The 144,179-nt window shown below is 28.1% G+C and overlaps 8 protein-coding genes and 1 pseudogene across 9 annotated transcripts; 2 read left to right on the plus strand and 7 right to left on the minus strand.

The window, feature by feature from the left end:
* Nucleotides 1–5,760: 5,760 nt before the first annotated feature.
* Nucleotides 5,761–24,981, minus strand: LOC132934214 (uncharacterized). Its single transcript, XM_061000490.1, has 8 exons — nt 24,903–24,981; nt 22,603–22,785; nt 12,726–12,928; nt 7,383–7,527; nt 6,874–7,007; nt 6,684–6,809; nt 5,991–6,056; nt 5,761–5,928 (listed from the first exon to the last, which is right to left on the minus strand). Exons 1-8 carry the CDS (start codon nt 24,979–24,981, stop codon nt 5,761–5,763), a joined length of 1,104 nt encoding a protein of 367 aa, XP_060856473.1.
* Nucleotides 8,767–9,369, minus strand: LOC132933853 (uncharacterized; annotated as a pseudogene).
* A 2,078-nt stretch (nt 24,982–27,059) lies between the features above and the next one.
* On the minus strand, nt 27,060–41,580 carry LOC132937481 (uncharacterized). The gene is made up of 8 exons (XM_061004304.1): nt 41,428–41,580; nt 35,398–35,580; nt 32,170–32,372; nt 31,034–31,178; nt 30,256–30,389; nt 30,063–30,188; nt 27,439–27,504; nt 27,060–27,375 (listed from the first exon to the last, which is right to left on the minus strand). The coding sequence occupies exons 1-8, from the start codon at nt 41,504–41,506 to the stop codon at nt 27,208–27,210; spliced, it is 1,104 nt and encodes a 367-aa protein (XP_060860287.1). The 5' UTR covers nt 41,507–41,580; the 3' UTR covers nt 27,060–27,207.
* A 2,562-nt stretch (nt 41,581–44,142) lies between these two features.
* LOC132937480 (uncharacterized) lies at nt 44,143–59,737 on the minus strand. Its single transcript, XM_061004303.1, has 8 exons — nt 59,648–59,737; nt 52,846–53,028; nt 49,541–49,743; nt 48,413–48,557; nt 47,504–47,637; nt 47,314–47,439; nt 44,508–44,573; nt 44,143–44,444 (listed from the first exon to the last, which is right to left on the minus strand). The coding sequence occupies exons 1-8, from the start codon at nt 59,724–59,726 to the stop codon at nt 44,277–44,279; spliced, it is 1,104 nt and encodes a 367-aa protein (XP_060860286.1). The 5' UTR covers nt 59,727–59,737; the 3' UTR covers nt 44,143–44,276.
* Nucleotides 59,738–61,947: 2,210 nt separating this feature from the next.
* LOC132936780 (uncharacterized) lies at nt 61,948–75,984 on the minus strand. 2 transcript variants are annotated; one of them, XM_061003546.1, is made up of 8 exons: nt 75,780–75,984; nt 66,366–66,548; nt 66,003–66,217; nt 65,348–65,492; nt 64,203–64,282; nt 64,010–64,135; nt 62,542–62,607; nt 61,948–62,478 (listed from the first exon to the last, which is right to left on the minus strand). In XM_061003546.1, exons 1-8 carry the CDS (start codon nt 75,856–75,858, stop codon nt 62,311–62,313), a joined length of 1,062 nt encoding a protein of 353 aa, XP_060859529.1. In that variant the 5' UTR covers nt 75,859–75,984; the 3' UTR covers nt 61,948–62,310. The 2 variants fall into 2 exon arrangements, with proteins under 2 accessions (XP_060859529.1, XP_060859528.1); XM_061003545.1 differs by having other exon boundaries at nt 64,203–64,336; nt 75,780–75,982.
* A 7,572-nt stretch (nt 75,985–83,556) lies between these two features.
* On the plus strand, nt 83,557–112,507 carry LOC132934977 (AMP deaminase 2). The gene is given in 16 exon segments (XM_061001413.1): nt 83,557–84,025; nt 93,221–93,455; nt 94,910–95,105; nt 100,476–100,740; nt 103,618–103,758; nt 103,760–103,925; nt 104,294–104,407; nt 105,437–105,650; nt 106,811–106,940; nt 107,066–107,251; nt 109,799–110,094; nt 110,279–110,392; nt 110,505–110,681; nt 110,971–111,265; nt 111,495–111,605; nt 111,674–112,507. Coding segments are annotated over 15 exon segments (2,802 nt in total). The 5' UTR covers nt 83,557–84,025; nt 93,221–93,259; the 3' UTR covers nt 111,875–112,507.
* On the minus strand, nt 84,069–90,033 carry LOC132934978 (RISC-loading complex subunit tarbp2-like). Its single transcript, XM_061001414.1, has 9 exons — nt 89,570–90,033; nt 88,225–88,373; nt 86,156–86,582; nt 85,837–86,059; nt 85,579–85,769; nt 85,377–85,507; nt 85,134–85,292; nt 84,885–85,059; nt 84,069–84,827 (listed from the first exon to the last, which is right to left on the minus strand). Exons 1-9 carry the CDS (start codon nt 89,583–89,585, stop codon nt 84,601–84,603), a joined length of 1,698 nt encoding a protein of 565 aa, XP_060857397.1. The 5' UTR covers nt 89,586–90,033; the 3' UTR covers nt 84,069–84,600.
* A 2,392-nt stretch (nt 112,508–114,899) lies between the features above and the next one.
* Nucleotides 114,900–116,673, minus strand: LOC132939840 (zinc finger MYM-type protein 1-like). The gene is made up of 6 exons (XM_061007240.1): nt 116,551–116,673; nt 116,216–116,468; nt 116,002–116,135; nt 115,875–115,932; nt 115,519–115,781; nt 114,900–115,262 (listed from the first exon to the last, which is right to left on the minus strand). The coding sequence occupies exons 1-6, from the start codon at nt 116,671–116,673 to the stop codon at nt 114,900–114,902; spliced, it is 1,194 nt and encodes a 397-aa protein (XP_060863223.1).
* A 5,716-nt stretch (nt 116,674–122,389) lies between these two features.
* LOC132935066 (uncharacterized) lies at nt 122,390–140,472 on the plus strand. Its single transcript, XM_061001515.1, has 8 exons — nt 122,390–122,701; nt 123,125–123,425; nt 127,423–127,880; nt 131,235–131,383; nt 132,801–133,119; nt 137,819–138,089; nt 139,017–139,163; nt 139,623–140,472. The coding sequence occupies exons 1-8, from the start codon at nt 122,558–122,560 to the stop codon at nt 139,871–139,873; spliced, it is 2,040 nt and encodes a 679-aa protein (XP_060857498.1). The 5' UTR covers nt 122,390–122,557; the 3' UTR covers nt 139,874–140,472.
* Nucleotides 140,473–144,179: the final 3,707 nt, after the last annotated feature.

Below are 144,179 nucleotides of genomic sequence, written 5' to 3' on the forward strand. Positions count from 1 at the left end.
TTTATTACCTAACCTATTTATCCGACATAATGTCTAATTTGGGGACGTATGTATTCATTCCTATTACACATAATAATATAGTTGATTCCCGAACTCTGGCCTATTAGCTTTACACTGGCGGAGACACCACAGAAAGATTGGCTGACAGGTCACTTAACAATGTTTTTAAACATTTATATGTTTTTGGGCTGGGTACAGATATTCTTATTTTTTAAGCAATTTTGCGTAACGCTTTGCTTATAGAAACGAATAAAATGTAAAATTACCGAATTCCAACTAGGTGTATGTACAATTAATGGTTAATATCGTTAGATATTAAATACATATTTATGATTCGTACATTTTCTTCGAAGTGGAAGATATCGAGTAGGTGCTACATTTATGTCACACGATCACCACACCTTTTTAATTAATACATTTTGTCAATTGTCATAACTTAATTCTTTAACTAGTATCGCCGAGTATTTACTAATATTATAAACTTCAAAACACAGTAACGCCTACAACTCCGTGACCGCATCTAATTCGGATAAATTCCTATTTAAGATTTACGAATCACTATTCTAAAGTTTGAAACCGATTATAAATATCGATAAAAATCGTCTAAGAAATCAAATAAAGTGATACAAAAATCAAATGTTTTTTTTTAATAATATTAAAAATGTATATTTAAATTGCAAATAAATTAAATCGATTATTTATATCAAAATAATAATCGTTTTATATTTTTTATAATATACAAATAGATTTGAAAAATGAAAAATTTTAATTTTAATTAAAACTCAATACAACCGATAGGTCTATAATGTGCTTATGTGTATTGTGACTATTGTGTAGATAATAATGATTAATAAATAACTAAAAGAACTAATATTTCGTTTTATTTGGTAAATTACACGGCCGTGCAAACGACGACAGTTTCTCATAGTTAAAAATCAAAATTAAAATCGTAAAAATGTAAAATTGATATTTTAATCGAAAAAAGGAAACATTATGTTCAACGTCTAACTAAAAACCAAAATCGATAGTGTGCAACAATATAAAAATCATAAAATTATAATATCAATATATTATTTTAAACTTAAATCTGAAAAAACAAATATCGATATATGTCCATTTTTCTTGTAAAATCGCATTTTATAAAGAACCATTAATTGATTTTAAGCACAGAAACAAAAACAATTAAATTAAATAATACAGACAATATCTATTTATATGTCATCATAAATATTGCATAATCTATTTACACAATTAGGTAGGTACTATAATATTTTACTGGTTAGAGTGATTTATTTTTATATAAAAATTCTATGTAAACATTTATGGTTATGGTAATTACCTACTAAAATAATAATTAATTAGCTACCATGTTATTTTAATTTTAAATATAGATAAAATTAATATACACAATTGTAAAATATTTTGTGGATTTAATACTGGGTAGATGAGGTTATATCATATAATGACTATTGTCTAGTTCATCTTGATTATATGATATTTCATTGATTCATTCTTTGAATAAATTTTTTTCTTTGAAAATGATTAAATTAGCATCAGTTATATAGGAGATGTCACGTTTTACACGGTCATGTTGATTGCTATTGATTAATGGCTTGTTTTTCAACATTTTGAAGGAAAATGTCATAACTTGGGTACATAAAATAAAATAAAATAAAAACAATATCATATAACCCCATTAATATCTTAAATAAATAATTAATTATTTTAATAAACACTGAATGTATTTTTATTATTATTACTATTATTATTATTATTATTATTATTATTACTTTTATTCGATGTGTTAATCTTTTCATTTTAGATTCTGAGTGAAACGATGAATGTATTGATTTTACAATGATGTGTGTTTTTTTTTTTATTTTTTTCTTTATTTTTTTTTTTATTTTTGTGTCTGTGTACACGATAAGTAGTCGAAATAATGCTTCGATTTTCGACTTCAGTATCTTGTTCGATGGGAAAGTGAATATCGTTGGTGCATTGGGGAGGTCAAAATTTTAATTTCCCAGTAGTTTTCAAAAGCGATGTGAAAAACAAAAGAAAAATTAAGGAAAAACGGGAATTTTTACGCAAAATCGATTTTTAACAAAATCGATTTTGGTTATTGGTGTAACTCTAAAACAAATGACCGTAGATGCATGAAATTTTCACTGGTTGTTTATATTTGCATTTTCTATACACAATACAATTTTGAAAATAATTTGACTTTTTTTGAACTGTTTACGGACATTGTCAGTTTTCAGTTTTTTTAAATTTTTTTTCTATAAATATCAATAAAATTTTATTTGTTGGGTAAAAAAGCTTGAAAATTTAATAGAAGGCTCCTAGGTTATTGTTTCAAAGGCAGATGAAAAAAATTAAAAATCCTTAGTCACAGTTTTTTTTTTATACACGTTTAAAGTTCAAATCTTGAAAAAATACGGAAAAATCACGAAAATTTGCAAATTATTTTGAGTTAGAAATTCATAAAAAATTTTCTTTTTAAATCTAAGATTTTAAAATCTAATACAAGATTCCTCATAAGTTTGTCTAACTTTATCAAAAAAAAAATTTCTACAAGAAAGTCAAATTAAATTTTTATGAGCGTTTTAAATTCATATTTTTACAACATTAGATATTCACTCGATTTCTCATGTACCGATTTCCTTATTTTCTTGTAATTCAAAAACGAATAACTGTAGATACATGAAAATTTCACTGAATGTTTATATTAGCATTTCCTATACACCATACAATTTTGAAAATATTTTGACACTTTTTGAGCTGTTTACGGGCATTTTCAGTTTTCAATTTTTTTAGTTTTTTTTTCTATAAATATCAATAAAGTTTTATCTGTTGGGCCAAAAAGTGTAAAAATTTAATACAAGACTCCTGATATATTTTTACAATAGCAGTTGAAAAATATTGAAAATACATAGGCACAGTTTTTTTTTTATAAGCATTTAAAGATCAAATTTGGACAGAATTTATCAAATTTATAATTTAATAATTATTTTGTAGTTAAAAATTTATAAAATGTTCAACTTTTATAGCTAAGGATTGAAAATTGAAAACAAGGCTCCACGTAAATAGGTTATTTATAAATTACTTTATTCACAATAATATCATCAAATATACTTGGTAATATCATAGGCTGACTGACCGTTTTCGCTCAGAATCGTTTTTCTTATACAATGATATTATATCATTGAATTCAAATTTAACACCATCCATTACAGTGACCCACTTGTAACCTACTGTACAGCAGAGCGACATCCACTTATCCACCTTTTTTTATTATGTTAATATTTTAATTATATTATATTATTGTTATCTATACAAATATATTGTGAATTGGACTTTTGTCCGTATTAATAAATAAATAAATAAATAAATAAATAAATAACAATTAATTAATAGGTATAATAATTAAGAGAATATCTCTTGAAAAATAACAATCGACATCATAGCCACTGAGAGTTCATTGTTTTTACAAAATATTTTATTTTACATTATTAGTGTATGACATACATAATTGCTTATCATGTCTCAAGAGTGAAGATGTTAAACTAATAATATAACTAATATCATCACAACTTTGGCAAAAAATAAAATAAAATCAACTATTCTCCACTGGCTGAACAACCATTCACAAAAGGAGACTATCATAAATATACTTGGAATAGAATTAGCACCAGACTGACCCATGGTTATATTTTGATGTCTTCATGTCTCATATGTCAAACTCTCTGTCATACATATTTTTACCGAATGTGAGTATAGGTGACTCATACCGTGAACAAGAATCCAATCATCTTCCCAGGACCAAAACCCCCAATAGGTACCCGTTTAACTCCCGAGTTAGTTGTTAGTATTTTCCTCCAGCAAGATGGATTGGATAAACTAAATAATATATACTGTATTTCTGGTAGAATTATTTTAAACCCATTTGCATTGTTAATATATTGTAATAACTATGTTAAACATTGTTAATATAGAATAATAATTATAATAACTATTATTTTGGGTCAAATTTTAAATTGTACGAGTTACAAAACGATTCAATTTGAATTTAAAAAAATATGTTTATTATATTACTCAAAATGATACCGGTACTTCATTATTATTTATTATAATTTAGCTATAAATGTAATTAGGTAATCAGGTTGTTTTTATATAGGGAATGTTGTTACATCATACATGTCACGATTACACTTGTGCAAACTTGTGCAAAGTTGGTCGGGATTTTAAAATTATATAATATTATATATCTATTACCTATAGTTAATTACACGTGACTACGTGAGTTATTGTTTTGATATATAAAAATTTGAAATTTATGACGCTTATAAAATACATATTTGGCCGAATTAATTCATTAGAACACGTTTAGAAATCAGATCGGTTCTGCGCTCCTGTGACATTTAAGCGCAGTAATTTTTTTGCGCAACAATTCAGCGTTGACATTTTAGCACACCAGTATTTTAGTGCATCTATACGACTATACATATATAGTGACTATACGAGAAGGTATATTAGGTATACTATACGACATATTTTAAGCGCGAGACAAGTCAGCGCACGTCATGTTTAGTAAAATATATTATAACTTCATACTACGAAGTAGTAGAAACAACAATTAGTACCAACATGAATATAGAAATGAAGTAGGGCAAAAACCATTTTACAAACCAGTCTGGTTTTGATTTGAGCACACTTCAACAATGAAAGTACCATCATACTCACTATACCAGGTGTCCAGGTGGAAGGACATCAGCATTTATTTTCTAATTTTTAGTTCACTACCTAATAAGTTAAATAAAAACCATTTTTAATTTTTTTAAAACTTCAATTTATTTAAAATTTTTTAGTAACAAAGTTTAACTCTCAAACCTAAAATGGAAAGCATAAAAGGAGTCTTTTTGCTTTAGCTGTTAGCATTGGCGCAAATAAGACTTAATCCCCCCAAATGTCAGTCAAGTCCCCACAGTTCAAAATCTAGTAATTAGTACTAATTTTTATATTCTGTGGTACTAAGCAATATGGCCTATGGGGAGGCTGACATTCGTTTGGTTACGGAGTAGTTACGTTGTATAAACCTATGAACGTATATTTAATAATACTGATAATCAAAAATTAAATATTATAATAGATAGAGTGATCTTAAACAAACAAACCACTGTTTGGATAGAAAAAATAAAATATACATCATAAAATATAAATATAATATACCATAAAATGTCACATTATCCATAAATTAGATACAAAATAAAAATATAATTTCGATATAAGTTTTTACTTTTTGAGATAATTTAGCACTCATTGTTGGAATAATCGTACTTTATATTAGGTATAATATATAGTATATTATATTATATTACAAGATTATCAATAAAAACAAACTTTTAGTAAATAATATATTAATATATTTTTTAAATGTTAATAGATTATAATAAAATTCATTTAAATAAGATGCATTTTATATAATATTATTGCTACTTATACCAAGGCCGTAACTCGAAATCAATTTGGTGGTGATTAAAAAAAAATATTCTAACGAAAGTATAAAATTATTCTGATTACAATATTTACTGGTTATTTTTTTTTTACTTTTTTAAAAAAAATATTGGAATCCGGACCTTTGTATTCGATCACCAGTTACGGCCTTGTAAGTTTCCAGAAGTATAATGATAAAAGTTTAACATGAAATTATCTAATGATTTGTTTGTGGATATTATCCAAAGTTTGTTGATGCTATCTTTTCTATTTTCTGATAAATAGATTACAAGGTTTTGAGGTAATACCATTAAAACCATCTAGAAGAGCGTAGAACGTAGCAAATGGTTTTTCACATTTACAGAGATTTGTAGGATCATTTAAATCTATATTAGAAGTAAAAAATCCAACTCCGTTGTCTTTGGCAAATGTACCCTAAACAATCAATTATTAAAAATAGATACAGTAAATATTTTTATTTACCAAAAAAATATTACTTTTTCATTTATTGACTCCAGAGTATCCGAACAAAAAAGACATGTATTTGACGGATTTGTGCACATCTATAATTTTAAATAGTAATAAAAAGTTAAATAATTTTTTATACAAATTGGTACCTAAATATTTTTATGTTTTCTATTATATAAAATTTTTTCAAACTGATGTGCCCATATTATAAGACAAGATAATTCTTAAATATAATAGTACAACACTCATCCAGTCATCCCTATATATTATTTCATACATTCATGTTTTTCACCTTAGTATAAATGGACAAAACAGCAAATTTGTGTTCAAATTAGCGAAAAATATTATGGATTTTTACAAAGAAATATGCGATGTGGGAAAGTCATTTGAGGAAATTAAATTAGTTATTGAACATTTGAACGCGTGTTAGTTGTAATATGGTAAGTTCCGCCTCAGCCGAAAGAATTCTTTTAACAATGAGAAGCAGAAGAATCAATATAATAATATGTTTACGGACATCTATGACAACCCTGCGTACGCGTCATCTGGGCTTAGATTGGGCTTCATAATATTTAGCATTGATAACAATTGAAAGTGAGTCCAGTTATCCCCTCCCCTTATTAATTATGCCACTTTTTTATGCGGGATAGCGTTTGATCATTTAATAAGTAATAACTTAACTAATAATAAGTAATTTATTAATTTATGTTAAATTTGTATACCTCTTGAATAGTCAAATCACATTTAGTATGTGAATCATTGATATCGGACATAGGGTTCAATCTAAATCTAAAATATGTTTTTTCTTTTGGAAAAGATGCCTGCGGTAAGATACATTTTAATTTTTCCTAGAAAAATAGAAGTGATTATATGATACAACTCTGCACTTTGTAGATAATAATGTTTCAATACCAATGTATAATTTGTACTTTTTGAAGTCATTGGAGCTATTCCAGTACTTATCAAGTCATTAGTGCAGTCATTCAGGTACATTAGAGATATAACGAAGAAATCCGTTACAGGAGCTATTACCTTGATATCCAACCCTTTTTTAAATATTTAAAATAAAAATTATACATTTTAATTTAAACGTGAGTCATGAAACTAATATTTATATACAGAACATTATATTATACTATAGACTGCACTTTTTGTCGTTGGACATGACTAATTGTTATATAATATAATATCATTATTGGAGGGTAGTATACTAGTAAAGCCAGTAAAGTTGTGTCATCCTCAAATATGGCTATCATTTTATTCAAATTCAATTTTATCGATCTTTAAGGAAAAAGAAATCTATGGTTATAACGACAAAAGATTATACATCCTATATATAGTACATATATTTAAGAGTTAAGTTTATACACACATATCTCCTTATTTTTATAAATAATATTAATTAACATATAGATACTCACAAGGTATCACTGGAGCGGTAAACTGATCTACTAGAAATTTTCCTGATACTTCGATACCAATTTCCAATTGAGGAAAAGACGTTTTCATCACCTCAAGGTATTTTTTTAAATTTTCAGAATATCCCGGAAATTCTATGGCATATTTCTAACCAAAGAAAATTTTTAAAATAAATATTAGTTTAATTTTTTTTTTATGGAATATTATAAGTTTTAATAACTGAAAGTGTTCTGTTCTCGCCTTCTCGGCCAATAAATTACAAATATATAGTACTTATATGAAAAAATAAAACAAAAAAATTACAAAGTTTAATTTTTAAGTCTGTAAGTACCTATATATAGTACATATATATATTCATTCAAAATGTATCATTTTATAAGTGTCCTACTAACCTAACCTTTACAATTTTAAGCGTGTTATTAATAATAATATAAATTATAATGTTTATTGATAAACGAGTTAATCCATAAATGTAGATTATATTATAATTTATAAGTTATAACCCATTATGATATCACTATAATCAATGAATATTGAATAATGATTAAAATATAATTATATTGACGCGATTAAAGGACCATGAAACAAAAAAAAATGATTTTTTTTTATACCTGTATATAATATTAGAAATGAAAACTTAATTGTTCGTCTTTTCAAAAAAATTATCCGATCATTCCTTCTGTGTCAAATAGCGATCGTACGTATACGCGTGACGTCACTGGTGCGCACGGATTTGTGCCGCCGTATTATTGTACGCAGTAGATATTTATATGGTGCATTAAATATACAAAATATAAGACTGAATTAATTTCTGTAACGATATAATATCATTATCATTTATTATTATTGACATTAAAAGTTATTTATATCGTATTACATAATTCCATTTTAATAACATGAATAACAAACTAGGATCTATAGGATATTATTAATTGTCATTTGTCATTCTTCAGCCGTCATTCGCAGTTGCTATTAGATATTATAATTAGAGGCTAGAGGTAAGTTATTTAAATTAATTATTTTTAGTAAAACATAACTTAACTATAGTAAATAAAATAGTTTTGAATGCTCATTTGTGATTTAAAATACTAAAATAATTTAAATAAATATAATTCATAACTACATAAACCATCGATTAAAAAATAAAAGTACCTATTATAATATAATACAAATTTAGTATTAGATATTTATTCATTATTTTAAATAACTAAATATACAATAGTATTAGTATATTATATGTGATTTTAGACGTACTTACATAATCATAATGTAGGTTTTTATGAATAATAAAAAATAATAAAGCTATAAAATGAATACTGAGTTACACTAATCTTATTCAAACTTATTTATTACAATTAATTTAGAGTTCAAATTTATTCAAGTTTCTTATTTGCTGTAGTTTTCTTTAAGACCTACGTATATTCCATTATTTTCAGTGTACTTATTTCGAATAGCTTGTACAACACATGCTGGAATACATACACGATTTCCTATAAAATTAAGTATTAACGATACAATTAATAATTAATAATTAATAATAAATATAGATAAATTACCTTTTCCTATTGCAGTCCATGAATTTATCCAATGCGTAAATTGTTTGTAACATATAAATCTCCAAGTTTTGTTTTCCGGATTTGATGTTGAAAGCATTTTTTTTCGTTTTACATCATTAGTTTTCAAAATCATTTGTTACCTAGTAATGTTCAAAACTTCTTCGTCCATAATAATTTTTTTAAAAGATGATAATTTTGTCACGCATTTAATATTAGAATGCAATTTCGATATATTTTCGAACTCAAAACAACAAATACATTCTTTGTCAGTTTGCAAAATAGGACACTTTTTACACAAACACCAATTACTTGGGTGTACTGCTGTTCTTCCCACATAGTTTATTGTTTGTATTGGATTTACTCGTAGTGCTTCATAAATTCTGTTATCGATATCTTCCACAGTAGGTTCAAAACAGAAAGGTTTTAAACTCATTTTTCAAACACAAAATATTAATATAATATTGCATATAAAAGTAAGTCACTTAAGTACGTTGCGTCTATCGCTCTGTCGTTCAACACAACTAATAATAAATGCTGGTTTTAGAATTTTCAATGAAACTACGTGTTTAAATTAGCCAAACTGATAACCATTTTATTTAGACTTATATTATTATTTTTAGAAAACTTGATACAACTATGATAATACAAAAACAAAAACGATGTATATCATGTACTTATACCAATAGTTCAATAACTCGTTAGTTAAATAAATTATTCTTTATTTAGATCGTTTATAACAATGCCGATTTGTTCAGCGTATGGGTGTTCAGAAAGCGATAGAAGTAAAACCAGCCTACACTTTTATAGATTTCCAACCAGGGAAAAATCTCCAAGTAGATATAAAGTTAGGGTTGAATTTTGCAAACGAAAATATACTCCTACAAGAAATTCACGATTATGTTCAAAACATTTTAAATTTGAAGATTTTAATCAATCGGATATCATGAAAAATAAAACTGATGCCAGATTTAAAAGTTAGAATAAATTTAAATCCCAACGTTGTTCCTACTATTAGAAGTAGTACAACAGATAATACATTGACACTTAGTGAACGTAATAAAAGGGCAGATCGTAGAGAATTTAGTCAGTTCACATCAGAATTATTAACTACAAGTACTCCGAAAAAAGTAAAAGTAATTCAAAACAACGCGGATTTAAGTTTAGAACCCAATGACTGTAGTTTACTATCAGAATTTTCTGTAGAACGAATCAATCAAAATGATATAGGTGTACAGTGTGATATAGGACTAGAAACTTATCAAAAAGTAGAAAAGAACGATAATTTGTCATTTGATATACCATCCGAATCCGAAGATGAAAGTTATAATTCTGAGATTGACTCTGATGATGATAGCCAATATGAATATAATCGACATTACAAAAATAATTTATCTACGCAAAATTATTTTGATGATAATCGTTGTTTCATTGTATTTTGGGAAAATTTATCCCAACTTTTCAAATATTGTCGTCAATGTGGTAGTAGGGTTTGTTCTCGACAACATTTTACACAAGGTTCACTGGTCTCAATTATAACTATATGTGAACAGGACCATAAATTGCAATGGTGTTCACAGCCAAAAACAGGTAAGAGACCAGAAGGAAACATTTTGATTACTGTGGCTTTAGTACTATCTGGTATTCTATTTTCTCAATTTAAAGTATTTTGTTCCGCATTGAAACTTTCAATTTTTACTCGTTCAGTTTATGACAAAATTATAAATAAATACTTGTTTCCTGTAATATGCCGCTAATGGGAAGAACACAGAAAAAAAAACATCGACGCTATAAAGCTATCATCAATTTGGCTAGCTGGGGATGGCCAATATGACTCGTCGGGTTTTTGTGCTAAGTACTGTACTTATTCAGTTATGGATATCAACACGGGAAAAATCATAGATTTTAAGTTAGTTCAAAAGGGTCAATTTAAAGGTGATTTAGAAAGGCAAGCCTGTGAACAATTACTAATGGATTTAACTAATAGAAGTAATTATAAAATCGAGTTATTTTTAACAGATAGACATAAAGGTATAGTGCATTTATCCGTACACAGCATCCAGATATTAAACATGAATTCGATATTTGGCATTTAAGTAAGAGTTTAATGAAAAGATTAAAACCACTCGAAAAGAAATATCCTGATGCTTTTTTATGGAAATCGTCAATTAACAATCATCTTTGGTGGTCAGCACAGACATGTGAAGGAGATGAAGAAAAACTCATTGATAAATTTACATCTATATTAAAACACATATCAAATGAGCATGAGTGGGAAGATAATGGTGAAAAAAAGAGATGCGAGCATGAATAATTAAATGAAAATGAAATACGAAATAAACTGTGGATAGACCCAGAAAGCGAATCATATTACGCTTTGAAAAAAATTATCATGGCAAAAGACTTTTTAAAGGATTTGACACATGCTACTCATTTTGTACATACTGGTAGATTAGAGTCGTATCACAATTTACGATTAAAATATATGCCAAAACGACGTATTCACTTAAAATACAAAGGTATGTATATGAGAAGTATCATTGCTATACTAGATTATAATAACAATGTAAATAAAAAGGAAGTTGGAGAGAAAATAGTATTTTCCAAACCAGCCAGTAGATATGTCATAAAAAAAAATATGAATTAAATAAAACTGATGAGTGGCGCGAAAATATTATGCAAAAAGTCCATGTTCATATGAAAGAAAATAATTCAACAATATCAGAAAAATTCAGTTTACCCGCGGTACCTAACAATATAGTTCTTCAACCAAAACCTAGTTACAACGATTTAATGAAAAAAAAATTCACAAGATTCTAAAAATATAAATTAATAGTTAAGCATTTTTAAATATTTTAATTGTTGAAATATAGTACACCATTTTAAATTTATAATATTCTGTCTATACTAAATGTAAACTGTAAAACTCAAATACTCATTGTAATAATGCATTAATATATTTCAATAAATGTTAACTTAATACTTAATATTTTCTTCGACATTTTAGGAGTAGTAGTTTTCATTTTAAATAAGTGTTTATAAAACGCCATGTAAAATACCGCGTGAAATAATACGGCGGCACAAATCCGTGCGCACCAGTGACGTCATGCGTATACGTACGATCGCTATTTGACACAGAAGAAGTGATCGGATAATTTTTTTGAAAAGACGAATAAATTAGTTTTCATTTCTAATATTATATAAAGGTATAAAAAAAAAATAATTTTTTTTTTGTTTCATGGTCCTTTAAGTATAAACTATCAAATAATGTACACTGAAATTAAGTTTATAATACTTTTGAACAATATAATTGAAAAATTCTTCTTAGAATATATTTATACGTGGTATTCTATCAAAGTTTGATTTAATAATATACAATTAATTTTATCCATCCTATGATGATTCTGCGAGAATTGTAAAATTAACATTGATTGCATAACAAAATGTAATTAAAATGTAACTATATATTTAGATACCTACACATCTCAACTAGAATAACCTCCAAAAAAAATTTGAACAGATTTTTTATTAATTCAAAAATTAAAAGTAAATATGTTGTTACGTCATTCTCATTATACAATTTATTATACGTCATTATACAATTTATTTTATTCATGCTATGGAGATTCTGCGAGAATTGTAAAATTAATTTTGATTGTATAACAAAAAATAATTAAAATGTAACTATATAATATATATTTAGATACCTACATCTCAGCTTGAATACCCTACAGTTAAAATTAGAACAGATGCTTTTATTAATTAAAAAATTTAAAGTAAATATGTTGTTACGCCATTCTCGAAAGTTGTTAGAATAAGACCAGTGATCCCTGGATGTTCGTCTAAAAAGGCCTTTAAGCCTTTCATTTCATCTAATGAGTTGATTCCTCCATTACAAGCTTCGCAAGCAAGCATTTGAGTCCATTCTGATTGAGTAACGTGGCCGTAGTATACATATGTAGGCCTCTTAGCCTTCAATGTTTTGTCTAAATTGTCTATATAAATTACAAAGTACGTATATACACAAAGGTTGGGCAAGTTAATGATTTTTTTTAACTCAGTTAAGTTAAGTTAATATGCACCAATAATAAAAAGTTAATAGTTAAAAGTTAATACACACTTTTTGTTAACTTTTTATTAAGTTAAAAAAAAGTTAATTTGTTTATACAACGCTAGCGTACTTAATTTTTTTCCAACCACAAACTAAATTATAGGATATAGTGTTAATACTCCATACAGTATTTCCATATAAGTTAGATTCGAATGATATACATTTTTAACTTTAAACAATTTACGATACATATTTTTTGACATGAAAACGAAATAGACTGAAATAGTGAAATATTATAAAATTAAAAACAAAATAAATTAACTTAACATACTTCTTAAGATGAAAAATTAACTCGTTAATTTCACGTTAATTAAGAAAGAAATTTAGTAAGTTAACAGTTAAGTTAATGTAAAACCATAAGTAACTAGTTAAGTTAAAAAGTTAAAAGAAAATTAACTTTTTAACTTAACTTTAACTTTTCAACTCGTTAATGCCCAGCCTTGAAAATCTTTAATATTAATTAGATAATATAATTGTGTTATTCTATTATCTAGACTTTAGAGTGAGTGACTATCATCAACTTGTTCAAGATTGGATTAACCAATAAGCAATACAATATTATAATCACTTACCTACTTAGTTCACCAACCAAAAAAAGGGGCATCACATCAATTTTGGAATGAACTTAATTAAATATTTTTTTAAATCTACAATATTTTATTATTAATTCCCTTCGCGCTGAGCTCTCCTCTCTCAAAACTAAATTCGACAACCTTGATGTCGGATCCACCACCCCAACAACGACCGCCTTCGCTGCTCAGCTGCTTCGCGAAAACTCTGAGAGCAATAAATGCGCTTTCAGTGCAATTCTCTACGGTATTACTGAATCGCGCTCTGCTTCTGCTGCGCTAAGAATTGCTGACGACAACGCCGAGGTGTCTCGAGTTCTGGAATCCATTTCTCTACCAGTGTCCAATAACTTTAAGGTATTTCGTTTGGGTGGTCCCAGTTCGCGCAAACCAAGGCCTCTGAAAATGATTTTTTCTACCAAAGACGAAGCCGCCAGTCTTCTCCGTAGTTACCGCTCGGCGATCAATACTGGCCTAAAGTTACCTGACAACCTTCGCATAGTCCGTGACAAGACAACTCTCGAGCGACAACTACTCCGCTCATCCCACGCCGAATTAGAACTTCGTCAACAATCCGGGGAATCAGACCTCTGTATCTCTTACATAAATGGTGTTCCCTCCGTTGTCAAATCCAAGCCAAAAAACTAACTGATTGCCGCCCTGCCTTATCTCACCAGTTACCTGCTTACTTATCTCCCTCATGCTCAAGACTCCATTCTTCTTTTACCAATAATTGTTCTAATTGTTATAATAGTTTTATTTCTTGTGATAACTTTGTTAATGAATTTATGTCTTTTAAAAAAAAAAAATGTCTCTACCCCACCTTTATTATGTAACAGCAACATTATTCATATGTCTAATTTAAACATCTACTACCAGAATGTTCGTGGTCTTAGGACTAAGTTGGTTAATCTTAGGAGCTCCCTTCCCTTAATTCTCTCTTACGATATTCTTATCCTCACCGAAACTTGGCTAGTCTCCGACATTTCTGATTCCGAGCTTGGCCTATTTGGCTTTCACATTTTTAGACTTGACCGGAACATTGAAAATAGCCCCCACTCTCGGGGAGGTGGAGTACTCATCACCATAAAACCCAAATTCAACCCCCTCCCTGTGGCCTTAAACGTAAATAATATAGAGCAACTATTTGTTACAATCACTCTTAACTCAATCTCTATACTAATAGGATCCACTTATCTTCCACCGCTCTCCCCACTCTCTATAGTTGAATTGCACCTATCTAGCGTCGAACATCTAGTAACGACACTCAAGTCTAATACTATTATATTATGTGGTGATTATAACATACCTCAGGTTTCATGGTCGTCCGACAATCTTGGTCTCACCGCTTCTGGTTGCTCATCTCCTTTATCTAATGCAATTGCTGACTCTTTTTCCTTCTTAAACTTCTTCCAACACAACTACTGTTTCAATAGCAGGGGCAACACTCTAGACCTAGTCTTTTCTAATTCTAGCAAAGTGTCAGTTGTTAGAGCTCATACTTCCGTCCTTGCCCCGGACACTTACCACCCTCCCTTGTTCATTAGTCTATCTCTCAATGCCGAACCCATTGCTCAAGCATCCTACTCATTTTACGACTTCAAAACTGGTGATTACACCTCCATATCTCACTTCCTCAACTCTTTTAATTGGAAATCTACTTTCTCTGCTTACTCCATTAACGATGCCGCATCCGTTTTTAATGACGCCCTTCTTACTTCAATCGATAAGTTTATCCCACTCAAATTGTTTAAAACACCTACATTTCCTCGCTGGGTTTCCCCATTACTCAAAAACATGATTATAACCAAGAAACGTGCTCACATAACCTTCAAACGTTCCAACCTTGCTCTTGACTATACGATATTCTCTCAACTGCGCGCCAAATGTAAACGTCAGTCCAAATTTGATTATTCTCTTTATATCAAAAAAACCGAAAATGCCATCTCAACTAATCCTTCTCACTTCTGGAAATTTACTAAAGATTTAAAATCTAACCCTCCAATCCCTTCTACTGTTCATCTCCATGACGAATCAGCCTCTTCCCCTGTTGATTCAGCAAATCTATTCTCTAAATATTTCCTATCCGTTTTCAAGCCTCCTCTCCCCTCACCATCTAGTACCCATTTAGATAATCTATACCCATATAATCTACCGTCAAACTGCCACTTCAGTCTTGATGACGTCCATTCTGCACTTGCTTCACTAAAAAATAATAATTCTAACGGGCCAGACGGCATCTCTGCTCGTCTACTATATAGTTGTCGGCATGCTATTGCCGCTCCAGTCTTCATCCTGTTCAGACGCTCCCTAGACGAAGGCATTGTCCCCGATATATGGAAAACCTGTTCTATCACCCCCATCTTCAAGGCTGGTGACCGCTCTGACGTTTCCAACTATAGACCCATTTCTATCTTGCCTCACCTGGCCAAACTCCTTGAATCCATTGTTTATTCCTGTATTAAAAGAAGCCTCAATCACATAGTTATTGACTCTCAACATGGTTTCCGTCCTGGAAAGTCAACCATCACCAGTAGCATTTCTTTCACCACCTACATACTAAACAGTTTTGAAGCAAATAGTCAAGTTGACACAATCTTTACTGACTTCAAGAAAGCGTTTGACTCAGTAGACCATGGACTTCTCATTGCCACACTTGACTCGCTCGGTATCGGCCAACCACTCATCTCCTGGTTCGCATCCTACTTAACATCTCGTAGACAATTTGTTAAACTAAAAGGAGCCGTTTCAGAGTTGTCAGTAATTTCCTCTGGTGTTCCACAGGGAGGTCATCTGAGTCCTCTTCTTTTTATAATATTTGTAAACTCCATAGATAAGTGTTTCTCTTTTGCCAAGGTTCTCCTATTTGCGGATGACATAAAAATTTTTTGTAAAATTGACTCACCCTCTGACTGCCTTTTATTACAAGCCGAATTGGATGATTTCTTCGTTTGGACGCGTCACCTTAACCTGCCCCTCAACTTGGACAAATGTCACGCTATGACTTTCTCTAGGAAACGTAGCCCCTTACTACACTAATACCACCTTGGCAGCTCCCCCCTCTCTCGCGTCCATCTTATCAAAGACTTAGGCTTCTTTCTATCGCCCACACTCTCCTTCAAACACCACTTAAATGTCACTGTTGGTAAGAGCTTGAAGATCCTCGGATTCATCAAACGAAACACATCCCTCTTTACCTCCGCCACCTGTCTCCGTACCCTCTACTTCAGCCTTGTCCGTTCCATCCTCGAGTATAATAAATTTCAATATAAACATTCAGTGAAAAATGTATGGTCTTTTGTTTTAGACTATATTCATATTAATTATTTTTGGTCAGGAAACATTAGTTTCCTAGATGAGTTTTACACAAGAACCACATTCCATTAAAGTATTAACACCAACTAAAACTTACAGTGGACATCCACTCGCGTACACAAAACAACAAAAATGTGACGATTGTGATGAAATTGTACATACAGACTCCAAAAATAATATTTAAAAATATAAATTACAAGTCACCATATTTTACTTCTAATTTAACTTTAAAGACAAAATTACTTCTTGATTCAACATGAAATTTACCAAGCCCTAGTATTCAGTCATTAATCAATTCTCCGCGATCATCTTCAAAAAAATTATTATTCAAATTGTTGACAAATTGGAAAATACTAAAAAAAAACAAAGAAAAAATTTAAAAAATATACGGTCATCCATTTCAAAATGTTGTAATAGTCTTTCAACTTACAAATCAAAATATAAAAACTACGATATTTTAAACACATTAAATTTCCCATCAATTGAATCCAAAACGTTAGTAAAAATGCAAGTTTCAAGAAAAATAAAAACTACAAAACAATGGGCTAGCGACGAGAAAAATCTCGCTTTGAGCATTTTTTATAAATCTTCATCGACTTACTATTCGCCGTTAGTCATCGTAACATGCAACGGTTTGACGTCTGTTTACCGATTTTGCTTCCATATGCACGGCGAATTATATACCCAAAAAGAGTTAATTATTCAAAATTATTTCCCGGGCGACGCCGGGTTATTCACTTATTCAGCTAGTATTACTATAATTATTTTACCATGCATTTTAATTTTTACCCAGTATACGTCTTAATCAAAATTCATAGAATACTAAATAATAATTTTTAATTCGCCTATTATTAATATTTATTCAATAGTCAGTTGTCAGTACACACGGCATACTATATGCCCGTATTATCAACTTTGAAACGGGCTTAATTAATTATATATAAATAATTGACAATGTTTTGTTACCTACTATGCAACTTATGTCTAATAAAATGAAAGCAGAAAGACGCAGTTGTACTCTATTATTTTACCTACTCACACATCTACTTACCCACCCACCCAAATTTCATGGTAGTTCAATTTAACTACCCGAAGTTTGTGTGCGGCGTTACTGGTCTTGACTGCTATAGAAACGTATTCCATAACTGGTATAATATTACGTATTATAACGAGCGCATGTAAACTCCGCTACAATACCTTTTTTACTATAAACTCCGCCAGTAAAAAAAAAACAGGTAAAATTGGGATTATGTAAACTCGGCCACTGAAAAATATCAGGTAAAATTGAGGTCATGTAAACTCTGCCAGTGAAGAAAATCAAGTAACAGTATAAAATTAATATAATTATTATTATAAAATAAAAAAAAAAAAAAATAATAATAATTAATAGTCGTCCACATTAAAATATAATAGTTATAGAAGCCAAAAATAAATTAAATTAAAAATTATCTAACGGATTAGAGCATACAATTGATATAATATAATATTTATAATTTTCATAATATTAATTGATAATCGTCCACATTAAAAAATACATTTTACTTAAAATATATCAAAATGAAGCCAAAAATTAAAAATTATCTAACGGCTAAGAGCATACAATTGATATAATATAATATTCATAATTTTCATAATAATAATTAATAATCGTTCACATTAAATATTTAAATCATTGTAAAAAAATCATGATAAATAATCGTTATAATAATCCACAAATATGTAGTTATGTTATAATATGTAAACTAAAATTATGTGATACAATTTGTAAATATTTTAAGTCTAGTATTAATCCATTGGTGTGCCTATTTATAGTATTCTGTAACACTGTAATTTTTTTTTTGATTTTGAATTTTTGAGTTTATTTATTTGAGATTTGTCATTCAGTTTTATATAAGTTTGGGTTTGAAATTCGATGAGAACTTTACTAAAAATATGAACATTAGGGTGACTTTTATAAAATTAATTTTTTAGATGACTATGAAAAGATTCACAAGCATTTGTGGTCCGATTTAAATTTGTACTTTGATCAGCCCACAAAATAGGAGGAATAGCTGTGTCATTGTTTATATAATTGTCAACAAGGTAATCCGAAAACTTAATTACTCTGGGGTCGGATGGCATGATTGCTTCTAAAATAAATGCAAATAATGAACATTTTATCAATTTCGACGTGGATCCATCGCAATGGATGTCAACGTATTTAATGTGAGAAGGCATTTGGCAATGTGAGCAGGTAAGAAAATAAAACTGGCGTAGTTTACATCGCCCATTATAACAACTAACCGTCCAGGTCTGACAATTATTGGAGTTTGTATTTCGCTTAACTCTACTGCTCTTGATCCGGGCGTTACCCGTTTGCGTACATTTAACCTTTTTTGCGACTCGTGTGCGTACAAATATACAACTCGATTGCGCACACGAATTTTTAATACCTGTGATAAATGACCCAAAACGTAGGACTCGTTTGCGTACATAAACTATAGCAAAAGTCTACTAAAAAATGTTTAAGATTGTTTTCAAACATTTTCCTTCTCACTTTTACAGGCTTAGAACTTTACAATAGGCGTGATTAAAAATGTCTTTTTTTTTTTTTAAATTTAATTTAAATTAAATTTGTCATGTTTTTTCAATGTTATATTTGTATTTAATATTTTATTAATTTTAATGTAATGCTTCTTTGTCGTTAATTAAACTAATTTATCGCTATAATATTTTGTGCCGATTTGTTTTAAATATTCCAATCGATTTATAGATTTGTTACATAATTGTATGAATCATTTTTCTAAAAAAATTAATTTATTTATGGTGCCTTTTCGTTGAACATTATTAATACTTTTCTTTATTGAATTTAATTTTAAATCTGATTCTGATTGAATTTGTAATATTGGGTCTATAACTAGGTAGATATTTGGATCGATGTCGGTAAATTCGGAAAATGCTTTTTTCTTACGTCATATATAGAACGTCTAAACAACTTCATATCCGTATGAGTTAAATTTAACGAAATATCCTCCATATTTTGTAAATCACGACGTATCAATTTACTTGGAAGTATATGTAAGTCATCATTTGCTTTACGTTTTAAAGAACTTCTTATAATTTCTCTAGAAATTACCTGGAGAGTGTATGCTTCGTGTTTGTGTTTGTTTGAAGTATTAATTACCTCGGTAATTGATTCATTCACTGTAACTCTTGATGTACATTTTTTATTGGTACATCTAAACAACAGATCATCTGATTTTAAAACACGAAACTCACTATACTTAAAGTTTTCAATATTAAAATAACGTTTTCCTCTGCGCGTTTCAAAAACATTTGATATTTGAATGTCCATGGTACTATGGACTCGTATCTCAATAGCATCACACGTTCAATTAAATAATAAGCATATAGTAACATCCAGCGGTCGTCAATGACGCACACATTTATCTAAAATCACATTATCGTTTAGAACCGCACACTAGTTAATCAATTACGTGTATCTTATCTAAGTCAAATTTAATAGCTGTACGCAAACGAGTCGTCATTTTTCAGGTCAAAATTAGTATTAACCGGGTTTTCACGTTTTTCGATGTACGCAAACGAGTTGTCAGTTTACAGGTAAAAAATTGTGTATTGTGCGCAAACGAGTAATAACCCTTGATCTTGTTAGCCGTCCATTCCAGGGCTTGGAACCGAAATTAAAAATACCGGTCTTTTAACCGGAACCTTACCGAAACCCTTTTTTAATTTTCTTAAGAACCTAAGCCCGAACCGGAACCGATAATTGTCGGAAAAGAATTTTTCGGTTTATTTCGGTTTTTTTGGTTCTAGTTTTATTTACTTATTTAATGTATTGAGTAAGTATTGAGTAATTGGTGATATAAACAACTACAAAGTTGGCCACTTAGCCACATGCACATCATAAAATTCTAGGCCATTATTTAAAGAAAACCACTTTTTATAGAGACCATTGAGTATTTGAGTGTTTGATTGTATCTAATTATACGATGCACTGGTTTTCACATCTTACAACATGAGCCAACCCTATTTTTAAAATTTGTTTTGGATGTTTTTAAAACAAAATTATAGTAAGCTTACCAAGTCCTTTAACCCAATAAGGCTACTATAATTTGATTTTATCATTTTAGATACCTATAATTAGGGCCCGGAACTTGATGACCTAAAAATCTTTAAAAAATCCACACAAAAAAATGTTAAAATGACTTATAAGCATAAAAAATGACCACAGAAATACCAAAAATTACTTTATAATGACTTAACATTTTAAGAAATATAAGTTTTACAAAAATTCTTTTTTTACAATTCATGGGTCATAAATTTTATTTATTATAGGTTCTAGCTCTTTAAAAATGTTTTCTCTCGAAGGAGCCTTCAAAAATATTTTATGAAGTTTGAAATAATTCGATCGACTTTTGGGAATTGTTTTCTTATTGACCGACCATCATATAGTATCAGCCTACAGTTTATTAAATAATCGTAGATTGCGACAACAAATAATAAAGATAATGAATGTCGATAATCGATAACAAGAAAAATGTAAATAAATGTAAAAAAAAGTACAAAAAAGAATAAAATGCACCAAAAATATTAGAAAAATGACCGTAAAGCAATAAATTCTCTAAAAATGTAAAAAATGCAAAATACAAATTATACCATTAAATTCTATATTCCATGAATCAAATTTCTGTAAAGACGAGGCTCGTATGTAAGCATTAGAAAAAAAGATGCAAATGCATAAAGTTCCAGGCCCTACCTATAATAAATGTATGAAGTTTATACTTGGTTCTTTTACTTTTTGAAAAAAAAATATACCTCTAAATACCAGTATCTACCGGTACCAGAACCGAAATCTTAATTCTGTAATTTTAAGAACCGGAACCGAAACCGGTACCGAATTTTTATTTTTTTGAAGAACTGAAATGGAACCGAAACCGAAATAATCATAAAGGTTCCAAGCCCTACTTCATTCAGTAGTTCATTTCACCACTTATTGAAAAAAATTTACTAGTTCCACTGTTTTCGACTTTTTGTAGCCAAACTATGGTATTTTTTTCCCAGAAAATGGCTTTGCTTCGACGATGGTAATATATTAATTGTTGTAACATTGTTATATTGACAGTAAATGACTTGCCAACAATATTTTATTTTATTAATTTTATTGTTATACGAATATTGGTAATTATTGTTATAATTCATAGTACTCTACCAATTTAAACGAAAGTCTAGCCTGAGCGTAATTAAGTGTGTAATTAATTAAGTTTTTTGTATTGGCAATAGTTTATTTATCAAAATACATAATTTTTAAATCAGTATTACTTATTATTTGTACTAGTTGTTATTTCATTACATTCATTAGGGCAATCACATTTTTCAGTACGCCTGAAAGTCCAGTTTCATCCAGCCTTTATCTTGTTTGAAACAAAATTGTGACATTTTTGAGTTTTGTGTTCCAATCATATCGAATCGAATACATTTTATCTACATGCAAGTATACAACTACTGAAAATAATTTCATATAATCTTGGACACTACATTGTCTAATTTTCGTACAATCAGCCCCCCAAATTTAAGTTTAGGTATATTGCTTATACATTTTAAACGTCGTAACTATTTAACTTTACATATTATATTATATATATTATGTAAATTTTAGTAATATTAGTAATATTACCTATAATTTTTTTATCATTTGTGCGCGTGTAAGGATCTCCAAAGACATGATAATTTAAATCCACGAAAACTCCATCGTAAATTATAGATGTGCAAGCCTCTGGTATGCATGAAACATCGACATCCGGTAAACCACAGTCCTCATAGACATAACCAAGATAAGTGCATGCTGATACTCCAGGGCCTGTATATAAACTCATATTTTATACCACTTTTTCGCAGGGCTTGAAACCGTTTTCAAGACCGATTTCAGAAACCAGTATAAACCGTTTTAAAACTGAAACCGAAACCGTAAAAAAAACGAAACCTAAAAAAATTGGATACCGGTATTAAATTCAAAACCAAAATCTGAAAAAATTGGAAACCGTTATTTTTTTTTTTAATTGACGTTTTTAAATACGAAAATTCCATTAATACGCATAATTAATACCCATAATAAAATTGAGATCATGATTAAAATGTTGATAACCATTTTATTATTCGCAAAAGAAAATTGGAAACCGGTGTATAAAACCAAAACCGAAACCGAAACCGAAATTTCCTAATACCGGTATTGAAAAATTGAAACCGAAATCGAAATTATTTCAACCCCTGCTTATTCGTATATAACATGATGCATTGTCCAAAATACATTTAATATAAAGAACTGCAGCAGACTACAAAAGTAATTACAACTAGTTGTATTCAATTTATTTTATTTCATTTTCTCAGTTAATCTATTTTAGAATTAGGTAGGACTCTCAAAAGTGCGTTACTTGTTTAAGAAATACTTTTATCCTACATGAGGTGAAAATAGTAGGTTATGTTTTTGATATCGATACCTAGAACACAGACAGAATTTTTAACTACAAACACATTAAACGATAAAACAAATATAAGACACTTAAAACTAGCTGTATTACCCGACTTTGTCTGGGAACAAATGAACAAATATCAAATTGAACGCTCTGTGAACTTTGGTCTAAATTTATAGGACCACAGTTTATAGTTTTAAAATTAAAATATTCTTGATAGGTACTATGAAAAATTGCAAAGTAACTGGGATAAATAAAATAATTGAGGAAAAACTTACAGCACCTACCTATCCGATTAAATCGTTTTTGTTTTGTTTGGTGTAACTCAAATAGGATTTTCTCAATGGTAATTAAATGTCACAGGAAAAATCACCGACAAATTACAAAAAATGTTGATAGTCAAATCATCAAATTTGGTTCGTTAGTTTATTAACTATGGTCCTCTATATTTTAGTAAAATATGCATTAATACTTTTAATTGAAATAATTGATATAGGTTTCATTTAAAAGAGCTAAATATTTTTTTCTTATAACTAACTTTTATAACTTGAAATTTGAACCATAAGTTCCCTATATTTGATAGGTATCGCATGCAAAGTATGAATTTAGTAAATGAAACTCTTTAAGAGTTATTTAATAATCGTGATTTAAAATAAACTTTTTGCAAGATATTTAGATAAATAGTCAATCTCAATATAGGTTTGTACCTAACTTAGGCATACTTTTAATCTGAGTTATTCACAGATTTCAAAAATTATTATAACAATAATCAAATACCATTAGGTATTGCCTTAGTCCTTAGCCACCTAATAAAGAATTCAAATTAATGCTATTGTAAGAAAATTATGATAGGAATTTATGATTGGAAAAGTATGAAATAAAATGTAAAAGTCCAAAACTAAAAAATAAGAAGTGTTATGAATTTCAACTCCTAAATTCATACTTTGCATACAATACCTACCAATATAGGGAACCTATATGGTTCAAATTTTAAGTTTATCCCACTATGAGAAGAGCACCACAAAACATTGCACATTTTTCATTACACAATTTTTTTTAACCCCCATAGGTTAGGTTTATTAGACATTAATGTCAACAATCGAATACCATTTACCAATTTACCATTATTACTTTAGCCACCTAATAAAGAATCCAAATTTATGATATTGTAAGAATAAAGTACCTAACTATGAAGTAATTAATTATGATTACCTATGGTAACAAATTTAAATAAGAATCCTGATTTTAATGATTGTATGTTAAAATAAAAATAATGAACTATGTTTGCCAACAATTTTGTTTAAGTTTTTTTTTTTTGAGAGTGTTTGTTTTTAAGTACAATTTGAAGTATACTAATCTTTTGAATCAATCAACAATTTGACAATTATATAAATATTTACAAAAGAGTATAAAGTATAATTAAGTAAAACTAAAAAATAATTGTAGACATAAGTAGACATTTAATTAATATTTTTTTTAAAATAATCTATTTAAACAGAAAGCTCACCTTCTGCAGCTTCCAATTGTGTTGGTACTGTTAAGATAAGCATGTTACTAATTAAAAGTAAAGAATTGTAAATGTACATTTTTATTAATTATGTAAAATATTCTGCAGATTTAAAACTTTATTCGCTCATACCGTCTGAGTTACTAATTATTATATAAGTACCTAAACCATATAAAAGCTGTTTATAAATTATAATAAACTAATTTATATCATCAATTCTGCTAGTAATGTGTTTTTAATAAATTAGTGTACACTTTAATGATATTATAATGTTTACATTAAAGTTATTTATACAACAAATATCAAGCGTATTTTTATACAATAGCGCACATAAACACATGTTTTATGTACAAATAATTTTTGTATTTCAATTTAATGCTGACAGTTTATAAGCTTAATAGTTGGTAATTATAACTATATATTTATGACTCAAAAAATAGCTAAAGCCTAAAATAGACTATATAATTATTTTTTTTTAACTACAAAGATATACTAATATGGTAATATAGGTTTTGTTTTATCAGTTATCACCCACCTCGCTGTGTCCGCAATCTACCACAGGTAGATTCCTGACTTGATATAATACTATTCACATAACCATAAGCGAGTCTCATAGGCAGCGCCACGCGGAATGGCTAAATATTAAAATATAATATGATTTTGTTTCAAAAATTACAAATTGTATTAAGATTTAAAGATTACGAATAAAGATTTTTACATTGTTAGACTTTGTTTATGAGATTAGTTTTTGTTAAAAAAGTAATTATTTTAATGATATTGTTTTCGTTGAGTGCTTCTTCTATGTTCGGAGGTATTGCTAAGTTGTTTCTTATGTCCCGGTACTTCGTGCAATCTAGGATGATGTGTTGAACTGAAAGGTCGGCGTGGCATTCGTCGCAAGTGGGTGGAGGATTTTTGCTGATAAGGAAAGAGTGAGTGGCGAATGAGTGTTTGATTTGCATCTTATGATTGTAACTTTCTGTCTTCTGTTGATGTAGTAAGGTGGAATCCATTTCTTTGTATCTGTCTTTATTGTTTTAAGCAGATTGATGGGAAGAACGGTATCCCACTAATTTTGCCATTTAGAGTATATTTCGTGTTTAATGGATGGTTGGATGTCATTAGTCGGTAGGTCAGAGATTGTTGGATGGGGGATGATTCTGGTTGCAAGGTCAGCTGCCTTGTCTGCCATTTCGTTGTCGGTTATACCTATGTGGGATGGTACCCACATAAGTTCGATGTTTTTTGATGTCGATTTTAATATTTTTTTGATATTTTGAGTGATTTTGTTTGAAGGTAGTGGGTTTTGTAGGGCTATTAGAGCACTGAGTGAGTCGCTTAAAATTAGAATGTGGTTTGAGGTGATTGTCTTGGCTAATATGGTTGCTTCATAAATGGCTTAAGTTTCAACTGAGAATATACAAGTTTCAGGTAGGGGTTTGTGAAGGTTTGTGATATCGTTTTGGGAGTTTGCAAAGCCGAAACCTTGAGCGGATTTTGATGCGTCCGTTTATATTTTGACGAAGTGTGGGTATTTGACTTGGATAATTTCATAAAATTGTGACGTGATTATGTTAGAATTTGTTTCGTTGCTTTGTTGAAGAAACTCAGTATTGACTTTGATTTTCCAAAGCCAAGTGGGGTTGTTTGGATATGTGATTTAGATCTTAACAGATGTGTGTATATTGAGTTTATTGGTCAGATTGAATAAGTTGTCATGTATGGATGGTTTTAATTGAAAATGTTCCGTTTGTTGTTTGGTTCTTGAAGAAGTTATTGTATCCTATGTGGTTTTGAGTGATTTTCCTTATAATTTCTTAATTTAATAGTTATTTTGCTATGAGTAGATTAAGGGGAAGTTCTCCAGCATAGCATAGAATGCTGACGGATTTGGTTCTTAAGGATCGTATGTTATAGTATATTACAAGATTATCAATAAAAAATAAACTTTTAGTAGATAATATATTGGTATATTTTTTGAATTTTGCTAATAAATAATAATAAACCTTATTTAAATAAGATGTATTTTATATAATATTATTGTTACCAATACTAAGGTCATAACTTAAAATTAATTTCTGGTGGTGATTTAAAAAAAATTATTTTATGAAAATATAAAATTATTCTGGTCACAATATTTACCTGTTATTTTTTTTCTACTTTTTCAAAAAAAAATAGTTGGATCTTGATCTTTGCATACGACCACCAGTTACGGTCATGTAAATTACCAGAAATACAATGATAAAAGTTTAACATGAAATTATCTAATGATTTGTTTGAGGATATTATCCAAAGCTTATTGATGCTATTTTCTGATTAATAGATCACAAGGTTTTGAGGTAACACCATTAAAACCATCTAGAAGAGCGTAGAACGAAGCAAATGGTTTTTCACATTTACAGAGATTTGTAGGATCATTCATATCTATATTAGAAGTAAAAAATCCAACTCCGTTCTCTTTGGCAAATTTACCCTAAAAATTTAAATTATTAAAAATAGATACAATAAATATTTGTATTTACCAAAAAAATATTACTTTTTCATTAAATGACTCCAGAGTATCTGAACAAAAAAGACATGTATCTGACGGATTTGTGCACATCTATAATTTTAAATAGTTATACAAAGTTAAATAATTTTCTATACAAATTGGTAAAGCGACGTGAAAAACAAAAGAAAAATTAAGGAAAAACGGGAATTTTTACGCAAAATCTGTTTTCGAGAAAATCGATTTTGGATTTTGGTGTAACCCTAAAACAAATGACCGTAGGGATTTTCTATACACCATAAAATTATTTTGACTCTTTTTGAGCTGTTTACGGACATTGTCAGTTTTCAATTTTTTTAGTTTTTTTTTCTATAAATATCAATAAAATTTTATCTGTTGAGTAAAAAAGCTTGAAAATTTAATAGAAGGCTCCTAGGTTATTGTTTCAAAGGCACATGAAAAAAATTAAAAATCCTTAGTCACAGTTTTTATTTATAAGCATTTAAAGTTCAAATGTTGACAAAATACGGAAAAATCACAAAACTTAGCAAATCATTTTGAGTTGAGAATTCATAAAAATGTTTGTTTTTAAATCTAAGATACTTGAAAATTTCACTGAATGTTTGTATGAGCATTTTCTATACACGATAAAATTTTGAAAATAATCTGACTCTTTTTGAGCTGTTTACGGACATTGTCAGTTTTCAATTTTTTTAGTTTTATTTTCTATAAATATCAATAAAATTTTATTTGTTGAGTAAAAAAGCGTGAAAATTTAATATAAGGCTCCTGATATATCGTTCTAATAGCAGTTGAAAAATATTAAAAATACATAGTTAAAATTTTTTTTTATAAGCATTTAAAGTTCAAATTTTCACAACATTTATCAAATTTATAATTTATTAATATTTTGTAGTTAAAAATTTATAAAATGTTTAACTTTTATGTTTAAGGATTTAAAATTTAAAACAAGGCTCCGCGTAAATAGGTTATATATAAATTACTTTATTCACAATAATATCATCAAATATCCTTGGTAATATCATAGGCTGACTGACTGTTTTCACTCAGAATCGTTTTTTTTTTACAATGATATTATATCATTGAATTCAAATTTAACACCATCCATTACAGTGACCCACTTGTAACCTACTGTACAGCAGAGTGACATCCACTTATCCACCTTTTTTAAATTTTAATTATAAATATTTTACAAAGATAACTTACTCAAAAATGAAAATATCGTAAAATCTAACGAGAGAACAAAGATATTCTTAGTAGGGCTTTGCATCCGAATCATTTAATCGGGTTTTGGATTTTGGGTGCTGCATGTATTCGGTTGTTATAACATCCAAATAAAAGATTTAAACAAACGTTTGGGTGTTAATAACCGTTATTATTCGAGTAAATATTGGTTAATGTGGGTGTTCAGTAGCTAATAGAACAACATCATTATTAGATTCTGAGTGGAGCAATGAATCATAAATTTATTGATTTTACAATAATGTGTGCATTTTTTTTTTGTGTCAGTCATCATTTAAAATAGTAAAACTGCATCAATTTTTTTCAGCAGTATCTTGTTCGATCGGAAAGTGAATCTTGTTGGTGTATTGAGAAGTTCAATTTTAAATTCCCAATAGTTTTCAAAGCACCGAGAAATACAAAAAAATATAAAAGAAAAACGGGAATTTTTACCTAAAATCATTTTTGATTTTGTTTTTTTGTGTAATTCTGAAACAAATTAACGTATATACAAGACATTTTCACTGGTTGTTTATATTAGAATTTTAGTTTTTTATTCTATAAATATCAATACAATTTTATGTGTTGGGTAAAAAAGCTTGAAAATTAAATAGAAGGCTCCTAATATTTTGTTTCAAAGACAGATGAAAAATATTAAAGTCCAGTCATAATTTTTTTATAAGCATTTAAAGGTCAAATATTGACAAAATACTAAAAATTCTGGAAATTTTGAGTTAGAAATTCATAACAATTTTTCTATTTAAATCTAAGATTTGAAAATGTAATACAAAATTTGTCATAAGTTTGTCTACTTTTATCAAAAAAAAAAATGTTTACAAGCAATTCAAATCAAATTTTTATGACTGTTTGAAATTCATATTTTTCACACGCTTGGATATTCACTCGATTTCTCATGTGGCAATTTGTTGCAAATAATCTGGTTTTTATAATTATTTTTACTAGATATTTTTTTATATTTTAAATATTTTTACATGTACCAGATATTACGATAATAAATGATAATTATTATTACTCAAATAATGTAGCGAGTAGAAGCCAAGTAGCGTAAAAAAATATAGATTTTTACAAAGAAATATGCGATGTGGGAAATCATTTGAGGAAATTAAATTAGTTATTGAACATTTGAAAACGTGTTGGTTGTATATGTAAATTCGGCATCAGCCGAAACATTTCTTTTAACAATGCGAGAAGAATGTTTACGAACATCTATGACAAGCCTACGAGTCTTTTGGGCTTAGACTGGGCTTCATAATATTTAGCATTGAAAACAATTGAAAGAGAGTCCAGTTATCCCCTCCCCTTCCCATAAAACATTAATTTACCCCACTACTTATGCGAAATAGCATATGATCATAGTAATAACTTGACTAATAATAAGTAATTTATTAGTTTATGTTAAATTTGTTTACCTTTTGAATAGTCAAATCACATCTAGTATTCGAACCTTTGGGATCAGACGAAGGGTTCAATTTATATCTAAAATATGTTTTTTCTTTTGGAAAAGATGCCTGCGGTAAGATACATTTTAAATTTTCCTAAAAAAATAGAAGTGATTATAATATGATACAACTCTGTACTTTGTATATAATAATGCTTCAATACCAATGTATAATTTGTACTTTTTGAAGTCATTGGAGCTATTCCAGTACTTATCAAGTCATTAGTGCAGTCATTCAGGTACATTAGAAATATAACGAAGAAATCCGTTACAGGAGCTATCACCTTGATGTCCAACCCTATATATATTTTTTAATTTACATGTGAGTCATGAAACCGATATTTGTATATTATTTTATATTATATTATATTATCTTATATTATAATATATTATATTATATATATTATATTATAATATATTATATTATATTATATTCTAGACTGCACTTTTTGACGTTGGACCAAGACTAATTGTTCATGATAATTGACATTTGAAAATGTCTTAAGAAAACAGTTGTATTACCAACTATTAATAATCAGCTCTTTTATATTGATGCACAAATGGTCACTAAACTTACCTAAACAAAAAGAAACCAGTTGATATTATGTATTTTTACTCATTGGTTAAATACTACTTATTATTCTATTTTTTTTAAAAATATTTTGTTGCGATGTAGTTTGCGTCATACTGTAAATAGTGTGCAGCTAATATAATATCATTATTGGAGGGTAGTATACTAGTAAAACTAGTAAAGCTGTGTCATCCTCAAATATGGCTATCATTTTATTCAAATACAATTTTATCGATCTTTAAAGAAAAAGAAATCTATGGTTATAACGACAAAAGATACATCCTATATATAGTACATATATTTAAGACTTGAGTTTATACACACATAACCTTTTATTTTTATAAATCATATTAATTAACACAGATACTCACAAGGTATCACTGGAGCAGTAAACTGATCTACAAGAAATTTCCCTGATACTTCGATACCAATTTCCAATTGAGGAAAAGACGTTTTCATCACCTCAAGATATTTTTTTAAATTTTCAGAATATCCTGGAAATTCTATGGCATTTTTCTAACCAGAGAAAATTGTTAAAATAAATATTAGTTTAATTATTTTTTATGGAATATTATAAGTTTTGATAGCTGAAAAGCGTTCTGTTCTCGGTCATTAAATTACAAATATATAGTTTATGAAAAAATAAAACAAAACAATTTCTAAGTACTTTAATCCATTTAAAATGTTAAGTGTATAATTAATAATATTAAAAATTATAATGTTTATTAAGGGGATTCCATACCGTGATTTTCTGCTTTGTCTAACACACGCGCGACATAGGATTTTTGACGGATTCTTTGCCAAACATATCAATTGATCTAATGAAGTGCTTCTCCAAAAATTGAAATACAAAAATGTTTAAATACTCTTTTTTAATATGACGTTTTCTGAAATTTGGGGGATAGTATCAAAAATGTAGGAAAGTTGATTTCAAGTAGACCTGACGACGAATTCAAATCTGTTTTCAGAATTCTCATCACTTCATTAGATCAATTGATATGTTTGCAAAGAATCCGTCAAAAATCGTATGTCGCGCGTGTGTTAGACAAAAACAGAAAATCACGGTATGGAATCCCCTTAATAAATGAGTTAATCCATCAATATTAGATTATATTATAATTTATGAGTTATAAACGTATAACCCATCATGATATCAATAATCAATGAATATTCAATAGTAATTTAAACACAATAGTGTAGCATCAAATAGTGTAGGTACAATAAAATTAAGTTTATAATATATTTGAACAAAATAATTGAAAAGTTCTATATATTTTCATAATATATTCTATCAAAGTTTGATTTAATATTATACAATTTATTTTATTCATGCTATGGAGATTCTGCGAGAATTGTAAAATTAATTTTGATTGTATAACAAAAAATAATTAAAATGTAACTATATAATATATATTTTGATACCTACATCTCAGCTTGAATACCCTACAGTTAAAATTAGAACAGATGCTTTTATTAATTAAAAAATTTAAAGTAAATATGTTGTTACGCCATTCTCGAAAGTTGTTAGAATAAGACCAGTGATTCCTGGATGTTCGTCCAGAAAGGCCTTTAAGCCTTTCATTTCATCTAATGAGTTGATTCCTCCATTACAAGCTTCGCAAGCAAGCATTTGAGTCCATTCCGATTGAGTCATGTGGCCGTAGTATACATATGTAGGCCTCTTAGCCTTCAATATTTTGTCTAAATTGTCTATTTAAATTATAAAGTACATAATTACATGATAATATATTAAAATCTTTAATATTAAGTAGATAATATAATTGTGTTATTCTATTATCTAGACTTTAGAGTCTAATTGAATGACTATACATTAACTTGTTCAGGATTCGATTAACCATTAAGCAATATAATATTATAAATTATAATCCCGTACCTAATTAGGTCACTAACCTAAAAGGGGGACATCACATCAATTTTGGAATGAATTAAATTATTTATTTTAGATTCTGAGCGGTGTGATGAGGTTCATCATTATATAGTATTTTGTCTATTAGAAAAGTGGATCAAAATGATACTTTAAAAAGGTCATTTTTCGATATTCTCAATAGTTATTTAATGTCACGGGAAAAACCACTGACAAATTACGAAAAACTGCTAAAAACAGGATTTTTATTTCTAACGCTTTGTTTATCACCATAGAAACGAACAAAAATAATAATACTATAATATTAATTCAACTTACAGACTATAATATATAATAACAATATAATATATTCAGATTGATAAACTGTCTTCACTCAGAATCGATTTTCTTATATAATGATATTATATCATTGAATTCAAATTTAATACAATCCATTATACAGTGACCCACTTATGACATATTGTAGAACAGAATGGCCAAGGCTGGGCATTAACGAGTTAAAAGTTAAAATTAAGTTAAAACGTTATGTTAATTTACTAGTTACTTTTTTTGTTCAATATAACCTTTAACTTAATAAGTTACTTTTTTTCAAGATTAACGTGTTAAGTTTAAGTTAATTTTAGTTCAAAATTTTTTAAATTAAGTTAATTTTTGTCTGAAGAATAATGCAAATGTTTGAATGAGTTTTTACTTTGATGTATCATTTTAAACTTCTCCAGTAATTTTCTCGAGCGTAAAAAAAAACTATCTAATAAACCATATTATGTTTCTGGAATTTTTTATTTTTCAAATTAGCAAATTTTAACTTTACACTAGGTTAAGTTACTTCTTTTTTCAAAGTTGACTTTTAACTTAACGAGTTAACCAAAAAAAATACGAGTAACTTTTAACTTAACTTACCGAGTTAAAAAAAATCGTTAACTCGCCCAGCCTCGAGAATGACATCCAATAACCTTCTTTTGTTTTTAAATCTACGTTTATAAAAATATTTTATTAATTTATGATGTACAAAAGGTTTCTTACCATAACTACCATAACTATTAGGCTGTTTAGGCCATTACGCATGATAGCGTTTTTGAAAAAGTGGCATAAAATCGTATCTAAATCCAAAAATTTGTATCTAGTTTGCACACGGATCAGTGATTTATTTACTACGAATGCGCTAACGTGGACGGATCAAGGACTATGTGCTCTGTCGGAACGCGTTTCGGACTGAGCATGATAAAAGTGTGACTGCTATAGGAACGTATTCCATAACTGGTATAATATGTTACGTATCGTAATTTGTAACAACCAACCCTCTAAGTCCAACAATTTGAGTTTGTATTTCGCTTAACTCTACTGCTCTTGATCCGTTAGCCGTTCGTTCAAGGTAGGTAGGTAATAGTTTCACCGCTTATTGAAACAAATTTATTAGGTCCACCGTTTTCGACTAATTTTAGCCTAACTATAATATTTTTTTACTAGAAAATGTCTATGCTTCGACGATGGTATTATATTAATTATTGTAACATTGTTATTGACAGTAAATTACTTGCCAAACATATTTTATTTGATTAATTTTATTGTTACACAACTATTGGTAATTGTTATAATTCATAGGTACCTACTCTACCAATGTAAACGCATTTCTAGTATGACCGTGGCTACACGAGGGACCATGATGTACCTACATCAATGTACAAAATAATACGATTCTTGATTTTCCCAATGTCGATTATGCTTCTTCCGAATTGTTTTAACTTAAAAATGGGCTTATGGGCCCATTAGCCCATTCTTAAGGAAGAAAGTGTACCTACCACTGATCGCTCATTTTCACAGTCGAACAACGATGGAACAGAACTAGATATACGCCGATATTCTACGTACAATACATTTCGAAGAGATTATAAAAGACTGCAGTTACAAACGGTGAATAAAAAATGTCAAATCTAAATTAAATTAAAACTTGAAATGCAATTAATTCAGTTTTTTGTGTTGGCAATTGTTTATTCATCGGAATACATAATTTTTAAATCAGTACCTATTAAATTATTATTATTTCATTACATACATTAGGGCAATCACATTTTTCAGTACTCCTCAAAGTACTGTCTCATCCAGCCTTTAATCTTGTTTAAAACAGAATTGTTACATTATTGAGTTCTTTGTTTTCCAATCTCGACTTCATAATTGAAGGTCCCGGTGCAATAACCAAATATGTCCACATTTTTTTCAAAAATAACATTTAAATAAGAAATATTCAGAAAAAAAGTCTCTATCGATTGGTGCAGTAAATAGTGTTGAAATAAAATAATAAAAACTGATTTTTAAATATCTATTATGTGCAATTACCGCATATTATATATGTGATATGTCCGGATATATCTGTTAAAACATTATATATCCATTTTTTTTTCATTGGGTGAATGAACCAAATACGTTTGGACATAACTGGTTTTTGCTCCCAACACTTCTATTCAAATTTTGATATTGGCATGAACATAACATTTAAACCATAGGGAATGGGTTTAATCAATGTATCTTATTGTTAAAGAAGAATAACACAACGATTTTAATTTTTGGTTCTTTTACCAATTTTTAGATAGATAGTTTTTTATGTTTAAAAAAATGTACGTTCTTGGATTTTGCACCGGGGCCTTCATATTATCTACATGCAAGTATACAACTACAGATTATATGAAAATAATTTCATATAATCTTTGATACTACATTGTCTAATTTTCGTACAATCAGCCCCCAAAATTTAAGTTTAGTTATAATGCTTATACATTTTAAACGTCTTAACTATTAGACTTTACATATTATATTATATATAAATGTTAATTTTAGTAATATTAGTTATATTACCTATAACTTTTTTTTCATTTCTGCACGCACAAGGATCACCATAAACATGATAGTTTAAATCCACGAAAACCCCATCGTAAATTATAGATGTGCAAGCGTCTGGTATGGATGAAATGTCGACTTCCGGTAAACCACATTCCGCATTCATAAAACCAGGATGATTGCAGGCTGCTATTCCAGGGCCTGAAAATAAACTCATATTTTATACCATATATTACATGGTGCATTGTCCATATATACATTTAAATATAAAGAACTGCAGCAGACTACAAAAGTAGTTACAACTGGTTGTAAACAATTTATTTCATTTCATTTTCTGAGTTGGTCTATTTTAGAATCAGGTAGGACTCTCAAAGGAGCGTTTCTTGTTTAAGAAATACTTTTATCCTACATAAAGCAAAAATAGTAAGTTATGTTCTTGGTATCGATACCTAGAACGCAGACAGAATTTTAAGTACAAACACTTTAAACGATAAATTAAATATAAGACACTTAAAACTTGGACAAAACTTTGTCTGGGTACAAATGAAAAAATATAAAACTGAACGCTCAGTAGTTATGGCTTATCTTAACCAAAATGTTCAAATGCACTCGATTTCAAAAAAAATAATATTCGAACTGCACTTGATCCGACTTTATTTCAAAGCTAAACAAATGTAGAAAAAAATATAAAACCTCCATATATATTTCTATATTATTATTTTAAAATCGTAACTTTATAGTATCTATTTAAATTGTAAATATTTATTAATTAAAAAAAAACAATTCAATTTAGATTCTGAACGGATCGATAAATGTATTTTTTTACAATGATGTGTGTTTTTTTTTTGTGTCTGGGGTATCTTTTTAGGGCAGTAAAATTACATACATTTTAAACTTTGAAGGTGGTTTCAGATAAAAACTGAACCTAATTGATATTTAAAGAGTTTAAAACTAAAATATTCTTGATACAATGCAAAATTGCAAAGTAACTGGGACAAAATAAAAAATAAACTGTGGAAAAACGAGAATTATTACGCAAAAATTGCAGTATTTGACTTAATCGTTTTTATTTTGTTTGGTGTACCTAACTCAAAAACGATTAACTCTAGTTCAGTGGTTCTCAATCTTTTTTGTACTATGACCCAAATTTCCTACGAAAAATCTTTTACGACCCACGTGGTTTAGCTTTTCAAAAAGTAGTTATAAAAACAAAATTTGGTTTTTACTTTTATTGGGTATTTATTATTTTATAGGTTTATAATCAATATATTTTTACAAAATAATGTACTTTTAATAATGAGGCGTATTAATACCTGTCGTAATACATAAATATACAAAAAATTATTATTTATTACCCACGTAATTTTTGGTACTATATTACTATAATTATATAAGTATATTTAATATTAATTTAACATAATTTTCTTGGAATATATATAATTCAATAAATTTTTCACGACCCACCAATGGGTCGCGACCCACAGTTTGAGAAATGCTGCTCTAGTTACTTGAATTACTCAGCAAATATTAAAATGGAGTAAGAAATGGTATAATTTTCTAAATATTTTTGAGCAATTTATATTTAAAAAATGTATTTTTTAGTTTTAGGTTTTCAACCAAGTTTAGAACACATTTATCCCTTTTGTGTTCGTCCAGCGTCCTTCCAGCATCCGTCCGACTCCGTATTAGTTACCAGGACGTAATTACAATTTTTGATATTAAGTTATTTATTTATGAATTGTATGTGGAATTATTATTCGTTGCGTTGTATTAAAAAAGGTTTAGAAACCTGGGATTTAGCACGCTAGCAGAGTGAGCTTTCGAAACTAGTTTTTCTATAAATGTCAGTATAAAAATTTCCCAAGTCAAAAAGTTTTAACATTTAATACAAGATTCCTCATCAGCTGTTTTTATTGATAATTAGCTGTACCCCCACAGGCGTTAAAAAATTATTTTTTAGGTAAATATTTATGGAATATTAAATTTTTATAGCTAAGGATTAAAAGTTAAATTCAAGGTAGGTATGTTTTTTATAGATATTTTAAGTTAACATTAGTTATTTTGTTGTAATTTAAAAATAAAATCGTGTGTACTTCCATGAAACTTTTAACGTATATTATTTTATATTTTATACACACAACGTAACTGCAATGTTTTCGGAAAAAAATTATCAACTTAACATAATACTATAATAAAAATATTAATTACTTTAATAGCAATTTAAATATATATCATAAAATATACGTCTTAATATTATATAGACTGATGGTCTATTTTGGAACAGAATCGTTTTTCGTTTGCAATGACTTATCAATTATCTTTGAATTAAAATTGAAAGTTAAAATTATATGTGATTACTAATTTATTTTTATAATAAAAACAATAATCTTAGAAATTACATATACAAGTTGTTCTTTCGAGCGTCGATTGATATTGGATATTAAATAGGTTATAAGTAGGGCTCGGATGTTGTTGCACTAAAAATGTTATAAAATTGATTGCATTATTGCTGTGAAAAAAAACCCAAAATTGCACTTAAAAATTGCAATAAAAAAATATTTTGTACCAAAAAAATTTAAAAAATATATTAAAAAATTATTTTATGAAATGGATTAAGTCATTTTATTAAGTAATATTAAAAAGTTTTATTAGGTAGGTTTTAAACGAGTAGATAATAAAAAGATTCAAATTCAAATTCTCGTCAGTTGTCATTAAAAATCTGGTAAATTGTCCGGTCTTCTTATTTTTTCAGAGACCTATAAATAATTTTATCAAAATTTAAAACTTTTTATTTAAACTATTTTTATTTTTTTTTAAAAAAAACTTTACCTTACCTTAAAAATTATTGCACTGTACTATAAACGACTTCTTCAGGTTCTCAAACTCGAAAGACCTTCGATTAGAAGACAACAAATTCTTGTAGATTGAAAAACCTCGCTCGACGTCGACCGAGGTTATTGGTGCATATTTAAAATAAATGAAGTCTTGAATAGATAATTCTTCTGGTAATCCTTCTATTACAGTTGTTTCATCGATCAATATATTAGATATTTGTTGAATAAATTCAAAACCTTTATTTTTCGCCAGGATATTTTTAAACTTTTCATTAATTAACATGCCGGTGTTTCCTGATACTGAATTTAATTTTTCACTAACATTTCTGACTATTTCAATGCTTGTTGCTAATGGAAGTCCTTGATTTTCCAATTTTTCTATTGTGTCAGGTAAATATCCAAAGTTTGTATGAATATATACTAAATCCGTTTCCAACGACGGATTATTCAATATTTTTTGAGCTTCTTTAATTGAAATAGCATCGTTTTGATTGAGCTCTAGTACGATATTTTTTATTTCTTGAAAATAGGTACAGTAATAAGAGGCAGCTCTTAGCCATGTACCCCAACGAGTAATAATAGGCTCAGGAGGTAATGGTACATTCGGGGCTCTATTTTTAAAAAAAAATACACGAGCCGGGCATTTCAAAAATATTTGTTATACCTTAGAAATTAATTTGTCAACTTTGGTAAATCGTCCTCTTATTTCTTCAGCAACTCTATGTACACCATGTGCTAGGCATGTAACATGGACCATTTTAGAATAAAGCGCGCCAATTGTTTTTCCTGCTTTGACCATGTACGGCGCCGCATCACTAAGGAATAACAATACATCATCATGGCGTATACCATCAGGCCAAAGAAGAAACATGGATTGATCAAAGACTTTTGTGATTGTCGAATAATTTGTCTTCTCGAGCATTTCTGAGTTTAAAAGATAAACTTGACCAGGTTTGTTGACTTCCAATGTACCTATAATGACGTTGGCTATGTATCTACCTTGAACGTCGGTTGTTTCATCCACTGAAACCCATATTATGTGTCCGACAATATTAGATCTGATTTTGTTCATAGTTTCTACATAAATATCATTCACGTAATTTTTACGCAAAGTGCTTTCATCGGGAATTTCTTTGTTGGTATATTTTTCCATAAACAAACAGAAATCCTTGTTGTTAACTTTATTTAAAGGAATATTTTCAGATAACAATGCCTTGCAAAGATCTTTCGAAAATGTACATTTTTTTGAGTATAACGTTACTTGTTGCTGTATTTTTGAGGTTGTTGCGTTTTGATGACGATTTACGGAACGGGTGTGTTTATCGGTTTTTAAGTGTTGTGTAACTATGTATCTTCTTTCAGCAGATACTCGAGTTTCACATAAGTTGCAAAATAAAACTGAACCGTCACTCGAAAATATGTTTTCCCCAAACTCATCGACATATTTGTTTAATACGTTCTTCATCGATGGCTTACTTTTCGGCATTTTGACGAACAAATTAGAAAAAAAAATACAAAATAGTGTGTACTGTGCGGTGTTAGCGAAATACGGTGCGATACTGAACTATTATAAATTGAAACATGCATTTGTCCCAACATTTTATCATTGTATAACAGTCAAGTCGTTATTCTTATCTTGTTATTGACTGCAAGCCTAAAAATACTTCCCGTAGTCATGTTATAGCGTAAGACCGCGCTATCTACTAATTAAATGGTTTTTCCAGTTACCGCCGACGACGACGGTCAAATAAGCCGTCACGAGTCACAACCAACAAAGCCCGACATAACCATAGATTAAACCTGTATAATCTAACAAAAAAAAGTGAAGACACAAAAAAATACATAAAATTGTATTGAAAATGTATTGAAAATGACGACAATCAACAAAATTGCAATAAAATTGAAAAAATATCAAAAATTGCAAAAAGTTACACTTAAATTTTTTATATATTAATTGGTACTCGTTTGAAACAAATTTATAACCTACTTAGCAACGAATCCGAACATTAGAAAAAAAGTTGCAAATGCAACAACATCCGAGCCCTAGTTATAAGTAGATAAAGATAACAATCAAAACGACTGAAATTCTATCATTATCCTTTTTTCCATTTGTTCAATGCGCTAACCTATTACCGACAAATGGGCTGACATCTGGCTGTAGTGTATTGGTGTATACCTACGTTAGTGCGCTCTATGTCCTAAATTTACTATTTATGTTGAATGTAATAATATAACAACATAAGAAAATTAGTTGAGGATTTTAATAGGGGTATCACAATAATTAAGGCAGTCCAATTTTTTTTTATTGTCAGGCACCTATTTCTTTATCTTAGTAACTATATATATATTATGTAAGTACGAATGGGTTGAAGGGTTAAAAATCTAATGTATAAAAGAATCAAAAATTTGAAAAGTTGTAAAATATTATATATTATATACACATTACTTTTTAATTAACATTTTCAGTTTTTATTTCGAATTATCTATGATTTGTGAATAAATAATTGGGAAATGTAGCAAATAAAAAATTATTTGAAATACATAGTTACTGTTTTTTTTTTTTAACTAAGCATTAGATGTCAAATTTTGACTAAAATCTAAAAATCATGAAAATTTACAAATTATTTTGAAGTTAATAATTCATGATTTTCTTTTAACAACTATGATAAAAAGTTTGATACAAGATCTCTATCATAACATGTTTATACTAGAATTTTAAAAATGTAAAAGCGTTAAGCCATTTATTAAATTTTTTTTGAACGTTGCAAGTTTAAATATTAACGAAATAGGTAAGATAGTTGTATTAAGTATAAACAAGGTATAAACCATAAACGTAATAATTATATAATATTATATCCTCAATGTATTTCTGTTATAAGTCAAAATATATCGACTGTAGAAACTTTAAATATTCCACTGTATAGGAAGTAGATACCTACTGAAATTATCATTTCCTATATACAATGAAATATTAAAATGCTTTTTAAAAATTTTAAGTATAACCATCTTTAAATTAATTAACAATTTAATAATTATATTAATATTTACAAACGAGTATAAAGTATATTTAAGTGAACCTAAAAACAAATTATAAAATCTTACATACAGAATACTAATGTATGTATAAAACAGCATATTTACAAAAACGTCAAATACGTTTGTAGATATTTGATAAATATTTTTTTCAAATAAACTATTTAAACAGAAAGCTCACCTTTTTTAGCTTGTGATTGTGTTTGTACTGTTAAGATAAGAATATTACTAATTAAAAGTAAAGAATTGTAAAAGTTCATTTTTATTAATTGTGTATAATATTATAAAGATTTAAATTTTTATTCGCAGATACCGTCGGAGTTATTAATACTTATTTAAGTACCTACACCATAAAAAAGCTGTTTATAAATTATAATAAACTAATATGTATCATATATTCTGCTAGTAATGTGTTTTTAATAAATTAGTGTACATTTTATTGATTATATAATGTTTACATTAATGACATTAAAGTTATTTGCACAACAAATATCAAGCGTGCTTTTATACAGTTGCACACATAAATACATGTTGCATTACAAACATTTTTTGTATTTCAATTGAATGCTGACAGTTTACAAGCTTTATATTTAGTAATTGATAACTATAGAGAGAATATTTATGACTCAAAAAACAGTTTAAGCCTAAAATACACTGTATAATTATTTTTTTCAACCTCAAAGATATACCTACTAATGTAGTAATATAGGTTTGTATTCACCTACTATGCTGTGTTCGCAATTTACCATATGTAAGTTCACTATCTGTTAATATACTGTTCAAATAGGTAACCATAAGTGAGTCTTACTGGAACGCCATGCTTGATGGCTAAACATTTAGATATAATATGATTTTGCTTCCAAACGCACAGCAGATTATACCCAAAAGGACTTATTTAATCATAGGTTATTCAACTACTAGTTTTATATAGGGTCATAGGGGTACACCTACTTACAACATTTCACATACATGGACATATTTTTTTTAATTTAGTCATTGGATACTCACTTTTCATTAAAAATGCTATCAATAGAAGTGTAGAAAATAAATCAAAATTGTATATCATCTAGGTTTTGAATGGGTTTCTGACTTTCTGAGTAATACTTTATTGTTTTCAATCTAATATAATACCATGTTCTAACTAACTACCTATTATACTTTTTTTTTGTATTATTTTTTTTCTACTTTCAGTGACGTTCTCAGAAATTTTCACTGGTTGGGGGGGGGGGGGGGGGGGGTAGTGGATAATTTCTAGGAAATGTAGGGGAACTATTGAAGCACAAAAATACAGGCTAGTAAGAATATGGCCAATTGTGGGAGGAGTTAAACCTAATGGATCATCACCTTCCCCCCCGTGAGTACGACAATGCCATCATTAGCTTGTAGCTACATTGTATAAACCTATGTACGTATATACAAACAAACCACTATTTGAATAAAAAAAAATAAAATGACACCATAAAATGTCTCAATCAAATTCTGCATAAATTGTATACAAAATAAAAATATAATTTCGAAATAAGTATTTACTTTTTGAGATAATTTAGCTTCTTAGCGATCGTTTTTGGAACAATCGCAGTTTATATTACGTATAATATTATTATATATTATATTTTGGAAGCAATGCTTCAACATCACAGGTCATTAGTCTAGAGTAAAATTAAATACAAAAAAATAAAAAATTACAAATTGTATTAAGATTTAAAGATTACGAAAAAAGATTTTTACATTGTTAGACTTTGTTTATGAGATTAGTTTTCGTTAAAAAAGTAATTATTTTAATGATATTGTTTTCGTTGAGTGCTTCTTCTATGTTCGGAGGTATTGCTAAGTTGTTTCTTATGTCCCGGTACTTCGTGCAATCTAGGATGATGTGTTGAACTGAAAGGTCGGCGTGGCATTCGTCGCATGTGGGTGGAGGATTTTTGCTGATGAGGAAAGAGTGAGTGGCGAATGAGTGTTTGATTTGCATCTTGTGATTGTAACTTTCTGTCTTCTGTTGATGTAGTGGGATCCATTTCTTTGTATCTGTCTTTATTGTTTTAAGCAGATTGATGGGAGGAACGGTATCCAACTAATTTTGCCATTTAGAGTATATTTCGTGATTAATGGATGATTGGATGTCATTAGTCAGTAGGTCAGAGATTGTTGGATGGGGGATGATTCTGGTTGCAAGGTCAGCTGCCTTGTCTGCCATTTCGTTGTCGGTTATACCTATGTGGGATGGTACCCACATTAGTTCGATGTTTTTTGAGGTCAATTTTAATATTTGTTCGATATTTTGAGTGATTTTGTTTGAAGGTAGTGGGTGTTTTGAAGGGCTATTAGAGCACTGAGTGAGTCACTTAAAATTAGAATGTGGTTTGAGGTGATCATCTTGGCTAATATGGTTGTAAAGTTGTGATTTAGATCTTAACAGATGTGTGTATATTGAGTTTATTGATCAGATTGAAGAAATTGTCATGTATGGATGGTTTTAATTGAAAATGTTCTGTTTGTGGTTTGGTTCTTGAAGAAGTTATTGTATCCTATGTGGTTTCGAGTGATTTTCATTTTAATTCCGTAATTTAATATTTATTTTGTTCTGAGTAGATTAAGAGGAAGTTCTCCAGCATAGCATAGAATGCTGACGGGGCTGGTTCTTAAGGATCGTATGTTATAGTATATTACAAGATTATCAATAAAAAACAAACTTTTAGTAGATAATATATTAGTATATTTTTTGAATTTTGCTAATAAATAATAATAAACCTTATTTAAATAAGATGTATTTTATATAATATTATTGTTACCAATACTAAGGTCATAACTTAAAATTAATTTCTGGTGGTGATTTAAAAAAAAATTATTTTATGAAAATATAAAATTATTCTGGTCACAATATTTACCTGTTATTTTTTTTCTACTTTTTTAAAAAAAAATAGTGGGGTCTGTCATCGGTCATGTAAGTTTCCAGAAATACAATAATAAAAGTTTAACATGAAATTATCTTATGATTTGTTTGTGGATATTATCCAAAGCTTGTTGATGCTATTTTCTGATTAATAGATCACAAGGTTTCGAGGTAATACCATTAAAACCATCTAGAAGAGCGTAGAACGAAGCAAATGGTTTTTCACATTTACAGAGATTTGTAGGATCATTCATATCTATATTAGAAGTAAAGAATCCAACTCCGTTGTCTTTGGCAAATTTACCCTAAACATTTAAATTATTAAAAATAGATACAATAAATATTTGTATTTACCAAAAAAATATTACTTTTTCATTAAATGACTCCAGAGTATCTGAACAAAAAAGACATGTATCTGACGGATTTGTGCACATCTATAATTTTAAATAGTTATACAAAGTTAAATAATTTTCTATACAAATTGGTAAACATTTTTAGGTAATTCAGCTAGTTTTCTATTATATTAATTTTTCAAACTGATGTGCCATTATAATAAGACAAGATAATTCTTAAATATAATATTACAACACTCATCCCTATATTATTTCATACACTCATGTTTTTCCTTGTGGTATAAATAGACAAAACAGCAAATTTGTGTTCATAAGGTTTCAATTTTTTGTTGTTAGCTTAAACATTATAATGAATTGAACTAGTATCTAACTAGATAATAACATTATCTGTATTCATTCGTCACCTGTTGATTTTTACAATATTTTTATTTTTGAGCGTATTTTGAGTATTAGATTCTGAGCGAAGCGATGAATGTATTGATTTTACAATGATGTGTGTTTTTTTTTTTATTTTTGTGTGTGTCATCACCTTTTAGGACAGTAAAAGTGCTTGGATTTTCTTCAACAGTAACTTTTCTGATAGGAAAGTGAATCTAGTTGGTACATTGGGGTCAAAAGTAAAAATTTCCCAGTAGTTTTCAAAAGCGACGTGAAAAACAAAAGAAAAATTAAGGAAAAACGGGAATTTTTACGCAAAATCTGTTTTCGAGAAAATCGATTTTGGTTTTTGGTGTAACTCTAAAACAAATGACCGTAGGGACATGAAATTTTGACTGAATGTTTATATTAGCATTTTCTATACACCATAAAATTATTTTGACTCTTTTTGAGCTGTTTACGGACATTGTCAGTTTTCAATTTTTTTAGTTTTATTTTCTATAAATATCAATAAAATTTTATTTGTTGAGTAAAAAAGCGTGAAAATTTAATATAAGGCTCTTGATATATCGTTCTAATAGCAGTTGAAAAATATTAAAAATACATAGTTAAAATTTTTTTTTATAAGCATTTAAAGTTCAAATTTTCACAACATTTATCAAATTTATAATTTATTAATATTTTGTAGTTAAAAATTTATAAAATGTTTAACTTTTATGTTTAAGGATTTAAAATTTAAAACAAGGCTCCGCGTAAATAGGTTATATATAAATTACTTTATTCACAATAATATCATCAAATATCCTTGGTAATATCATAGGCTGACTGACTGTTTTCACTCAGAATCGTTTTTTTTTTTACAATGATATTATATCATTGAATTCAAATTTAACACCATCCATTACAGTGACCCACTTGTAACCTACTGTACAGCAGAGTGACATCCACTTATCCACCTTTTTTAAATTTTAATTATAAATATTTTACAAAGATAACTTACTCAAAAATGAAAATATCGTAAAATCTAACGAGAGAACAAAGATATTCTTAGTAGGGCTTTGCATCCGAATCATTTAATCGGGTTTTGGATTTTGGGTGCTGCATGTATTTAGTTGTTATAACATCCAAAGAAAAGATTTAAACAAACGTTTGGGTGTTAATAACCGTTATTATTCGAGTAAATATTGGTTAATGTGGGTGTTCAGTAGCTAATAGAACAACATCATTATTAGATTCTGAGTGGAGCAATGAATCATAAATTTATTGATTTTACAATAATGTGTGCATTTTTTTTTTGTCAGTCATCATTTAAAATAGTAAAACTGCATCAATTTTTTTCAGCAGTATCTTGTTCGATCGGAAAGTGAATCTTGTTGGTGTATTGAGAAGTTCAATTTTAAATTCCCAATAGTTTTCAAAGCACCGAGAAATACAAAAAAATATAAAGGAAAAACGGGAATTTTTACCTAAAATCATTTTTGATTTTGTTTTTTTGTGTAATTCTGAAACAAATTAACGTATATACAAGACATTTTCACTGGTTGTTTATATTAGAATTTTAGTTTTTTATTCTATAAATATCAATACAATTTTATGTGTTGGGTAAAAAAGCTTGAAAATTAAATAGAAGGCTCCTAATATTTTGTTTCAAAGACAGATGAAAAATATTAAAGTCCAGTCATAATTTTTTTATAAGCATTTAAAGGTCAAATATTGACAAAATACTAAAAATTCTGGAAATTTTGAGTTAGAAATTCATAACAATTTTTCTATTTAAATCTAAGATTTGAAAATGTAATACAAAATTTGTCATAAGTTTGTCTACTTTTATCAAAAAATAAAATGTTTACAAGCAATTCAAATCAAATTTTTATGACTGTTTGAAATTCATATTTTTCACACGCTTGGATATTCACTTGATTTCTCATGTGGCAATTTGTTGCAAATAATCTGGTTTTTATAATTATTTTTACTAGATATTTTTTTATATTTTAAATATTTTTACATGTACCAGATATTACGATAATAAATGATAATTATTATTACTCAAATAATGTAGCGAGTAGAAGCCAAGTAGCGTAAAAAAATATAGATTTTTACAAAGAAATATGCGATGTGGGAAATCATTTGAGGAAATTAAATTAGTTATTGAACATTTGAAAACGTGTTGGTTGTATATGTAAATTCGGCATCAGCCGAAACATTTCATTTAACAATGCGAGAAGAATGTTTACGAACATCTATGACAAGCCTACGAGTCTTTTGGGCTTAGACTGGGCTTCATAATATTTAGCATTGAAAACAATTGAAAGAGAGTCCAGTTATCCCCTCCCCTTCCCATAAAACATTAATTTACCCCACTACTTATGCGAAATAGCATATGATCATAGTAATAACTTGACTAATTATAAGTAATTTATTAGTTTATGTTAAATTTGTTTACCTTTTGAATAGTCAAATTACATCTAGTATTTGAATCATTGGGATCGGACGAAGGGTTCAATTTATATCTAAAATATGTTTTTTCTTTTGGAAAAGATGCCTGCGGTAAGATACATTTTAAATTTTCCTAGAAAAATAGAAGTGATTATATGATACAACTCTGTACTTTGTGTACAATAATGCTTCAATACCAATGTATAATTTGTACTTTTTGAAGTCATTGGAGCTATTCCAGTACTTATCAAGTCATTAGTGCATTCATTCAGAAACAGTAGAGAAATAACGAAGAAATCCGTTACAGGAGCTATCACCTTGATGTCCAACCCTTTTTTAAATATTTAAAATAAAAATTATATATTTTTTAATTTACATGTGAGTCATGAAACCGATATTTGTATATTATATTATATTATATTATACTATAGACTGCACTTTTTGTCGTTGGACCAAGACTAATTTGTTCATGATAATTGACATTTGAAAATGTCTTAAGAAAACAGTTGTATTACCAACTATTAATAATCAGCTCTTTTATATTGATGCATAAATGGTCATCAATTTTGGATCATCAAATTAGCAATGCTCTATGGCTTATCTAAAGTTTAGTGAATTAATTAATAGTTTTACGTAAAATAAGACTGGAATAAATATATAATTTTGTGTAAGAAAAGAGGTATCCTTATTAAAATGATTGAATTTTTTTGTGCTTCAACAGATTTCCGTTTTTTTTTTATTAAAACAAAAAAAAACCAGTTGATATTATGTATTGTTACTCATTGGTTAAATACTACTTATTATTCTAATTTTTTTAAAAATATTTTGTTGCGATGTAGTTATGCGTCATACTGTAAATAGTGTGCAGCTAATATAATATCATTATTGGAGGGTAGTATACTAGTAAAACTAGTAAAGCTGTGTCATCCTCAAATATGGCTATCATTTTATTCAAATACAATTTTATCGATATTTAAAGGAAAAGAAATCTATGGTTATAACGACAAAAGATACATCCTATATATAGTACATATATTTAAGACTTGAGTTTATACACACTTAACCTTTTATTTTTATAAATCATATTAATTAACATAGATACTCACAAGGTATCACTGGAGCGGTAAACTGATCCACTAGAAATGTTCCTGATACTTCGATACCAATTTCCAATTGAGGAAAAGACGTTTTCATCACCTCAAGATATTTTTTTAAATTTTCAGAATATCCTGGAAATTCTATGGCATATTTCTAACCAGAGAAAATTGTTAAAATAAATATTAGTTTAATTTTTTTTTATGGAATATTATAAGTTTTGATAGCTGAAAAGCGTTCTGTTCTCGGTCATTAAATTACAAATATATAGTTTATGAAAAAATTAAACAAAAAAATTTCAAAGTACTTTAATCCATTTAAAATGTTAAGTGTATAATTAATAATATTAAAAATTATAATGTTTATTAAGGGGATTCCATACCGTGATTTTCTGCTTTTGTCTAACACACGCGCGACATAGGATTTTTGACGGATTCTTTGCCAAACATATCAATTGATCTAATGAAGTGCTTCTCCAAAAATTTAAATACAAAAATGTTTAAATACTCTTTTTTAATATGACGTTTTCTGAAATTTGGGGGATAGTATCAAAAATGTAGGAAAATTGATTTCAAGTAGACTTGACGACGAATTCAAATCTGTTTTCAGAATTCTTATCGCTTCAATAGATCAATTGGAATGTCTGTCAAAAACATGTCTAAAATACTATGTCACGCGTGTGTTAGACAAAAACAGAAAATCACGGTATCGATTCCCCTTAATAAATGAGTAAGTTAATCTATCAATGGTAGATTATATTATAATTTATGAGTTATAAACGTATAGCCCGTCATGATATCAATAATCAATGAATATTGAATAATGATTTAAACACAATAGTGTAGGTACAATAAAATTAAGTTTATAATATATTTGAACAAAATAATTGATAAGTTCTATATATTTTCATAATATATTCTATCAAAGTTTGATTTAATATTATACAATTTATTTTATTCATGCTATGGAGATTCTGCGAGAATTGTAAAATTAATTTTGATTGTATAACAAAAAATAATTAAAATGTAACTATATAATATATATTTAGATACCTACATATCTCAGCTTGAATACCCTACAGTCAAAATTAGAACATATGCTTTTATTAATTAAAAAATTTAAAGTAAATATGTTGTTACGCCATTCTCGAAAGCTGTTAGAATAAGACCAGTGATTCCTGGATGTTCGTCCAAAAAGGCCTTTAAGCCTTTCATTTCATCTAATGAGTTGGTTCCTCCATTACAAGCTTCGCAAGCAAGCATTTGAGTCCATTCCGATTGAGTCATGTGGCCGTAGTATACATATGTAGGCCTCTTAGCCTTCAATATTTTGTCTAAATTGTCTATTTAAATTACAAAGTACATAAATACATGATAATATATTAAAATCTTTAATATCAAGTAGATAATATAATTGTGTTATTCTATTATCTAGACTTTAGAGTCTAATTGAATGACTATACATTAACTTGTTCAAGATTGGATTAACCATTAAGCAATATAATATTATAAATTATAATCCCGTACCTAATTAGGTCACTAACCTAAAAGGGGGACATCACATCAATTTTGGAATGAACTTAATTAATTATCTTAGATTCTGAGCGGTGTGATGAACCTAGTGGTTTTACAATGGTGATTATTTATTTTTATTTTTTATTCCGTATACAAAATTTCTACCAGAAAGAGTACTTCGATTTCATTATATATTTTTTGTCTATTAGAAAAGTGGATCAAAATGATACTTTAAAAAGGTCATTTTTCGATATTCTCAATAGTTATTTAATGTCACGGGAAAAAACCACTGACAAATTACGAAAAACTGCTAAAAACAGGATTTTTATTTCTAACGCTTTGTTTATCACCATAGAAACGAACAAAAATAATAATACTATAATATTAATTCAACTTACAGACTATAATATATAATAACAATATAATATATTCAGATTGATAAACTGTCTTCACTCAGAATCGATTTTCTTATATAATGATATTATATCATTGAATTCAAATTTAATACAATCCATTATACAGTGACCCACTTATGACATATTGTAGAACAGAATGGCCAAGGCTGGGCATTAACGAGTTAAAAGTTAAAATTAAGTTAAAACGTTATGTTAATTTACTAGTTACTTTTTTTGTTCAATATAACCTTTAACTTAATAAGTTACTTTTTTTCAAGATTAACGTGTTAAGTTTAAGTTAATTTTAGTTCAAAATTTTTTAAATTAAGTTAATTTTTGTCTGAAGAATAATGCAAATGTTTGAATGAGTTTTTACTTTGATGTATCATTTTAAACTTCTCCAGTAATTTTCTCGAGCGTAAAAAAAAACTATCTAATAAACCATATTATGTTTCTGGAATTTTTTATTTTTCAAATTAGCAAATTTTAACTTTACACTAGGTTAAGTTACTTCTTTTTTCAAAGTTGACTTTTAACTTAACGAGTTAACCAAAAAAAATACGAGTAACTTTTAACTTAACTTACCGAGTTAAAAAAAATCGTTAACTCGCCCAGCCTCGAGAATGACATCCAATAACCTTCTTTTGTTTTTAAATCTACGTTTATAAAAATATTTTATTAATTTATGATGTACAAAAGGTTTCTTACCATAACTACCATAACTATTAGGCTGTTTAGGCCATTACGCATGATAGCGTTTTTGAAAAAGTGGCATAAAATCGTATCTAAATCCAAAAATTTGTATCTAGTTTGCACACGGATCAGTGATTTATTTACTACGAATGCGCTAACGTGGACGGATCAAGGACTATGTGCTCTGTCGGAACGCGTTTCGGACTGAGCATGATAAAAGTGTGACTGCTATAGGAACGTATTCCATAACTGGTATAATATGTTACGTATCGTAATTTGTAACAACCAACCCTCTAAGTCCAACAATTTGAGTTTGTATTTCGCTTAACTCTACTGCTCTTGATCCGTTAGCCGTTCGTTCAAGGTAGGTAGGTAATAGTTTCACCGCTTATTGAAACAAATTTATTAGGTCCACCGTTTTCGACTAATTTTAGCCTAACTATAATATTTTTTTACTAGAAAATGTCTATGCTTCGACGATGGTATTATATTAATTATTGTAACATTGTTATTGACAGTAAATTACTTGCCAAACATATTTTATTTGATTAATTTTATTGTTACACAACTATTGGTAATTGTTATAATTCATAGGTACCTACTCTACCAATGTAAACGCATTTCTAGTATGACCGTGGCTACACGAGGGACCATGATGTACCTACATCAATGTACAAAATAATACGATTCTTGATTTTCCCAATGTCGATTATGCTTCTTCCGAATTGTTTTAACTTAAAAATGGGCTTATGGGCCCATTAGCCCATTCTTAAGGAAGAAAGTGTACCTACCACTGATCGCTCATTTTCACAGTCGAACAACGATGGAACAGAACTAGATATACGCCGATATTCTACGTACAATACATTTCGAAGAGATTATAAAAGACTGCAGTTACAAACGGTGAATAAAAAATGTCAAATCTAAATTAAATTAAAACTTGAAATGCAATTAATTCAGTTTTTTGTGTTGGCAATTGTTTATTCATCGGAATACATAATTTTTAAATCAGTACCTATTAAATTATTATTATTTCATTACATACATTAGGGCAATCACATTTTTCAGTACTCCTCAAAGTACTGTCTCATCCAGCCTTTAATCTTGTTTAAAACAGAATTGTTACATTATTGAGTTCTTTGTTTTCCAATCTCGACTTCATAATTGAAGGTCCCGGTGCAATAACCAAATATGTCCACATTTTTTTCAAAAATAACATTTAAATAAGAAATATTCAGAAAAAAAGTCTCTATCGATTGGTGCAGTAAATAGTGTTGAAATAAAATAATAAAAACTGATTTTTAAATATCTATTATGTGCAATTACCGCATATTATATATGTGATATGTCCGGATATATCTGTTAAAACATTATATATCCATTTTTTTTTTCATTGGGTGAATGAACCAAATACGTTTGGACATAACTGGTTTTTGCTCCCAACACTTCTATTCAAATTTTGATATTGGCATGATCATAAAATTTAAACATAGGGAATGGGTTTAATCAATGTATCTTATTGTTAAAAAATAATAACACCACGATTTTAATTTTTGGTTCATTTACCAATTTTTAGATAGATAGTTTTTTATGTTTAAAAAAATGTACGTTCTTGGATTTTGCACCGGGGTCTTCATATTATCTACATGCAAGTATACAACTACAGATTATATGAAAATAATTTCATGTAATCTTTGACACTACATTGTCTAATTTTCGTACAATCAGCCCCAAAAATTTAAGTTTAGTTATAATGTTTATACATTTTAAACGTCGTAACTATTCGACTTTAAATATTATATTATATATATATGTTAATTTTAGTAATATTAGTAATATTACCTATAACTCTTTTTGCATGTGTGCACGCGCAAGGATCACCATAAACATGATAGTTTAAATCCACGAAAACCCCATCGTAAATTATAGATGTGCAAGCGTCTGGTATGGATGAAATGTCGACTTCCAGTAAACCACATTCCGCATTCATAAAACCAGGATGATTGCAGGCTGCTATTCCAGGGCCTGAAAATAAACTCATATTTTATACCATATATTATGTAACGATTATCGTCATCGACATCGTACATTACTCCCTACGTTGAGCACGGCTAATATGCTGAGTGTTAGTAATGACAAATGTGTATATATATATGAAATATATATTATGCTGACGCGATGTTTAGCTCACATCGTGTAAATAACCGACCTGGACGCCTGGCGGGAGTCAGTTATGATAGAGTCTACGGTGAGGTAGTCGATAGAATATAGTCGGCGGTTGATAGTTGGATGGTCAAGAATGAAGAGTCATAGTCGGTGGTCGATAGAGGAACTTGAGGACTGACAACGACCTGAAGAGGACCTGCGGACGACCAGCTCAACCCACATTTGGACATCGGCACCCACGACACACCATGGTCCGATCGGTAGCCCGGAGTTATAATTTATAAGTATACTTTCAATGTTGTAACTTGTAGTAAATAATAATAATATATCAATAACAGATATATATATATTATATATATATACATTACGTTGAGTACTTGCTTCACATAAGGTAACCCTGATCCCTAGTAATTATATCACACACCGAGGTCGAGTCTCCGAGACCTCGTTAATATAAACAGAATGACACCGGAACGGGTAAGAGCCCAGGTGAAGAGGAGACGTTACAGTTGGTGGAGGCACCCGTCCCTGGAGTCCCGATTTTTTTTTGGAAATTATATTTTGTTTTTTCTCGAGAAAAATTTCGATTCTAAGGTACACCCCTTGTGTTGTGATATTATTGTTGGGTGTCATGTGAATCTTATGTGAAGTTATTGGCCTAATAATTCTTAACGGATGTCAAATTTTATATTAAACGAAATACTAATAATCAGATTGCTTAAGTAACAAAATTAAATATTTTATTTTTTAATGAACACTTTAATTCAGAAATAAATGCAACAGAATTGATCGGCATATTACGACAAATCGATGAGATTAATTTAGGAGATTTTTTTGACAATTCGAAATTTGGAAAGATACCTTTATCGACTAAGTTAGTTAAAAAATTTACGCTTTGCACATTATACGAGGTCGAATGTTTAAGTAAAGATGAATTCAATGCACTAACACCAGTAGAAAAAAAATTTGAATTCATAATATCACAGAAAACGGTATCGTGGATACTTTTGTTAGATAAATCTAAAGTAGTCGGTTTTTTAAAATTTTGTAACATACATTGTGAAGAATCGTCAACCCTCTTACACTTAAGGGAACTCGCGAAATCAGCAATAAAAACTTTTAGAGTTGGACTTCTTGATACCGAAGATAAAGATAATTATAACGATAGTACTGCAGATCTTACCTTTAATGAAAATAAGTTATCATTAGATTTCAATAATAGCCAGAAAAATCATTGTGAAAAAAATATTAGCGAACCAGACTCACAGGTAGAATTAGAAAATAAGGGTACCGATACGGTTGGACCTAAAGACGTGGCCCAACAGTTAGAAAATCTCTTAATAGACCAATCACTTTCACCAATTAAAAATACTGAGCAACCGAATAATTTAAAATTTGAATCTGTAGAGGTAAATCAAAATAATAAATTGGACGCTAGTTCAAAAATTGATAATATAGTTAAATCAAATACGAAAAATAAAATGGCAAGACCTCAACAATTTGTACCTAATATTTTCAACGGTTCGGGCGATGAATGCGTTTTAGAATTTTTCGAGTACTTTAACGTGGTAGCTACTGCTAATGAGTGGTCTCCGCAAATAAAACTAACTTATTTGCCATTATATTTAAAAAATTCCGCTTATAAATTATACAAGACATTAATAATTAATAACTTATATCCGACTTTTGATGAAATAGAACAAATATTTAAGGAAACATTTGCATCGCCGGCTAGGAATCGTATGTTAAGAAACAAATTACGAAATAAAAAATTAAAATCGACAGAAACAATATCGGAGTTCTTAGCAGATATTTTATACTTAATCAGTCAAACAAATTTCACCATTCCTGAGACCGAGAAAATTGATATAATATTAGAGGCACTTACACCAGAATATTATAACACCGTAACTATTATGAATAATGACACTTTAGACAACTTGGAAATTAATTTAAAGAAAATAGAAAATTCGAAGTTGATGCACACAGATTTTCAAAATATAAGTTCTGTAAATATTGACACTCTTAGGAAAGAAAATGAATTTTTAAAATCTAAATTAAATAATATTAACAATGGTAATAGAAATTTTAACCAGAAAAAGAAATTTAATAATAATATGCATGTGAATAGTCCTAGCCCATATTACAATCTTCAAAATAATCCAAACAATGCATTCAATAATAATATGTGCAATTACGCCCCATGCAATAATAACAATAATAGTTATAGTAATCAAAAACAGAATTTAAATAATTCATTTAATCCAAACAACAATTTTAGTAATCAAAACTATCACCCAAACAATACTTTTTATCCAAATAATAATTACAACACAAATAATGAAATTAGACCGAATCAATATATAGATCCTAATAAACACTTCCATCGAAAAAATACATATAACCCTCCAAATCATTTTAATAGTAATAATGGCTATACACAACCAAAGTGGAATTATAGGTATAAAAATAGGCCTAACCAAAAAAGTCAGCAATATTATAAAAATAATGTGTATAATAGTAATCAAGGTGCAAATTTTAACGAACAAAACGTAGGCCAAAATTATCAAAATCCATCGCATGCTACAAATGGTATCAGTCAAAATAATGTAGACGTAAATAACGTGATGAATCAGCACACTATCGGTCAGGTGCCTGATAATGATACACATAATTTGAATAAAACATATTTTCATAATAATCAAAAAAACTGGTTAGACTCCCTCTGTGCCAGCAAAAAAATTCTAACAATAACATTTCTAGTACAACATTGTTGGAAACAATAATAGCAAAAAAAATATAAAAATGACGAAACCTTATTTCCAATTCCAAAACAATTAAAAAACTTAAAAATTAACGATAAGCATATTGAAATTGATATTAATAAAAACACTGACATAGACGATTATAATACAGATAGTTTATTCAATGAAAAAAAAGTAGCAGTCATGAGTGACCATAATATTCATCACGAATTCGCAAGTAAAAATTCAGTAACTGTTGAACAGCAAAAAAATAATGACAATACGATACAAAAATGTATAACGACGTGTAATCCGACCTCGCTTCCGGCAGCATTCGAACCAGGTCAAAGACTTGAGGTAGTAGACAAAATTGAAAACATAGAACATAATTTTGTAATAGACACAGGGGCCACTCCGTCTATAATTAATGCTGACAATTTACCAGTAGGAATCACTCCAAAGGCAATCGATTGCGTAAAGCTAATTACGGCAAACGGTTCCGATTTAGAACTACTTGGTATTATTAATACAGTTGTTGTGTTCGAAAATATTAAATTCCCTATTAAATGCATGGTAGTTAGGAACTTAGTTGGACCTAGTTTAATAGGTACAAACTTTTTAGAATTATATCAAGCCAAAATAAATTTTGTTAATAATGTTCGCAATAGTTACAGTTGTTCTAGCATTGGTATCGATACCTAGAACGCAGACAGAATTTTTAACTACAAACACTTTAAACGATAAATTAAATATATGACACTTAAAACTTGCTGTGTTACCAGACTTTGTTTGGAAACAAATAAAAAATATAAAATTGTACGCTCAGTGAACTTAAGTTTGAATGAAGGACATTAGTTTACGGAAAAATCGGGTCATGAATAAAAATGGCTTATGTTAACTAAAATGTTCAAATGCACTCGATTTCAAAAAAATTTATATTCGAACTGCACTCGATCTGATCAATAACTTTATTTCAAAGCTTAACAAATGTAGAAAAAACCTACCTATATATATTTTTAAATTATTATTTTAAAATCGTAACTTTATAGTATCTATTTAAATTGTAAATATTTATTAATTAAAAAAAAACAATTCAATTTAGATTCTGAACGGATCGATAAATGTATTTTTTTACAATGATGTGTGTTTTTTTTGTGTCTGGGGTATCTTTTTAGGGCAGTAAAATTACATACATTTTAAACTTTGAGGGTGGTTTCAGATAAAAACTGAATCTAATTGATATTTTAAGAGTTTAAAATTAAAATATTCTTGATACAATGCAAAATTGCAAAGTAACTGGAACAAAATAAAAAATAAATTGTGGAAAAACGAGAATTTTTACGCAAAAATTGCAGTATTTGACTTAATCGTTTTTATTTTGTTTGGTATACCTAACTCAAAAACGATTAACTCTAGTCTAGTTACTTGAATTACTCAGCAAATATTTAAATGGAGTAAGAAATGGTATAATTTTCTAAATATTTTTGAGCAATTTATATTTAAAAAATGTATTTTTTAGTTTTAGGTTTTTAACCAAGTTTAGAACACATTTATCCCTTTTGTGTTCGTCCAGCGTCCTTCCAGCATCCGTCCGACTCCGTATTAGTTACCAGGACGTAATTACAATTTTTGATATTAAGTTATTTATTTATGAATTGTATGTGGAATTATTATTCGTTGCGTTGTATTAAAAAAGGTTTAGAAACCTGGGATTTAGCACGCTAGCAGAGTGAGCTTTCGAAACTAGTTTTTCTATAAATGTCAGTATAAAAATTTCCCAAGTCAAAAAGTTTTAACATTTAATACAAGATTCCTCATCAGCTGTTTTTATTGATAATTAGCTGTACCCCCACAGGCGTTAAAAAATTATTTTTTAGGTAAATATTTATGGAATATTAAATTTTTATAGCTAAGGATTAAAAGTTAAATTCAAGGTAGGTATGTTTTTTATAGATATTTTAAGTTAACATTTGGACGAAATAGTTTTAACGATCTTAGTTATTTTGTTGTAATTTAAAAATAAAATCGTGTGTACTTCCATGAAACTTTTAACGTATATTATTTTATATTTTATACACACAACGTAACTGCAATGTTTTCGGAAAAAAATTATCAACTTAACATAATACTATAATAAAAATATTAATTACTTTAATAGCAATTTAAATATATATCATAAAATATACGTCTTAATATTATATAGACTGATGGTCTATTTTGGAACAGAATCGTTTTTCGTTTGCAATGACTTATCAATTATCTTTGAATTAAAATTGAACAAATATAGGTACATTAAACTATTAAAGTGACTTTATCTTCAATGAAGAAGTTCACTCGTAATCTACCTACTGTACAACAGAGTACCTACTTTCTACCTTATTATACTATTGAGTATTGTTTATCAATTTTTAAAAATAAAAACATTTTTATACAATTATTTTTGAATAAAATTGAAAGTTAAAATTATATGTGATTACTAATTTATTTTTATAATAAAAACAATAAACTTAGAAATTACATACCTATACAAGTTGTTCTTTCGAGCGTCGATTGATATTGGATATTAAATAGGTTATAAGTAGATAATAATCAAAACGACTGAAATTCTATCATTATCCTTTTTACCATTTGTTCAATGCGCTAACCTATTACCGACAAATGGGCTGACATCTGGCTGTAGTGTATTGGTGTATACCTACGTTAGTGCGCTCTATGTCCTAAATTTACTATTTATGTTGAATGTAATAATATAACAACATAAGAAAATTAGTTGAGGATTTTAATAGGGGTATCACAATAATTAAGGCAGTCCAATTTTTTTTTATTGTCAGGCACCTATTTCTTTATCTTAGTAACTATATATATATTATGTAAGTACGAATGGGTTGAAGGGTTAAAAATCTAATGTATAAAAGAATCAAAAATTTGAAAAGTTGTAAAATATTATATATTATATACACATTACTTTTTAATTAACATTTTCAGTTTTTATTTCGAATTATCTATGATTTGTGAATAAATAATTGGGAAATGTAGCAAATAAAAAATTATTTGAAATACATAGTTACTGTTTTTTTTTTTTAACTAAGCATTAGATGTCAAATTTTGACTAAAATCTAAAAATCATGAAAATTTACAAATTATTTTGAAGTTAATAATTCATGATTTTCTTTTAACAACTATGATAAAAAGTTTGATACAAGATCTCTATCATAACATGTTTATACTAGAATTTTAAAAATGTAAAAGCGTTAAGCCATTTATTAAATTTTTTTTGAACGTTGCAAGTTTAAATATTAACGAAATAGGTAAGATAGTTGTATTAAGTATAAACAAGGTATAAACCATCAACGTAATAATTATATAATATTATATCCTCAATGTATTTCTGTTATAAGTCAAAATATATCGACTGTAGAAACTTTAAATATTCCACTATATAGGAAGTAGATACCTACTGAAATTATCATTTCCTATATACAATGAAATATTAAAATGCTTTTTAAAATTTTAAGTATAACCATCTTTTAAATTAATTAACAATTTAACAATTATATTAATATTTACAAACAAGTATAAAGTATATTTAAGTGAACCTAAAAACAAATTATAAAATCTTACATACAGAATACTAATGTATGTATACAACAGCATATTTACAAAAAAGTCAAATACGTTTGCAGACATTTAATTAATATTTTTTTTTTAATAAACTATTTAAACAGAAAGCTCACCTTTTTTAGCTTGTGATTGTGTTTGTACTGTTAAGATAAGAATATTACTAATTAAAAGTAAAGAATTGTAAAAGTTCATTTTTATTAATTGTGTATAATATTATAAAGATTTAAATTTTTATTCGCAGATACCGTCGGAGTTATTAATACTTATTTAAGTACCTACACCATAAAAAAGCTGTTTATAAATTATAATAAACTAATATGTATCATATATTCTGCTAGTAATGTGTTTTTAATAAATTAGTGTACATTTTATTGATTATATAATGTTTACATTAATGACATTAAAGTTATTTGCACAACAAATATCAAGCGTGCTTTTATACAGTTGCACACATAAATACATGTTGCATTACAAACATTTTTTGTATTTCAATTGAATGCTGACAGTTTACAAGCTTTATATTTAGTAATTGATAACTATAGAGAGAATATTTATGACTCAAAAAACAGTTTAAGCCTAAAATACACTGTATAATTATTTTTTTCAACCTCAAAGATATACCTACTAATGTAGTAATATAGGTTTGTATTCACCTACTATGCTGTGTTCGCAATTTACCATATGTAAGTTCACTATCTGTTAATATACTGTTCAAATAGGTAACCATAAGTGAGTCTTACTGGAAACTATTGAAGCACAAAAATACAGGCTAGTAAGAATATGGCCAATTGTGGGAGGAGTTAAACCTAATGGATCATCACCTTCCCCCCCGTGAGTACGACAATGCCATCATTAGCTTGTAGCTACATTGTATAAACCTATGTACGTATATACAAACAAACCACTATTTGAATAAAAAAAAATAAAATGACACCATAAAATGTCTCAATCAAATTCTGCATAAATTGTATACAAAATAAAAATATAATTTCGAAATAAGTATTTGCTTTTTGAGATAATTTAGCTTCTTAGCGATCGTTTTTGGAACAATCGCAGTTTATATTACGTATAATATTATTATATATTATATTTTGGAAGCAATGCTTCAACATCACAGGTCATTAGTCTAGAGTAAAATTAAATACAAAAAAATAAAAAATTACAAATTGTATTAAGATTTAAAGATTACGAAAAAAGATTTTTACATTGTTAGACTTTGTTTATGAGATTAGTTTTCGTTAAAAAAGTAATTATTTTAATGATATTGTTTTCGTTGAGTGCTTCTTCTATGTTCGGAGGTATTGCTAAGTTGTTTCTTATGTCCCGGTACTTCGTGCAATCTAGGATGATGTGTTGAACTGAAAGGTCGGCATGGCATTCGTCGCATGTGGGTGGAGGATTTTTGCTGATGAGGAAAGAGTGAGTGGCGAATGAGTGTTTGATTTGCATCTTGTGATTGTAACTTTCTGTCTTCTGTTGATGTAGTGGGATCCATTTCTTTGTATCTGTCTTTATTGTTTTAAGCAGATTGATGGGAGGAACGGTATCCAACTAATTTTGCCATTTAGAGTATATTTCGTGATTAATGGATGATTGGATGTCATTAGTCAGTAGGTCAGAGATTGTTGGATGGGGGATGATTCTGGTTGCAAGGTCAGCTGCCTTGTCTGCCATTTCGTTGTCGGTTATACCTATGTGGGATGGTACCCACATTAGTTCGATGTTTTTTGAGGTCAATTTTAATATTTTTTGGATATTTTGAGTGATTTTGTTTGAAGGTAGTGGGTGTTTTGAAGGGCTATTAGAGCACTGAGTGAGTCGCTTAAAATTAGAATGTGGTTTGAGGTGATCGTCTTGGCTTATATGGTTGCTTCATAAATGGCTTAAGTTTCAACTGAGAATATACAAGTTTCAGGTAGAGGTTTGTGAAGGTTTGTGATATTGTTTTGGGAGATTGCAAGGCCGAAACCTTGAGTGGATTTTGATGCGTCTGTATATTATATTTGGATGAAGTGTGGGTATTTGACTTGGATAATTTTATAAAATTGTGACGTTTGAATTGTTGAAGAAACTCAGTATTGACTTTGATTTTTCAAAGCCAAGTGGGGTTGTTTGGATATGTGATTTAGATCTTAACAGATGTGTGTATATTGAGTTTATTGATCAGATTGAAGAAGTTGTCATGTATATATGGTTTTAATTGAAAATATTCTGTTTGTGGTTTGGTTCTTGAAGAAGTTATTGTATCCTATGTGGTTTCGAGTGATTTTCCTTTTAATTCCGTAATTTAATATTTATTTTGTTCTGAGTAGATTAAGAGGAAGTTCTCCAGCATAGCATAGAATGCTGACGGGGCTGGTTCTTAAGGATCGTATGTTATAGTATATTACAAGATTATCAATAAAAAACAAACTTTTAGTAGATAATATATTGGTATAATTTTTGAATTTTGCTAATAAATAATAATAAAACTTATTGAAATAAGATACATTTTATACAATGTTATTGTTACCCATACCAAGGCCGTAACTATAAATCAAAATATGGCGGTGATTTCAAAAAAATATTTAAACGAAAATATATAATATTCAGGTTATAATATTTACTCGTTATTTTTTTTCTACTTTTTAAAAAAATTAGTTGGATCTGCACCTTTGGATTCGACCACCAGTTACGCCCATGTAAGTTTGCAGAAGTATAATGATACAAGTTTAACATGAAATTATCTAACGATTTGTTTGTGGATATTATCCAAAGTTTGTTGATGATATGTTTTCTATTTTTTGATTAATAGTTTACAAGGTTTGGAGGTAACACCATTAAAACCATCTAGAAGAGCGTTGAACGTAGCAAATGGTTTTTCACATTTACAGAGATTTCTAGGATCATTTACATCCATATTAGAAGTAAAAAATCCAACTCCGTTCTCTTTGGCAAATTTACCCTAAACAATCAAATTATTAAAAATAGATACAATAAATATTTTTATTTACCAAAAATATATTACTTTTTCATTAAATGACTCCAGAGTATCTGAGCAATATTTACATGCATCTTTTGGATGTACGCACATCTATAATTTTAAATAGTTATAAAAAGTTAAATAATTTTTTATAAAAATTGGTAAACATTTTTAGGTAATTCAGCTAGCGTTTACTATATTAGTTTTTTCAAAATAATTAAAAGTTCAAATTTTGATCAAATTTATCAAATTTAAAATTTAATCATTATTTTGCAGTTAAAAATTTATAAAACGTTCAACTTTTATGTAAGGATCGAAAATTTAAAACAAGGTTCCACGTAAATAGGGTATATATAATTAATTATTTTATTCACAATAATGTCATCAAATATACTTAGTAATACCATATACGGCTGACCGTCTTCGCTCAGAATCGTTTTTCTTATACAATGATGTAATATCATTGTATTCATATTTAACACCATCCACTACAGTGACCCACTTGTAACCTACTGTACATCAGACCAACACCCACCTGCCCACCTTTTTTCTATAAATATCAACAAAATTTATTTTATTGGGTAAAAAACTGTGAAAAATTAATACAAGGCTTCTGACTAAATTGTTACAATAGCAGATGAAAAATATTAAAAATACATATGCTTGTTCTTTTTTATAATTATTTAAATTCGATATTTTGTAACATTTATCAAATTTTTAATTTTAAAATGATAAAAAACTTTTATAAAATAAACTTTTATGAGCGTTTAAAGTTCATTTTTTTTCAACATTGGATCTTCATTCGATTTCTCATGTAGTGATTTTCTTATTTTGTTATGATTCAAAAATGAATAACTACCTACTAATAGATACCTACTTGAAATGTACACAATATGTTTATTTTATCAGTTCCTATACTTGACTCGCTTACAGCAGAGGGACATCCACTCACCCGGTTTTATATAATTATTTTTATTAGATATTATTTTAATTTTTAAATAATAATTTTGTTTTAAAATGTACAATTTATCACCATGATAATGATTATTTCTCAAATAATGTAGCAAGTTTCGCCAATTAGCGAAAAATATTATAGATTTTTACAAAGAAATATGCGATGTGGGGTATCATTTAAGGCAGTTTTTTTTTTTTTTTATTATTTAAAATACATCTACAATCTATACTGTTATTTGTACAATAATTAGATTTGATAAAGGAAAGAAAAATTTGAGAAAGTTAAATTAGTTATTGAACATTTGAATATGTTTTGGTTGTATAGGTAATTCGGCATGAGCCGAAACAATTTTTTTAACAATGCGAGAAGAATGTTTACGAACATCTATGACAACCATACGCGTCCTCTGGGCTTAATAATTCTTAACATTGATAACAATTGAAAATGAGTCCAGTTATCCCCTCCCCTTCCCATAAGACATTAATTTACCCCACTCATCGTGATCATATTTATAACTTTACTAATAATAATTTATTAATTTATGTTAAATTTGTATACCTTTTGAATATTCAAATCACAAATAGTCTTTGAATCACTGGGATCGGACGCAGGGCTCAGTCTAAATTTAAAATATGTTTTATCTTTTGGAAAAGATGTCAGCGGTAAGATACATTTTAATTTTTCCTAGAAAAATAGAAGTGATTATAATATGATCCAACTCTGCACTTTGTATATAATAATGCTTCAATACCAATGTATAATTTGTACTTTTTGAAGTCATTGGAGCTATTCCAGTTTTTATCAAGTCATTAGTGCAGTCATTCAGATAAACTAGAGAAATAACGAAGAAATCCGTTACAGGAGCTATCAACTTGATTTCCAACCCTTTTTTAAATATTTAAAATAAAAATTATATATTTTTACACGTGAGTCATGAAACCATTATTTATATACAGAACATTATATTACACTATAGACTGCACTTTTTGTCGTTAGACCATGACTAATTGTTCATGACAATTGACATTTGAAAATGTCTTAAGAAAACACTTGTATTACCAACAAAATAATCCCTATATTTTGTATGTTTAAAGGTATTATTTTTAATGAATTTTAGTGAAAATATTGATGCACAAATGCTCATCAATTTTGGATCATCAAATTAGCATTGCTTTCTGGCTTATCTAAAATTTAGTGAATTAATTAATAGTTTTACGTAAAATGAAACTGGAATAAATATATAATATTGTGTAAGAAAAGAGGTATCCTTATTAAAATGAATGATTTTTTATGTGCTTCAACAGGTTTCCGTTTTTTTTTTTTATAAAAAAAATAAATAATATCAATTGATAGTAGTTATACCTATGCATTAGCCTAATAAGTCATTCAGAAATAACATGAATCACACAATAGTGGAGGTATCCCATTACTCATTGGTTAAATACTTACTTATTATTCTAATTTTTTTTATAATAATTTAATGTTGTGTTTTGTTTTAATTATAACTTGAAGGGTTAGAATATTTAATTTTATTAAAGGACATTTGTCTCAGTGAACGGAAAAGGTTACTTCAGTTGACTTTCTCTCGTTAATTTTTATCATCTAGTTTTTGGACCATGTTGCGATGAAGTTTGCGTCATACTGTAAATAGTGTGCAGCTAATATAATATCATTATTGGAGGGCAGTATACTAGTAAAGCTAGTAAAGCTGTGTCATCCTTTAATATGGCTATCATTTTATTCAAATACAACTTTATCGATCTACAGGAAAAAAAATCAATGATTATAACGACAAAAAATACATTCTATATATAGTACATATATTTAAGACTTAAGTTTATATACACATAGCTCTTTATTTTTATAAATAATATTAATTAACATATAGATACTCACAAGGTATCTCTGGAGCGGTAAACTGATCTATTAGAAATTTTCCTGATACTTCGATACCAATTTCCAATTGAGGAAAAGACGTTTTCATCACATCAAGATATTTTTTTAAATTTTCAGAATATCCCGGAAATTCTATGGGTTTTAACTAACCAAAAAAAATTTTTGAAATAAATATTAGTTTAATTGTATATAATAAATGTATAATTAATAATATTAAAAATTATAATGTTTATTAATAAATGAGTTAATCCATCAATGTTAGATTATATTATAATTTATAAATTATAACCCATTATGATGGCAATAATCAATAAATATTGAATAATGATTAAAACAAAATAGTGTAGTATCAAATAATGTAGGTACACTGAAATTAAGTTAATAATAAGTTTGAACAAAATAATTGAAAAATTCTATATATTTTTATAGTATATTTACATGGAATTCTATCAAAGTTTGATTTAATATTATACAATTCATTTCATTCATGCTATGGAGATTCTGCGAGAATTGTAAAATTAATTTTGATTGTATAACAAAAAATAATTAAAATGTAACTATATATTTAATATTTAGATACCTACATATCTCGGCATTAATATCCTACAGGCAAAATTAGAACAGATGCTTTAATTAATTCAAAAACTAAAAGTACATTTGTTGTTTCGCCATTCTCTATAGATGTTAGGATAAGACCAGTGATCCCAGGATGTTCGTCCAAAAAGGCCTTTAAGCCTTTCATTTCATCTAATGAGTTGGTTCCTCCATTACAAGCTTCGCAAGCAAGAATTTGAGTCCATTCCGATTGAGTAACGTGGCCGTAGTATACATATGTAGGCCTCTTAGCCTTCAATGTTTTATCTAAACCGTCTATATAAATTACAAAATACATAAATACATTATAATATATTTAAATCTTTAATATTAAGTATATAATATAATAATGTTACTCTATTGGACTTAACATACTATAATATGTATTATATATATGTTAATTTGGTAATATTAGTAAAATTACCTATAATTTTTTGATTTGATTCGCACAAGCAACTATTACCAAAGACATGATAGTTTAAATCCACGAAAATCCCATCGAAAAGTATAGACGTGCAAGCCTCTGGTAGGCATGAAGCATCGAGTTCCGGGAAACCACATTGCTTATTGATATAACCAAGATAATTGCATCCTGCTATTCCGGGGCCTGAAAAATAAACTCATATTTTATACCATATATTATAACATGATACGCTTTCCATAATATACAGGTACATCTAAATCTAAAGAACTGCGGCAGACTACAAACTAATTACAATTGGTTGAAAACAGTTTTTTTATTTCATTTTCTCATTTAGTCTTTTTTAGAAACAGGTAGGACTCTCAAAAGTGCGTTTCTTGTTCTTCTCTAAATTTTTTTAATACCGGTATTGCTAAGTTGAAACCGAAATCGAAAAAATTAATAATCGGTATACAAAATTGAAACCGAAATCGAAATTATTTCAATCGGTTTCAACCCCTGCTTTTTTGTATATAACATGATGCATTATCCAAAATACATTTAATATAAAGAACCACGGCAGACTACAAAAGTAATTACAACTAGTTGTATTCAATTTATTTTATTTCATTTTCTCAGTTAATCTATTTTAGAATCAGGTGGGACTCTCAAAAGTGCGTTTCTTGTTTAAGAAATACTTTTATCCAACATGAGGTGAAAATAGTAGGTTATGTTTTTATATCGATACCTAGAACACAGACAGAATTTTAAGTACAAACACATTAAACGACAAAATAAATATAAGCCACTTAAAACTTGGGTTACTCGACTTTGTCTGGGTACAAATGAAAAAATATAAAACTGAACGCTCAGTGAACTTTATTGCTTATCTTAACTAAAATGTTCAAATGCACTCGGTTTCAAAAAAAATAATATTCGAACTACACTTGATCCGACCGATGATTTTATTTCAAAGCTAAACAAATGTAGAAAAAAATATAAAACCTACATATATATTTCTATATTATTATTTTAAAATCATAACTTATAGAACCTATTTAAATTGTAAATATTTATTAGGTAATTAAAAAAAAAAACAAATTTAATATAGATTCTGAACTGATCGATGAATGTATTATTTTATTTTACAATGATGTGTGGTTTTTTTTTTGTGTCTGGGATAACTAAAAAACGATTAACCCCAGATACTGGTTGTACTCACTAAATATTGTTTATATTATATAAAGATTCCTCATCAGCTGTTTTTATTGATAACTAGCTGTACTCTCACGGCGTCGGCCGTGAAAAGAATTGCAAGTCAAATACCCGAACGAAATACAAGTGGGTCATAACAAAATTTGATTGTATCATATTATACATTTCATCAATCAAGTTATATCTATAAATTATGCACATATAAGCCTTCCTTTGTTAATTGTCTATCGAACAGTGTAAACCGCATCGAAATCCATTCAGCTGTTTCGGAGTTTATCCCGAACAAAAAAAAGCTACTTTATTCTATGCCATATATAATATATCCTACCTTTTTTGAATATTGACTGATTGATATTGAAAAATATTTAAAATACAAAGGCATGAATATTTGAAAAAATATTTTAGTTAAATATTTATAGAATATTCAATTTTTATAGCTAAGGATTAAAAGTTAAATTCAAGGTAGGTATGTTTTTTATAGATATTTTAAGTTAATATTTGGACGAAATAGTTTTTACGATCTTAGTTATTTTGTTGTAATTTAAAAATAATATTAGTGTATACTTACATGAAACTTTTAACGTATATTATTATATATTTTATACACACAATGTAACTGTAATGTTTTCGGAAAAAATTTATTCAACTTAACGTAATACTATAACAAAAATATTAATTACTTTAATAGCAATATAAATATATATCATAAAATATACTTAATATACAGGTTGTTGCTTTATATTCGAACAGAATCGTTTTTTTGTTTTCAATGATTTATCATTGAATTAAAATTGAATACATAATACAGGTACATTAAATTATTTGGTGTATACCTACGTTAGTACGCTCTAAGTCCTAAATTTACTATTTATGTTGAATGTAATAATAATATAACAACATGAGCGAATCAGTTGAGGTTTTTAATGGGGTTTTTAATGGCATCACAATAATAAGGGCAGTCAAATATTTTTTCATCGTCAGGCTACCTTTTCTTCATCTCAGTAACTATATATATTTTATGTAATTACGAATAGATTGAAGGGTTAAAAATCTTAACATATTATAAAACAATGTCCTTTTTTCTCTCTGGATGCTTAGATTTTTAAAACTACGCAACGGACTATGAGTGGTTTTTTTTTAATTGAGAGAGTTACATAACATGCATAATATAGAAGAGAAACATCCCTGGAAGATGCTCAAACAGGGATTTGTTATTTACGATAGACATTTTTGTTTATTAATGGTTGCTATGGACACAAAAAAATAGAAAATATTCAAATTAAAAAAATAAAAATAATAAATCTTAATCTAAACAGAGTCCCGCTGTCTGTCTGTATGCTTAGATCTTTAAAACTACACAACGGATTTTGATACGTTTTTTTTATTGATAGAGTGGTTCAAGAGAAAGGTTTATATGTATACAGGGTGCTTCATAAAGCGTAAAACACTCATTATCTCAAAAAGTATTAATGTTTTTGAAAATATTTTCAAAGTTTAGTTTCAAGTTGTTAAAAAAACAATGTTTTTATTAAAAAATTATATTTTTAAATATTTTTTATCCATATAATTATTTAAGTTTTTTACTTTTTTGAATGACAGCATAGAGTTTTAAATTCATATTTTAAAGCAGAATATTTTTCTAAATATTTTGATTAATAAAAATCTAATTTAGGGCGAGTAGTCTATGAGGTATAAACATTTAAAGTTTAAATTGGCGGCGAGGAGTGGTATGGGGTTACCCCGCAAATGTGTGTCCATTACTCCGCTTGTCTAAACCTTAAATAATAATAATAATAATAATAATAATAATATTTATTGTCACCAAATTATAACAATTACAAACAATTTATGAGTAACAAAACAAAACAAAAAATTACATTAAAATATATTGGTTCTCTTTTCAAAAGCTGAGCTTGTGCTGAAAAGAGGAAGTTATGATACAGATTTAGATATTATTGATTATGGTCGTTATTGACAATTAATAAAGCAAAAAATAGGACAAAATAAATAGGTAGAGTATGCACAAGAAAGACAATAAAAGAAAGGATAAAGAACAATTAGTAGTTGCATTATAAAGACTATAGCCTATATAATATATATATATATATAATCGTAAGTAAATAAAATGTTAATATAGCATATTCTGTGGATTATAATATACTGGTATAATTAGAAGATTAAATAGAATTATTTGATAATAGTAATTAATTTTAACACGAATTTAACTATTAACAGTGAAAAATATATTAATTAATTTCTAAATTAAAGTATAGATTATTGAAACAGAGCATTATTTATATATTTTTTATACATCTTGAAACTCTTAAAGTTGGAATTATAAACAAAACACCCTATATAATGTAGTGTATAAGTAATATATTTACACTGTAGCTCATCAGACGCTGACTATACATTTTTATATACTACAGCATATTATATGTCCTGCGTAGTGTAGCCGGGTATACATAGTTAGTCGTTGATTTATATTACGCCTCGTAACACTATTGTACATCGTATCATTATACTTATTATTATATTATATATATCCGATTATATTATTATTTACCTTTTAACTTCTGTATATCTGTGTACTTCAACAGGTTATGGGCCCAGAGTAAGGTCTTTATAATAAAGTCGTGAATAATTAGTAAAATAATAATTGATTAACGAATTGCGTGTTTCTTGTGTACAGACAGTGTACAGCAATAATAATTCGCGAAGTAAGTGCAGTGTAGTGTGCGTGCGTTTCTTAGTGTGCAGATAGTGTACATCTACGTTTTGTTTAAATATGGAAAACGAACAATATAAAATCAACAAACTCAAAGATGCATCAAATTGGGACATGTGGAAATTTCAAATTAAGGTTATCATGAATGCAGCTGAAATATTTGATGTAGTAACAGGAAAATCAAAGAAACCAATTTTAGCAAAAATCGGTAATGAAACTGAAGATGAAGCGAGAAAAAGGCATAGTGTTGATTTTTCAATATGGAAAAGGGCAGATAATAAGGCTCAAAAATGTATCGTCACTTCGCTAGATGAACAACCTCTACAATACATTATGAACTGTGACACAGCAAATGGTATGTGGAACAAATTACTTAGTGTGTACGAACAAATGTCGGACACAAGCATAACAATAGTACAACAAAAATTCTATCGTTATACAATGGATCCTAAGGACAATATAGCCGGTCATATTTCGAAACTAGAAAATCTAAGTAGAAAACTAAAACAATTGGAAGAACCTTATCTCAGAATCAATGTTGATTACAAAAATTTTGATGACATTACCTGATAGCTATAGGCACTTCTACAGTGCATGGGACTCAATGAATAGTACAAATAGAACGCTAGAACAGTTAACCACTCGATTGATGGTGGAAGAAACACGACAAGTGCAAGGACAGGAGGTCCGTAACGATGGTGCTGAAAGTATTGCTTTGACTGCAAACAAAGGCAAGTATATTAAAAGTCAAAAATACGGGAACAAAAATGATAATACAAAACCAGGAAAATGCAACCACTGTAAAAAACCAGGACACTGGAAAAGGGACTGCAGGATATTCAAAAGGGAACAAGAAGAAAAGAAATCAACTTCCGGTTTGGCGCTTATTGGTGTACAAAGAAAAATTGAAGAAATCGACGACTCAGACAAATGGTATGTGGACTCAGGTGCGAGCGACCACATGACAAATCGGAAAGAGTGCTTCGTCGATTATAAAAATTTTGATGTGCATTCGCCTGTACGTGTTGGAGATGGTAAGCACATTATGGCAGTCGGAAAAGGTAACATAAATATTCATACTTATGTTAACAATAAGTGGATAAAAGGCTACTTAAAAAAATGTTTTATATGTACCTGATATAAAAGTAAATTTATTTTCTTGTGGGGCATGCCTTGATAAAGGAATTACAATGGTGACAGACAGTAAAGGTTGTACATTTAAAATGGATAATCGTGTAATTGCAGTCGGTGTTCGTGAGAATAAATTGTTTTCAATGCTAATCAAAACAGATATTTCACAGGAAATTGGACACTGTGCTAACGTTGCAGTTAAGATATTAACATTAGAACACTGGCACAAAATACTATGTCATCAGAATGTCAAACATGTTCGTGAGTATTTAAAACACAATCAAATACAATTTACAGATATACAAGGACAGTTATTCTGTGAACCATGCATCTATGGCAAACAGCATAAGGAGACGTTCACTCAGAGCGAAACAATAACTATTGAACCAGGGCAAATAATACACAGCGACGTATGTGGACCCATGGAAGAGAATTCATTAGGAGGTAAAAGATATTTCATTATTTTTAAAGATGATTATTCTAAATATACTTATGTTTATTTTATGAAACATAAATCTGAGGTTAAAGAAAAACTTAATTGTTTTCTGAGTATGGTTAAAACTCAAACTAAAAATGTTATTAAAACTATTAGAAGTGACTGTGGATTAGAATATAAGAATTCTGAAGTTCAATCAATTCTAAATATTTTTGGAATAAAGCATGAAACAAGTGTACCTTATACTCCTGAACAAAATGGAAGAGCTGAACGTTCAATGAGGACTATTTGTGAGGCAGCCAGAACAATGATCTATGCCAAGAATTTTCCAAAATCACTGTGGGCAGAAGCAGTCAATACAGTAGTGTTCTCATTCAATTATACTGGTAATTCAGGGAAAGTATGTAAAACTCCATATGAGTTATGGTTTGATAAACTTCCTAAAATAGAAAAGTTCGTAGAATTTGGAATAAATGCATATAGTTTAGTTCCAAAACAACGACGAAAGAAGTGGGATGCAAAAAGTCGAAAAGGATACTTTGTTGGATATTCAGAAACTTCAAAAGGGTATCGTATTTGGTATAAAGAAAATAACGAGGTGTCACTTAGTAGAGACGTTATTTTCAAGGATGAAAGTGTTGTAAATGACCAACGTGTAGAATGTTCTAATAATTTAAATGATAGTAATAACATTGATGTTCTTAGCTTACACAAAGACGGCTCTTTAGAACACGGCAATACATCAGAAGGAGATGAAGTCATGGAAAATAAATTTGGGTCAATAAGTGTAGATGACAATGAAAAACAAGAACATGAACAAGAAAATGGATCAAATGTCAACGTGTACAACTTGTGAGACAGAATCGAATCCGATCCAGTGAATTTCAAGGAAGCTGTGGAGTCACAAAATTCAGAAAAATGGATAGAAGCCATGAACAAAGAAATGGAATCTCTGGAACAAAACGGAACATGGTCACTCGTAAGTTTACCTAAGGACAGAACTATTGTAAATTGTGGTTGGGTGTATAAAACAAAATATAATGTTCATGGACATGTTGATCGATACAAGGCTAGGCTAGTAGCAAAAGGGAATAGTCAAATGTTCGGTATTGATTTTAATGAAACCTTTAGTCCTGTAGTAAAGTTCGATTCAATTCGGTCTATATTAGCTATATCAGCAGCAGAACAATTACAACTTCGACAATTTGACGTTCAAACAGCCTTTCTATATGGAGATTTGGACGAAGAAATTTACATGAGACAACCAGAAGGGTTCAACGATGGTACCGAAATGGTGTGCAGACTTCAACGCAGTTTATATGGCCTAAAGCAGTCACCACGATGTTGGAACATAAAGTTCAAAACATTTCTTCTTAACTTTAATCTATTAGAAACAAAAGCAGATCCCTGTGTTTTTGTTAATAGAGAAAATAACAAAGTATTAATCATCGCTATATTTGTTGATGATGATGGTCTAGTTGCAGCTACATCGAGTCAGGATGTATATGCATTAATGGAATATTTGAGACAACATTTCAATATTACCGAAGGAGAATTGAATCAATTTTTAGGTACAGAAATTGAGCGAAAATCTGATGGATCAATTGTAATGCACCAAGGGTTGTATTGTAAAAGAGTATTGGAGAAGTTCAATATGACTGAAGCAAAATCAGTTCAAATACCAGCAGACCCTCAACATTCATTAGATGACAAGCAACAAAATACTAATTTAACTATTAAAGTCCCATATCGTGAAGCAGTCGGAAGCTTATTATATCTCAGTCAGATTACAAGACCGGACATAACTTTTTCAGTAAATCTAGTTAGTAGATACATCGAGGATCCAAAGGAACAACACTGGACAGCAGTGAAACGAATTTTAAAATATTTAAAGGGAACTATTAATTTTGGATTGGTATTTAGTTCTAGACAAAAACTCATGTTAAAAGGATACAGTGATGCTGACTATGCAGGTGACTTGGATACAAGAAGATCAACATCAGGGTCAGTATTTACATTAGGATCTGGAAGTATAGCATGGAGTTCACGTCGTCAACAGTGTGTTAGCCTTAGCACAACTGAATCAGAGTACATAGCTTTAAGGCAAGCAGTACAAGAATTAACTTGGTTAAAATTGTTTTTAGGTGAATTGCTGGACCAGCCAAAAACGGTGCCAACAATGTATGGAGACAATCAAAGTGCGAATAAACTCGTAAAAAATCCAGAGTTTCATAGAAGAACGAAGCACATAGATGTTCGCTACCACTATATAAGAGAAAAGTTCAATGAGGGATTGTTTTCATTGGAGTACATATCCACCAAGGAGCAGATTGCGGACATTATGACAAAACCAACTCCACGAACGCGGTTCAATGAGCTAAGGGAGATGTTAGGAGTTATAAATATTGATGTATAAGGGTATATTGTTTAAGGGAAAGTGTTGGAATTATAAACAAAACACCCTATATAATGTAGTGTATAAGTAATATATTCACACTGTAGTTCATCAGACGCTGACTATAAATTTTTATATACTATAGCATATTATATGTCCTGCGTAGTGTAGCCGGGTATACATAGTCGTTGATTTATATTACGCCTCGTAACACTATTGTACATCGTATCATTATACTTATTATTATATGATATACATCCAATTATATTATTATTTACCTTTTAACTTCTGTATATCTGTGTACTTCAACAGTTATGAATATTAAAATTATAAATAGTACAGTATTGAATGAATTTATATCTAGGGCTTTGTTGCCCAAATACTGTGTTCATTTTAGGGACGACGACATTAGTATTAACCTTAAAGCGAGTATTGTAATTATGACACGGAATATCAATACATTTTATCATATTATAAAATAGTAAGCAAATGTTTTTTGTATACAGTGATTTTAAATTTAATATCTTTAGCTCTTTGTATAAATTAACTGTAGGAAATAACGTAGGTTTATTAAAAATAAATTTAAGAAGTGAGTTCAAAGTGACTTCAAGATTCGTAAAGTGAGTGTGATATGTCCCTCCCCAAAAAGAAATACCATAAGAAAGAATTGATTGTATTAATGCATAGTAAGTTAATTTTTTTAATTTGAAGTTTAAAACAGATTTAAGAGATTTATATACATAGAAAAATTTTCTAAGTGAATTATTTAAATAGTTTATATGAATAACCCATTTTAACTTATCATCAATAAATATTCCAAGATATTTAACATAGTTTACTCTTTTTAATTCACTACATTTTCATACATTATTTTTAGTATTATTGTTGATACAACTATTAGTATGAGCAATGATTTTATAATTATTTAAATGTATAGATTTTTGTATACCAAAGTGAAAGTAATTAGTTTTAATTGTAATGCAAGATCTCTATCATAACATGTTTTTACTGGAAATTTAAAAATGTATAATCGTAAAATAGCATAAATATAATAAGTATAAAATTTTTTTATAAACGATGCAAGTTCAAAATAATATTGACGAAATATATGATTGTTCTATTAAGTATAAACAAGGTATAAACCATAAACGTAATAATTATATAATATTATATCCTCAATGTATTTCTGTTATAAGTCAAAATATATCGACTGTAGAAACTTTAAATATTCCACTATATAGGAAGTAGATACCTACTGAAATTATCATTTCCTATATACAATGAAATATTAAAATGCTTTTTAAAATTTTAAGTATAACCATCTTTTAAATTAATTAACAATTTAACAATTATATTAATATTTACAAACAAGTATAAAGTATATTTAAGTGAACCTAAAAACAAATTATAAAATCTTACATACAGAATACTAATGTATGTATACAACAGCATATTTACAAAAACGTCAAATACGTTTGCAGACATTTAATTAATATTTTTTTTTTAAATAAACTTTTTAAACAGAAAGCTCACCTTTTGCAGCTAGTTGTTGTGTTTGTAAGGTTAAGATAAGAATGTTACTAATTAAAATTAAAGAATTGTAAAAGTTCATTTTTATTAATTATGTATAATATTATGCAGATTTAAAACTTTATTACTGTCAGAGTTATTAATTATTATTTTAGTACCTAAACCATATAAAAGCTGTTTATAAATTATAATAAACTAATTTGTATCATCTATTCTGCTAGTAATGTGTTTTTAATAAATTAGTGTACATTTTATTGATATATAATATTTATACTAAAGTTATTTGCACAACAAATATCAAGCGTGTTTTTATACAATTGTACACATAAACAAATGTTGCATGTACAAATATTTTTTGTATTTCATTTTAATGCTGACAGTTTATAAGCTTTATAGGTTAGTAATTAACAACTATAGAAAGAATATTTATGACTCAAAAAACAATTAAAGCCTAAAATTGCCCTAAAACTATGAAACATTATAAACAAATCTAATTTACCTATCATATAAGTGGACGAATTAAATTGCAACTTAACTCGTATTACCTATTATATAATAATATAAACGTAGATAAAAATGTAATTTTTATACTTAAATACATTTTTCCTATACACTTACTGGTTTATACAAATTTGAGATAAAATAGAATGTTTATACGAATGGGCAAGGTTAGTATATCCAAATACATTTTCTTTTCAAGTCCGAACTTGAAATATTATACAAAGTTGATAAAATATAATATATTATCTATTGAAGTTTATATCGTGGGTCTAGAATGAAAAGGTTCTAAATCATTTTTATGAAATTGTCCAGGAGAGCAATTTTTAGGTTTGAGTTCAAATGTTTTACTTCGTTAACAAAATATTTTAAAAATTTAAGTTCTAAAGCATGCAGAAACTTGTATAGTTTAATTCACAACATTTTAATAATAATTTGGTGTATTGGTTGATATACAAATTAATAAAATATAAATTATAAAATGTTTAGTATGAAAAGGTTCTATAATATTAGAATATTTAGAACTTTTTCATCCTAAAATAAAAAAAAAATATATTTAATTAGAACTTTTTCAATCTTATTTATTATTTTTATTATTGTTAGCTGAAACCTTTTCAGAATAATGATTTCTCATTGCTACCAATCTTCTATCACGAAACAATGTAATAATTATGAAACATCGAAATCTATATCTCGATCGTAAAATTCTGTTGAATATGAATAAATGTAATAATTACTAGGCTTATTATTGGTATTGATTAATTTAATTAGAACCTTTTCATACTAACGTATTGTTAATAATTTGGTTCCATTAACCGAGCGTATTCAGTTTGATTGAATTGTGTTTATAATTAAATTTTTGGCGATTTAGAACCTTTTAGTTTTAAAAAAATTATCAATAATGATCTATAATCATAAATGTTAGCTTAAAAGATGCACCTCTGAATTCTAAAACCATTTTAGTTAAAAAGTGACTTTTGAAAAAAATGCGATTTAGAACCTTTTCATTCTATAAACCCACGATATTATGTTCAAAATGTACGGATTGTAAAAAACAAAAGTGGAAGTAGTTAACCGCTCTATTATTGTAGTTTACTTGTCATTATGTAGGTCACTGGATAGTATGTTTATGGGAGCCTATAAAAAAAAAAACCTAACCTTTTATTTATTTGGTACCTATATAATATAATACCTATATTCAATACAATGTATAGAGGCCATGCTACGCACTGCACACGTCTTTATTTAACTCCATTAAAATTCGCTGACGTTCTTGTTCTTTGCAGCCGATTATGAAATTATTAGGTACGTGTAAAATGCTAACGTCAAACTCAATCTTCTTTCCGAATTTCTGTTCAGCACTAATCTAACTAATTGAAGTCGACAATGTCTTGCCATTTGCAAAATTATGGAATGTTAGTGACTTAGAGCCTGCAGGGGTAGCATAACTATGTACCCCTAGTTGCGCCACAGCTGACTACTATTATATATAGGTACCTATAGTTATCGATCAATCGTCAGGTCAGTTTGTTAAACTATAGTTGTCTTAGATTGTCGAATGATCGCATTAACCGACTTTGGCTTTTCTAGATAGGTAGGTTTACCTACCTCCATTTCGTCGGTTTTAAAGGGCGGCGGTAAACTTTCCCGAGTCTTAAGACTAGTAAACTCTCCCGGTATCCAGTAAGTAGGCCTGGTAGGCCCGGGCCTACTCAGATTTTCTCTCACAAAAAAGAATAATATTTAAAATAATATATTCTCAGATACTAAGAGACGTATTTACAACAGTAGGTATTATGCTAAGGCCACGCAGAGAGTTACGCACGGTATATTTTCTATACAAATGAAAAATAATTTTCTATACTGACAACATAAATGCCAAATGGCCACATAGATTAATGTACGCCATGTTCGCTAATTTAGTTACGTTTGATACATCATAATATATCGCCTACCGGCGCATGTAAACTCCGCCACGAGTACCTTTTTTTAGTGTTAACTCCGCCAGGAAAATAAAACAGGTAAAATTGGGTCCATGACATATTGACGTTCATATAAACTCAACCAGTGACAAAAATCAGGTAAAATTGAGTTCATGTAAACCCTGCCACTGAAGAAAATCAAGTAACAGTATACAATTAATATAATACTATACAGATTATTATTAAACAAAATAATTAAAATCATAATTTTATAATAATAATCATCCTTATTAAATAATAGTTAGGAATGCGTATATGTCAAAAAATATAAAAACAATAATTGTTCGAACAAATTGTACAAATTGCAATGGCCAGTATTATCTTAAAAAATAATTATAGACAATTGTAATAAATAATAACTAATAAATAATAATCAAAAAATATGTAGGTATATTACCTATATTAATATTATGACCAAGGTTCGGATTGGAAAGTAAATTTAGAGACTAATTTCAAAAGCCTTTTTTGAAATAATAATAATAGAGAAATAATTTTTATATAAAAATGGGTGTCATATAATATTTAAGATGATGAATGGGCAAACGCCGTATTGGTTCCCGGGTCTATTAAAGTGTACGAATTGGTTCCGAAAATGACACAAAAACATAAAGCTAGTCTTTTACGGGAACGCCACGCGCGATGGCATAGCAAATTGTAAGTACCTAAGTAAAATATTTAGTCACAATATTTCCCGGCAGGCCCGGATTAACACTATCGTAGGCCTTAGGCGCAATACATTTAGTGCATAAACGCTAATACGGGCCTGCTGCAGTGTCCAGTGTTTAAATGGTAAGAAACCTTCTGTTTGAGAGAGGCAGTGTCGAATCTTAGTGTTAATCCTTTAAAAACACAAATATTTACAGCATAAAAATCAAATCTAACCTTTTATTACTTTTTATATGATAACAATTTTAACAGATCGTAAAAACAATTCATTTAACTCAAAATAAATACAATTAAATTTTCAAAAAAGGTTTTGAAGGGCTAGTAGAGCTTTGAGTGAGTCGCTTGAAATTAGAATGTGGTTTGAGGTGATTGTCTTGACTAATACGGTTGCTTCATAAATAGCTTGCATTTCAGCTGAGAATATATAAGTTTAAGGCAGGAGTTTGTGAAGGTGTGTGATATTGTTTTGGATACTAGGTATAAGTTATGAGTATTATATTAATTTATAATTAAATATACTTAGTATACGTATTACGCATTGTCAGTTTGATGATTATAATATATTTTCAAAGAAAAAATTCAAATGTTCTTTTCTTCGTGACAACAAACTTGTCAATAACAATGGATTATCCATAAATTGTCCACTTATTTCCTTTTCTATGGAAAGTAACGTCAGATTATTTAATCTAGAACTTTTCATAGTTGATCTGAGGTATGTTTTCACTCTTTTCGTTGTTTAAAAGATTATATTATTGTCAATTTAATATTTATAATATACCTATTTTCATTTTTCTAAGTAAAAATTATAATCTTCTTTTCTTCATGACAGCTAACTCGTCGATAACGGCCGATGTATTATCTATAAATTGTCCATTTATTTTCCTTTCTATGGAAAGTAACGTCAGATCATTTAGTCTAGGACTTTTCATAGTTAATCTGACTATCTGAGGTAAGTTTTCACTATTAGATTCAGCCGATACAGGAATTACAATAAAAAGTTCAATTACCTAGGTACCTACCTACTTTTTTTAACTCTTCAAATAAAACTTCACAATTCAGAAGGACCATTTTGACTGTTTGAGACTGAGAAACCGTTAGATGAGGAGAAAATGATTACAATAATAACAAAAAACAACATTTAGGATTTAGCATAACTGAATATTCCGACCAAGGATCTAGGACGTTTCGGCGCGGACGTTTTGACAATATGTCAATTCGACGATGTTCATTTCGGCAAGTGACCATTTCGGCAAAAATTAATAGTAAAAAAAAAAAGTAATAAAATGTAAAAACGTATTATATAATATAATAAGTAATTTTAAATCATAAAAAGTCAAAATAATTATAATTATTTATAGGTAATACAGTTAAAAATGTATAAATACCACAATCACTTTAAATCATGAATAAATAAATAAATAAAAAGGTGGGTAAGTGGATGTCACTCTGCTGTACAGTAGGTTACAAGTGGTTCACTGTAATGGATGGTGTTAAATTTTAATTCAATGATATAATATCTTTGTATGAGATAAACGATTCTGAGCGAAAACGGTCAGTCAGCCTATGATATTACCAAGTATATTTGATGATATTATTGTGAATAAAGTAATTTATATATAACCTATTTACGTGGAACCTTGTTTTAAATTTTCAATCATAGCTATAAAAGTTGAATATTTTATAAATTTTTAATTACAAAATAATTATTACATTTTAAATTTGATAAATTTTGTCAAAATTCGAACTTTATATGCTTATAAAAAAAATTGTAATCATGGATTTTAATTTTTTTCATTTGCCTTTGAAATTATATACTAGGATCCATTTATTAAATTTTCAAGCGTTTTTAACCAACAAATAAAATTGTATTGATATTTATAGAATAAAAAACTAAAAAAAAGGTGGATAAGTGGATGTCGCTCTGCTGTACAGTAGGTTACAAGTGGGTCACTGTAATGGATGGTGTCAAATTTGAATTCAATGATATAATATCATTGTATAAGAAAAACGATTCTGAGCGAAAACGGTCAGTCACCCTATGATATTACCAAGTATATTTGATGATATTATTGTGAATAAAGTAATTTATATATAACCTATTAACGTGGAACCTTGTTTTAAATTTTCAATTCTTAGCCATAAAAGTTAAACATTTTATAAATTTTTAACCACAAAATAATTAATAAATTATAAATTTGATAAATGTTGTCAAAATTTGAAATTTAAATGCTTATAAAAAAAAATTGTGCATATGTATTTTTAATATTTTTCAACTGCTATTAAAACGATATATCAGGAGTCTAATATTAAATTTTCACGCTTTTTTACCCAACAAATAAAAATTTATTGATATTTATAGAAAAAAAAACTAAAAAAATTGAAAACTGACAATGTCCGTAAACAGCTCAAAAAGAGTCAAAATATTTTCAACATTTTATGGTGTATAGAAAATGCTAATATAAACATTCAGTGAAATTTTCAAGTATCTACAGTCATTCGTTTTTTAATTACAATAAAAGAAGAAAATTGTTACATGAGAAATCGAGTTAATATCAAATGTTGTAAAAATATAAATTTCAGACGCTCATAAAAATTTAATTTAAGTTTCTTCTAGACATTTTTTTTTTGATAAAGGTAGACAAACTTATGAGTAATCTTATATTACATTTTCAAATCTTAGATTTAAAAAGAAAAATTTTTATGAATTCTCAACTCAAAATAATTTGCTATTTTTCGTGATTTTTCCATATTTTGTCAAAATTTGAACTTTAAATGCTTATAATTAAAAACTGTGACTAAGGATTTTTAATTTTTTTCATCTGCCTTTGAAACAATAAACTAGGAGCCTTCTATTAAATTTTCAAGCTTTTTTACTCAACAGATAAAATTTTATTGATATTTATAGAAAAAAAAACTAAAAAAATTGAAAACTGGCAATGGCCGTAAACAGCTCAAAAAGAGTCAAAATATTTTCAAAATTTTATGGTATATAGAAAATGCTAATATAAACATTCAGTCAAAATTTCATGTCCCTACGGTCATTTGTTTTAGAGTTACACCAAAAACCAAAATCGATTTTCTCGAAAACAGATTTTGCGTAAAAATTCCCGTTTTTCCTTAATTTTTCTTTTGTTTTTCACGTCGCTTGTGAAAACTACTGGGAAATTTTTACTTTTGACCCCCCAAAGTACCAACTAGATTCACTTTCCTATCAGAAAAGTTACTATTGAAGAAAATCCAAGCACTTTTACTGTCCTAAAAGGTGATGACAGACACAAAAATAAAAAAAAAAACACACATCATTGTAGAATCAATACATCCATCGCTTCGCTCAGAATCTAAAATTGGAAACTGAAAATGTCCGTAAACAGCTCAAAATAAGACATAATATTTTGAAAATGTTATGGTGTATAGAAAATGCAATATAAACATTCAGTCAAAATTGCATGTATCTACAGTGAATCTGGTCCAGATTTCTACGGTCCAAATATCTACTTTCCCGGTGATAAATTCCAGAGTTTAACATTCCAGGTTGTTCGCGTCCCCAAACAAATCAGCTGTATTTAAAAACACTAATAATTTCACAACATTTACAATCTACACGGATTGAGCATTTTACATAATAACCAAACCAAGGTGGATTTATAAATCCACCTTGAACCAAACTATTACTATACCTACCTACCCAGGGGAGTTAATTTTTAAAATTAAAGAAAGATAAGTAAAGATCAGGTGTAATAAATTTTTAATTTACATTTGTACTTTCCAATTAATGTGATAATCTTAAATATATAAGACTATAGCATAATATAATATTGTTAGATCCCTAATACTAAAAGATAAGTAAAGATTAGGTGACCCAACTTAATAAAGTCACCTACAAACAAAAATAATTATTAAATTCGGGACTTTTGTTTAGGATTCACATCCTATGTTTTATAAATTATTAAATAATATTTTATTAAATGCACAAAATGTACCTAAGTATTTTGATAGACATTCTGTCAGATACTCAGACAGTCAGACGTACCATGTCCCAACGATGTAGGTATTCATAGTTTGTAGGTATCTACTTTCTTTTAAATATAATTTAAATTGTCTACAGCAGAAATTCCGTAAACCTCACATAATTTCAGTACCCCCAATATTTTTTAATAATATTATCTATAATATTTTATCAACAGTCGTTTTTAGAATGTAATAATTCCACGTATTTGAGTATTGATTATATTGACTGGCTTTGCGTTTTCGACAAAAATATAATCATATTATATTCATATCGCATATTATTAAAGTAATAACGATAAAAAATAATAAATTCAATGATAGGCATAATTTGTTTTGTCGTCTAGACATCACGTCGTGATAGTAGGTAACGATTTTATCATCTTAACGTATCACAAATTCACAAAACACTCGACGCGAATGTAATTTCTCACACGAGTACACAACTACACTGCCGCCAGCCGTCGTCGACCGCAGTCGAACACGATAAAATATTATTAGCTCGGACCAGGAATTGAATCGTATTGAACGCAAAATTGCCGAGTGTGTGTGTGTGTGAGTGATTTTACATTTTTTTGTAGCCGCCGTCGCTGCAGTAGTTGTTGTTGTAGTAGTAGTAGTAGTAGTAGTAATGTAGTACTTTAGTAGTAGTTGTTGTTGCCGACGTCACTGTCGCGATTCGTCTGTAGTTCCGTGGAGCAGTCCCGTGAACGCTCGGAATATCAATATAATAACGACAGATACGACAGCCATAACTGAACAACAACAATCTCACACTATTATACCACATTAATTATAAGACATTATAATATAATATAATATTAATAATTATTATGTCACGTTGATTACCGCCGTCGAACCATCGGAACAGACGCGTCGACAACACATACCCGACGACACCAGCACCGTGTACGGGGACGGAATCCTGTTCTAGTGGCGACGTGTGTTTGTACGACGTGTTAAACAGACGATAAAAGCGTACGACGGAAAAAGGTGTCGCCTATCTGTATGATTATTGATTCGGTCATAACGTTTGTTCACGTTACCGAACAGTAATAAGTAGGTACCCATACACAGACCAAAACCGTTGTCTCTAAGGTAAATTTTAAAACAAAATATAACAGCTAAATGCCAAATAGTATAACGTGTACATATAAATATATAATATTACATATAATTGATAAAAAAAAGGCCTGACAGTTTTAATGGAAAAAATTCTTATTATTAATAACATACAATTATTACAACTTAAATATTATAGGTACCTATTGCTCTGTTATTTTGATATTATTTATTTCTCTATATAATTTATTTGATCAACTAACAGGTGAGATCATAAAACAATTATTTTAGATTAAACATCATAATACTAAGTACTTACACAGGTAGTTTGTAAAATATAGGTAATATAATGATCGGGTACAAAAAAAAAACCGATCTTACTTAATGTTTTTTTCAATGATAAACAAACAAAAACTAAAAACTTGTTGATTTAAGTGTAAGTAAAAAAAAAAATGTATACAATTATTTCGTATTGGTGTTACTTTTATAAATGATCCAAGATAAACCTAAAAATTTGTTAACCATAATTGAATAAATAAATATTTTAAATACTTTTCATATAACTAATATAAATGTGCAATTACATAACTACTTAATTTAAATGATTGAGTTTACAATATATTTATAATTTTCTCCTCCTCATTATTATTATTGAAATTTACGGTAGCAGGCTTAGTGAAGAGCAACATTGCTTTGAACGTCTGTAGTATAGATTTAGCAGCTTCTTCTGCCGCCACATCAGTAGTGGCTCCATATCCAGTCGTAACAGTGATCGGTACAGAAGTTACTTGTACCAATACAGCATACTCTTCATCTTGGCCAGTATTGTTTTCAATATCTGTCAAAATGTATTTTTATTTTTTTAAACTCTAAATTAAATATACCTAAAACATACCTTTTTTTTTTTGAACTCCCAGACATACATAAATTGCTTGGAAACCTAGTTCCTTGCATAAAGTTTCTAATTTATTAACAGCACTTTCATTGGGATCATAATGTTCAATATAGTGTTCCAGTTCCGTTGTAGATCGCCCTAGTTGTTGATCCTCTTGCGTTGGATTATCCTTATTCTAACAATTTTATAATTTACTATACACATCACACATTCAAATTAATTTTAATATTCTTGTTTTGTTGTATGTACCTCAACTAAAGAAACTGTTGTTATATCATTTATTGCCGTTCTAGATGCAGTTGTTTCTGTAAAATATGAACGAAAACAATATGCTGAAACCCATTTATTTGAGAGTTTTTGATTTTCCTCATCATGTATTATAGAAATGCATTTATTTTGTTCACAATCCTTAAAATTACATTCATTATAAATTTCATAAGTTTTCAATTTAAATTAGATACCAAATAGGTAAATACATTTAAATCATGTTACCTCAGTTGATAACAGCGTTATTGGATATGAAGATTTTAATTCATTTAATTGTTCTATGCCAACGTCAAAAATCTTTTCGTACATCAGACGTGCGGCCTTACGTTTAGCTCCTTTCTTGATACTGTCAGATCCTAAAAATATATGTATTTAAAAAATGCACAGACAAAATAATATTAATTTAACTTAAATGATTATTAAGTACCCATTGTTTGTAAATGAAAAACTTCACAAGTAACTTTGTATAATACTTTACATTCACTTTGATCTTTCTTTAATATCTCAAAACTGTAGACTGGAGGTGTCCATTTATAAGTTGTGCACAACTCTTGTAAGGCTCCAATAGGATTCATATCACAATGTGCAATTTGTACTGCTTCATATTTAAATTGTTGCCTAAAAATGTATTTATAAAATATGAAAAAAAAATTAGTTTTTTGAATAGGTAGTTAATTTATCTTACAATCCTTCATCATCCACATCTGAGTTAGTTTCATCTATAGTTTGTGATCCTTCAGTACTACTTAAAAATGTATCATTTTCACTAATTTCAGAGTTATCAGTGGTAGACGATATGAATTTATCACTGTCATTCACAAAGTCAATTTTAAAATTAAAAAGTTTTTCACACATCTGAGCAGCAGAATTTTGTTTTGCTTCCTTTTTAGATTTCCCCTCTCCTAAAGCTTAAAAAAAAAACTCAATAAAACTCAAAAAATAAACTCAATAAAACAATAATATATATTTATTTAAATTAGATAAAATCTATAATATTAAAATACCTTTCATATTGTGTGTTTGACACATGTATGTAAATATTGGCTTATGTGCATGTCCAGTTATAGCCACAAGCACATACGATACAGTAAATGGTTTTTTTTCTTCACCACGCATGGCCCATTCATTTAATAAAGATATAGCTGTTTTATTTGTTTGTGTTTCATCAGTAATTGTTTTAGCCTCATGTTCACTATTATCAATGTTTGTATTTTCCAAATTGTATATATTATTTTTTATATGGTCCTCATTTTCAGACATATCACATTTTGGTGATGATTGTTCTGATTGTAAATGGTTATCACAAATATTATTTTTATTTATATAGAATTGATCATTAACGTTGTGTCTATATTTGTAGCCTTTAACCGATAATGATGGTTTATTTTGATGATATTGCTGAAGCGGCAATTGCGTATCACATTTTTTTATCTATAAAAAAAAACAAATTGATGTTTATAATAATTTACAAAACAATAATATATAATTACTAATTAGTTGTATTAAGTGTTAAATCTGACAAGCTTCAAGAACCCTAAGTATTTTTTTTTTTTATAAAATATCAAACATAAATAAAGAAAGAAACGTAAAAACTAAATATATACAATGACTAATATTTATTTTTTGTTATATATAAAATATTTTAAACGAAATGTACAACTCTTTTGATGATATCAAATGCTCAATACATTTTGTATTAGGTAAAAGAAATTTCTGTTCAAATATATTCAGCATGGTACAAAATACAATATAATTTCATTTTTAAACACTAATATAAATTATAATACCACATAATATTAGAATATTAAAGTAAAATATTTATGAAATATTTATAAATTTCTCATTTTAATATGTTTTCTTCCTTTTTGAAACAATAAGCTGACTATTAAACTAATAGGAATGTATTAATGTATTTAGTAATTTGTATGTTTCAATCTTGGTTTCTTGATAACTATTCGATACTTATTATCATAAATAAAACTTAATTATTTCTGTAAAGTTTAGGTAAATTAATTTTATATTCAACCAAAGTATTGACATATTTATTTTTGTTTGTGTTGGATGGCAAGATTCAACACTGTTTATAATATGTTTATTCATTATTATTTTTCTTATTGGGTTATGTTATATTTATAATATATGATACCAAGATGTATTCATTTATTTATACATTTATTAATTGTCATGTTTGATATTTTACTGTTAATCAAATGGTGTTTTAATAATTATCAATTATCTATTGATAATATTATCATTGGTTTAAATAATGTAATTTGCTAATAGATAATATAATATATAATAATATTGTTGTGTATATTATTTAAGAATGGGCTACACATGGTTGCAATAAAGATATTTAACATTTAGTTAATAATAAAAAAATATTATCAAATAAATTGCATTTTATAATTATATAATAAGATCAATTAGGTGTTTACAGAATGATTCACCAAGCATGCTAACCCCCTATTTTCTTCAATAATGCAGTTACTCAAAATCTGATTTTTTGAAATTTAAATTTACTTGAAGACCATTTTTTCAAATTCTTTTAATTTTTTGTACTACTTAAGGAATGTACTGTGGAGATACAAACTTCTATTTTTCAAATGAAGGGGTGTTATAATTTGAAAAAAAAAATTGAACTTTCTATATTCAACTAATCAACTATAAATTATACACTAGAACTTTTTTCTGAAATAGTTGACGTATTAAAATCAAAATTTGTACGAGTAATTTTTGAGTTATTTAACTTTGTGTTCTAAGGATAAAAGATCTATCGTAATGGGTTTATAAGTTATGGGGGCTATGGTGATTTGAAAATTATATTCATTAATCTCTAGATATTAATAATTTGTAAAAATGGCCCTAGTATAATAAATACTAGATCCAATTTTATGTCTATTTTATATTTATGTAAAACTATTTTTAAGGACTATTATCCTAAATACAAAAATCTTAACAACTAAGAAACTACTCATTCAAATTTTGAATTAGGTACTAAATTCAATACTTAGTTTACTTAATATGCAAAATGCATATATCTTAAAAATTAAAAATTAACTTTTGTATTTACTTTATCCATTTCAATAGAATTTCGATTTTCATAATTGTGTATTCTTGATTTTCTCCATTTATTAGATGTTTTAATTTTTCTTTTGTTCTGGTCATTATAGCATTTCTTTACAGTACATTCAACAACTTCAGTGGCTGGAATTGTGATATCTAGATAATTAAATATTGATAAAATTAATTATTGTTTAAATACATTGTTGTAATAGCAGCAGTTTTCTAATTATAAAATTGTTTTTTTTTTTTAAATAAAGGCTCAATCAAAAAATATCTAGTATAAACATAATATGTTTTAACCTGGATAACTTGGTGAGGGTTAACACCTCTTTATGTATAATAATGTTATCCTAAGATAATTTTGTTAAAAAATTGTTTGAAGTAGGTATAATTTGTATTTAAAATCTTAAACTAAAATATTATAAACATATTATTATGCAAAATGGGTATACATTGTCACGAATAAAAATTTAAGTACCTTAATCAAGGTTGATTATTTTGTTGTTATTAAAAAAAAGAACAATTGTAGATAATTAAATTTTTTCTTATTATTTTATTATGTATGAAATAGAAGTGCAATTTACTATAATTTACCTTTTTGGTGTTTAATATAGAATTAAAAGAATTAGATGGTATTCTTGTTCAGTTTTATTCTCTAATACCTACCTAATTTTAAAATTTTACTTTTTACGTTTTTGACCTGAATAGAATAAATGGTAATCTATATATTATTATTAGTTTAACCAACTTGTTTTTTTATAATGTGTAGTACTATAGTACAATGTTAAAAATAAATATTAAAATACTATACATTTTATTTTTTTTATATTATACATATTATGATTTAAAATTGTTTTCATAATGATGTCAAAAAATGTTGCCTTTTTAAAAAGCGTTCTTAATGTCCCCCATAGGCTCTTGCCTACGTCGTCTACATCTTAAGCTGGCCCTGATTAGTTACTCTTAATATTACTACTATGGAATCTTAAAACTGTAGTTAAAATAAATAAAATAGATAGATTATAATATATTTAAAACTACCAATTGAAATTAGAAATTTTAAAATGTATGTTACCTAAGTAGGTATGTGATGTCTTTTAGTATAGAATCTTTAGCTTTGATATTTTAACATAATATTAGTCTTGCTTTACTACAATATCCAACAGTTATTACAATTCTTTAATATTTTTAAATAAATTGTAGGTATGTCTTAGTAAAAATTTGGAGATAAAATAAAATATAAGTAAATAATTGCATGCAAAAACACGTCTTTACTTATAAGTGTTTATTGTTTGTCTTCTATGTAGTTATACAAAATATTTATTATAATCTAAATATCTAAAGGTACCTACCTTTATGTTTTATCATTCTGAATATTAATTTGATACTTATTCATCAAGAACCGACATTATTTTACTTTTGAACAGAAATTAAAACGTACAAATCGCACTATATTACTACATGGAACGAACACTTAATATTCTGATCGTGTAGACAATAAAATGATTCAATTTATTTCAGAACCGTACATAACTATTCTGCGTTTAATATTCGAGCGCGTGTTTCCTGTTATACTATAACCTATCCTATTAAAACATTAAATAATAAATATCTCAATATCTAATATAACTCAATATTGTAATAATTGTATACAATTTTTCAGTGGACATTGAAGATAACGGTGGGACCGACACACACGCACACACTAACAACATATACCATATACTTATTTTTATATTTACCTATTTTAAATTCCCGACTTTTACTATAATAAACTAAACTGATTATTGGTTGGTGGGTGAATATGTAGTGTTACATAACCTTTCTGCTAAGCTAAATGTGGGTACCCATCGCAATATTACCTACGGAATTATCTGAGTAGGTAATTAAGATTCGGTCTCGTATGATTTTCGTATAAGCCACGAGGTCTTTCCGAGTTTTATCTCAATAAAAATGATTTTGTCGTGAGAGACGATAATAATAATATTATGGTTTACAACACAACTGCTGTGTGCTGTTACTGTCAATAACGTAAAATGCATTGACTACCTACATCTTTCTCTTTTTTAAATTATGTGCAAAAGTCGTTTATTTTCTTTTTATAATTAATTAATTCATTTCTATGAACGACAAACAAGTTGAGCGTATGACACCACGTCCTAGTGTCCTACTCTATATTTTAGACGCTACTGCAGCTGTTTATAGCAATATTGTGACTGAGACTAGACCAATTTAAACTTGATCGAAATTGAGATAGGTTCTATTAAAATTTATAATTGATAAATAACAATAATATTATTATTCAATACATCAGATAATCATTATACAAAATTGTATTTTCATTTCACATTTGACGAATGTACGCAAGAGTAAAAATCCGGATGACAAATACAAGTACACAATACAATAGACTTCGCGAATCTCGATGATCGAATTCGGTATTTATACGAATTACTAATTAAGTGTATAATCTACATACCTATTGTGTTTTGTATGTACATTATGAACGGAGAAGACGAAAAATATACCTATAGAGTATAGATCAAACAATTATTGAAATATTCCATTAAATTTCTCAGGTATATTATAAAATAGGTAGCTATCTAGTTGTTCATACTATTATATTAAATTAATTTTTTATTTTTATCTGCTGACTTGCGCAAGTTAAAGAGTAAATACTTGTAATTAAAACAACTGTAGGTATATATTATTGTCATTCAAGTTTTCAAATACCGACAAAAATTCAGGAAGTAAATACACGCACCTTATTTTACAAAAAAAATAAAATAATTACGTGTTGAAAAGTAGACTTTGAACATTATGTTGGTAATTATTAATTTATCAAATGCAATATTATCTATTGAATATATTGAACTCGAATTTAAAAATCGTTTGGGTGTTTTACTCTCCACTATTTGACCAAAACAAATAACGGCCCATTTCGTTTTCATTAACCGTAAAATGTTTATTCATGAAGTATGTGGCATTATATTATTTTATTTGACTCCCACAACATTTTTATAAGTATATATATGTAATATAATATAGTAGGTAAATGTTGGTAAGTATAATAATTAATAGGTATACCATTTAGATATTTTCTAGGTTCCCATTTTTTTGCATAGTTCATCTATGTATTTGTATATAATTTTATGTATGTTATAATAATATCTGCATTTTTTTACTCTATATAAATGTATTGACATAATTCAATTCAATTTTGTGAATTAAAATAATAGTAGTATATAATATGCACTTAATTTGAGTTAATTTGATAACCTAATTACTATGTAAAATGACGTTTAGTTGTTAGCAAACTATCTATAATACGTTTTTAATATTAGTGATTTTACAATTTTACATAATATAATATATTATAATTTATAATATACTGTTTTATAATACTCCAATGGATAGGTACCTATTTATAGGTAACCTATTTATTTGGTTTTTACTATTAGTTACTTATTTCTGAAGCGATATACATTTTGTGTTAAAAGCTATCAATCGTAGGTATTCGTATAATCAAATCAGTGACTCAGCTTATTAGATACCTGTTAAGTAATAAATTAAAATTTACAATTTGACTTAGAATAGTGATCTGGTTTGTTTGTCTAGCATAATTTTTTACTGCACCTACTTTATTTTATATTATTCGTATTTATTTAAAATTTTAAAATGCGTATATTTTATAATATTACATTGAAATGTTAATTGCTAAGTGCTGACATATTGTAATGTATGGTACCTACCACGTAATACACTTTTAATATAGGTATCCTCAATTTACTGGACAATATTTTGTTAATGTTGTGTTTTGGGCTTAAATTAATAGATGATAACATGCCTGAATAAAATACTATTTAAATAATAAACTTTTCAATTTGTTGCTATGTTTAGAAATAAGAACAACATTTAGTGCATAAAAATAAGCAAGGGAATCAAGTTTAATTATAGAGTCGCAAAATTAAAGAATAAATAATAAAATTCGTAAGAAATGCAATCTAGTAAATCTAATAAGACATTGAACAATTTTACAATTTTATTTATTCGTGTTGTTTTATTTATCGATGTTGTTTGAACTATTATTCCAATTCTTTGTTACATTTGTCCACCACTTAACTTCATGTGACAGTAGCATGATGTGTTAGTATTAAATAGCGATCTATTGTTAGTGTAGGGTTGCATAATGATTGTGGTATGTGTTTTTAGAGTTCAGGGTTACGTGCGCATGTAATACAGTAATATACCGCCACAATCTCATGATAAATTAAGTTTAATTTAAAATATTAGTGCTGGTATACATATTATTCAATCAATAATATTTTGATTTTTTTTAATATATTTGATATAAACAGTGATTATTTTATTGTGACCACCGACCAAGTTGATTACGATATAATTTTTGACTTTAAAGACACTACCTATTCCACATATTTTCTAAATTTAAATATATTTTCCCTAAGAGTAAAATAAAATAAAATTTTATAAATGCCTGATTCGTGATGATAAAAAAAAACCACTAAAATATAAATTATGATTATTGATTAATTTGATAGCATCATTAACATCTAGTTTTTAGTAATATGTTTTAAATTATTTATACTATGTCAATAATTTATTATACTAATTATAATGCGTGTCATTTGTGACATTTTTTCTATGGCCCAATTAAGGTGTCATCTCCACGCATAATTTATATTTTATAATTATTGTTATCGTTATCTTAAGAACAATTATTAATATCTTAGTTGATAAATGCATATAATGTGTGTGGCATATTGTTAGCTGTTCAGTATAAAGTATAGATTAGTTCAAGTTGTATGGGTGTACATTACATACACTTGAATATTTTAACTGTTTGCGACTTAAACATTTTATAATATTGCATTGTAGTAGAAGTAATATAAATATAAAATAATATAAATTACGGTATTGTTTTTAATATTGAATTACTATATATTTTCAATCTGATTTAAATTATTCATTTTCAAATTGTTTAGAAATCACTTGTGTTGTGGTCGTGCGTTGTTTTGATTAAAATGTCCATGCTAACTGCAACCAAGAAGACGAATATAGAAGATGATGCTGCACTTCTATCTACAGTAACTACCAACAGCATGTTAAATCAATTAAGAGCAGACTCCGAGTACGACGAAGAAGACGACGAATTAACAACAAGACCTACACCTACTGGTAGTCCTCCTCCAGTATCTGTGACCACTGCTAATTCTGCCGGTATGAAAAAATTATTTTTAATAAACAATAAATCCATCGTATTTACCTAATTCAATTTTACACAATTAAACAAAATAAAACCGCATTGTTAATATTATATTATTTTTGTCGAGTATTATATAATATTATAGTGTAACGCCTAACGATTAATCACAATCTCAATTATTAAAATACCGTGTCGACGCATGTATAGTTGTTCATGCGCCCACGCAGGTACCAAAAGTAATATGTAAATGTAATAAATTTGACGTTATAGTGTAGGTACTCAACAGAAGTGTCTTATGTGTGACGGTAGCGGGTAGGTTACGAAAAAATACTAGGATGAGCCTTTGGTAGTTCTATTTTTAAAAACCATGACAAAATATTGTTTTTTTGCCAACTATTAAAATGGCGGTCGGTGACATGAATAAATAACAATTACTGTATAGTCTGTTCTCGTTTGTGGTGTTCGTTAAATTGTAATATTAGTACTATCGTAACCACGTTTTTTCGAACTTTCAAGTATATATATATATATTTATATAATATATAAAATAAATAAATCGGTTTACTCTTTTATAAAATATTTTTTAGTACTTATTATAAAAATAAAGTTATCCCCAAATGAATAATGGTGGATTAGACAATACTGGGCAGGCCGCTACGCCAATTATTAAATCACTATCTTCATCCAATATTTCGTCGAACACCGCAGTATACTGAGACCTAATACACCATTAAGACGTTTAAAATATTGCAAATCTCCAACAACCACCATGGCGTGTTCAGATTCGGATTCTGATCAAGAATATCCACGCAGGTGGAAGGACCTTGCAGATTACTCGGACGATGGTGAAATATAAAAATTAATCAAAATTTATATTTGTTTAACCACTTTAAAACGTCTTGATAGCGTTTAATTAATCATTAAGTATGTTCTAAACAAATTATGCTTGTATATTTGTATGTATGATTATTTATTTTCGTATATTTTATATTAGGTACATTTATTTATCTTTAATATACACAATACACATGTACCTACAATCTACATATTATTATTGTGTTTTCAAGTATAATGTACTTATTGTAGAACGTGTGTACGTACACGTGATGATGGTACAAGGTGACCCAGTACCGCGCGCAAGCCTTCAACAGGTTCAACTGATAGATACCCCTTTACACAATCATAGAGTAGGTAACCTACGTTATCGTAAATAAACACCTGCAGTTATCACTTATATATGAATCGATGTGTACTGTACACATTCGCCACTAAACGTTTGATGTCATATTTTTTTATCATATTTGAATATTTTTTTTCTTTGAGAGTAAGCACTTTTAAATATAATATATAATACGTTTATATGTCTGCTAATTTACATAGTTAGAATTATAGGTATGTTACTAGTGTAGCAGTTTAATTTATGTATAGGTATAGGATTTACTTAAATTTTTTCTTTATCTGTCTACAGACAGTGACGACGATGAAATAATGGCTTCATCTCCGCCACCACAATCTTCGTCCGCTGGTTTACCTGGTAATATGACTCCAGCAACTGGTGCACCACCAGCGGCTGATCTAGCATCTGGCGGTGGTACGTCGTCGTATCATATACCACAGTTCCCCATCGAACGCATAGAAAGCAAAATGGCAGCCATTAGTAGCAGGTTAGAATTTAGTCACTTAATTAATTGTTTTTATACTCATATAATTTGTCAGTTCACTCCCTTTTCAAAAACTTAAGCAACACTATTGTACCGAATTTATGCTTGAACTTTTTTTATAGTATAGACGTTATATTATACTATACTACCATAATAGTATACCAACTATAGTAATATACGGTATTTGCGATAGGATATCAGCGCACTAATTATTTCTTTCTTTAGCCCACACGTAACATAGCAAATTCGCGTTTAGCAACACCAACCTTGTGTTGTTAGCAGTATTGGTGTGAATTATTACCTATTATAAAATTGAAAGTAAAGAACATTATCCGTGTTCTTACGTTGGCTTTTTTTTATAATATTTTTATTTCAAAGCAAGATAATATGAGTATTTTTAAATTATAACATTTTACATACTCATAACTTTTAAAAAGATGCCCGCTTGTGTTTTTTCCGTCTTACAAACGTGCAACAACACACACAATTTGCGCACAGCAGAATTCATTTTGTGTTATAGTTAGTTTTAATATTAAAGTAAAATGTAAATTTAACTATTAGGTATCTAATTTAAGGTTATATGATCTGTCTTCTCTCATCAATTAGTGAATTAATATTTTAGGTAACTCTTTTAAAATTAAAATATAAAAAAACCGACGAGAGAAACGGATAATAATTTTAGCTTTAAATTTGATAAAATCTAGGTAAATTTCCTGTACTTACTATTACAACTAACAACACAAAATGGTTATAACTAAAGACCGGATTTATATTCTCTTAAAATACCTTAAATATGATACATTATATTCTCTTAAAAATTTAAAAAATATGCTAAAATATGCAAAATATACAAAAAAAAAGCAAAAATATGCAAAAATAATCAATAAACATCATTATATTTACTTTAATATGCATTAAAAATTTTTTTTTTTCAATTTTATATTAATAGTAAGTTAATTATTAGGTATTTAAAGTTTCGTATTCTAATGGAATATTATTGCACTTTAGTAAGAGTTGGAAATGATAAAATAAAAAATTGTAAATGTTCAAAAAAATTTTTTCTGGGTACCGTAATATTAAAATTAAAAATAAATACAAATTTTTTCTCACAATTTACGAAATATTCCAAAATATGCTAAATGAGTTAAATATTCTCTAACCCATAAAATATTCTCAAATATGCAAAAAAAACTTTTTTCTATGCATTCAGAATTGAACAAATCATCTACATTTTTTACTCTCATAAGACTGCATAGACTCAGTAACGATATGTAAAAACATATAAATCCGGTCTTTAGTTATAACACATGCAGCCCATTACGTCCTCTTAATTTAAGATTAAATATAGTAGGTAGCTATATAATATTACATATTATTATTGTGGTTATTGTAATTTTTAGACATCTTTTTCCTATTTCCATTACACGTGCCTTTTTCTGTGGGGCTTAATTAACTGCGTTTCAATGTCATCTTTGTTTCCAACATTATTCTCGTCGTTGTGGGTAATTGATTTTTTTATTATTGTTGTCGTATACCGATACAAAGGTATCGCGCGTTAGTATTAGTAAGTGGACGGGTGCATTTGTAAGTTTTCTTTTCATACAACGCCACGCCAATGAACGCCGCACCGTCAAATATAATTATGACTTAAGGTGCCACGTTGGTAACTGCCTTGAAAAACGAATCAGTATCGGGAGACGGTTGTCGCATAAGTTTACAGTAGCCTTCCAATCGCCATATCGTAGCACAGCGTTTATATACTCAGACGTCAGCAGTGTTGCGGGTGCAAATACCTTTCGTTCGTTTTCAATTATCTACAATGAAATTTTTGTAGTTTAAAACGTTAGTGCAAAATAATATTTAGACTCGAGTATCGATTGGGCTTAATAATATGTTTGCTAATACGGACCAACAGCAAATTTGGTGCCGGGAACGATTGTTTTATGCTGGGTAGGTTTTTTAGAATAATTAATACGATTTTATAATATTATAATTATTATTATTTCGTGTATACGGCGTTATAGTTGAATGGTACTTAGGTCTTCGTTTTTAGTGATTGTTTTCTAAATTAAGACGTAATTAGGTTTTTATAGAATTCCCATTTGGTATTTAAATGTACGCACATTAATTTAATTTCCAACACAAATTAAAATAATTACGAACTACGGTGGCTGTATCGGACTATATCATATCAAACTTAAATGTTTATAAATCCTGATGAAATTAGAAAACTAAATATCTCGTTAAGAACTTTTCTTCAACTATTGGTAATTAGAATTTCTATTGTATACCATCATATTGTATTAGTTTATTCATTTTTGAAACAGCTTATTTTTTAAACACGCTATTGCTATTATTCATTTCCTATGCGATAAGATGATTTTATATTATAATTGTCAATCTTACTTAATAATAAACGTTTTGTTTTAAATAAGTTAAGTCTGTTTTATGTTTAATTATTAAACAGCAACGGTGAAAATGTATGAATAATAGTTTAGTGTAAAGAAGTTTTTTCACAATTTTGTATTTGTTACTGTCCTTTTTAATATCTTGTTTTCGATGTATTTTATTATTTTAAATAATATAACGATAAGCAAATACACAAAATTACCAATAACTAATGGTATGTGTAATAATAACATATGTAATATGTGCATAAACTCTTAACTCAAATTATTGATTATTTCCATTCTATTAAAATGTATTTATTTAATACAATACTGGGTATAGGTAACTAGAGCATATTTTAATAAATTAAATTTTTATTATTATCTTAGTTACATAAATTGTATATTAATTCGGAAAACGCTAAACAAACATACTTCCGAAGACAACTTTCTGAAGTATTAATAATAAGCAATCTACTTTTCGTGTAATTACTAATAATTGTGTATGATATATTTTATGGTACGTGTGCCTCGTGCCCTCATGCACGTAGCGTAATAATCTAGTTTCTAACATGGGCGGGGTATAAATAAAATAATCAAAGTAACGAATCAATACGTTCCTACTCGATATAAAAATAGTTTATCATTATTTTAGAAATTGTACTATTAGACATTAGTTGTCTTATTCTACATAACTTGTTAATTTGCACGGTTAATAATAAAATTGTGTACATGGTATACTTATATCATTGAGTATAGATCGTATAATATAGGTACTATACTCAATGTCTCAAGGTATAAATAGTATTTTTGTCTTTCTTATACTTTATACCTTTTATAAACAATTTAAATATGCTGTTAGTTTAATTTTGGAATGAACTTCTAAAAACTTTGATTTATTTTTAATTTTCTAGTGAATTTCTTAAATTGTAATACTTAATATTTATCATATCGTTAATAATATTAATTTCCAATTATTTTTATATTTTTTCTTACAAACAGCAGAATAAACCAATTTACACATAATGTAATGACTTGCATGTAGTATAACTGTATAAGTTATAAATTATAAGAAATAGCTGGTTGTTGGTATTTACTAAACTAATTTTAAATTATTGAATATAATACAAATTTAAAAAAAAAAATGGTAAAATGGGTTAGTTACTTTCATATAATAATATTCTTATAATTGTTTCCAGTAATAACAGTAATAAATATTAACTGCCATTGCTATTGCCAATAAATATTAAAAACTTGAATGAACTTAAAATACATTTAAACATCATACGAAAAAGGTGATAAAAGGAGGGGGTGTTTATTTATTTAAATTTCTTATTTTATCCTTGAATTGTTGTTACAGCGACACACGTGCCGATTTATTGGCTGTAACCACATTCTTTTAGTTTTTACACCAGGATACAACACAAGACTAAACTTCATATTATCAGCTTGTTTTTAATTATTTTATCGTGATTAATGAACACGTCATGTTATTTAGTAAATTTGTCTATCTTATTATCTTATATATAACTAGTTGATCTGCAACCTACACATTTGTAGCGTGTATACAATTTTATAAATTTTAAAGATCTAAAAAATACTCTTTCATTTTAAATGTAATATTTGGAAAATACAGTAGATAGGTACGATGAGTATTTTCAAATACCCACTTGGATTTTTTTACCAATTAAATCTTGTGGAAGAAACTTTTTTTTCGCATGAGAACTACCTACTTTTTTCTACTGAAAATTGAAAAAAAATATATGGTTTTTCTTGAAAATGTTCATACATTTTAATCGATATCGAAACGAGTAGTTTTTGATTCATTAAACCTTATGTACTAAGATATAGTTTATGATAGTTGGTTTTTTAAAAAATATAAAATAGATGTGAAGTTTAGTTTAGTACTTATTATAATATCTATTATCCTTAATACTTAATAAATGGTTTGTGGAACAGACAATATAGTATCTCCAAAAATAATAGAATTGTATATACATAAAATAATATTACTACCTACCTACCTATGCTATAATATGGCCAACAACGGTATCTCCCCAGTCCCCACTACCGCACCTTGGATCCGCACCTGATTATTTTCTTTGACAAAATGTATTAATCTTATAACATTAACAAAATTATAACATTTAGTCGTCTACATAAAGCCTAAAAATTATAAAATTAAATGTTCATGTTTAGGTACATGTATTAAATAAATCTATCCCTAATGTTTTTATTCAAGGTAATTTAATTCGGTTATGGGAGATATACATATATAAGTAATCAATTTCATTGAACTGCTCAGACAATTTGTTGTTACTTATTACTTATTAGTTACTATATAGTTTATACATTATAGGTTTAACAATACAATTTATTTATAATTTACTATTTGAACTTTTAGACTCTAGTAGTTTTAATTTAGCATGATATATGAGATGCGTTCTCGTTGTTTTTATTTATTTATTGTTTTCATTAAATTACTAGACCATGAATTACAACACGGTACTTCAGTAAAGTTGAATGTTGATAATGTTATTTTATATTATGATTACTTATTAATCACATAAATTATTATTTAACGAAATACAAAAATAGGTGTTGTTTTAAAAGCATATTGATTAGGTATCGAATGTAAATTACTATATTATCGGATAATAATTTATTTATTCTGGTCTTTGACCGCCGCTAGCCGCGAGCCACTATAGCTTATAATTATAATTTTTTATTGTCGTCTATAACACTCGAGTTTGGTGGTTCACTCAGATAAAATTATAAATTGTTGAGGAAATAACTTTTAGTTTTCATAATACATTTTATATTAATGTTTTCTTTTGAGTTCATCTTTGTTGTTGAGCTTCTGTAATCGTCAACACTGCCAGGTTTGGCTAAAAAGCTTTATATGTATTTCCTATCAAACTGCAGTGTTTTGAAAAACATATGATTATTTATGTTTTAATTTTTACGATTATTTTGCACTGTATAGTCTGGCCAAAGAAATGGACGAAAAACGAGCTGCCGCAGCAGCTTTAGGATACCCACAGTCAACATTGAACAAGGATGACCGGCAATTGTATGGTGATGGTGTATCAATTTCAGCGCAGTCGTCAACCACTGCGGGAATCGAGAAACAACTACCATCGACCACTGGTGCACAGTGGCAACAAAATCTATCAGAAGACAACGAAGGGCAATACGATTTTGTGCCACATTTTCAACGTGTTAGCATTGGCGGAGAAGATAACAATGGGGTAAAATATATAATTACGTACCAGTCGTATTATACTCTACATAATATTAGTAATATAAAGTTGAATAATTTCACCGTACGAATGATTATTAAAATATTAACTTACGTATTAATAATATACAACCTATAATGTACCTATATAATTATGTTTAAAGCAGTAATATCTTATACACTTAAGACGATAATTGAATAATTTCTCTTAAAACATACATTAAAAATAGTATAAATTATATGGGTAGCATCGATAGCTATCCTTTATTTTTAAAACTATCAAAAACTTACAGTATTATGTATACTAAGCTGAAATCAAACAATTGTAGCAAAACATTTAATATACGTCGTAATTTGAATAATATTATTTTCCAAAAATATAGCAATTATAGTTCAAATATTTGTGCTGTTTTAATTTGAGTAGGTATAGTTTGTACAATAGTGAATTGATTTCCACATAAAAAAAAGAATATTCGGCACCTAACGAACTTTTTTCTTGAAAAATTAATTAATTTTATTGTTTCAGCTAGCAATTAAATTTTATTAAAATAGCTTATAACATTTAAACTACCACTAATAAAGAAAATCTTAAATACGTAACTGTCACATGATACTAGACAATGCATTTTTAAAATAAACAATATAATGGACAATACAATAAACATATTATGATGTTTGTTTATATTTTTGTATAGATGATACATGTGTAATTTAAAATATCTAAATCAGTATTCAGGGGATTCGATACCGTGATTTTCTGTTTTTGTCTAACACACGCACGACATAGTATTTTAGACGTGTTTTTTGCCAAACATTCCAATTGATCTATTGAAGCGATAAGAATTCTGAAAACAGATTTTAAGTTGTCGTCAAGTCTAATTGAAATCGACTTTCCCACATGTTTGATATTATCCCCCAAATTCCTAAAAATGTCATATTAAAAATTGTCGTATTTTAGTTTTTGATTTTAACCTCTACAAAAATGAAAAAATGTGGGAAATATCGATTTCAAGTAGACTTGACGACAAATTCAAATCTGTTTTTAGAATTCGTATCGCTTCATTAGATCAATTGGTATGTTCGGCAAAGAACCAATCTAAAATCTTAAGTCACGTGTGTGTTAGACAAAAACAGAAAATCCCGGTATCGAATCCCCTTAACAGTATGTTATAAATTTACAATATATTTACACAAAAATCTGTGATTTGAAACAACAGATTTGTTCAAATGTCTGAAAACTATATATTAAATATAATTTTCTATAGACATAATCATTCAATTACGTCATATTATTATAACATTAGTGGGATTCATAATATTAATTCCACAGGATAGTCAATTAAATTATTTATGAAAATTAAACGATTGTAAGATCTATTCAACTAACTGGCTTTTGTCGGTAGTTAATTTAAAGAAGACTTAAAACAATAAATAATAATCCTCTTTGCATTCATATACTGTTCCTAAACGATTATTATTATTAAAGTTAATAATTTATAATTACGTATCATATAATATAGGTAGTACCTACCTATATTATTTCACTTTTTTATGAGTTGTTTAGTAAGTTCTTCAATAATGGTCTTATATAATAAGATGTTATAATACTTATAATAGTATAATACGTATATTTTTATGAACTCTATTTTATAGAGTTTATATATAATAATAAACTATAATGTGTAGCTACCTAATCTAATAAGAAATAATATATATAAATCCGCCATCCCCCCACCCCGGGGCACGGCAGAAACCTACGGGTGCCCCATTAGAAATTCTGCCAAACACAACACACACGTGTACCAACCTACCCAATATAAAACTTACCAAACCTACCCAATATAAAAACCTACAGTGCCCTCCCCACACCCAATGGCCTATGTTGCCGCGGGTTACCCAATAAAAAAAAAAAAAAAAAAAAAAAAAAAAAAATATATATAAATGTAAACTAATTTTTGAACTACCTATCCAGTATTTTCAATATACAAACGATTCGCATGTAATTTATATACATACAAATTATAATTATATAAACAAATATTAACCTATTCTTAAATAGAGACCTATTAAAAGATAAAGAAAAGATGAATGTCTAGTTATATTATTATTATGATAACAATGTATTAGTAATTTGGACGAGGCGGTTTTAAAAAAAAAATATTAAATGTCAAAATGTCCCTATAATTCAAACTTGAAATGTGTATATAAACGACATTTAATAGATATTTAAAATTTGAATTAGAGATAAAATAGCATACCTACCATTGAATTATTAGGTATTTGAAATTAAAATTGTTTAAAAAATTCTCAAAAATAGTGAAATGTTTGAAAACCATAATATTTGGTACTCAATGCATATTACACACGCATTTACACATTTATCAAAATACTTCAATAAATAAACAATTTAAATTTAGGCTTTAAGATAAATATTTTCTTAACTGCTAAAACTTTATCAAATATATAATTTAAACAACAAAAATTAAGGAAGCTTATATTAGCCTTCAGTTAAAATTAAGTCATTTTAGTTTTGGGTATCAGCGTTTCCTATGATTACAATTTTCACTGGATTGTTGTTTGTTATATATATATAAAACATTTATAATACGTAAATTAGTTGAAGGGACAACTACTTATTTCAAATAGCCATATAGTTTAGTTACATAGTACTCCTATGGATAAATTATATAAAATTGATGTAAATTGGTACGAAAAACGTTTGTGACGTTAATTTGATCGTATTATCATTATAATATTTTGCTAACAGCCACGATGCACACAATATATTTATAGTGTAAATTAATATTTTTTTACCCTCTTCGAAACTTCCCTCATCCCGGTGCAATTGTTGTTTCTAAGACTGTACACGTTTAATTTTCTCATGTAGGTCCCTTTGGAAGATTTGCATTGGGCATCACAACAACTAATGGAAGCGTTGCACATTAGAGAACGTTATATGCGAGTGTCCCATCAATCTTTCCCGAACATCACGTCGAAGTTTTTCCACAAAAAGCACCCCAAGCCGCAAGGGGGGGGATCCATCCTCACCGTCGTCCGGTAACGCTTCTGTGCTTCACTCGTCGGACAGCGTTACCGACGTGTCCGCTGGTGGCGACTCGAACAACAAAACGGAAATCAGACAGCCTTATCCAAGAGCCCGAGTGATCAAGCACGAAGACCGTCAATCCATCGCCGGTAAGTCTGCACAGTGCAATATTAGCATAATTTAAATTTATATAATATCAACTGCAATTAATATACCTAATCAATGTCTGTAGGTATCTCTTTACAACAGAATAAAATATTATACATAAACCTAGGTGCCGTCGGGCGTGTGAGAAAGTGAGATTACCATACTACCAGCTATATATATATATATATATATATTTATATTATATTAGAATATATTATTCATTATACGGTTTTCCAATTGCGCGTACCTATGCACATATTACCAGCTATGTGTGTATATGATAATTATAAAATTTAAATATTATGTGTGTTTGTGTTGTGTGTGTATATGTGTACAGATATCCGGAAACGAGTCTCTGTTTCTGATCTAGGGACGCAACAATCTAGGAAATCGTCGTATAATCCGTGGGCTGACCGACGAAGTTCGACCATGGACGACGCGTTTACCGACCAACTATTATTCGACATTGCGTACGGCCAATACGGTGCGTGCGTGCGTGTTTGATGGACGATCTGATATTATATAATATACATATATATTATACACATAATATATTGTATAGAGTCGTCTGATTTGTGTATTATGTGTGTTGGTGTGCTTGTGCAACAATTTGTTTATTATACCTATTCTGATGCATTAACATAATATCTATAAAAGCGATTAAAAAAAAAAAAAAAATCAAAATAGCTCTAATTGAAAAAAAATTGTAAGACTCGTGTAGCATCAACTATTTTTGTATTTGTATTTTTTTTTTTTTTTTTGAACATTAGAATTTTATATATGTTGCCTTTAATACATAGATCAGTAATACTAAATTATGTTTTTTTTTTATACTTAAGCATATCACACTGCCACCGCGTGTAGTGAAAACATAGTTTCGTGTATAATATATTATATAACACCGCAGCTGCCGCATAATTATTTCGTATACCAACAAAATACATGCGAATAATTTCCGCACGCTCGTAGTAAATAAACTGTTCGTTAATAGTTTAAAATTTATTTTAACGAAACCTCATATTTAATACATTTGCGATGATAATGGAATAAAATGCATTATTATTATCAAAATGAGGTGAGGACTGCTCGTCGAATTAATTTCTAACAATGTATGTTTTTATTTAAAGTAACATCAGTAATCAGTGTATTTATATGTATGTATAGATAATATTATATATATTATATATATCGACGAACCAATTTCATTCATTGTCTAGTGGTATATATATAATATACCATGTAAATTATACTAAATATTGGTTTACCTTAGGCCTTAGTGGCTATTATAGTATATAAGGTCTATGATATTAATATATTATATTATACATACGTATATAAATACGTGTATCTCGCACGCTCTAAATTACAATTTATTGTTTGTTTTGTTCACCGAATAATTTTTATTTTGTCTATGACGTACTATATACGGGACATTGTTAATAACAGCATACCTATTCCATCACTATTAAATCGGATTTGTGAAAAATATACAAGCGTTTATTTTGTGTGACAGACCATCCGGTACATCCACCAGCCAGCGTTGGCGACCCGTGGCAGTGCGACTTTCCACCATCATTGGGCTTCACGATCCGTGCTCAGGATGGCGTATTTCAAATGTACAGCAGTCCCGACTCTGAGACTCCAGTTCAAGGATTCCCGTATCCTAATTTGGAGACGTTTTGTCGGGACATGCAACGGCTGTGCACGATGATATCTGACGGTCCACTGTAAGTAATAACAACGATACGTTCGAACCGATCCAGCAGGCAGTAGTCCGATCAGAGGTAGCTCCAGAGGGGCCCTATGGGTCCCCCCCCCCTAAGCTGGTATTTCCCAAAAGTTGCATATTGTAATGAAAAAATTACAAAAAAACACATTATACTATCCAAAGTTTTCTGAAAATGATGACTTAGTCCCCCAAACAAGTCTCTGGAGCCGCCCCTGAGTCCGATTGATATACCAAAATATATGTTTATACTGTTTGCAAATGGGCGTATCAGCAAACATTATTTCTCTGTCTGACGTACACACGTAGAATAAAGCAATAAAAACCACTTTCTGTATATTTCACTCATTCGGATTACATTATTGAAATGAAGGTTTCATAACTTATTTACCTCTACCTATTTTTTTAAAATATTTAGACGTTTTAGAAAATTATTAGTATTTATTTGATAAAACACAGACAATTTTGTTCTTTATAATAATATGTATTGTTATAATAGCTGCATTTTAACAATGTTATCACCGCAGTGAGTGAAATACATAACAAGATGTTTACTATCTATGTTACACATGTGTAAGACAGATAAAACAACTATACCCGGTGTGCTCTCTTTACCATAATAGTCTAAGTATTACAATCGTTAAACTAAGGTTAAACCACCGAATTCGGCCGGTAAAATCAGTGGATTAGACGTAACCGAGGTTTAAACTATGATTGTAAAACAGGCCCTAAATTTGTCCAAATCAAACAGTCAAAACATATTTTCGTACTTTATTTGCTAGAATAATGGCCGCCAGACAATAAGTTAAAAAAATTAGTCAAGTATTTTTTTTTGGTAGAATTGAATTGTCTGAATTTATATTTTATATTTTGTTTTAACTATAATTTATCGTGACAGAACTCAGAGAATGTTATCATTCAGAGTTTGATATACAATTTAAGCAAATTTGATATACGACCATTTTACGAGATATAACCGATGAAATATATACGAAAACATGTTTTTAAAAATCACAAAACTGATAAAAAATTATAATAATATAATATATACGAGACAACAAGTAAACTAAAAAAATATAATTTAATATTTTTTAGTTTTTTTGATTTTTATATTATTGTTATCATTGCATTCCCTTAATAATATATATTTTTCCACCGCAGAAAATCATTTTGTTATCGTCGGTTGTCGTATTTATCATCGAAATTCCAACTGCATGTGTTACTAAACGAATTGAGAGAACTTGCGTCACAGAAAGCTATTCCGCATCGTGATTTCTACAATATCAGAAAGGTACTTTAAACTAACATTTTATCTAAACTGTTCAAATAAAGTTAAAAAGTCTAAAATCTATTATCAATATCAATTGATCTATTAATTTTTCAAAGATTTTATAAATATTATTTGTTTTATGAAAGGTCGACACCCATATACATGCTGCATCGTGCATGAATCAAAAACATTTGTTAAGATTCATTAAGAAAACTTTAAAAAATCATTCTGATGAAGTGGTGTCTGCTGGTGGTATGACACTTAAACAGGTTTTTGAATCAATGAAATTAACATCGTATGACTTGACCGTCGATATGTTGGATGTACACGCAGTGAGTAAATTATAATTTTAAAGAAATAAGTACAATTAGATGAATATTATGTTTTTTGTAAAATAAAATAAATTGATCAAATTGGTTTAAGTACTTTTAATACTCCTTAAATGTGTTAACGGGACCAAATGCGAATAATATGTCGTTATAAAACATTTTCCTGTTGACCTTTTCTTTACGAATACAACCAGCTTAATAAAGATACTTATCGAATAAATGACGTGACCTTTATAATAATAATACAATTGCAGTATGTTCAAAACCTACAAAAGCTACGATGTATCAATAATAAATAAAGTTAGAAGTATCACCGTTTGTTATGATGAGTGTATTACCTATTATCTTGTACTCATAATATACTATATAGTTATATACTTGTATACTTAGTAAAGGTACTTATTACTTATATTGTATTCTACAGTAGGATTATATAACGCATAGTGAGTTGTGAGTATATTTTTTACTAGACATTATTAGTTAGTACTGTAATAAATGATATTATATTATTAACTTATATTTAATTTAAATAAGGGTACTAAAGAAGAGAGAAAGGCTTAAGAGTACAATAATAACAAAACATTAAAAAATATGAATATATACGTAAAAAGAAACTGAAGAATTAAAATTCTTTGATTTCATGTTTTATATGTATTTATAATGTAGGTATATTGACGTATACTATACATGTCTCAATGTCTGATAACTGATAAGGCTTATAAATATTATAAATGTATATGTATGTTCTAACAAAATAATAATATATAGTATATATATCAGTTTGTAATGACTGATTGTAATTTATAAGTTACTAGCTGGTCCCGCAAACTTTGTAAAAAATTACAACTTTTAAAAATAGTGATTGTTCAACTCCTTTTGAGAGCAACTCAGCCTTCCCGGTAGGCAATCCGACTACGTCGGATCGCGTACAATGTGCGACAGCATATCGTGTAGGCAATGTGTGAAAATTCCATTTGATGCATGCTTGCACCCGACCTGCCCGATTAACTAATGTTAACCAATAAAATAATAAATACTAATTATTTCTCCTATAACCAATACCAACCATTTATAAACAAAAATTTCCATCGTAAATCTTAAAATTCCCGTTAAAGCCCCTCCCTCCCCGGATAGGACCTACCGAGTCCAATTGTGAATACAACTCATACAACTCAGGCACACACAGAAAATGTCATCAAAATTGGTTTAGTATTGCATAAAAGGACACACACAAACGGACGAACATTCATTTTTATTACAACCTATTTTTTATCGCAATATTATAAAAATATGTTTGAATTTAGTTGTTACATTCTGTTTTATATGAAAATATTTTTAATTTCGTTATAATATAACATAAAACATTCGGCTCATAATATATTGTTTATTATAGCAGGTACAACAAATAAAATAATAAATTAGAACTTATGTTAACTACGAAGAATTAAAGTGCAAAATTCGAAGACATATTTATTTATTTGGTAAAAAACTAAATTTTTAGAAGTTTTATGGGTTATTAATTTTATTAAATTTAGACCATGAACGAATAAGTTATTGGTAGCCATTATAACGATGAAGGTATAATATACGTTTTTTTATAAGTAGGTAGGTACCTAATCTCATGTATACACATTAGTACCTGTTGGCTTAACTATAGAGATATAGTATTTTTAAATTATATAGAATAATTCATCTTAGGTCCATTTTTATTTTGAACAATCAGTTAAAATTATCAAGTTGTTACAAAGATCTATTCCAACTGACGCTATAACCTTCCAAAAATGTTTTATTTTCTTAATTTTTTACAATTGAGGAAAATCTCTATTAAAATTAAGTTATTATTCGTTAGCCTTTTAAAAATCATAATTATGCAACCATAAAACTATTTATTTTTTAACACTAAGCTATATTTTATATACGTAGACAATACGTATATACTATAGAAACTATAGCCTATAGGTATTCAATAATTTATATAATTAAAATTTTTTAACTACAAAATAATTAATAAATGTTCGTAATTTTGACAAATTTGTCAACATTTGAACTTGAAATGCTTATAAATAAATAAATACATATTTTTAAACCGTTATTATAATAATATATGAGGAACTTTGGATTTCAACTTTCAAGCTTTTTGACCCAATGTACATTTTTTCATTGATATTTATAAAAAAAAACTAAAAAAAATGAAAATTGAAAATGCCTAAACTAGAATATTGTGTAATTATTGATTATTTCTCGGAATTATGATTTAGATTAACTGCCTCAAGAAATATCACGTTATTATTTATTAATTATTGGTAATCATTGTAACTGTTTTTTATTATTCTGGTTGTTAGCAGCTTGTATATTTGATACGATATGCTTAGAGAGCAGTCCTATACTCTAATATTATATAGGTACTTTAGCCGATCGATAAAAAGTAAAAACTGGTGTTAAAAAATGCCTATAAGTTATATAAAAATCATTATATACATAAATAATAATCCTATTTTGTCTTTGGTGTTATTGACTATTTTTTATAAATGTACCTTTATTATTTTATAGGATCGCAACACGTTTCACAGGTTCGACAAATTTAATTCCAAGTACAACCCTATTGGAGAATCTCGTCTTAGAGAAGTATTCTTGAAAACAGATAATTATACTGGTGGTAAATATTTTGCTCGGGTAATTAATGAAGTGGCGGCTGACTTAGAAGAATCAAAATATCAAAATGCCGAACTCCGCCTGTCAATCTACGGAAAGAGTCGTGATGAATGGGACAAACTAGCCAAATGGGCTATTTCTAATAGAGTGTATTCTGACAATGTTCGATGGCTAGTTCAGATTCCACGATTGTTGTGAGTATATATTATAAACAATTTTATTTATTTTTTATTGTTTTACACATAACATTGACTACTTAAGTCATAAGTTTTTTATTTAAATATATGCACATTATATTGTATTAGTACTATATAATATATTTTAGTATTGTTATTGAAACAATACAATTATTAATTATAAAAATGTTCTTTGTTACAGTGATATATTTAGATCGAACAATATTTTAGACAACTTCCAGCAGTTGTTGGACAATGTATTTTTGCCATTGTTTGAAGCCACCAATGATCCTAATTCACATCCAGATCTCCATAGGTAACTGATAACCATACTTATTATTGTTAAGTCTTTAAGTATTAACTCATTTTTAATTGGAAAAATTATTGAAAATATATAATTACAATTTTTAACATAATATTTCTTTTAGATTTTTACAACATGTAGTCGGGTTTGATAGTGTTGATGATGAGTCGAAACCAGAAAATCCATTTGTTGACCGAGAAGTTCCCAAACCAGAACAATGGAGAGAAACTGATAATCCACCTTATGCATATTATCAGTACTATATGTATGCCAACATGACTGTACTCAATCATCTCAGAATGTAAGCTATTGAAGTATCATATATGTAATATGTAAAATTGTACTTAGAAGTTTAAAAATTATTAAATGCATGAATAACACATTATCATTAATTCAAATAAGTCTACTACAACTAAAGAACAATTATATTTTTTAATTTTAAATATAATATTCTAAAGTATTAGTTTTGAAAGTAAATTGGTGATAACGGTTGTTCAAACAACAAGGTAGTAATTAAGTTTATATTTTTGAAATTATAGTTTTATCAACATTTATATTTAAATTATCCGTTTGATTTTTGTCTTTATTAGCAAACAAGGTTTCAACACGTTCGTTCTAAGACCCCATTGTGGTGAAGCAGGAGCTGTACAACATTTGGTGTGTGGTTTTATGATGGCTGAAAATATATCACATGGACTGCTATTAAGAAAAGTGCCTGTACTTCAATATTTGTATTATGTTGCCCAAATTGGTATAGCCATGTCACCTTTGTCAAACAATTCATTGTTTTTGAATTATCATCGGAATCCACTACCCGAATATTTGGCTCGTGGCCTGGTTATCAGTCTGTCAACAGACGACCCACTGCAGTTTCATTTCACCAAGGTTATCATTTTTTTTTTATCATATTTTACATTTTCTTGAAGTTTTATTTTCAAACTATAAGTACCTACAGAATATTTCCATGCTTAAAATTTTTTAATTTTTACATTGTAATCAACTGTAGGTGAGTTTAACTTTTTAAATCAATTAAAAAGAAAAATAATTTTATTTGATATATACATAATACAATATCATGCATTTAAATAAATAGATATTAATTGTACTGTTTTAGGAACCGTTAATGGAAGAATACTCTATCGCTGCTCAGGTATGGAAATTATCAGCATGCGATATGAGCGAGTTGGCTCGAAACTCTGTATTGATGTCTGGATTTCCTCATAGGGTATGATATTTATTAGCGCATGCAATAACAAAATACATTTTATTGATATTAATATGATTTTTATGCAGATCAAGCAGTACTGGTTAGGACCCAATTACACCAAGGAGGGGGTGGCAGGAAATGACATATCGAGGACCAATGTCCCGGATATACGAGTGGCATACCGCAACGAAACCCTTTTAGACGAGTTAGCCGTCATATTTGGCTCCATGCCGACAAATACAACAACAAATACAAACAGTGGAACATCTACAGTGCCAAGTTCATAGGTCTATACAGTATATTAGTTGTACTAGATAGACAACATACATTATATTCTATATTATAAGACATTGTATTCCATGATTTGTTATAATCATATTATAATTATTATTATTATTATTATTATTATTATTATTATCTAGATATTATTATTTTTTTTGTGACTATATTGAATTTAAACGTATTAGGCAAGTATAGTTATATTTAAATTTTTATGATCCATGTAGATCATTTTTATTATTCTATTATCTTATTGTGTGTAACAATTATGTTCAAATAATATACTTTATTTTAACAATAAGTACTAATAATAATCCTATTCTATTTATATCCGTAAAGTATGACTATAATACTTACAAATAATAAAGGGCGATAAATATACATATTAATTGTTAAATGTAATTTATACTTAGTTGTTTTTATTATAAAGTTATATAGACCTAAATTATTTCCTACATAATTGTAAAATAATGATATTAGATTATGTAGTACCTATTTTTAGTTTACTATGTACTATTGTAAATGCAATACACATACCACACATACATATAAGTATATCTACTCATCTATTAATTTATCTAATGTGTACCTTTTATCAATTTCTTCATTATATCAGAATAAATGTTATAGATGCATTTTGATTTGAGTTATCAGAGATTAATATAAATAAAATCCTATACTTCTAAATTTCTTTAAACCTATAGACAATTATAAATAAAGAAAGTTATAACTTATAAGTAGATAGAACATAGCAATTTAAAATTACGTTCAAATATTCTTTAACACAAGTGGTTCCCAACTTTTTTTATTATCTGTCTTAGAAATTTTTTAAATTCTCACGCCTCCTCCGTAAATTAGAGTTTAGACGCCTTTTTTTCGTGTTAATTAAAAATGTATTCAGTAAGTCTTGCTTAGGATATTCTATTTGTGGTTGCTAAAATTAAATTTAAAACAATTCGTATACTTGCATATTATTATTATACTACAATTATAACCACACAGCGTCCTAGGTATGCTATTTAGATACACCAATGTTATAGATTATTTTTCGGGTATCTTGAAATAACTTAGGTACTACAGTTTATTAATTATTTTATGTGTGTTATATTGGCACCATTATGTTTAAATAATCAAATTTCTAAAAAAAATTTAAACCATTAATTTTACCTATTTATACCCAACAATTTTTAGGAAAAACACGAATTTTATTTACGGATTCTAGGAAACGTTTCTCCACCAGATGGATTCCAGATGGATTAATTAAATTTATTATTTAAATATTTTTTTACTGTTCATTATACCATACTTTGTAGCATAATTCTTGGATTCATATCAGGGCTTACATTTGAAAAACAAATTCCGTTTTATGTTATTAACAATTAAAACGTTACACAATTTTTGCGTTTACCGTTATGTAGAATTAAAACGTTATTGAACTTTTGCGTTTATCGTTATTCAAAATTAAAACGTTATACAAGTATTTATTAATTTATTTATTTAAAATAGTGTTAATACCTATTAAATTTAAAAATAATAACTAATGCGGATAGGTAATGGCCTGGATACAGAATATAATATAATCAATTCTCAGATTGTTTGCATGAAATAAAATATGTTCTACGAAACCAATAGACCTTTTAAATAATTAGGTTTTAAAATATTTCGTTTTGCGTTATTTTTCGTTCAATGTATTCAAAGTTTTGCATTTTGTTTTGTTTAATGGTACATAATATATTTTGTTTTTCGGTATTTAATTATTTTTGATTATCGCTTTCCGTTATAATTATGTTTACAAATTTCAATCGTTTTTAGTCAAATATAACGTTATAAACATTACGTTATTAAAATGTCTGCAAGCCCTTGATTCATATTCATGTTTTATCATAGGTTAGGACTTGGAATTATAGGTACTTATGTCTACTGACTACACCATCTGACTAAACCATCTTTAACTATACTTATAAATATTGTTAAAAACTACGTTTAAATAAGTGGATTGTGTACTTAATGGATATATTTGTTAAAATGTTATAAATTATAAAAATATTTAATCATCTAGGGACTATCAAATACAATAACTAATTTTTCAAAGCGTGTTTAACTTTTGATCGTTAATGTATTAGTTAGTTTCTTCTTTGATCCATTTAACCGTTTATTTTACAAACAAAAAAATTCAACATAATGCATCAAAAATATTTATTTTAGTTAAAATTAATAAAAATGGATTTAATAATACATTTTAGTAATCACTTCTACATTATTATAAATTGAAATAAAGTTGATTAAAATAAATAGAGTTTTGCACCTGTATAATAGGTTTTTACTGTATGAAAAAATATAACAATAATTGTGTTCTTGCTATATTATGATAGGTACTCTGTGAAAATATGTACTATCGAGCTGTGACATACCTATAATGTTATATATTATTTATATTAAAATATTATATATTATTTATATGGATATTTATATAACAGAGAGAGATTTCAATAATGTCAGATATTTTTTAATGCTGTTATCTTTTACTAAAATAATAAAAATTAGATTAATTTATCTTTTTTAAAAAAACAACAGTTAGTGTTACTCATGTAAAATGGCATGACGATTACATAATAATTAATTATACTTATTGTAAAATTAATTTATAATATGAATATAAATTATCATTATTATTATTTTAGTGATCTTTGTTTGAATTGACGTAACTTATTTAAAAAAAAAGGTTTAGATTTAAGATTCTGAGCGGAGCAAATTGAATCACGATCAGGGACGAACCGAAGGGGGGCCATGAGGGGTGTTCCCATAGGCGGAAATCCATTGAAAAAGTTGGGGGGCTACGATTTTTCTCATAAATTTTACTGAACAACTGAACAGAAATATAAAATTACTGTCCAATTATTTTTTTTTATACTTGAAATTTAATAATATAAATATTTTATAACATATATAATAATATAGTATAGGTACTGTTTAAGGAAAAAAAATACTATAAAATAACAGTCTTGTTGAATATATCTTATTACAATAAATGCTTTATTTTAAAACCATCATCCTTGAGGATTTGGACAATTCGTTTAAAATACATTCAGTATCAATATTTTTTGTTACATCCTTCTCTATATGAAGAATAGAAAGGTTTGTAAAGCGTTCTTGATGCATAGACGTTCTTACCAACGTCTTTATTCTTCGCATAGCCGAAAAAGATCGCTCACATGTTGCAGAGCTGACTGGTAAAGTAAGTGCTACTTGTAACATTTTGTAAATATTTGGAAAAATTTCTTTTTTTATTGTTATTTTCAAATCGTCAATGTTAAAATCGTTGTTGATTTTATTTATGCAATTTCTAGCAACAGTCATTTCTGATTTAATATTTAGTTTGTTAATATCCAATAAATCCTAAAATATAAAATAATTAAATATAATTTTTGAATTTATGTTATTTTATATGTTTAAATCTACTTCAAAAATATAAAAATAATATTATTAAGTTGATTTATATTTTATATTTTATTTTTAAAATTATGAAAAAAATGAAAAGTCACAAGTTGTATAATACCTATATGGGCTATATGGCTATATAGTTATTTTATATCACTCAAACTAAAAATGGTCATTTTTAAGGGAGGGGATATACAAATATAATAAATGTTACCTTATAATAATTAATAAACACCAAACTTCCTTCATAATTAAGTTGCATAAATTTGTCAACAGAAATAGCTAAACTTAAACTCTCTGGGGAAAATCTTCTTTTCAAATTTTCTATAATGGAGTCTAATATCTTAAAATAAATGTTTGTTCTATAATAATCTTCAACAGATTTGTTAGACTCAATTAGTTCATATATTGCACTTGTTGTAGTAGTTACTATAAAATCATTAAGATTATTAGGCTCTCTTCGCTTTCTCTTCGAATCTAAATGGAATATGGATATTTTTTTTTAACTAATATTAATATAATGTAATCTATAAATAATTAGGTAATTAAATTACAAATTAGATAACAAACCTCGCGCTTGGTGAGGAATATCTATTAAAATATTATTGTCATCTGTAAATTTTTTTATTGACTGCCAAATATCAATAAAAGATTTGGCTGTTTGAGAACTTTGAAAGCTTGTTATAATACTATTTACTATCACACTTGATTTTCCTAAGGTGGCATTTTTATCCTGCATCATATTACTTAGAATATTAATGGTACTAAGTACTTGGCGTATAACAAACAAATTTACAATGAAAGAACCTTTTTGCAAGTTAGTAAGTATTCCTATTAAAATGTAAAAGTTGGATTAAGATTGTTTAAAATATTATAGTAAATAAATATGTGTAACATTTTTTATATATTACCTATAGCTTCATTAACATCTTTGTCGTTCTCATTTTCTATTTCTTCTTGCAAGACATGAATAATCGCTTGGTAACAGTCTAAAATAGCATCACAATTTTTGTACCAACAATTCCATCTTGTATCGCTCATTCTACCAATTGTTTTAATTTTGAGCCCCAACTTTTTTTGCATGTCGATGAGTCGTTGATTTTTTGTGGGATAAGAAAAATGAACATATAAACTATCTAATGTATTGAATAGACATTTAGTTTCCTTAAATAATAATTAAAAATATGTAACATATTAAATTATTATTCTATTTTACTAAATTTTACAATACTTCTTTTACACTTACTTTCACAAATTTGCACATATCGACAACAACCAAATTAACACGGTGGGCCATACAATGAGTATAAACTGCGCAAGAATATTTGTTTTGGATTTTAGCTTGTACACCATTAAATTTTCCAGCCATAGAAACTACGAAATTGTTATGTTTGCAAGAAAGTTTGGGGGGGGCTTTTTTGGGGGGCTAAGCCCCCCCCCCCGATTTCCACCAATGGGTGTTCCCCCCTCCACTCGGCAAAATGGAATTTATTTTCACCTGAATTAAACTAATTTTTATAAGACGAGGAAAAGAAAATTAAATAAATTGTTTAAATGTTAATATTGTTTTAACTCAATATTTTCGTAATGGGTTATTGAGCGGATTCGCAAAAGTATTGCGAGAATCGGCAGTCGGCACAAGATAAAAACCTAATGAACGGCTCATAACATAACATGCATACTTATAACGACATACCTAATAATATTATATTTATATTAAGGTTGACGGTTTTTTCGGTATACCGGTTTTTGCACAAATACCGCTGCAATGGTATACCGTAATACCGGTACATGCCGTAATACCGTAATACCGGAGCATACCGGAAAACCGTTGTACCGTTTGGTGACGGTTTTTTTGGTATACCGGTTATTTGCTGAACAGTTTTCAGTATTCAGTTATCAGTTATGCCGGTTATCCTATGGTTAATGGTTATTGGTTAGGTATACATTAATTTATTATGCCTCCATGCAATAATATAAATTAAAATGGATTCTATTTTTGTAATGTTATTGTTTACCAATGAAAATGCGTTCATCGAATCATAATAATTATTGTAAGAGTGACTTTGATAACGGATATATTAATATTTAATAATAACGTACACTGAAGTTCAGTGACTGAACACATCGAGTGTCGAGTCGTCTACGTCGTACCTATAATTAAATAAAAAACTTCGTTTCAATAATAATTAATCGCGTTTATTATTGCAGGCTGTTAAATTTTTTAAAAAGGTAAGTTGAACCTGTTATTGATAATTGATCAACGGATATTTAGCTCTGCAGGGAATATTATTACAGATCATCGGACATTACTATCTCCAGGACATGCTGAAGAACTCATTTTTTTATCAATGAACTCAAAATTTATTTCCAAGTAATATCTAATGACTAATTCTAATACTTTTTAAAAATGTATGTTAACGTTATAGTATTTATATTTTATACTGAGTTAATAATTGTTAATTATGTTAAAGACATTGGTTGTACTGTTATTATTTATTTATTACTAAAAGAATACTAATAAATTTGTTTATTTTATGTTTAAATTTTACCGAGTTAATAATTTTTATTATTAAGGGACAGTTCTTGTATTTAGTGGTAAGTGGTGTGCTCAGATTTTTGGAAATCCCTTTCAGAGTGTGCTTTTTTCGCCTTTTACAGACCCTGAAATAACATAAATGTTTTTTGATGTGTTGGTGAAATAAATTTAAAAAAAAGTCTAAGAAGGGAAGGTACTCCTTCATCTATCTTGTCTTATTACAAAAAGAAAGGCCCTTATTATTTTCATCGCCTTAATAATATGATTTAAAAAAAAAATTAGAACTTTAATGACTGTAAATTGAAAAAAATTAAAAAAGACATCCCCTACACTGTGACACTGAGTGTTATTATTTTTTTTAAATAAGGTAGTTTCTTTGCCATACACTCTATATAATTAAATAATAAAATAAATATAATATAACATATTATATTGTAATATAATGTTTTTTTAAAAATTGTTTACTCCCTCAGCATATCATTTCAGTGTTTTTCGGTATATACCGGTATTACGGTATACCGTTTCATACCGGTACCGAATCTAATACTGCAATACCGGTTTCAAATTTCAATACCGTCAACCCTAATTTATATCATGCATATATAATATACAGTAGAAAATCGATAAACCGTATATTTCTGTCATCCGTCATCGCATAAATAATATGTATCGAAGAAACAGACGAAGATTACCGATTATCTTGTATCGTATATAATATGTGTGTTTGACGTCCGTACAACTCACTGTAGTTGACAACGGTCTGTTGTACACCTTATTCGGTATTTTAATAATTATTGTGCTTACTCTGCGAGTTATTTTCCAGTACAAGGCTTAGAAAGTACCACGAGTTGTAAATTGTAATTTTTCATTGAAAACCTACCCTGTTTATTTCAAGGCATAAAGTATCTTATATCTACATCATATGATTTATCACTTTTATAATATACAAAATAAAGATTATATTTATATAGATTAAATATAGATTTTAAAAATATTATACGGATCTCGTTTCACTCAGAATCTAATATTTTTTTATTAAATTTAATGACATTTTTTAATAATTAGATTAAAACCATTGGTAAATAATTAGGTACCTACATTTTATGCAAATTCAATTATTAAGATTATTTTACATTTATATAGGTTATGACTTATGATAGAAAAGGACGATTCTTATAATGTAGATAATGATTTGGCAACAATAATAATAACTAATAAGTGATGAATCATAATTATTACCTATTTCATATGTTTGTTGACGTTATTTCATTCTGATATAAATTAGGTGAAACATAATATTTTGCAGCCCCCTTAAAAAATTCTTACGGACGCCCTTCAATGTTATGCCCCGTTTACACGATAAAATATTTTACGTTTATCAAACTTCAAATATTTTAGAACCGTTCATAAAATGGTATTCGGAAAAAAAGCCTTGTAAAGATTTTTTGATGTCAGTAAGTCACAACACGAGGAAAAAATGTTATTGAATTAAATTTTACTTATACTCATTGTATAAATGAATATATATTATTTTTTTTAAATTAATACTTAGGTACCTATTTAATTACATTTTCCTTATTAGTCATTGTTTTAATGTATTATTTTAAAATATTTGAAGACATATTTGACTGTGTGAACATATATTATATACATACATTGTACATAGTTTTATTAATACAATGCCCTACTTATGGTACGGTTTGTTATTGGATTTTGATTTAAGAATGACATAATAAAGTGTTTAATGTTTATTACGTATGCAATTATGAACATAGATTTCTATAAAGTGTAGTATAGTAATTTATTTATTATACCAAGTAATATTTATTATTCATTTGTATAAAATATTGTACATAACTAAACAAATATTATTTAACTATAATATAACGACCTTTGTTATGTAATATACATTAGTAAATCATTTAAAATGAAAAAATGTAGCATGTTGCTAGAAACATTTGTTCAACTGGTCATATAAAACTTTAAAAGTGAAAACATTATAATATTCATTGCTGCCTAATATTCTAAATATGTATAGCAATAAAATTTTAAATTTTAAAATTTAGCATGTTGCTAGTATAACATTTGTTGAATTTGTCAGTATAAATTGTTTATAAATAATAAGTAATAGACAAAAAAATCATTTGTAATTCAGCTCCAATAATAAAGACGTTGCTAGCTTATTTTGTTGTTCCCATATCGAAACTTCTAACCTTGTTTTTATAGTTTTTTTTTTGAGAAAAAAGTAAAAACGTCCTTGAGGGGTGATTTTTAATTTATTTGGAGACTGTTGAGATGAACATTTTCGTAATAGTTGCTTATTGGACTCATTTTTTAAAGCAGCTAAAGTGGGTATGGTGAAACAATTTTTCAAAACATTCGTTCTCCCAAATTTGAAATTCCATTAAACATTTTTTCAAAATTTAATTTAAATTTATCTTTTTCAATTTGGAAAGTAAATTAGTTTGATATATTCGAGTTATTTAGTTGTGATACGATACTATAGATGTTTCATATTCTTTGTTAACATTAGCACTTCCAAATTCCTTATTTACTTCATTGCTAATTATATTTTGTTAAACATACTAAATGTATGTGTTTACACCTATTCCATTTTATAGAGCTATCTATATACAGGTACAGGAATAATGATGAATACACGTTATGCATTCTTGACAAGTAATTTGACATTCACAATTTGTTTCTAGTTTCTTAATAACATACAATTCATTTACATTTTCAGACAAACATGAATTTTATGGAGCATGGTCCTTTAATTAATGTTTATCCATAATTTTGTATGGAGAAATAAATGAGAAAATGTACACGGGACTTATATTTCTATATTCTTAGTAGAAGAATGTGCAATTTTTTTATATTCATTTAGATTTTTTTCACGACAATATGATTTTGAACATAGGTCACACGTAAATATGTATATTAGTCTTTATTTTTCTCTCTATTAGTGGGTGCTGACAAATCACAATTTTATTAGTTAACCATTTCATAACAATAATAAAATATTTATTCTACAGAATTCACAAACATTAAAAAATGAGAAATAATTTACTTACTCAATAAAAAAACATTCAAAACTTATAAAAACTGGTGACTCGTACGGAACACTTTACAATTTTAATTTTTAGTTTTAATTACGATTATGATTTTATAGAATTTACATTTTCAAGTGTTCAATTACAGTTTAAAACTAATTTATTCATATTTTGCAGCTGCATTAAAATTGTAGGTACCTACCTACAAGGCAACAACAACATTATTTTGTCTGTACTTGTTATGCCGTTAGCGAGTGCTTACTATCAAAAATATTAATATTAAAATTTACAGTTTTTTTACAATTTTGTTGTATTGGAAAAGTAGATTATAAATAGTTTGTTAAAGTAAAACTACAGGTGGTCTGTATAAATGTATAAAAGAAGTTGCGTCCATCTCCGCAATCCGCATGACATAGTTTTGCATTTCACTTCTGCACGCTTTATAATAATGTGAAAAAATATTAAATGCCATTCATAAAAAAATTTAAAACAGTTAAAACTTCTCTACTTAAAAGCAAAGATCTACTAGACGTCTAGTCGTTTAGACTGACTACCTTCGATAATATTATAAACGTTGGATTATATCATATTATGTTATTTAGAGTATAGGTAAAGACTTTTTTTGAAAATAATATGTAGGCCCCAAATTAAGGCTTGTGCGACAACCAGCCCTGTAATGTGTAGTTGTGGCCCTGTATATAAGTATGTGGTATATCATAATAATATTGGCTGTAAAATATTAATATACCTAACTAATAATATGCACATGTATACCTATAGTGAGTTATATATCATCATTGGGCCATTGCGTGACTGAAAGTCCCCATCTATAAGACGTATTTATCCGGTATTCGTATATGATAAATTATCAACGCGTTTATCCACCAAATCCAATACGTAAACGTCTTATACGTGTTAAAAAAGATTACGATTTCAAAAAGACTTGGTACTATAAAAAAATCGTTACGCTTCGATAGTAGACATACCATATATGTTATATGGCTGGTATTAATGATGATGAATTAACGAGCAATGATATTATTCCCCTGCGGCCTACAGTTATCATTGATTTTTACGACTGTTAGATATTATTATTAATCGATTATAATATAATTAACAAAAGAACCGGCGTGCGTGCGTGGGTATTTATCGCCGCGCATTTAAGTCGAAACATATGATGATAATAATAATAATAATAATGTATAGTTTAACGATCTGAATACAATTTGAATACCGCACACCGTTATTAATGTTTTCAATAGGGTAAACCGTTTTCTAATCGCATGATTATATTATTATCGCCTATCGGGTCCCCTCCTCTCGGCGCGCCCGCTTGGATACAGATGCAGACATTTATACGCATAAGTATAGGTATAATACTACACTAGTGGTGGTAAATGTACGTAATGATAAAACGACGATAATAATAAGTACAATATGCACTAATATCTTCATTAAAAATTATTTTTCCCGTAGTGATGATCGGGCCGACGGCGGGTATACAATCCTAGAGCTATCGACCCCGTACGCTAACCGTCACAATAACATTAGATATATAATTATACTGTATACCTACCTAGTGTTTAGTTTACGGTGCACATTACATATTAATATTATAATATCCATCAACAATTATTATTTTTTTATTATTTTTTGTCACCATGTTTAAATACAACCAGGGCAGAGATCGATTCGTGCCCGATCGACATCGGAGCCCGTATTCGTTTTATTCTGTACACCACATCGCCGAAAATCACCAATACGATTGTGTCTCCAACTACAGCTTTGATGAACCCGGAAGTACCGTAAGTACCTACCTACCTATATACTTGCTACTGTACGTTTGTGTGCGTATTTTTGTTTCCGATCACAGATATTTCGATTAAAGCCTGCACAAATACACTGCGAGTGTATTTATATAATTAGACGGTCCAATATGAATAACAATCGTGTGAGGATATTATTATGATAAATCATTTCATCACGTCCGTCAATCGCGTTCACGTCGATCGTTTATCGTTTATCGGTTTAATATGATACGATGGGTATAATAATGGGTTAAGGATTTTATGGTTTTAAAAACGCACAATCGTGGCGGGAAAGCGTTTAATTTGAACCTGTGTACCTACTGTGGTTTCCGTTTATCTAAACGTTAGGTGTTCAAAATCGTAAGCGATAAAAACACTGTAGGTACTGTAAATTGATATATCGGTAAAATGTTTGGATAGGATTTCCTGGAGCCTTTCGAGTGCGAACGGCAGCAAGAGCAGCAACACAGATCTTTCCGCCAACTTCAGTCGTATATGTCACTGGATTCCATTGGCGGACACCTGTTGCGGGACGTATTGAACAAGCGCAAACATGGTACAGACGAGGCAGACCTAATGACTATATACCGCGACGCCAACATGACGTGGCCCATTCGGATGGTTTGCCAGAGACGTTTGGCCCGGAAGTTCAACCATGCCACCAGCAAATCACTAGTAGCAGATCTGCTGTTGGACATGCCGAATCTGTCCAACGACTGGAGTAAGTCACCAACGGTAATCTAAAGTCTAAACGTATATCAGCGAATCTTTTGGACTTTGTAGTTTCTCTATATAGTGTGTACAAACGAAAAAAAAAATGATGCTACTTAAACGTAAGACAAAAATTGTTAACATTATATGATTAGTAAATAATTTAAAAAATATACTCATGTCAACAAATTTCCAAAAAAAAATATTTTGAAAAAAGTTTTTACGTTCCAAATTCATATAATCAAAAAACAAAAAGGTGGGTAAGTGGATGTCGCTCTGCTGTACAGTAGGTTACAAGTGGGTCACTGTAATGGATGGTGTTAAATTTGAATGCAATGATATAATATCATTGTATAAGAAAAACGATTCTGAGCGAAAACGGTCAGTCAGCCTATGATATTACCAAGTATATTTGATGATATTATTGTGAATAAAGTAATTTATATATAACTTATTTACGCAGAGCCTTGTTTTAAATTTTAAATTCTTAGCCATAAAAGTTAAACATTTTATACATTTTTAACTACAAAATATTAATAAATTATAAATTTGATAAATGTTGTCAAGATTTGAACTTTAAATGCTTATAAAAAAAAATTGTGCCTATGTATTTTTAATATTTTTCAATTGCTATTAGAACGATATATCAGGAGCCTTATATTAAAATTTTACGCTCGTTTACCCAACAAATAAAATTTTATTGATATTTATAGAAAAAAAACTAAAAAAATGAAAACTGACAATGTCCGTAAACAGCTCAAAAAGAGTCAATTTATTTTCAAAATTTTATCGTGTATAGAGAATTCTAATACAAACATTCAGTGAAATTTTCAAGTATCTACAGTCATACGTTTTTTAATTACAACAAAATAAGAAAATCGTTACATGAGATATCGAGTGAATATCAAATGTTGTAAAAATATTTCAAACACTCATAAAAATTTAATTTGACTTTATTGTAGACACTTTTTTTTTTTGATAAAGGTAGACAAACTTATGGATAATCTTGTATTACATTTTCAAATCTTAGTTTTAAAAAGAAAAATTATTATGATTTCTCAACTCAAAATAATTTGCTAATTTTCGTGATTTTTCCGTATTTTGTCAATATTTGAACTTTAAATGCTTATAAATTAAAACTGTGACTAAGGATTTTTAAACAGCTCAAAATAAGTCAAAATATTTGGAAAATGTTATGGTCTATAGAAAATACTAATATAAACATTCAGTCAAAATTTCATGTACCTACGGTCATTTGTTTTAGAGTTGCACCAAAAACCAAAATCGATTTTCTCGAAAACAGATTTTACGTAAAAATGCCCGTTTTTCCTTAATTATTCTTTTGTTTTTCACGTCGTGTTTGGAAACTACTGGTTACTTTTGACCCCCCAAAGTACCAACTAGATTCACTTTCCTATCAGAAAAGTTACTGTTGAAGAAAATCCAAGCATTTTTACTGTCCTAAAAGGTGAGGACAGAGACAAAAAAAAAAATTTTAAAAAAACACACATAATATAAAATCAATACATTCATCCCTTCGCTTAGAACTTTGATAAATGTTTTTACTATCAAAATTGTTCTTATAATCAAATTCACAAATGGCTATTATGAATATATCCAAACAAATTTAAATCAAATTTTAAATTTTTTATTTTCAGTATTAAAAAATAAAAATATTTTTTTGTATAATATATATGTAGCGCAAGGGACTTTAAATTATATACATACAAGTTATTCCAAAAGTCAGTTCTATCTGTTACATCCTGTATATACAGTAAAACTAGGTTTTGTATTATTAATTATTATACTTAAAAATGGTAATATATCAACCACACATAATCAGACGATCGGATAGGATAGGATTATAATAACATATAGTTTGTAATAATTGATATAGGTATATGGACTAAATATCCTAAAATACGATACAAATGAAATAATAATAAAAATATACATAAAATACCACTATATATGTATAAGCATTTGAGACTAATTTTATGTGTGTACAAAAATACTGAAAAGAAATAAGTTCGCGAGTTAAGAAGGAACCTAACATAAAATATTATTGGTGATGAAAGTAAATAAATAACAATAAACAAACCGTATAAAAAGTTAGTTTAAAAATTTGGTAGGTATTCTATACCTATTATTATTAAGACAAATTATCTATATTATAAAGAATACGTACCTATTTGAAAAAAAATAACCTATTATTAAATTAACATATCATAAAATTATCCAAATTATGTAAACAATTTTAAAAATCACTAAATATGCAAAGATGTGCAAAATGCAATGTGTACATTTTTTATTATTTTCAATGACAAAACATATTTTTAGCAGATTCTGCTATATTTTTTAATACTAGAAAATCTATTTCTCAGATAATACATAATAAAAACGAGTATAGGACGTAATATTTACTATACAATAGTGCAATAATTAGTTGCCTAATATATATGGAATTAAATTATATTGATTCTATACTTTTGAAAAATGTTGTTGCATACGTACAATTGCATAGTCCCTACTATAATATTATATATTAATTATAAATTATAATGATATTTATAATGTTTTCGAACTAATTTATGTAGAATAGTCGATAAGATAGACACGGTGAGGTATATACAATATACTTTGATCAATTATATGTACAATGTAGGTACTTATAATCTAATTTAAATTGTAATACACTAATATACTATTCTAATATATAGTATTTACATAATTTATGTTGTGTTGTGTTATTAATTTTAGGCAATTGTGTAAAAATAATCACATGTGAACTGGGCATTTTTTACAACTTAATAAATTACGAAAATAGCTGGAAATATTTATAATATTATGATGTTATATTTTATTATGTTTACTTACCTTACTATTTTTAATTTTTAATCATTTTATATTTAATAGACTACCTATTTAATAGTCTATAGAGGTTAGCTAACCCGCCAACTTAACCTATAATACATAATTTTGAATTAACGTATGCGTATCATTATAATTCATAAATAATATTATTGTATACATATAAAATGGTTCCTATTTGATAAAATTACTTTTTTCTAATTATATAAAATACCACACAAACATTTATATAAATATACAAATTAATATAATTAGAATTTCTAAAATAATAAAAATAGCTGATTGAAATAGTGTAGACATTTTCACTAAATAAGTCGTTGTAAGAAAAAATAGAAAAACGATAGTACCTACCTATTATGTTATATAAAGACTTACAGTATAAACTAATGTCACTACAATATATTATAAGTCATATCTTTTCTAAAATCATCTAAGTTAGGTATGACAATAAAGTATTTTAAAGACCTTTTATAAAAATATTTATTATTACTGACTATGAAGGAATCCAGTTGTCCAGCGGGGACAACCTTACGTCTATTAAATAATTCACAAGATTTTGAAATCATAAATTCAAACCCTAATAAAAACTAATGTGGCTTTACGCTAAACATTATTTTTAGTTCTTGTGATGAGACCTTATGACTTAAGAGAAATCTTGTTTTAAATTTTAAGACCTAAGGCATAAAAATTAAAAATTAAATGTAGTTTGAACTTTGAAGTACAAAATAGTTAGTTTTAAAAATGCCCCCAAAGTTTTTCTGAAAATGTTGACTGTTGAATCATTAATTTTCGTTCACCATTTCGTTCACAATTTCGTTAAATCTGTCGATCGTCTTAAGTTTAGTACCTGCTTATTTTTGTATATATTATATTATGTGTACCATCTACATAATAATATTATGTACCTATACCTATAATCTATATAGATATATAATATCTATATATATATATATTATATAATAGTTACTCAAGGTTAGGTTAGGTGTACAGATATCTATACTTCCAGTCTCCAGAGGTATCTGTTCTAAAAATGTATGAAATGTTTTTTCTTGGTCTTCATATAATCTCATCTGTCCATATTATACTAATCAGTAATACATTATTACATGAATGATATTTTATATTACACCGTGCAGTGACCAAGATACTTGATTGGAGTTCGACGGGCTACTTGACGGCGGCCATTCAATCGTCAATACACTTGTGGTCGTGCCACACACAGAGCGTCCAGTACACGATCGCCGCGGTGGATGCGCACGGCCCGACGCAGACCGACGGCGGCGCGACGAAGACCACCATCGGCTGTCTGAAATGGGACGCGCAGGGAGAAAAACTGGGATATTCGTTCACTGTGGATCGAGGTGAAGACTCGTCGTTCGATTCATCGGGTGATTCGTGGGGTGACGGAGGTCTCGGCGACTCGTCGCTCTTAGAACGAATAAACGCGTTCGCGGCACGCGATCGGCGATTCTCATCGGATCTGGACGACCCGGACGCGACGTACCGATCTCCGGCCATAAATACGTCTGTAGACGATACGTACCAGCTATCACGGCGAAACAATAACGCGATGAAGAGCACTGGACACATAAAGGTACAGGGGTTTCTCTGGGTAAATTTCGAGGCTGAGGGGTTGAAATTATTCTTGTAAAAGTACTAGATACATAAAAAAATGTACCTATAATACCTATAATGACAAAAATATATGGAACATCACATGATGTGCACTGCAGGGAGTGCCAGGGACGTGCATGTATGAAAAGGGCAGTATTGTAATAATGTTTTTGTCTGCATAACTACTCCCAAGCATTTTTATAATATATTTACTGTTGTTAAGCAAGTCAAAGTTAGCTTAAATAGCTTAAAGGTGTAAAAGTGTTGTCAATTTTTAGTTATGCTGCACAGCGACCATACAATAATAAGCTATATGGACAAAAAATCAATCCAATTCAACCATCAAAAGTTACTTTACAGAAAAAATCATGTCTCGTAGAATTGTCCGATATTGATCATATTTTTAATTATTATTTGAAATAAGAAAAGCTTACATATTATTGTGGCATTGAACTTTAATTTTTAAATTAACTTTAGGTAAATAACACCTGAAAAACTTAATTTCGAAATTGTGTGACACTTTACGTCATATACACATTAAAGTGTTTTTGAATAAGTATAAAATGGGACCTAGGTACATAATATTTTAGTTTTGCTGCAACCGCATTGTTATATTTTCTTACGTACAACTACTGCTATAACTAATTAGACATAAAAACATGACAATTCACAAGAGCTACTACAAAAAGGTTATTTCATAACTGATTTAACATCCATAGTTTTATAGTTAATTTCGAAATAATATTTATGTCTGTCATCACGTTTTGGAGCAGAACATTTCAACATTCAACTTCAAGGGTTAGTTTGGAGGTAAAATAACTGTAGGGCGTAAATATTAGAAATGTTCACCAAATATTATACTAGCTTTCATTTGCTTATTGCTATTCATAGTTTTAAAAATATTTTTAGCTGCTTTTAGCTATTTATAGATAATACTATGTGAAATTTTTGATTTATTTTTCTTTTAGTTTTACAAACTTCATTAAAATAACAACAATTAGCAAATTATTTTGTAGTTTAAAACTGGTGAAAATTTCAACTTTTATAGCTAAGGCTTGAACATTTAATACAAGTTGCTGCATAAGTATATCATATTGATATAAAAATCTAAAAAATGCATAAGCACAATTTTTTTCATAGATATTTGAATAGTTACAAAATTATATATTTAAAAAAGAACACATACCACTTACTTATACTTACACTTAAAAAAGTATAGCGTAGGTAAATCTACAGTAATTTTTTTTATCAGCATTTGAAGTTACAATTTTGAAAAAATTTAGTCAAAATCATTTTGTATTTAAAAATGTATAAACATTTTAGTATTTATACCTATAATAGGTTTTACAATTTAACACAACTATGTACAAGCATCAGTTTTGCGGATAAAAATTATAAAGCATATAATTTGAATGTAATTGTACAAATATATTTTATGAATATTTGAAGTCTCCACTCAGAATTTATTTTCGTAAATAAAACACATCCATTACAGATGTGCCCTTTTCAATGACGTTGCTCACTCGACACCAACAGTACCAGTGTATTTTTATGAATTTTATTACTTATGTTCAGTACATTTTGTACGGTTTAAGTAAAATTTAACTTTAATTTTAAAACATATTTTATGTCAATTTTGTATAACATATTATAATCTTTAAAAGAAAATGTGTTTTGATATTTGGATCTTTGCCCATTCGTATATTTATTTTATTTTATTTTCAACATTTTGTCTATACCTAGTTACCAGTATAGGGAAATCAAAATTTATGTTTAGAAATTAAAATTACTAACAGTTATATTTTTATCGATGTTTATATTATTATTTAATAATAAAAGTTTGTTGCAATTTAATTATTCGTCCATTTGTAATAATAATATAAAGTAATTTGATTTTTTATAATCTTTTATAGATTTTAGGGCCAGTCTGGCCTTAGTTGTTTTTTAGTCATACATATACTGTCTATATTATTTATTAATTACCAACTATACAGTATACAGTACACTGTACAGCTTATAAACTGTCAGCTTTCAATTGAAAAAAAATGTTTGTACATGCAATATGTATTTACGTTCACAATTACAAGTATAAACACACTTGGTATTCGTTGTGCAAATAGCTTTAATGTAAACATTAACTTAATAAAATTTTGATTATTTTATTAAAGCACATTTGGACGAAATTATATAATTAAACAAAGAATATCAATTTAAATTATTTTGTTGTAATTCAAAAATATTATTCTTTATGACTTGAAACTTTTACGCATATTATTATTATATCTTATATGCGCCTACACAATGAAATTGTTAAAGCATTTAGGTAAATTAATTTTAAGCTATTGTCTATTTATAGTTTATACCATTAGCATATCAATCATAATAGTAAATCATACCATAGATCCATAGTTACCTAGCTGTTTAGTGTTTACGATAATACTAAGAATGATATATTAATATAATTATTTATAATAAGTATAATTAATAAATGGAAAGAAACACCGATTAAGCCCGTCCTCTTCGCTTAGAATTGTTTTTGTCCTTTCGAATACAATGATGGATCATTGAATTAAAATTGAAGACGTACCTATATATTATAGCATTGATTAAATATATTTAAGTATATTAAGTATATTTAATCAATAATTATAGTTACTCAATGAAGAAACACTTCACTCAAAAGTCAAAACCAACGTTACTTGTCGTTACAGCAAAACAAATTCTCTGGTTTTTCTTAAAAAAAAAACACGAAAATCTATGTTTATGGATAATATTAATACTATTTTTTTTTGTATTTTATCAGTTATTTATCATTATTATAATTATAGACCACCTATGTGCACACTTTTTTTATAATATAACTGACTTGCAATCCTGGGTATTATTTAACTTTAAAATATTAATTTACATCAACCTAATTTTAACTTAATTGATTTTTATTGATGTAAACTTCATAAATAACGAGTTTATTATTGATAATGCATATTGCATAAACATTTGCTGTTTATTGTTTTAAACCATATTATACTGTCTATATATATATTTAAATAAAATAAAAATAATTATAACTCAATTTAAGATAATAAGTTAATTTGTGTCCATATAACTTTTAACTCACCTGAGTTAAAAAAAAAAATAGGATAACTATTAAGTATTAACTATTTAACTTTTTAAATGTTTTCTACCAACTTAACTTATAACTGAATTAAAAATTATCATTAACTTGCCCAGCCTTGCCGACATGTATACCTATAAATAATTCCTATAATTCTACGATTCTAAAATTTGAAATTTGTTATAATATTATTATCATATATTGACATATTTTCCACAGGTTTGGTTATTGAACGCACCGAACGACAAATCAAATAATGAACAAAATACATCAAGTTGTGGTTGTGTAACTGATGACACTTGCCAATGGCTCTACGGATGCAGAATTATTGTCATGGATTGGTTGGCCAACGGTCATGTTTTAGTGACGTTAGTTATAATATGAATTATGATAAATATATAATATGAATAAATTTGAATAGTTAACATAAAAAGTAATGTAGGTACTCGTAGAATAGCTGACAACATTACCTGTATAAGTTTGACATATTAAATATAGATGCTAGCCTATTGCCAATATATTTCTATAACATTTTCTTTATATTATTTTATTCAAATATTCAGTTAAAAAAATCCATATTACGTTAAATTATAAGTATGGTATCATATTAAATGATATAATCATAATTTGTAATTTACAAATTTTTATGCAACTAATTTAATTATCTATGTTGATTAAAAAATACATATATTTACTAGCTGATCCCGCGAACATCGTTGTCCATAAAAAAAGACAACTCTTAAAAAAATTGTGATTGTTCAAATTATTTTGGGTGTAACTCGCTGCAGTTAAGTGCAACTCAACCACCCTGGTAGGGAATCCGACTACGTCGGATCGTGGCCAATGTGCGACAGCATATCAAGGATACCGATGAACGACTATAGGTGCAACTCAGCCACCTTGGTAGACCATGTGCGAAAATTTGGTTTGATAGGATGCTTGTACCTGATCTGTCCGAATAACCAATGGCAACCAACAATAAATAAATACCAATTTTTACTAATTATATCTCCTATAACCAATAGCAACCATTTATAAACAAAAATGTCCAACTTAAATCTCAAAATCCCTGTTTGAGCACCTCCCCGGGTTGGGCCTACGTTTATTCTAAATTATTTTTAATTATAAGTACATATTATATATTATTATACTCGTACCTACATAAAAAAAAAATAGTATCTTAAGTGGAACTGATATAGACTGTTTATAAAGAGTTCATATAGGCAATTATCTAAGTACTTGCATGTGGATCGTGTAAATATGTACGTAATATAAGTGATCGTTAGTGTTATTGTGTGTAAGAGAAATAATAGCGGAGCACATGCACGCACAATAACGCAATAAACGGATATTAATATTTATTTATTTTTTGACAAAATTATCAATGTAAATCTAACTTATCTATATGATAAAATTTCTGAAAACCAATTTATATTCGTCATGAAATTTACTTGAAAACGAATTTCTTGCATTTTTAAATTAATTTTTCCACTTATATATTATTAACATTTTATATAATATTCAAAGTTTAAAAATCTTATTTCTATCAGATTATAAGATCTCAATTTCTAAAAAGTGAAAAAGTTGTTCTTAAGTTAACTTCTGGATGAATCAAAAATGTTTTTAATCCTCTTAAATGTACCGTCTTATTTAATAATTTCGTTAAAAATAAAAAAAAAATTATATTTCATTGCACTTCGACACTGTAGGTCAGAGATAGGCACTTCGAGTTACAAAACAACCATCATAATATTATCATTGCCCGTGTTGTTTTGCGTATTTCAGGGGATGCACGAGGGCCACAGTGACATTTTTCCGGTACGATTTCGCCCAAAAGAAATTGATCACTACGCGCATCATACACAGGATAGAAAAATATTCGGTAATTAGCTGCCTGCACGTGTCACAGGACAAATGGAGTCGTCACTTGGCCGTGGCCACTCATTCGCAACAGGCGTGCGTATTGAAAGTTTGGCGCATCGAAGACCCGCTGGAGTTGTGCCCACACTACGATCAGCGCTTCGATTCGAGTATCAACGTGACCGAAACCTTAACCGACCGTTACGACAGTAAACAGAATGGCCGCGCTAAATGGCTGATAAAGGTATATAAATCATAATCATATTATAATCATTTATCGTCTGCGGCGATTTGTCATATGCATATAGTACGCAATAATAATACTATAATATTTTTGGCATTGCCGGATCTGGAACTAGATTTTTTTGTGAGTTTCTGGTGGGTAGGTACTTTTAATGCCGTTTAAAATTATCGTTTAACTGTATACAATTTTCGTGCACCGGCCGCATAGGTCTTGAGGATTTAATTCGGAATGCAAGTTCATGCATTTGTAAATCAATCTTTGTACATCGCATTTAGATGACATAGAAATTAGTTTAAAAGTAATACAGAATTAAATATATTATTCTACCTTGACACGGTTAATCATATATTATTTTTATATTAAGTGCCTTATTTTGGGCGCGTAATACCATAGTTGACTCCCGAAGTCAAAAAGGTCGATTATTTTTATACAAATTGCCTCCTGACTATCTATATTACTATATAAAATGAAGTAGGTTTTTTTTGTTCGGGATAAACTCTGAAACTACTGAACCGATTTGGTTGATTCTTTTTTTGTTGTGTTCGTAATTGTCAGGACAAGGTTCTTATGAAAGAATATTTTAGGAAAATCCACCAAAAAAGTAGAAAATAGGGATGTCAAAAATACAACAGTGGCTCCATCTATCCAGAAAAAAATAAACTAAATAATAAAAAATTTAGTTTATTGTTGCAGATTAAAATAATATTAGTGTACTATTTATTGGTTGCTATTGGTTAATCCGGCATTTTTGTTGATTTGTATTATTATTTTTCGTCAATATATATATATAAATAAATGAATGTTTGTGTGTAGATTAGACCTCTGGGAAAAAGATAGATTAATTTAAAAAGGGTTAAATTTTGTTTTTGCCTACCTGATAATCTACTGCTGTAAATCAGAATTTTTATTCCAGGCAACAGAAAAGTTAAGATAAATGTTGAACACCATACACTGAATATTAAATAACGGATTGAACAAAGTTTGATTCATAAAGAGTTGGTACATTTAACTGGCAACGTAGTGCACGGGATCAGCTATTTTTGATAAAAATATATTTATCATTAATACCGCTAGAAACATTTCAATACGTTTTCATTAACCATTTTTTATATTTACTTGCCGATCACATTAAACGATGAAATTTGAATAACAAATTATACATATCATTCTCCGGAGGCAAAATAAACAACCAATCACGAGCGAAGCTGTGACGGATTGGCTAGTATTATATACGAGTTACTCGCCGACGTACTAAAATTTTTATCGTAAACGAAAAGTGGTCTAGTACTAAGTAGTTGTCTTCCTATAGGCAGGTAATAAATGTTTTCGTGATTTCTTAACGATTTAAAATGTTTATATATATTTTTTTTTTATAATAAGTGTAGTACAACAATCGTTACAATAATTTTAATTAAACTACCAAATGTGATGTTATTGACTACTTGTATTATTATTTTTAATAATTGTGCATTAATTGTATAAATTTATATATTAAATAGGTGCCTAAGACCAATATTCTTAATCTATAACTCTAAATATCTAAAAAAATTTGCTTAACAATTACATGGTTCTCGGTAGTTTTAGTATGAAGTTCTTATTCTATCCCTAATATAAATCCACATTACTATAATAAAATAGAAAAATATCTATATACTAATAAGACTAATATTATTTTATCATTATCATGTAACATTATATTAAATTATATACCTAATAATATTATGTTACTAAAAACTTAATTTATTATATTCATAACATAATTCATCTATTTACGTGGTATATTTATTGAAAATTATGAACCACTATTTCATTATTTATGGGAGGCAACTATAGTGTGGACATTTTTCGAAGGGAACTCATATATAATTATGATCTATCTGCTCATTAGAGGCAACTAGTATAATATATTAACCTTTCTATTTACAGTAAAAATGGGACTGATAGGAGGCAATTTGTTTATTTTGGAAGGCAACTAGAATACACCTGCACATATTTTATAATCTTTTAAATCTACTATTTACTTATAACCTATAGATTTTTCACTGATTTTTGTACACATTATAGGTAGGTACTTCGTACTTATATATTTTTTTTAATGAGAGCGTTATAAAAACAAAAAGTCTATAAAAATGTTTACATAAAAACAGAAATTATTTATACAATTGGTAAACGACTAAAGTAAATAAGCAGATTAAAATATGTTTTATTAAGTGATTTATAATGTAGGTAATTATTTTTATATTTATGTGTTATAATATCATAATTAACATTTTTGGTAGCGCAATGAAGTAGTGTAAAGTGCACGTACTTGCAGAGAGTCCCGATTTTAATAATATATTGTCAGCTATCGGTTGATTATGTATATCGACTATACGCAGTAATAAAGTTACATTTTTAAAAAATAAAAAAGTATTAAAAGTATTTTTTTAAATTTTTTTGATATGGGATAATTCTACCGACAATTTTGGAAACTATCAAAAAATTGACAAATAGCATTATTCTAAATTATCACATAAAAATAATTACAATTTTAAATTTTTACCTACGCAAGGGGTTGGGAAAATATTTTTACAGTTCCTCAGATAGGTATAAAAAATTTAATTAATCCTGCAGAAACTTCAAACAAACAAAATATGTATGTGGTCAGATATGCCAAATTCCAAAAAGCAAATATACATGAATAATGTTTTTTTTCATAATAGTTGAAAAATATCGTATATAATATTATATTGTTGCTTATTATTTATAAAAATGTAGTTATTTCAATGTTGATTATAGGTACCTAATACATATTTAACATTTTAAAACAAAATATATTATAATACAATGTGGCAATTTATGAATTTAATATTGTACAATTATTATAGGTATTATATGCATAACAATGTATATTATTAAACACAACTACACAAGACATAGACAATAAACCTAATTGCCGATCTCACTATCACTTGTTAAGAATAAACGTGCAATTGATGATAGTAAAGCGTGATAGTTGCAACTGTAACAGATAATATCATGTTATATAAGTAGTTTAGATACAGTCACCGTAAGTCCTTATACGGACAATAATGTGATAGTTGATGTCACAATATGTCATGAAACATGATTTACCTATCGCACTATCAAACGTGTAAGATTGTGCAACGTATAGTGAATTTTGGGTGCTTGAGTCTCACTTAATATTATTTTTTCATATACTAATGACTATTTCTTTTTAGGACATTATAGATACCTGAATAACTATTTTTTGTATACCTATATAAGTTTGGTATTTTTTACTGCTCATGGGGTTTCACCAGTCACCATACAAAACGCCCCTGTCCTGTCAATAAATAGTGTTATTCATTGGGTCAAAAAGCTTGAAAATCCTCTATAATTTGTATAATTGGCGATTTAACTCTAAGATAATTTAAAAATCATAAAACATGAGTTTACATGAATGCGATTTATTTGTGTTTCTCGTGAGTCTGAGAGAGAGAAAACGTATAATATATTGCGCTGACCAGTGCCGTATTAAGGGACAATGTATGGGGGAGCAAACATAAATATGACGCCCCTTATTCAGTATACGCCCTTATTTACAAGTAAATAACCAAAAAAAATTTTATCGCTACGCTCGAACAAACATTATACAATAGACTTACAAAAAAACTATATGCTTATTTACTCATTAGTTATCTACTCTTGCAGTCTTGCTACATATAGGTATTGTCTTTTACAATATATTTAAACACATGAACCAGATACAATTTATACAAATTAATAAATTATTACATACTCTAGCTATATGTCTACATATCATTATTAAATTCAAACTCATGTCTCATGGTATATGGTATATTCTATACCTAGCTATGTATTATTGTAATGATAAACGACTAAGGAAATAGGTAGGTATACTGTGTTTAAAATTTTAAATATTATATAACAATAACATTCTCTTAAAAATTGACCAAGTTCAAAACTTTTGTTAGGTATTTCTTGTATAAATAAACAGTATAGATACAAATAGATAGGAATATAATAGATATTAAAATCGAATAACAAGCTACATGAGTCCCAGTACTGCAATACAATGGTGCATGGCAATATCGTATGAGGGCAGCTCGGTGCCCCGGCGGCTATAACATGTCAATATATGTAGTGAATAGTGATAATATAATCAAATAGTTCGATTAGTTCGAAGGCACTAGGTATTATGAAAAAAAGCTCCATAAACAGCGTTCTCTCCCAATAAGTACCTAATAGTTCTAATATTCTAATATCCCATTACGGTTTTAGATATTCTGACAATTGGCATCGTAAATTCGTAAGCTAAAATTATTAATATTTATTCTACTATAAATATTTTATTTATATTATATTACAATAACGACAGTATCGACTTTTTCTTGCCGCCCTCAAATATTTTGGCCACTCCTGCCGCCTGGAGCAACCGCTCTTTTTGCCCACCCCCCCCCCCCCCTTGATGCGCCCCTGGCTCTGACATCCCATTATCTGTAAAATGATTTAGAGAATCCTTCCAGTGTTTACCCTGTAAAGTCTACCTGATCTTGAACGCACGTTAATTGACTATCACTATGTAACCGTCACAATGCCCGCATTTATAATATCATATATTGACACGAGTACCTACCTACTTGTTGTGCATAATATAGTATTTATCAGTATCATATAATATTATGTTTAAATATAGGCCTTCGCTTGGCACCCGTGGAAGCACGCTCTGATGTGTTACGCTGTCACAGCGGTCCCACAGGACGGTGCACAGATGTACATCAATCGCAAGTGTCCGTCGTGGTTTGTGTTGGCGAACGCTTGCAAAGGACAAGTGTTGAAGCGCGTCGAACAGACCGCAAGCAACTGCTGCCCGACGGTGGACATAATGCACGTCAACACGCACTCGATGACGTTCAGCCGACTGACCGGCGAACTTCTGTTGTCGGCCACGACCGTGTACAATATCAGTGAGTACAGCGATAATAATTGTTAGTACCTATAAGTAATATAATATAATAATTATTATGATTCGCACGCGTGTCACCCTCGTGCGCGGTACACAGGTTACGCATAGGCGCAAATTAACTACATTTGTTGGGGGGACTAAGTCCCCCCAAGCCCCCCCCCCCTCTATTTGCTTGAAAACGTTATATATTTTGAAAAAACGATTGCAATTTGTTAACATTATTATAACGGAAAGCGATAATCAAAAATAATTAAATACCTCAAAACAATACATAACGATGAACAAAATATATTATATACCTATCATTAAACAAAACATAACGCAAAACGTAATTTATAGAATATCATTGAACACAAAATGAAATATTTTAAAATCCATTTATTTATAAGGTCTATTGGTTTCGTAGAAACATTTATTTCATGCAAACAATCTAAGAATTGATTACCATATTCCGTATCCGGGCCCATTACCTACCCGCATTAGTTATTAATTTTAAATTTAGTAGGTATAACACTACCTATTTTAAATAACGATCAACGCAAAACTTGTACAACGGTTTAGTTCTAAATAACGATAAACGCAAAACTATTTGTTATCGTTTTAATTCTGTAAAACAATAATAAATTTAAAATTTGGATAACGTTTTAATTGTAAAGAGCTAAACGGAATTATTTTTCAAATACAAGCGCTGGTTCAAAGTTACTTGAGGGTGATCATACCGTTGATACTTGATAGTTATCATTGATAATATTGCATGATTTTTACGAAATTATATTAAAAAACGGGTTACCGCGGTAAAGAACCGAGAAACTTATAGATAAGTAAACAAATTTCAGCATACAAATATGAAAACATTACTGTCCAATATCGTTTTTTATTTTTTCAATATTAATTTATACCATGGTTCTGACTGTTTTTTTTTTAACAGGATACAATGCATATTCCGCTCCCGTTTTAGTAGAAAAAAACAGCGTCGTGGTGATGCACGCCCTGGATCGAATCGTCGAGACATTGAGCAGTAGCCATACGGATAGAGGACTGTTTTTCGCATGGAGTCCGGACGGAAAACGTATAGGTATAAAATATATTGTGTTAATCACACCGCATCATCACGTTTCACTACCAAGCTGTCCTCACGTTAAATCAAATTAAAAATCAAGTCATATCGATCCACGCGTGGTCCACTATTTGACCATTTATTTCACAGCAAATACATTTCTGTGTGTACAATTAATATTGTGATAACGGGGATAACATATTTTGAGGTACCTAATAGAGTTTTTTCATTTCTTTATACGATACACAAATATTAACATGGTGCCATAGTGGGTTTTCGTATTTCTAACGTTTTAAGTTTTGTTTCGTGACTTAAACAATAAATAAACAATATGCACCACACAAACTATAGTCTTCGAACAGTGAACGTGTCCGGTTGTTATAATAATATATACAATGCGGTGTTATACATCGTCGATTCTTTTGTTTCTTTATATTTATATAAAATGGTACTTAACATCGTTTTGAAATTATTTAGCTTTGACGAGTTCCGACGAATCGTTGAGAATATGGAACTTCTGGCCATCCAGTAATGTCCAAAAAACATCCAATAATTGTCCGCCGCACGTTTACACGACGAATGCGACTTACGCGGTTACTTCGGCCCATTTCGCGGAGGATGGAGACTTAAGTAACAGCAATTACAGACTTTTACACAATCAGAGCTCGCAAAATAGCCAATCAGCCATGTCCGAGCTATCTTTTGATGCGGCTCGCATAATAAAATGATCGCCAGTAAGACGTGCGTTATGTTGAATTTACGTCACTGAACGGGCGTGACAATAATAATTTACCTAGCATTTATAAAAGTTTTTCGAGTCAAATTAATAAAAAAAAAACTATCAGAGTTACGTACTAACAGTTAACCATTACATTTGACCCAAGGTTAAATGCCTACTTAACTTGGGATCATTTATGTGCCTATATCATAACAAATTATAATTTTATCGTTGGTTTCTTATCTTTCCCTATACATAGATATTATATATATATTACTACTACGATTTCCGTAATCTTTGATTCTATCTTTCTTTTTTTAGTAATTATTTTAAATTTGTACGTGTTTGTTCACCGTAGGCACATTTTTCTCAGTTTGTATAAATATGATTTTAATTTTGTATTTTTATATTTTTTTATTACTTATTATTGTTGAACATATAATTACCATTATCATTAGTATTGTGTTTGGGTGGTATTTAAAATTTGCAACTACTGTACAATTTAATTTTTACACAACGTGCATTATATATTATATAGTACGTCTTACTATTTATTATTATTATTATTATTATATTAAGTTTATTGCAGTGTAGAATAGCACTAATGGCCATGACGCTGAACAATAAAATAAAATATCATGTGGTATTATACTACCTATATATTATGGCTATATCTTTATTCTTTATCATTATTATTCTTGGATCTGTAGTCAGAACAAAGCTACAAATAAATATATCTGAACAATTAGTAGGTATGTAATTATATACAGAGTGATTCATCAAGCATGCCCATCCCCTCGATCCATCCCGCGCTTTTATCCTTTAGTAATACATTTATTAAAATTCTGATTGTAAGAATTTTTAAGTATACCTTACTTAAAGGTTTTAACAATTAAAAATAAACACATTTCTTGGTGAATCATCCTGTATAATAATACTGATTCTTGGACTATTTCCGGACTATATGACATAAGCGCCAAATGTATAAAAATTCACATATCATTTGCGCCAAAATGTTTAAGACATCATAAGCGCCAATCTAATATATGTACCTATCTGTTATACCCAATATATGACAGAAGCGCCAAAAGTGCAAAAATGACATATCATTTGAGTCAAAATTAATATTTTATATAAGTAGATCTTGTAAAAAATTTCCAATAAATATAATTGAAATTAATAAATAATAATTTTAACAAATCTTATAAAAAATTGTCAATAATAATTTGTTAAAATATAATAACTATACAGGGTGGTTCTTTAAGAGTAAACATTCAATATTTCAAAAAGTAATAAGTATAAATGTTTTCGAAAAGGTTTTTTTCATACACAATTTTGAGTCATAATAAAACAGAAACATTTTAAATATGATAAAATATTATTTTAGGTATTTATTTATTCCGCTATCATGTTTCATGTTCTTTAATTTGTCGACAACATACTTTTTTATTCCATATTCCTAAGCAGATTACTTCTGTTCGAGTTTCTATGTATACAAATCGAATTTTGAACATACGGTAAATTAGTTATTAATTATAATACATTATTCACAACAACGTATCAAACTGCTATAACCACGTGGGCTGACGGTTGACAAGAGACACAGGGTACAAAATCAATATTAATATACATAGGTTGATTACGGTGTTAAAAATACATTGGTTAAAAAATAATCAAGTTTTATGAGTTAAATAGTTACCTATACGTTTTTATGAGCGTAGAGTTGTAGTAAAACAACATTTTATGGGTAGTGGCGATAGGCGGGTAAAATGGGGTAATCTGGTAAAACGAGGTACGGCCATTATCTGGTTACACTATAACCTTTTGAGTTTTGATAATAAATTTAGCTCGGACTATCATAAAAAAAGCGTATAAAAACCACAGACTTCAATAGGTACTAACATCGAGATCGATAAGAATACTGGAGAGCGTACCCTCTATATGAAAACGCACAAAAAAAAAAAAATCGGTTGGCGGTCACTATACTTACGTCATTTACTGCGATTATTACGTCCGGCGATTGATGCTATTCCTCAACAATGTACGGCAGGAACATAATATTATATTTTAATATTAACCGGCTGACCGTTCTCGGTGTCCATTACTAGTTAATATAGTATTGAATAAAAATGCATGATCAAAATATAATATTGTGATGTTATATAATTGTAGACTATGATTTACAAATATTTTTATCATCATAACGAATTTGTTGTCTGCTGTCATGTAGCGTTGTAATATTTTCAACCGAGCAAAACGTTATGTTATTTTACGCGTGCGTTTTTTTAAACGGCAAGATACCTAATTATTAAATTTCATATAAACCTATAATACTTTTAAGTACTGACATTATATATGAACTTTTCCATCGAATAATTAAATTCAAGTCCTTATACAAATGTTTTATGAGAAAAGTTAGTTTTGGTTCAAATAAGTTTCCTAAAGATGGTGGGTAGGAACCCCTTTTTAGCTCTAGCTATATTGAATCACAAAATTTATGACATTTTTACCTGAAAGAACAATATTGTATCGAAACTACACAGAGAAATTGCAAAATTGTAATATATAGAATGGCAGAACACCAACTATATATAGGTACTTATTTTTTATACTTATTATACCTCTGCAAAGTACTATCTTGATCCAATTTGCTAAAAGATGAGGTACTATATATTATGTTGAAATCCAAGCACTCCTTCTGGTAGAAATTTTGTATACCTACAGAATAAAAAAAAAAATAAACACCATTGTAAAACCACTAGCTTCCTCGCTCCGCTCAGAATCTAAAATGGTTATTGATTAATGAAAATGAATAATAGGCAAACATAAGTTCAACATACTAGATACCATACTATTAATAGAAATAATAAGCTACTTTAATAGTAATATAAATATCTACCAAGGTTAATTATAAAATAAATTATAAAATATCCTTAGAAATAATGGTATGGGTACATACCTATACTGTCTTTGCTCAGAATTATTTTTCTGTATTCAATGATTTAGCATTGAATTAAAATTTAACTCATCCATTACAGCGATTATTGCTCAATGACAAACTCTATATACAAATAAGTACTCTGTACTACCACCATACACAGACTTTCCTGGTGGCTGGTATTTTATATTTGCAATTAACTATTACGAATTTACGACCATTAATGAATTCAATTTAAATATATATAGGTACAACATCACATACAACAAAATATACTACTTTTAGTTATTACCATTTAGTATACTTAAGTTTATAGAAGAATTTATTGTCAAATACCGATTTGATTCTAAAACTAAACAAAAAAATATTATTATTAATATACACCTTATTTTATTATCAAAATTAATTAGATATTTGGGTTTTTTTTAATATATGGTTAAAAAATAATGAAGACAATTTAAAAATTCGAAAATAAATATTAAAGAATATTTTTGTTTTAAAATAGCCTGACTTTGAAATATTAAAATTCACGAGTGACAATTAATGTTTTCATATTAAATCTGATTGGCTATCAGCTTTCGTAAAATTAAAATAATAGCCTAAATCTAATAACTGAATTTTTATTCAAACTTCAAAATTATTATTTTGGATTCAATTTTGGTTATAACAACCACTCGCTGTACATCCTATTCGCAAAAGTATTATTTGATAGTTTTATTATGTTAAATTTACTATTCGGTAATTTATTTTTAAATGGTTTTAAGCTGGGTGCGTGTAATAAATATTTTATAATAGTTATGAAAAAGCATATGTTTTTAATCTTTTTATCATTGACAGCCATTAATAAAAATTAAATACAAGTACATATTACAAATTACAATACATTAATTAAAAATGTCTATCAATTACAATATTTAATACAAAGAAATACTTAAAAAATATAAGAGCATCTAGATATCCGTAATACAAGGCCATAATTATGGTTGTGATTAGAGAAAAGATAAATCCTCAAAGCCTCTTTAAAACGTTTTAATAAATATCATCAACACGAGTGTGTTTAAGTGGTTTTGATACTTTAATATAATGCATAGACAGGACTCTGGTATTTATCATCTTCTAAGAGTTGAATTATATGCATAAATGTGCGTTGAAAACACCAAAGTAAACACTTAATATTTTATGCAACAAAATCTAAATACGCAATGAAAATATCTATAATAATATTAGCTTGTTTTTCACTAAATATGCAAAACATGCTATTTATTCCTATGAAAGTATTAAATAATTAAACCTACTAACTAGCTATCTAACCCTAACGTTGAATATTATTTAGAAAAAAATTAAACATAAGTAAATAACCAGCAATAATTAATCTTAA

This window comes from Metopolophium dirhodum, chromosome 1 (genome assembly GCF_019925205.1).
Source record: "Metopolophium dirhodum isolate CAU chromosome 1, ASM1992520v1, whole genome shotgun sequence".
In the NCBI taxonomy this organism is placed as follows: Eukaryota; Metazoa; Arthropoda; class Insecta; order Hemiptera; family Aphididae; genus Metopolophium; species Metopolophium dirhodum.

Bases quoted from the DNA above. Each gene is read 5' to 3' on its own strand.
- LOC132934214 (XM_061000490.1), bottom strand. From the start codon at position 24,981: ATGTACATTTACAATTCTTTACTTTTAATTAGTAACATGCTTATCTTA. The intron at 12,929-22,602 runs GTAATATTACTA...TAATTTATATAG, and splicing joins AAATGATAAAAAAATTATAG to ACAATTTAGACAAAACATTG. The intron at 6,810-6,873 runs GTATTGAAACAT...CTATTTTTCTAG, and splicing joins AAAGTACAAATTATACATTG to GAAAAATTAAAATGTATCTT.
- LOC132937481 (XM_061004304.1), bottom strand. From the start codon at position 41,506: ATGAACTTTTACAATTCTTTACTTTTAATTAGTAATATTCTTATCTTA. The intron at 30,390-31,033 runs GTGAGTATCTGT...AAATATATATAG, and splicing joins TACTGCTCCAGTGATACCTT to GGTTGGACATCAAGGTGATA. The intron at 27,376-27,438 runs GTAATATTTTTT...TTAAATTTTTAG, and splicing joins TGGAGTCATTTAATGAAAAA to GGTAAATTTGCCAAAGAGAA.
- LOC132937480 (XM_061004303.1), bottom strand. From the start codon at position 59,726: ATGAACTTTTACAATTCTTTACTTTTAATTAGTAATATTCTTATCTTA. The intron at 53,029-59,647 runs GTGAGCTTTCTG...GTTTATTTTCAG, and splicing joins ACAATCACAAGCTAAAAAAG to GCCCTGGAATAGCAGCCTGC. The intron at 48,558-49,540 runs GTAACAACATAT...TTCTCTGGTTAG, and splicing joins TAACAGCTTTCGAGAATGGC to AAATATGCCATAGAATTTCC.
- LOC132936780 (XM_061003545.1), bottom strand. From the start codon at position 75,858: ATGAACTTTTACAATTCTTTAATTTTAATTAGTAACATTCTTATCTTA. The intron at 65,493-66,002 runs GTACTTTTAGTT...TTTTTTGGTTAG, and splicing joins AGAATGGCGAAACAACAAAT to TTAAAACCCATAGAATTTCC. The intron at 64,136-64,202 runs GTATTGAAGCAT...CTATTTTTCTAG, and splicing joins AAAGTACAAATTATACATTG to GAAAAATTAAAATGTATCTT.
- LOC132934978 (XM_061001414.1), bottom strand. The intron at 85,293-85,376 runs GTAACATGATTT...TGTAATTTTAAG, and splicing joins TAACGCTGTTATCAACTGAG to GATTGTGAACAAAATAAATG. The intron at 85,060-85,133 runs GTACATACAACA...TAAAATTGTTAG, and splicing joins CAACAGTTTCTTTAGTTGAG to AATAAGGATAATCCAACGCA.
- LOC132939840 (XM_061007240.1), bottom strand. From the start codon at position 116,673: ATGGCTGGAAAATTTAATGGTGTACAAGCTAAAATCCAAAACAAATAT. The intron at 116,136-116,215 runs GTAATATATAAA...ACATTTTAATAG, and splicing joins AGATGTTAATGAAGCTATAG to GAATACTTACTAACTTGCAA. The intron at 115,263-115,518 runs GTAACATTTATT...TTTATATTTTAG, and splicing joins TGTTTATTAATTATTATAAG to GATTTATTGGATATTAACAA.
- LOC132935066 (XM_061001515.1), top strand. From the start codon at position 122,558: ATGTTTAAATACAACCAGGGCAGAGATCGATTCGTGCCCGATCGACAT. The intron at 122,702-123,124 runs GTAAGTACCTAC...ATGTTTGGATAG, and splicing joins TTGATGAACCCGGAAGTACC to GATTTCCTGGAGCCTTTCGA. The intron at 123,426-127,422 runs GTAAGTCACCAA...TACACCGTGCAG, and splicing joins GAATCTGTCCAACGACTGGA to TGACCAAGATACTTGATTGG.